At 39.6% G+C, this 103,065-nt stretch overlaps 3 protein-coding genes across 3 annotated transcripts; 1 reads left to right on the forward strand and 2 right to left on the reverse strand.

Annotated features, from left to right (window-relative positions):
• Nucleotides 1-17,676: 17,676 nt before the first annotated feature.
• LOC127638622 (achaete-scute homolog 1b-like) lies at nucleotides 17,677-19,116 on the reverse strand. Its single transcript, XM_052120224.1, has one exon. It carries the CDS (start codon nucleotides 18,977-18,979, stop codon nucleotides 18,422-18,424), a length of 558 nt encoding a protein of 185 aa, XP_051976184.1. The 5' UTR covers nucleotides 18,980-19,116; the 3' UTR covers nucleotides 17,677-18,421.
• A 7,350-nt stretch (nucleotides 19,117-26,466) lies between these two features.
• On the forward strand, nucleotides 26,467-41,243 carry irf7 (interferon regulatory factor 7). The gene is made up of 9 exons (XM_052119698.1): nucleotides 26,467-26,556; nucleotides 28,119-28,284; nucleotides 32,172-32,340; nucleotides 32,452-32,549; nucleotides 33,719-33,767; nucleotides 33,856-33,984; nucleotides 36,176-36,565; nucleotides 39,853-39,968; nucleotides 40,062-41,243. Exons 1-9 carry the CDS (start codon nucleotides 26,540-26,542, stop codon nucleotides 40,206-40,208), a joined length of 1,281 nt encoding a protein of 426 aa, XP_051975658.1. The 5' UTR covers nucleotides 26,467-26,539; the 3' UTR covers nucleotides 40,209-41,243.
• Nucleotides 41,240-84,523, reverse strand: phrf1 (PHD and ring finger domains 1). Its single transcript, XM_052119697.1, has 18 exons — nucleotides 84,447-84,523; nucleotides 83,532-83,670; nucleotides 80,742-80,891; nucleotides 80,122-80,309; nucleotides 64,678-64,761; nucleotides 64,417-64,550; nucleotides 63,832-63,923; nucleotides 61,625-61,779; nucleotides 57,545-57,677; nucleotides 57,323-57,435; nucleotides 53,056-53,249; nucleotides 52,772-52,894; nucleotides 52,444-52,598; nucleotides 47,591-50,590; nucleotides 46,950-47,026; nucleotides 45,683-45,808; nucleotides 44,989-45,117; nucleotides 41,240-43,132 (listed from the first exon to the last, which is right to left on the reverse strand). The coding sequence occupies exons 2-18, from the start codon at nucleotides 83,623-83,625 to the stop codon at nucleotides 42,974-42,976; spliced, it is 5,106 nt and encodes a 1,701-aa protein (XP_051975657.1). The 5' UTR covers nucleotides 83,626-83,670; nucleotides 84,447-84,523; the 3' UTR covers nucleotides 41,240-42,973.
• Between the last annotated feature and the right edge of the window lie 18,542 nt (nucleotides 84,524-103,065).

Genomic DNA, 103,065 nt, shown 5'->3' on the forward strand with positions numbered 1-103,065 from the left:
CACATAAACCACAAGCTAACTAGCAACAGTACAACATTTGCGATAGACCTATACATACCTGCGACACCACCAAATCTGGGTGAACCCAAACAACACGAGCCTCCAGCGTCACGCACTGCCCCAGAAGGTACGTTCGAGCTATAACATCCTCCTCCTGACATGATTGGCCACCAAGAACACACCACAAGCCAATCGCGAACCGGATAGGAAAGATAAAAGCCAATGTAATCAGACGGGGGAAGGAGGGACTGGATTCAATCACAGTCCATCCTGCCACACAAGCACTATGTCCGGTAAATATAACAGACTTGAAGCGCACCAGAAAATCCTTTAATACACTACTTGCCCTGTGCCGGTCATTCTTTGAATCTTGTTGTGTCAACAGAAAAGATGACTGATGTGAGGAGGTCATATCTTTTTTGATCTATTACAATCACTTTATAACTTCTGCAGCATATCCACTCAATGCTGGAATAGGATATTTCATGATAATGACATTCAAATTAGTTTGACTCTTAAATCTCTGGGTGGCCGACTCCACCAAAGCTCTCCATGAAAACTACTATGCAATTAGAGAAGCACTTGCAAAAATTGCCAAAGATTGTGATGAGAAGGCAGACACAAGACGTGATGCTGCTGCACACATTGATAAAGCTGGAAACAGCACTGATGACTATATTGTGGGACAGGGTGCTAAGCAGATTTAAGGCAACAGGTGTCCATCTGCAAAAAAGTGACATGGACTTAGCAACTGCTGTTGGCCTTTTGCAGTAATTCAACTCTTCGAGAGCAGTTTGCTGAGGTAGAAGTATCCACTTGCGCTATCAGTGTTATTAAGCCTTATCAATATGACGTTCAATAAGCGGTTTGCAGAGGAGTCCTCTGATGACAATGAAGTTACATTTACTGATGGGAGTGAGAGATTTAAGGTCGAGGCATTTTATGTCATCTCAGATCATGCCTATACAAACGGATTGATGCATACAGGGAGGTTTATTATCTTTTTGGTGTTCTATTCTACAAGGAATGTACAGAGAGTGATTTGCGCATAAGAGTTGATAAACTCTCCTCCACATATTCAGAAGACCTGGACAAAGCCTTGGCTGATGAAGTCATTCAGTTCAGACATTTTAGCAAAGACAAGACCTCACCTATAGAGCTGTTGCAAATTGTTGAACGTAATGGACTTAAGACAGCATTTCCTAATGTTTATGTTGCACTGAGACTATTTCTTACCTTGCCAGTCACTAATTGTGAAGGAGAAAGGTATGTGTCTACTCTAAAACTAGTAAAAAATTAACTTAGGACACAATGCCATTGCCATTGAATCTGAGCTGGTTAGGTGCTTAGATTTTGAAGACATCATATGCCAGTTTGCATGGTCAAAATCCAGAAAGACACACCAGAAAGGCAGGTGCCCGTTAACATGGCATTATGATTATGATAACAGAGAGTTCTATGATCTTTTTGTGTTCTATTCAACAAAGACTGTAAAGTGTCATGTTGGGGGGGTGTACGGCTGTTGCCTAGGGGTACCATAAAGTCTTAATCAGTCCATTACATATATTAAATTCAAAATGGCGAATAGTTTAGTTATATATCTTACATGACACAAACTGTCAAGAAAAAAGGGCAGGACTCAAAAATGCAGATAATAGTGTTTAGTAAATACAACAAAAAGGAACAAAACAAACAGAAGAAAGCAAACAGGTGAATGAACTAATAATTGGCAAACAAAGAGGCGGGGTGTGACACGACTGAGAAACACATGGCAATACAGAAACAAAACGTATTCGTGTGCTCTCACAAGACAAACACCCAAATGACACAAGCGCATATCGCCAACGAGCGCATATTGCAAGAGACAACAGCAACATGCGCTCATTCCAAATGACAGACACAATGGGACATTTGTGCAAGGGCTCAGCCACAGATAAACAAGCAACCAAGACCGAAGCGGTCGAACCCCAGCACAACATCACAATGGATCGGGACCCGGACGCACAATGCGAGAGACACGAGAGACAAACACAAAACAATTGACAATTGTCTGGTTGGTTATTGGCTATATGCCATCTTGCGACATGCACTCGCGCCAATAACCAACCAGACAAGAGAATGAATAAAACAAGGATGTCAGAACTCAGCCACAAAAACTACAAAACACAATCAACATGTGGCTGAACTCTGACAACAAACACTCTTAACCTGAACTGCTACTGATGCGTGGCACTGAAATAATCCACAAGGTTTCCGCTTAGCGTCTTAAACTTGAGTCCCGCCTTCATCGATTTGACTGGCTATCACATATGACATTGACGAGTGGTGTTATACTACTGCGCGCAGTAAAATTTGGCCATATTTGATTATTGGGAGGGTCTTGTCCCCCTCAAAGTATATTGTGGTTACTACCCTGTACTGATCTATGTGAAAGATAAGGTAATGGTTTACATGACAGTGTTACACTTTTTAAGACCTTTAAACAAATAAACATATCTGAACAAATAAAATGAACACTGTATGTCTACATACGAAAACAAACCCAAACAATCTCAAAATGAATCATGTATCACAGGTTCTTAATAAAGCAAAAATTAAGCAAATTAAAACAAGTTGTGGCACACATTCAAAAGGCCATACCACTGATCATCAACAAAGCATGGTATATTTAAAAGACAAAGAGCATGCAGACTATGTATTTATTCAATAAAATTGTACCCTTTTTCCATTTAAAAATCCCATTAGGCCATAATGTTGTTCCAAACTCTGCAGGACACAATAGGAAATGATGGAATGAATGTCCCGTTGGGGACTCACGTTAACATTTAAACACCCAAACGGGTCATAAAATTAGTCCATGCAACTCGTGCATCATATTCCAAGATTTTTAAAGGTATATAACTTTGTTGTGTAATACTGAGGAAAGCGACACTTTCAGGTTCTGAACACGTGTTCGTGAAGCATATGTGATTGGTTGAAGTATAAGTCGCAAGTTTTCACCTCATACTATTGTGACGAATTCTCATGATGGGCATACTTCTGTCTTTGCAGCCTCTCACTGTCATATTTAATTAGCGCTGATCACAGACTAATAATTATGAGGCCTGACCACAGTTTGATGAAGGCTTACTCACACTTAAAAACATAAATGAGGCACCAATCAGTCAGAATGGCCAGTGTTATTCTGTCCATCCGTGTCAGAGAGGTAATGTGCCAAACCACAATTTCAAAATGTCTTTAAAACTCAAAACACCTATTTTATACATGATGCCTGTCTCCTGTGTTGAAGCACATTTTCGGAGTTGGTCTGGGTGGGATGGGGTGAGGGGTGGAGGTGGTTGGTTGTTGGTTTGTGGAGGGTGGCGAATGGGTATGTTTGAAGACCTTGGCTCACAGCCACAGTTCAGTTGGAACAAAAAGGCAAGTCTCTTTACATGCATAGCCAGACAGAGTGAACTACTCTGGCTTCCACGAAGCAAAAAAAGGGGGGTGGGGGATACTAAAAAAAGGACAAGACAGTCTAAAAAACAGACTATTTTAGCATTTCTTCAAGAAGCATTTCAAGCAATATTCATTACTGAAATGTTTTAGGCAGCAGGTTACAATGGGCAAACTGACAGGATTTGATTGCATTTGTTTTCAGTATCGTATGTGGAGCAGAGAGTAAACGGAAGCTGTCTCTATACAAACATCAACAGATTAAACAAATAAAAGAGAATTTGTATAGCTAAGAATTAGAGAGACAGGTGCAGACGAGAGAAAGAGAGAGAGAGAGAGAGAGAGAGAGAGAGAGAGAGAGAGAGAGGCCCATCAGGTGAGATAGCTCATGTTCATTCATTGTTCAATCTTGGCTGTGATGAATTACAACATCTTCTGAGAAATATATTTTAGACAGAGGGACAAAATTAATATTATATCTCAAGTGCCTACAAGGTTTAAGACAGGGGTGGGGAATGTCAGGCCTAAGGGCCGCCCGCATAAGGCCCGCGAGACCATTTGAGAAATAATTTGAAAAGCAAAAAATTGCCTTGATTCAATTAACCTGAAATAAAAATTCCTTTCAAATAATTTTTACAAAGATTTTAAATGATAACAACAGTGTGTGCATCTACTAATCTAACCAGCCAATCAGATTTGTGCAGAGTTGATCGAAAAAGTGCTTTCCATTTTTGTTTGCTGCTATAAGCATCAGACAGTAAGAGAACAGACTGTCCGTGGGTGTATGGTCTGAGACTGAGACTATCTCAGCGGTAGCGCTAGAGGGAAATTTAAACATTTGAATTGACGCATAAATGTCTGATGGGGGATTTTCAATCATTCGGAAGAATGTCTCTTAAATAGAAACTTTTAAGAAGAACTTGAAGGCAGCAGTAGTTTTAGATTTGCTTTTTAGTTTATGCTTTAATTTTAGTTTAACCTAAGCTTTAGTTTAGCCAAATGTGGCATAAGGTCACATTTATCTTTGCATGGCGGAATTCCGTAAGCGAAACAGATGGACTTCCACTGGAAGAGAATTTTACCTATGAAAATTGGCAGCGTTGACCAATAGTAAGTTACTCGTTTTGTTATCTCTGTGTGGGTAAGCACTTCGTAGAGTACATGGCTACAGTGAATATTCAAAATGAGCAAATAATTTCAGCTGCGAGTTTCTACATTACATTTCTCTCTTAAAGTATAAGGTTCAGTGTAAGTCGTTTTTTCAGGTTTTATACTCGCTTAACATCTGCTCACACGTTCTTCATCTGCAAAATGTAGCTGTGGACCAAATGTCCCCACAAGGATAGTAAAACCCAGGGCTTGCCCAAAACATGTTTGCTGTCCATTCTGCATAATGCAACACCTCATTTTACCTTATCGCAGCCCATTCTGCATGTTTTGCGGCTGACCCACCGGCCCGCCCAGCCAGTGGTCCCCATGAGGGAAATAGCTTATTAAACATACTAAACTATGTTTTTTTTATGTAATGGGTTAGGTTTAGGGGTAGGTTTGGAGTTAGGGGACATAAATTATCATTAGATCTGTATAAAAAGCATGGAAGTCTATGGAGAGTTCCCACGATGGTATAAAACAAAACACAAGGATAGTTAAACCTGAGAAATTATCTTTAGAGCCATATAAAATACATTGAAGTCTATGGAAAGTCCCCACATTGATATAAAACAAAACGTGTGTGCGTGTGTGTGTGTGTGTGTGTGTGTGTGTGTGTGTGTGTGTGTGTGTGTCTGTGTGTGTGTGTGTCTGTGTGTGTGTGGTCATATGCCCAGTCTTTGGCCGGATCAGTATAATTAACTGGAGAGGTCACAAGCTAATGAAATGAAAAGAATCCCACAAAATGGTTCTTGCTAATCCTATTTACTAAGACATTATTCAAAAAGCCAAGAATGGAGGGAGGAAAAGAGCAATGAGTGGTATTATCAGTACCATGGTGTGTACATGCTATTCCAATGTCATTCAAAGAATACTTTTCTTCAAAATAAAAGTATAAATATCTATCATCTTATGTTTTATGTTTGTCAAAAAACGTAGGATTTTAAGGGATTGTTTATCCAAAAATAACAATTCATAACAATGTAAATCTTTTACTATGTTTTTTCCAACCTGTATCAATTTCTTTCCTTTTTGGGACACATTTTTGGCTGAACTTTCCCTTAAAGCTTAAATGTTTGTGCTATTTTCTGCAGTTTGCAGAAATAATCGGCAATAAAACTTGTATGACGGTTTGTTTGCTGTGCCAACTATGTAATGGATGGGATTGTGCCATGATGAATAAAGCGCTGCATGTTTAAACATGCAGCACTTGAAGACCAAGAGAAAACCATAAATGAACAGAAAAAATGGAATTGGACATGTGTTGACTTATTCATTGTATGTAATTTGATGCACAACCAGTGCACTTTTTAATATGAACATGTTTAAATAAAATAATATAAGGACTATGTAGCCGCTGTGCACAAATGTATGCCTTATGGACAAATTTGTGTCATGGTAAACAAATGAAGTTGTGAACAGTGCTGTGCACAGAAACCATGCTAACAAGCTGGTGTTCAATGGGCATGATCTGTCAAGCATGGAAAAAATCACTGCAAGATTTATTTAGACATTTAATATGTGGCATTTAAACAGGGAGATGCTAAATAAGTTTAAGCTTGAAATAAATATTCATGATGTGAAGTACTTTGAAATTTACACAAAATATCAATATACAGCAGGGGCGTAGATTCTGGGGGGATGAGGGCGGGGGGTAACACCAATATAAAAAGAAAAAGCTAGTACTCTTAGTAACTTTTGTCTTTGTGTCATACTGGACTTACACTGACAGTTTGGATGCAGCATCATTTAAATTAAATAGTTAAATAAATCAGCTTTTTCAGATGCTATTGAAGAAATGTAGTATTCACAGTCAGCCATGATTACTTTAATCAATGAGTGAAATTTTTGGGTCTCCCTGGTTACTATATAACTTTTAATGTGAGCGGTCATGATTTCCTTCATATATTGCAACATTTAGGAGTTAGACTTTTTTTATGAGGACAAATATTACTGAGTGCACCTTTAAAGTACTGAAAGAACTATGAGTGTCACGTTTGTATATTTTGCAGGTTTGATGGGTTTTAGAAAGTAACTTCAAAGTAAAGCAATTGGTAATCTGATTACTTTTTCCATGAAGAAAAGTAATCTGACCGCAATTTTAGAGATGTAATCAGTAATCTGTAGTGGACTGCTTTTTTTAAAGAACTTGTCCACCACTGGATATGAATTAGAGATATACAGTATATAATGATATTTTCACTAGTTTAAATTTTATTTCCTAATATCAGCAATGGTATTACTACTAGCAAAAATGATAATATTTATGTTGGTAATTAGGTTTGCACTAGTAAAAACTTTCATTCTCGTTTTAAAAAATAACATAATTACTACTGTAAATACTCATTCTTGATATAAAAAATGGAATTTCAATTAAAAATGTCCTTTTTGATATCTGTAACTGAATTTTTACAAGTAGAATTTCACACTGATCTGCCAGAACACCCTAGCAACTTCATAGTAACGGCCTGGCCAGCATCTCTAACACCCAAGCATTTTGCTGACGAGTTTTGCATGGGCAAGTGCCATTCGGGTTTTTATTTAGCAGAAAATGTAAAAATCAATTTGACAAATACCATGGTGCTAAATGGATACCATTAAGTCGTGTACCATGGTGTTTATATGGTGCGTGTATTACTATTTAATTTTTGGGTGATTTTTTGTTGGTATAACAAGAAAATTCTGCCAAATTCTAAACCAGTTAAGACTAAAACTGTGAAAATATTATGGTATTAATTTGAAAGACATCTAAAAACTGAGTTTGGAGTCATAGCGAAAATTCCCCTCTGACAACCAGACCCATCTCCATTCAGTGAACAACAAACCTGACAAGCCTCCAATTCCAGTTCCAACACTCATTAGACAGATATAAGCTCACTATCATAGTAGTCGACCAGCCCCCGCTTTAATGAACCTTAATTAGCAGTTCCGTCTAAAAATTACCCTGAAACTCAGGAATGCTGGACAGAGAAAACTGGACAGAAAGCTGAAAAGAGTAAGAGAGCGACAAAGAGTGAGAGAAAGAGGGTTCCAGGGGTGAATAAAGTGTGTGTGGGGAGGAGGATTAAAATAGTTTGAATTGAGATCACACTCAGCACTTTCATCCGTTATTCCACTTAAATCTGTGTTTTGTTCAGACCAACGTAAAGTAACGTCAATCATTTTGACTCGTTTTCTTGTACAACTTAAGAAATTGTTATGAAATTGCTATTGCTTTTCAAATTGCCATAATGAGGGCCTCCCCATCAACATTCACACACACACCGGGTTGTTATAGTTTGAAATTTAGTTTTTATGTCTATTTTATTTTCCATTTTTCTATTTCAATGTACTTCTGTTTTCGTTAGTTTTCACTCTAGGGGCCCTATTTTAAGAGAACTGTGACTTATGCCTCCTACACACTACACGACTTTCAAAGACGTCAGATCGTGGGACCGTTCATTTTACACAACTGTCTGTCTTGTCATGGAAGTCGTAGTGTTTTCAAATTACACGACTAATCAGCGACATGGGGGAACACATTATAAAACATTTCACTATTGACGAATCCCTGACGACTCTGGACTCCAAATTACTTTTCATAACAGAGTACACACAAGAAGTGATACGAGATATGAAATAAAATTGATCATATTTTATGCATTTCAAAATATGATGTGTATGTTTTTAATCATGTATTTTATTGGTTACAATATGAAAAAGTACCTCCTACTGAAAAATATACCTTGCTTACCTGACTGTCCAAGAGAATTATAAATTTCTCTCCAACTCTTCTCTTTCTCCACCCGGTTATGGTACAGTTCAGATGAAACATCAAATAGGCACTGGAGCTCCTGCCAATGTTCCACAAATTTTTCCTCCATTTCTTCAGTCCAATGAGACTTTCTTTATACCACAGCCATGCTAGTTGATGTTCTGTTGCAGGTACATCAGGACTCCTACCACTGAAACTTCCTGTGCCCCGTAACTTGCTCTCTCATTGGCTGTAGGTCAACACTGCAGTTGCATTCAGTCAAAACATATTTCACACTGCATGATTTGGAATCGCAGATAGGTCCAGATATTTAACATCCTTGATATCTCGCTGACATCGGCGACACATCTGCACTTCTCTCAAATCTCATCTTTGATAGTTCATACATTGCGATCATCACTCACGGGAGTGAGCTCCGATTTGCCTACGATTTCAGGCTTTTGTCGGCAATCTCCACAAAACTGTCGGCGAGCGAAAATTGGGCTTATAATTGTAAACTCGGCATTTAGCGCAGTGCTATGCATAGTCAATGGACAAGGTCATGAAATGTTTGTATTTTCGTGCAAGTATGCACTTAGTCTAGGCACAATGGGTTGTCCGGGGGAGGGACATGTAAATTCTGTCTGCCAATTTCTCAATGGCCTTTTTTCAAGTTCAGGGGTAACCGAGGCCTTCAAAGAAGTCCCCTAGTGTCGCTTCACTCGACACAACATCGAAGTGAGTGACAGACGGAGAACTAGTGTTTGACCCAAGGACTAAGACCCTCATGACAAAAATGTATTGAAATAATTTTTATTTATCTAATAGTTCCGAATATATAATAGGATAATAAGTGATTTTGGGCCACTGCCAAAATAAATTATTGGATTATACCTTCTAAACAATTTGATGAATCAACCTACTTTTGAGAACTTTTTGTCATGAGGGTCTAGATGATATGTGCAAAATCATGCAAATCCAACCAACGTTCTAAGAGGATTTGAAAAAGCAGGCATTTCAGAAACTCAAAATGGTGTACACAAAACCTACAAATTAATTAGAGTAATTAGTAATTAAATAACTTTTCCCCTGACAGATTGGTTCCTTCGAATTTGGCAAATATGTCCATTTTCTCCTCTTTTGCAAACTCTTCAGACACAGATAATTGTAACTTGCAGCTACATTTTGTTATTACACGGCTCTCTGGAATACTTGATTTTGATTGGTCAATGGCGCCATCTAGTGGTCTGAAATTTCTGAGTAACAACCGCTCATCCGGGGATTAAGTAATATCAAACCGCTCATCCAGATATTGAAGTCAACTCCTATTAATGTTTTATGTCCATTTATTTCTTTATTTTGCAAGTAGCCTAGTAATAAACTGGATAATGAGCAGTCCGACAGCCATTTTCACAAAACACCTCCAGAATTATGACGCAAACTGTAGGTGCAAATCAGCTGTTCCGCTATTTCTTTCTTCTCACATAATAAAATAATTTCAACGCACATCGATATTTCATGTTCATTTACTTATTTATTTGTCAAGCTGTCTTGTAATAAGCTGGATAATGAGCAGCCAGATGGTAATTTTAGCAAAATAAAGACCACCAGAACTCAGACGCAAACCGGAGGTGGAATTAAACTGTTCAGCAGTTTCTTTCTTCTCACATATTAATATAATTTAAATGTAAATCAATATTTCTTGTCCATTTATTTGGTGAGTTGCTGTGTAATAAGCAGAATAATGTAGAGTCAGCCAATTATTTAGCAAAATAAACACCAATAGGGGATGCAAGTCCTCACCGCTTTGCATTGGAGTCCTGATCATGGTGATTTAGTGGTATTTCATTTTTAATTAAGGTAGATTGTGGAGGTTTCAAATTTTACAATATACAAAAAACAAAAAAATATTTTAACTCAATCCTCCCTATACTAGCTCTATAAGTTGAGAAAGAAAGAGTGAGAGTGAAATTCGCCACTACCAATCAGCTCGCCCCTGGACGCACATCAAAGTGACAAGAGCGTCCAATCAGATTTGTCTTACAGGCATTACATGATGAATATAGTGCAGCCTCGGCACAAAGACTTCTTTGTGTGAGCCTGGAGTGAAGGCCATTCACAGCTCCTAACAGACAGCCAGAGTGGAAGTAAATGGCCAAAAGCCTCTCATCAGAAAAAAAAGAGAAGCCAAATTTGTGCAGTACAATGGCCCATGCAAATTACAGCAAACCCCCTGTCCACAGCTCTGTGAGACACTGAGAAGGAGAGTGTCTGCTCCCGTTAGGTCGTCTGAAGTTTAGACAGCTTAGTACACCCTTAAAGGGACAGTTACTCATATATCAAAATTCTGTCATCATTTACTCACCCTCATGTCATTTTAAACCCAAATGACTTTCTTCTATGAAACACAAAAGATGTTATGCAGAATGTTAGCCTCAATCACCATTCACTTTCCACAGAAGAGAGAAAGTCATACGGGTTTTGAACGAAATGAGAGTGAGTAGGCCTAAATATTTGGGTGAACTATTCCATTAAGTGTGAAAAGCACATTTTATCTCCCTCCTTCTTAAAGTTAAAAGTCTAGTGACTCTCTGTTGGATTTATAGCCATCCTGGGGCTTCACAGAAAGTATAGGAGTTTTATCTTTAGATGGATTGGCAGTACACTGGTGTGACCTCCGGATGTTAGTATGAAAGAAACGAGATGGGGAAAAAAACTTTCTGATAGAAAAGCTAAGATTCTGTATTATGCTTTTAAGTAACAGAAAAGTGAAAATGTGCAGTTGTTATCTTAAGGGTTGATTTCTACTTGATCTAACCTAAAATCTTACTTTCATTGATGTAATATAATGTAGTCGGTTTGATAGTTATATTTTTGTTTTTGTTGGGGGAAAAGTGTTCCCTTCATTAGAGGTAATTCTCTACTATCATCACTACAACTATTGCTCATATGCAAGTATTAGACATTGGACCATAACCAATCACGCACAATTTGTGCTATGTACATGAATGACAGGCCTACCTCAAATCATGCAACAGAGGAAATGTGTGCTATTATTTTTCTAAGCGATCAGACTTAAATGCATGATGATAAAACGCTTACATTGACTTACAATGAAGGAGGAAGGGACTTCGGATTTGCTCTTTTGACTTGTGCCAGTTAGAAACCACACAAAACCTCCTAGCAACCACCTAGCAACACACATATAACCACTTAGGACACCTTAGTAATCTCTTAACAAGGCAGCAAATTTTAAATGGGCAAGCACCACTCAAAATTTCTTTAAAGAAATACAATTAAAAACCTAGTTTTAGTTCATTTATACATGTTTAGTTCTTTTTTTTTTTTTAAATGTATTCATAGTGAGACAAATCTCTCAGACAGATATTTTCTTAAACATTCAAAAAATGTGAAAAATATCATATATCTCATTTGGAAGTTTTTCCTGCAGGCTTGAAAATCAAACATTGCTCAAAGGGCCATTAAAATAGACTCAGGTGGGATCACCCTCTGAGGAAAGCCAATACATGCCAAGACAAAGTCCACTTTCATCACTTTACAAGCAACAGTGGCTGAATTCTTATCTCTTTGGGTTTAGTTTATGGACAGGCTCCGCCCCACAGGTACTTCAGGGTGTGGCTGGAAGCATCACTATGCAACTGGCCCTTTAATGGATGTCCTAACAATACTTTAAGCCAGTTAAATGTGGTGTGTCATTACTTTCTCCCATCCCAGGTTAATATGCAGACTTTCAAAACCTTGCTCTATTCATTTGAGTAACATTATCACATGGGAAATCGGTGTGTTATTTCTTAATTTTTTCCACTCAAATTCATACAATCACCACCATGCGGCAAATGTTCATGTCCCAAAAATTGCCCGCACTGTGTCTTTAATGTTACATCCCTTTTAAAGGTAGACTAGTGAGACACTACATTTGCAAATAAAAAATAAATATGTGAAATACATTGTTTTTGGTCACAGTACTGTTATAGGTTAGGTGTAGGCTTTGGGTCAAGTTTAGGAGTATATTAATGTATTAACTATTCAAATGATTCTGAAAATCGGATGCTCTGTGTCTTTTACGTCACATGCATTCTGAGAAATAAGTAAAATAATCCGGTTTTGGTCTTAATTACAACTGTAATTCCAGCTTCAGCCACTGGGGGATAGTTCAGAAATTCGGAAAGCATAGACTGATTTTAGCAGACAAAATAATCAACCACCTGATGACGATTTTTCTGTGAGCGCAATCTGGTTTGAGCATAACTGCTAGCAAAAATAGTAGAATTGCTATTGATAGTGTTAGTTCACACAAAAAACTAAATTCCTCATTTACTGTATGAAACTGGTTTAACTGCGCAAACTGAATGATTATAAATGATTATGCAATTTCTCTGTATGTTCAATATCTTTGAAGAGGTTTCATTCAAGGTGTCAAACCACAAAAAAGACATACCTGCAACAGAAAATACATTGTGTAGGCGATATGAATGATGCATGTACACAATATGTTATCCAGTGGTGGCTAGAGTAAATAATCTTTGTCCTTAGATAATTATTTGGGTTGAATTTAATGGATAATTATGCAAGTTGAGCTCCGTGGCACTGCAGAATTTTGAGCAGCCTCTGGAGACGGCAAGCGGCTGCGGTGTGTGCGTACCTTAATAGAAAACAATTATTTCTAATTTTAGAATGAGCCATGTCATCAGTCATGGCTTGATCTACCCTGCTGCTCACACTTTACCAAAGTTCTGTTGAGAAGTATGTTTGAAAACACAAAGACTATTGTGAAACCGGTAGCCCAATTAATATCCAATATACTGTATATCGATAATCATCTGGAAAATCTTCCGATTATCGGTGTGTGAAAAAGGCATCGATTCCAAGCCTAATTATTTTTATTATCTGCACATAACCTAGAAATATCTTGAGATTCGCCAACAACAACAAAAAAAACCTTATTTGTAAAACAAAGTGACGACCAAAAAAATGACTCTTTTGAACCGGGTCTTTTTAATGAATCAGTCTAAAAGATTCATGAATCAGTCTAAATGATTCACAAATCAGTCTCAAAGGTTCACTTTGAACTCAGGAGCTCAGGTCAGGAGTTTAAATCACTTTCATAGCAAATCGTAAGGTGAATGAGCCATCAGGGAGATCACAGCTGACTCTCTCACTGAATCGCGAGTCATTTTTCAGTTCCGTCTGATTTGAACCAAGAACCGTTACTGTGATGTGTACTTTAGGTTTGTTAAACTTAACATTAAAAACTGATTAATTGATTTTATGAAAATTTGTTTTTTAAGATACATATCTTATACATATTTTTATAAATACCCTCTTGTTTTGTTCATTCCCTGTCAGTCCCGGAGTTTTCTTTAAATGAAATAATTAAATGATGTTCCAAAACATTCCAATATGTTACAAAAACTGTATTTATTGTTGTTGAGCATTATAATTAAAACAACTTGAATGGAGAACTTTGTTTGGGAGATTATTTATATAAACTTTATTGACTGATGAGTCACATGAGAAAAGGAAAAAAGTCTGGTTAATAGTACCGGAATACCGGAATTGTATGACATGTGATCGCTGATGATCTACTGTTGATGAATTACTACTTATTGTCACAGTCTGTCTCCCTCATGCTTCCCAAGGACACTTATTTTGAAGTTTCTCCCAGACTACATTTCCCAGAATTCACAGCCCTCATCGCTTCCATCTGTTCCTTATCATCCTCACCTGTCCTCCATTTCATCATCGGCCTTAGTTTATATAAATACCCTCTTGTTTTGTTCATTCCCTGTCAGTCCTTAAAGTTTTACGTTGTAAGGTTGAAGTGTTACGATTAATAGTTAAATTGTGATGTTTAATTTTATTGTTTGTTCCACTCCAGCTTTATGATTAAAAGATTTAAAATATCTACTCCTGGATCTCTTCCACTGCACGTATACAACATTACACTTATTTTGTTATGTGAAAATGTTATAATACATTGAAAATGATTAAATGCATGTATTGTGTCCCTTCTGTTTGTGAGATTGCATGGGAGTGCATGTTTTTCAAAATAAGAGTCCCAAGTAATATATGACAAAAAAGAAATCTTTTTGGTTATCATTTGGATTTGGGTTTTACAATAAATTGCATTTGGGATTTCATTCATTTTGCGCTCTTGTTACCTCTGTGTATATCTATTTTCCAATGTAACATGATCTTCATATGAATGATCTCAATATCAATTCATAATACCCTTTCTGTTGTTAACGGTCAGTTGTTGATCAAAAACAACATAAAATAAGCATTTAATTCTAATAATGCATGGCACAAATTAGATAAAACCAGTTGAGTCTCTCTCGTTAAAATGTGCTCATTTACAAACGCTCTGTACAGAAATGCCGGTTTTCTTAAAGAGACAGTACAGGTTCATAGCACATATTCAACAAATCATGTAAATACATGTAAATAGTTCAAATTATGCAATTAAACAAAAAACATGTTTGTCAAATTGTCAAATTGATATTTTATTAATGTACCTATAGTCAGAAGGTCCCCAGTACAATTAACAGCATTCGCTTGGAGAGAATTTATTTTATGAGTAAGCAAAAGAGACATTATAACTTAAACATATCCAAATAAATTGATATTGAATTTAATCGGAATCAAATCTAAATACAAAGTGAATCAAGATCTTGTGAATCAGAATCGAATCTGGAAATCTGTCATCAATATGCAGCACTATTTTAAACGAATTTTACATAAATAGCAATTTTTAAAACTATAGGCCAATTATCGGTTATCAGGTAGCTTGCTTTTCTAACTTGCTTGAAAATAACCATTTAAATCATGCAGTTATGTCTTATGACAACTAAATGTTTCAGTTTAGCCAATGACATGTAGTCATTTTTTTTTAGTCTGCAGCCTTGTTTGCACATTGTTGCAAAAACTTGCTGAAAAATTGCTGAAAACTTTCCAAAAGCTTAGCAATCTTAATAATTTTTTTGAAGATCAATAAATTAATTATAGTGTGATAAAAAATAGTAGTGTGAACCATTATTTTCAATCATACTAAAAATGTTCCTCTTCTAGGTTTTCCGTACTTAAGCAACCAATAAGAAGAGTCATGCACTTCATTGTTTACCAAAGAACACAAGGACAATATACTCCACGTGAAATTATGTTCTTTTGAAATATCATGTTGATGTATGTTTTCTGGGGGGCCGCACATCAATATTTGGCAGTCACTTGAAACTGAAAATATCATATTCAGTCACGCCTCTCAGAAGTGTCCATTATCTTGTAAATTGAAGTAGCCTAACATTACACATTGTGACATATCATTGTGGATGCCATGAAGGTCAATGAAGACAAACTATATTTCAAACATGAAACAATAGCCCACCAGTGTGTTCTTTATGATGAGTGTATTTTCTTTGGTTGCCCTAAATGATACAGAAGAATCCATAAATAGATGAATAATTGCTGTCATTAATCACTTGCTTATTTTTATATTTTCTTAACTCCAACCAGGAGAATTCACCAGCAAGCCAAAGTTGTGGAGCAGATGCGTCTTACCAAACACAGGCAAGTGGCTCACACCTGCAAGAAAAACTCTTTATGGTGGCGGAGGGGGCATCGGTGTCCCTCTTGAGTTGTATTGGTGGCATCGATGTGAATATTTAGGTAATTACAAGCCTGATTAAAAAAAGACTTCTCATTGGCACATTGCCACATGTAGAAAAACTTTTTGTCCTATGCATCACCACTTTAACCTTCATTGCGCAAACAGCTCACTTTTATCTTGTCTTTTACAACCAACTTGCGTAAAAACTAATCTATGTATCTATGCATGAGCTTTACTCTTGGAAGTCACCCCCATGAAGGGATCATTAAATAGGGTCCCTGTTTTTTTAAAAGACCCATTTAAAATGCAAAATCCTGCAGGTGTATTTCAAGTCATTATTTCTGTTATTAACAATAGGCCATCCCATAATAAATATAATAACCTACAGGAGCCTACAATGTGGGGCACAATAGTGGGAAGGCGTCTTTGATTTGGTTTTGACAAGGCTGAAAAACACAGTTGGGGTTAAAATAGCTTCATTTAGACTGATCACCACTGGACAATATGAATTTTGACCCATCTTTGTCATCCCAAATTGACCCTGACCATTTCAAAGTCCCCTATGCCTCTTAATAGAAAGGGTGAAAATAACCCATCTCCATCGAGTCTTTTTGGGGGTCTTTGTAAAGAGTGTTTGTAACCCTTCCAAGTCATAATAAACCAGCAGGGATGTTTTATTACTTGTCATGGACCAGGAACCCCCAGGTTCTTCTGCTAATATTTAGTGTCAGACCAAAACATCTTGACTCTTGACTAAAGTTTCTCAACACTGAGACTTCTAAAACAATTACGTTTTAAAGGAATATTCTGAGTTCAATACAAGTTAAGTTCAATCAACAGCATTTGTGGCATAATGTTGATTACCACAAAAAATGATTTTGACTCATCTGTTTTTCTTTAAAACCAAGGTTACTGTGAGGTGCTTACAATGAAGGTGAATGGGGACCAATATTTGGAGGCTTAACAGGCAGAAATAAGGAGCTAATCATTTTATATAAGACCTTACATTCATTCCTCTGTTAAAACTTGTGTATTACTTGAGCTGTAAATTTGTTAAACACAGTTTTTACAGTTGTTTTAGCATTTTAGGGTTTACACTGTTAAGTTATGATGGCAGCGAAGTTGTAAAATTGGCTATAACTTTACACATATGTGGTTAGTAAGTAATTTTATCACACTAAAATCATTTTAACACGCTTCTTGTTCATGTCTTGTGACTATACTTCTGCAACAGTGAGTATATTAACGTTTACCGATTGGCCCCATTGACTTCCATTGTAAGTGCATCACTGTAACACAGATTTTTGCTTTATTTAAAGAAAAGGAGAGACGAGGTTAATGTGGTTATCAACATTATGTCACAAATGCTGTCGATTGACCGTAACTTGTACTGAATCCGGAATATTACTTTAAAGTTTCAAATCACACAGAAACACTGATGTATGTATAAATACAGCACATTTATTTATTAAAACATTTTTTTCCACAAAATATATTTGTTAAAATCATTTATGTACACAAGTAGGCTACTAAAAATGGGCAAGTGCATTGAAAAAGGTTTGCCATCAATAGTTTCACAGGAAGAACTAAATCTAAACAATATCATTTTGATAAATACAGATCGACTGCAATTCTCCAGTGTTAAAAAAGCCTTGTTCTAAACAGAGTGGTTATTAATACAATAAACTAATAGATTTCATTGTCTCAAAGAGGCAGTTTACATGTTTTGTTGTGCTCCACTTACAAAAATATATCTTCATATTTAACAGTACCAAAGGTATAATACAAATTTCAACATTGGTCCTTAAGCAGACCTGGTAGATGGTTGTAGGTAATAATCAATATTCCCATTTCCCATTCATAAATTTGATACATGGCAATATATGTCAAACAAACATATGAAATATATGTTTATATATGGGTTTTCAATTGTACATATATGTAACTTATATTTCAAAATACCCCCCAAAAAATGGCTTTTTTCATTTATGTAACATATATTTTCCCAAACACCATTGGAATTTAAATATATGTTCATATATGGCCGTATATCAGATTCCTGTTGACATTCTTGGAATTTGACTGGGGAAGTTTGTTTTATCAAAACAGTATTAAAGGACATAAAGGAATATATATTGCCCACAATTGCACTTATGAAAGTCCATCCAGCGGTTCTGACAGTTGTACAATTATTGTGACTGGCTTATTTGGATGTAACTGCATTGGGTCACTTGGCACTGTTGTAATTCTTTAGTCTCTTGATAGTGATAGTCCGTTTGGGGCAACCTGGGGATAAGTGCCTTGATCAGCCAAACATTTCTCTCATGTACCACTCATAATCGGATTCAAACCACAACCAATCGGTTGCAAGCCTAGATCTTCAACAACTGAGCCATAGCATCCCAAACCGCTGCCTGCCTTATCAAGACAAGAGGCGTCCAGGCCATTTTTTACTCTCATAATCAAACACGAGAAAGTCAGTATCGATCAAACCAAGTTGTAAAGTCCAGTAACTCTTGGTCCTCAGAGCTCAGGTGCTCGTAACTCCCTTCATCTGAGGAATAAGACGAGTGCGGGGACTCTGGGTCAGCGGAGTACGCGTTGGAGAGCGTCGGTGACGGCACGCCGCACTGGAACGCGGCCGAAATCGCGTCGTGCTCGTCTAGAAGTTGCTGTAAAGCGCGGATGTACTCCACCGCCGAGCGCAGCGTTTCCACTTTGCTCATCTTCTTATTGGACGCTCCGTTCGGGACGTGTTGGCGCAACGTCTGGAATCCCATATTGACCTGTTTGACGCGGTTTCTCTCGCGTTCGTTGCGTCGCGCCACCGCGACTGGCTGCTGTTGCGGGATGGAGTATCCCAGTCCGTTGAAAGTTAGTCTCCTCTTGCAACGCAGAAGCTCGGGTGAACTGGAGCGCTGTCTTTTCAGCACCTTGGTTTGACTCGCGGTCGCGCTCGGGAGCGCGCACTCTTGCAAAGTGATGGTGCATGCACCTTGCGTCAGCTGCGTTTGGGGGATAGTTGCACTATCCATCTTCTTGGTAAACCTTTTGGAAAGGTGCACCTGCACAAATCCACACTGTAATGACGCAGGACAACAAATAAAGTGTCGACGCGCGGCTCTCGTGCCCTTCGCGTGGTCGTTCGGGTATACTGGTGTCTAAGTCTAGCTCGCCCTTCGTATCAGTGGTCGATCTGATACAAAGTTTGGCAGCCCTCGGCTTTTTCAACACGCGTCCGACACCCCACCCCCTTTGAAGACGCACGCTTCTTGCGCGAGACTCCGCCCCCGCCGGGTGATGCTCCGCGAGCCGGGCGCGTGGCTCCGCGAGCTCCATAAACAATCGGACGCTTTCACTGCGCCAGCACGCGCTATGCGCTCATTTACATCCCAATATCTCTAGTCTGAAAGCCCATTGGTGGATTCAAACGCTTTTAAAACTGAATGAGAACCACAAAAATGTCCAGAATAAAAGGTGAATAGCTGTACAGATGCCTTTGAATGCAACAAAGATTCTTTGTAAGTGTTCAGTTTAGATTCAATTAGTCTTTTTACACACCTAAATATCCCATAGTAGTATATTACCATGGTAATATACAACATTTACACGAATTTCCCAATGTCTCTAGGCTATAGATTCCAAAGGTTTGTGCAAAATCTAATGATCATGTTATCCAGCAGGATTTGAGAATTTTCAAAGGCACTGCAAGCAAGAAAATCTGACATTTTGTACAACAGGGTTAAAGGAATGTCCCGGGTGCAATTCAAGTTAAGTTCAAGCAACACAATCTCTCAATGCGAAATCGTCAGGGTTTGTGCAACTTGTCTAAATTTGACTAATTCGTATGATATTGTACAACTGCACTCGTTTGAATCCCTACTACTTTCACTACAGCTGGACATCTTTCCATCTAATAGGTGACAATTACTTGCCACAACATCTTCCTATCATGTTTACACACTCTACTGATTGGTTAAGATTAGATAAGGGGTTTGGGTTAGTGCATAATACTAATAAGTATGTCCTTAATGCCTCTTACTTCCGGCATTAGACATCCGGGAATTTGCACGTGATGAAGTCGTACGAGTTTATGCGAACAACATCATGCCAGACCATATGAAATAACTTGTAAATGATGTACGACTTTTCATGAGATCAGGTTGGCTCAATCGACAGCATTTGTGGCATAATATTGATTACTACAAAACAATTATTTCACATCATCTCTAATTTTCTTTAAAAACAAGCAAAAATCGAGGTTACAGTGAGGCACTTACAACGAAAGTGAATTTGGACCATTTTTGAAGGGTTTAAAAAGAAATGTGAAGTTTATAATTCATTAAAGCACTTGCATTAATTCTTCTGTTAAAACTCATGTATAATTTGCACTATATAATTGTTTAAGTCGTCATTTTAGATTTTTTTTTGGGTAACATTACATTGTAAAGGCAACAAAGTTGTAAAATTGGCTATAACTTTACACATAAAAGGTTAGTATGCAGATTTTATCACACTAAGATCATGTTAACACACTTATTGTTTACATTTTGTGTTTATACTTTTGAAACCGTCAGTATTTCAATGTTAATGAAATGGCCCCATTCACTTCCATTGTAAGTGCTGTTACCCAGATTTTTGCTCTTTTTTTTTTTTTTTTTTTTTTTAAAGGAGGGGCAAATCAAAAAGAATTTTGTGGTAATCAATAATATTTTTTGATTGAGCTTAACTTGAGTTGAACACAGAATATTCCTTTAACTTCAATTTCACAATCGTTCCTACATTTGATTAGTGGTCTATAGTAATAGATAGCAGAATCCTCCTCGTTTTACATCATAACTTTTATTTTTTATTATTATTATTATTATGTTGTTGTTGTTCTAAAACTTTGTTTATTTCCATTTTTAAATGTGGTCTCAGACTTTTGAACTGCAGTTTTCACTAATTAAAAACAATCTTTGAGGCCATATCAAATAACTACAAATGTTTGTAATATTTTCAATTATAGGTTGCATATTTGTAATATTGCGATGTATAAATATAATATTTTCACATCAGTAAAAAGCATGATATACACTCACCTAAAGGATTATTAGGAACACCTGTTCAATTTCTCATTAATGCAATTATCTAATCAACCAATCACATGGCAGTTGCTTCAATGCATTTAGGGGTGTGGTCCTGGTCAAGACAATCTCCTGAACTCCAAACTGAATGTCAGAATGGGAAAGAAAGGTGATTTAAGCAATTTTGAGCGTGGCATGTTTGTTGGTGCCAGACGGGCCGGTCTGAGTATTTCACAATCTGCTCAGTTACTGGGATTTTCACGCACAACCATTTCTAGGGTTTACAAAGAATGGTGTGAAAAGGAAAAACATCCAGTATGCGGCAGTCCTGTGGGCTGAAAATGCCTTGTTGATGCTAGAGGTCAGAGGAGAATGGGCCGACTGATTCAAGCTGATAGAAGAGCAACTTTGCCTGAAATAACCACTCGTTACAACCGAGGTATGCAGCAAAGCATTTGTGAAGCCACAACACGCACAACCTTGAGGCGGATGGGCTACAACAGCAGAAGACCCCACCGGTACCACTCATCTCCACTACAAATAGGAAAAAGAGGCTACAATTTGCAAGAGCTCACCAAAATTGGACAGTTGAAGACTGGAAAAATGTTGCCTGGTCTGATGAGTCTCGATTTCTGTTGAGACATTCAGATGGTAGAGTCAGACTTTGGCGTAAACAGAATGAGAACATGGATCCATCATGCCTTGTTACCACTGTGCAGGCTGGTGGTGGTGGTGTAATGGTGTGGGGGATGTTTTCTTGGCACACTTTAGGCCCCTTAGTGCCAATTGGGCATCGTTTAAATGCCACGGCCTACCTGAGCATTGTTTCTGACCATGTCCATCCCTTTATGGCCTTCCAGCAGGATAATGCACCATGTCACAAAGCTTGAATCATTTCAAATTGGTTTCTTGAACATGACAATGAGTTCACTGTACTAAAATGGCCCCCACAGTCACCAGATCTCAACCCAATAGAGCATCTTTGGGATGTGGTGGAACGGGAGCTTCGTGCCCTGGATGTGCATCCCACAAATCTCCATTAACTGCAAGATGCTATCCTATCAATATGGGCCAACATTTCTAAAGAATGCTTTCAGCACCTTGTTGAATCAATGCCACGTATAATTAAGGCAGTTCTGAAGGCAAAAGGGGGTCAAACACAGTATTAGTATGGTGTTCCTAATAATCCTTTAGGTGAGTGTAAAACAATTATCAGATTTCTATATGGATTTGTCATGTCTTTGGATGTGGTCCCATTACCATCACTGTACGACCATAGTCATTTTTAAGGGTTGAAATTGTAAGTTTGTGCAAAGTAATTTAAGTCAAACCTGACTAAAAGTATTTTAATAAACGTATTGTTTCATGATGATGATATATGTATATAAGATATTTTCTTTTATCTCTTGAATTCTCCATGGGGTCCAGGACTACACCTGATTAAGCCTTGACATGATTACTAGTATAGTATAATAATAATAATAATAATGCCTGCATGCAAAGGTTCAATCCAGATTGTATTGGTTTTAGGGGCACAGTAAATAGAGGCAGCTGAATGGTTAAGAATCTGCAGCTATAGCAAAAGTTACAAATTCAATCCTAATAAATCAGAAAACAGCCCACAGACCTCAGTCCATCTCGAAATCACCACTGAGCACTTGAACAAGACATTTTACCACTGCTGTGTTCAAATTGTACAAAGTGTGTGTATATATATATATTATTATTATTATTATTATTTATAATTATTATTATTTATTTTTGTTTATGAGAGTTTAAAGTCTTAAACCTGTGCTGTAGTCATTGTTGTTCCTGTTGCTTACTGTTTCTTTACTTAAACTGTAACCTCCAAAAAACCACCCCAAAGTGACATCAGCAATCTCCTCACTCCCTCTAGTGGTAAATAGTGGCAACATGTCTTTGGCTCATAATCTTTCCAGGTCAATCGTCAAATATCCAACCCAAGGATTACGCTAAAAAACAAAAGAATTTGTAAACGCCTTTATTAATATACTTGTGATCTTAAAGGTGTTGTAAGCGATTTTTTAAATATGAAATGACACGCTTGAAATATCCCAATTTCCTGAAAGACATCACTGAAATATGAATGAAATATCACAACTGTCTCTGTAAACCGCGGGAAAAAAAATGGACCGCGGTCCATTTAACAGTCGTCAGTTTGAGAAAGCTGTTGTGCTCCTCTTGCTTTTCACAACTAATATCACAGTACCTGTCCAAGGTTAAGTGTTACTGTTCAGTTTTGCAGACATCAAATTGCATGTTTGTTTTTCTTACCTGTTGGCGTAAATGCTTGTACACTGCAACCTCCCCAGTGTTCAAGCCAAATCTACGCCAGTAATTCTCTCTCCATCTCTGATAACATTGAGTTTATGCGCATGGGCAGACGGGTCTGTTTATTCAGTGGATATGTCCGAAGGAAGTTCTAGAACTTCATTACTTACATCATCTTTAAACCTGTTAAAGGTTTTATGATCACTGGGAGACAGATGGGTAGATTATTGGGACTGAAATAGCATATGTGTTCGAAAATTATACTTTATTTTAGTGTGATAAAATTGGGTATTTATTTAAATTTTTTCCCTAATTTGGAATGCCCAATTCCCAAAGCGCTCTAAGTCCTCATGGTGGCATAGTGACTCTCCTCAATCCGGGTGGCGGAGGACAAATCTCAGCTGCCTCCGCATCTGATCAACATGACTTCATCATCTTATCACATGACTTGTTGAGCACGTTACAGCGGAGACTTAGTGCATGTGGCGGCCCACGCTATTCTCCGCAACATCCACGCACAACTCACCACATGCCCCACCAAGAGCGAGAACCACATTATAGCATCCACGAGAAGGTTACCCCATGTGACTCTACCCTCCCTAGCAACCGGGCCAATTTGGTTGCTTAGGAGACCTGGCTGGAGTCACTCAGCACGCCCTGGATTTGAACTCACGACTCCAGGTGTGGTAGACAGCGTCTTTACTCGCTGAGCTACCCAGCACCCCTAAAACCAGATATTTAATTTAAGGGCGTTACAGCACTTACCAGATTAAAGCGTTGTCAGCGTTACATCATCACTGCAGTGAAGTTGGATAAAAATGGGTAGGCCTATAACTTAACACAGATAAGGTGAGTAAAAAATTGTATTACACTAAAGTCATGTCAACACTTATAACGTTAACTTCTTGTGGTAATACTTTGAAACAGTGAGTAGTTTAACGTTTATTGACTGGCCCCATTCACTTCCATTATAAATGCCTATGCTAATCAACCCAGTGTAACAGCAATTTGTTTTGTTTTGTTTATTTTATTTTTTATCTTATTTAATTATACCACAAATGCTGTTGATTGGCATTAATACTACCACCAGAGGGGAGTAACATACAAGGTAAAAGGTATCAGCTATTTTTCATAAAAAGAATGCTTTAGATACTATATTATTTTTATAGCCTATATACAGGGTTGGGGGGGGGGGGGGGGGTAATGGAATACATGTAACGGGAATACATATTTAAATACCAAATATAAGTAATTGTATTCCACTACAGTTAAAATTTAAATAATTGGTAATTAGAATACAGTTACATTCAAAATGTATTTTGATTACCAAAGAGATTACTGCATTTTATTGGAATTTGTTTCATTTAATATTTACTCCTTTCAGATGGAAAACATTTCTACATATAAATGATGTGATCCAACATGCATTTGAACAGCGGTGAAACACTTTCTTATGATGTGTTACATTCATACGAGCAGACAGAGAAGTAAGTTTGGCGCAGAAGAAATAGAAATACACCTTGTGTAAATGGTCAGCTTTATGCTAAGCTAAAATGCTATTTCTAGCCATTTTACATGCACATGTTTACCAGGCACGAGCATATTTATTTATCAAGAAAATTCACATTAGATCATGATTTCTTTTTTCTACATGTATATATATATATATATATATATATATATATTCCAAACAGAACCAAATGCTTGAGGTAAAGAACAACAAATAGTATTTCCACTAAAAATGGGGAAAGGTCTAATGCTTTGTTGCTTTGTCTCTTTGTAAATAAAAGAGTTTAGCATAGGAATATCTCTTATTTAGGGTATACATGTGGTTTGAGCAATGGCTTGGGTATTGAATAAGTAAGTTTTTCTTTCCTGCAGCAACAAGTATCTCAAACTTTCTCTCTATTTTTCATGAAATCGAGATAAAAGGGATGTGAAACTCCCCCTTTGCTTCATTTAAAGTGAGGAGCACAATGTCAGCTGAATCAGGTCAAGAGACTTAGGTACTTGGGGAACAACCACACGCCAGAGGAAAGCTCTTCCAAAGAGTTCGTAGAGAGAAGTGCACCCGTTTGAATGAGATTCATTTCCCTTTTCCACTGCTAGAGGCACACGTGTACATCCAAGTTCAAGTGAAAATGTAGTGAATGTGCAATATTTGATTCTATGATATAAATCACATCCTCAAATACACAAAAAAGCCTAAAAAAGCCTATTTTAGACTATTTTTAAGATTTACGCATTTCAGCAATGTTTAACAAAAATACCCTAATAAAATGTAAAAAAAAAACCTGCATAAGCCAAAGCCCAGCCCACTTTTGCCTGTGTATATGTTTAGTGAAACCAGTCTGATTTACAACCATACCAACGTGACCTCATATTATTGTAATGTATGTAAAAGGGTGTGTAAAGTCACTAAAGGATTTCTCATTGTATATGAGCGGATGTTGGTTTAGTGATTTTACACCAAAGACTGTACGTACACAAGAACTTTCCCATGTAGATGAGGCAAGATCTATGTTGCCACGAAAAGAGTCAGTGAGATCTGTACCTGTTTTAAAGCTTATATTAATAAAAGACTCACTATAAACACAGAGATTCTTATAGGTCACAGTAATGTCAGTGTGAATACTCACAATTAAATTCATAATATAACCATTAAGTTGGGGCATTGGGGTGTCCCCAAACATGGCCTGGCCTCTTGATTTCCCTTGTGACCTCCCCAGATGTGTCTAGATTTAAGGGGGGAAATCTAGCATTATTTGTTTGCTGATGCCACTTGATTTGATATTTTGCAATCTAATGCAATGAAATTCATCAATTTAAACTGTGAATTAAGTGTCCTGGTAAGTTTCAAGGCCATTTTAAGTAGCCTATATCCGCATAAATCTATCATCGCTAAAAAGCAATACTGTCTTTGTAGCGCATGAGTAGTGTTTCTTCTGAAGAGTGAGTGAATCACAGGAAAACAGGCTTTCATATTTCAAAGCCACTCACAAGATTGTTTTGTTGAAACTATTACATCAGCATCTTTAATCCCAGGATGTAATGATAATGCAGTAAAATCAATTAATGCAACGTCACAACTGAATAACATTGATAAGTGCGACTAGACTCCTCCTTACCAGAAGGCCGCGTCCCATTAGAAAACGTCACAGCTTGTATAAATAAACAAGAGAAAGAGAAAACCTCTGAAAACATCTTTGAGTAAAACTATTTCAGGTGCGTGAAATCATGTCCGCAATGCAGAGGTAAGATTTATATATTTATATATCACTGATGATTAAATATAAATAGCATTATTATCCGACATTCAAACTGGATCTCAAAACAGTTTCATCTGTTTCGAAACGTCAAAAAACGTACCGGGACTGAACGCATGAGTCTCGAGACGCGAGACTTTAACTTGGGCCGACTTAAATATGCAACGCTTATGTCGCGAAAGGGGTGCTTGCGCTAAAGATCTAGACGCAGTCTGCACGCATTCATAGAGCAGACCGCAGATGTCTCGATATGGGTTTTAAACAGATGACACGGCGTCTAATAACGCGGCGCAATGGTCAAAGACGTCCGTCTAGCGCATGTTTACATAGAAAAAACAATTCGATAAAACTGCTCGGACGGATGCAAAATGCGTTCGGCGTGAACGGCCCCTTACGGTGTATGACAGACAAGACGCGACGCATCGGACAAAGACGTATATTGGTCTGACGCATGTGTACACTAGCATAACAAAACGATTAAAAAAAAATAAATAAAAAAATAAAAAATAATCTCTCTCTCAGAAAATTTTATAAATAAAAATAACTGGCTAATAACGGAATGCAAGAACGCGTTCTGTGTAAACGTCCCCCTTGTCAGCATTTATGACCAGCTGAGCTCATTAGAAAGACGGAAATTCCATATTATGCCCATAAAGGCTATAATGTTGTCTAGGTAGGGAGCATACTAGGATTTGAGACAACAGCCATTGTGTATAGGCTAAACAATTACTTTAATCTGACACTGCAACCATTAGCCTCCTTGTTAAGGCATCCGCCTCCCATGCCTTTGGAGACACTGGTTCGATACCCGCTTGGGGCGGGTTTAGTAGGACCGGTTACAGTGGTGCTGTGACCTGGATGGGAGTGAGGATTAGGGGGGGTGAGTGTAACGGTAGCAAGCTGGTACGTTGCTTTGCGGTGTGTACTGTAAGCCTCACTCCCCTGGCCTCAATAGGTGCAATAGCGACTGTAGCCTTTAGCCTCCTTGTTAGCGCGCACGCCTCCAATGACGCCGGTTCGATTCCCGCTCTGAGCGGGTTGAGTTGAACTGGTTACAGTGGTGGCGTGACTTGGATGAGAATGAGGTTTGGGGGGTGAGTGTAACAGTAGCAAGGTAGCTGTGCAGTGTGTAAACCTCACTCCCTGACCTCAAGATGTACACTAGCAAATGATGCTAAAAGATGTAGCCTTTAGCCTCCTCGTTAGCGCGCCCGCCGCCTTCCATGCTGGAGACGCCGAGAATCCTGTTCGGAGCGGGACAGTTACACATATAAAAACTGGGCCAGATGTTTTGTGTATTGTGACTATAGTTAAGGCTATATAAAACCATTATTATTAGAAGTCACAAAATATTATAGAAAATGCCAATTATCCATTACAACCCAAATGATTTACGCCTGTAGGCTACCTGCCCTTCATGAAGTCAGGCAAATCTCAAGTAAAGTGTTTGTGTGATGGTTTTATACATTCAGTAGACAGCTGTGTCTGACATATTTTGATGTCATAGAGGGAATCTCCATTTTTCTCCTTTTTTTTTTTTTTTTTTCAAGGGGCACAATCTGCAAACCTCAGTTTGGACCGTGGCTCATAGAGCAGGTGGAAAGTGGGCTGTATGAGGGATTGCACATGATCGCTGCATCCAGTGACACATTTCGGATCCCTTGGAAACACAATGCACGCAGAGACCTCGGGGACGAGGATATTAAAATATTTAAGGTAACTTCCTTATTGCATCACATCTCTGGAAATGTTTCACTTCTGCATGAATGAACCTGCGAAAGTTTGAGAATCAAAAAGGGATCCTAAATCCTCTGACTTCAACTAACAATCTTTTTTTTTTTAAAGTGACATGGCAACACTTTTTGGGAAGTCCATTGACCTCAGGGAAAATATTATTATCTTTTTTAATGTTATTTTTTAAGTTAGCGTATACAAGGTGTGACATTTAAAATAATAGTAGTAAATGTTTTGAAGAAAAACTTGAAAAGTTTGGGCCCTTATGTGTTGACAAATAGCAATTAATACATTTTCTTTCTATGGTATCTTTATGTTAATACCCTTTTAAAGGGATTGTTCACCAAAAAATTTATTTTCTCACCCTCATGCCATTCCAGATGTTAATGATTTTCTTCTGCTGAAAACAATTGAAGATTTTCAGAAGAATATCTTTGTTGGTCAATACAATGCAAGTGAATGGTAGCCAGAACTTTGAAGTTCCAAAAAGTACATAAAGGAAACAAAAGGAATCCATATGACTTCAAGGGAGACGACTCCCTGCCCAGTAGGTGGCGATATGCACGAAGAATGCAAATCGACAAAAACAAAATAATACGAATGTGGAAGTAAATGAGAACGTGTACATTTATAGTAAAAAATTACTTTAATATTAAACCTTTTCTTACATCTATCATATCACTTCTGAAGATATACATTTAACAACTGGAGTCTTAAGAGCCAGTTATACTTCATACGAAATGTAAAAAATGAATGGGCTTAACGTTATTTGGAACTAAATCTGGCCAAAAAGATGGCGTTTTTGCATTCCTTTCGGTGGTTCGTTACAGTTCGCCGGGGCGAACTTTTAGTAAAACTTCTAATCGGCTGCTAAACACCTTCTTACTCCCATTGGTCCACATCATCATCTACTACATTGTTTACTTTTTTCAGTCAATATTCAACCTGAGTTATTAGCGAACTGGTGCAAATGTACCTACATCAAATAGAGGCATTTTCCAAGACCATGTGATGTGATCTTTTTTTGTTTGTTTAATTAGTCTACAAAAGGAATCAACTATACTCAAATACTCTAAATTGTCCATTCACTGATGTGCCATCTGCCAAGAAATCTATTCACACCATTCTTTTGTCTGTATTATGAACATTAACACTTTTATATGCCCAAAGTTGCAATTGTATCAGTGTCATAATACATTTTAATTACAGAGTGTAATTGGCACATATTATGGCCTCGTATAGCATGCTAGTGCATTAGCGTCATACATTTACAATGTAAAAAAGTCAAATTAAACCTGATCTACTGTATATATGTATATTACTTTAAATCATCATTGAGTGGTCAAAATAGCTTTTTTTTTACTGATCCCACATGAATTCTACTTGTAGAATGAGGCATAAAGTCATTGATAACACATCTTAGGTTTTATGTACTGTGCCTTGAAAAAGCCCCTATCCAGATTTCTTATGTTTTGGTTTATATCTCATACTAAATTGTTAAAAAAATTCAAACGAAATCTAACATAAAACAAAGGCAATCTAAGTAAACACAAAATACAGTTTTTAAAATATAATGTTATTTATCGAAGCAGAAAAAGTTATCCAATACCAACTTGGCCTGTGTAAAAAATAATTTGCCCCTTTAGTTAATTAATCCCTAAATCTATGAAAGTACTTCATAATGGGGTTCAGCTGGACTAGACACACCCAGGCCCAATTACTGCCAGGCAGCCCCGTTCAGTCTAATCAACACCTAAATAGAACATTTTCAGCAGCATGAAGTTGGCTAAAAGGTCTCACCCAGTAGCACACTATGCCAAGGTCGAAAGAAATTCCAGAAATTATGAGGAAAAAGGTGATCGAAATACATCAGTCTGGGAAGGTTTTACAAAGCTATTTCAAAGGCTTTGAGACTCCATAGAACCACAGTGAGAGCCATTATCTCCAAATGGAGAGAACTTGGCACAGTTGTGAACCTTCCCCGAAGTGGCCGACCTTCCAAAATTCCTCCAAGAGCACAGCAAGGAAGTCACAAAAAATCCAAGGACAACATCCAAGGAACTACAGGCCTCTCTCGCATCAATAAAGGTCACTGTTCATGACTCCACTATCAGAAAGACACTGGCCAAAAATGCCATCCATGGAAGAGTGGCGAGGTGAAAACCACTGCTAAACCAGAAGAACATTAAGGGTTGTCTGAATTTTGCCAAAACACACCTTGATGATCCTTAAACCTTTTGGGAGAATGTTCTGGGGACTGATGAGACGAAAGTGGAACTGTTTGGAAGACAGGGGTCCCGTTACATCTGGTGTAAATCAAACACAGAATTCCACAAAAAGAACGTCATCTCTACAGTCAAGCATGGTGGTGGTAGTGTGACGGTGTGGCGATGCTTTGTTGCTCATCCTGACATGAACCTCCAGCATGACAATGCCACCAGCCATACTGCTCCTTCTGTGCGTGATTTCCTGCAAGACAGGAATGTCAGTGTTCTGCCATGGCCAGCGAAGAGCCCGTATCTCAACCCCATTGAGCATGTCTGGGGCCTGTTGGATCAGAGGTTGAGGGCTAGGGCCATTCCCCCAAGAAATGTACGGGAATTTGCAAGCGCCTTGGTGGAAGAGTGGGTTAAAATCTCACAGCAAGAACTGGCAAATCTGGAGCAGTCCATGAGGAGGAGATGCACTGCAGTACTGTTACTTTTGTTCAGTTTATGTCTTAGTTGTTGAATCTTTTTATGTTCATACAAATATTTATACATGTTAATTTTGCTGAAACTAAAAGCAATTGATTTTTCTTTTTCAAAAGCAATTTTTTTGCTGAGTTTATATAGTGTCGAATTTCAGCACTTCCAAAATCTGCGATTAATCATGATTAACTACAAATATTAACTACAAATATTATGCAATTTAATCTTGATTAAAAATTTGAATCGACTGACAGCACTACAAAATACACAAAAATAGAAGAAACCAACAAGGGGCATATGGTTTTTCATATCAATTTAGCATCCCCATATTTAAATGTACTTCTAAACGCCTTCCACAGCGTGTGGCGGGTGTCATTTCATGGCTGTTTAGAACAAATTTTTACCCCTGAGCGAAGAACAAAGAATACCTTCTCCGGAAGTATATCGGGCCTTAATGGATTAATTTTATGCTGCCTTTATATACTTTTGGACCTTCAAAGTTCTGGCCACCATTCACTTTCATTGTATGGACCAACATACAATGGATATTCTTCTAAAAATCTTCATTTGTGTTCTGCTGAATACAGAAAATCATACACATCTGGGATGGCATGAGGTAAATGAGAGAACTTTAAATTCTGGGTAAACTATCTCTTTAAGAGTTGATGTATTTGCTGTTGATGTAGGCTACTTGGCTCTGTTACTGCTGCTTGTTGCTTTATTTACACATTGATATCCAAAAGGTTGTAGGTTTAAATCCCATAAGGCATTAAAAACATCAGCCAGACTAATTATTAAATTAGTAGGACCCACTTTAAATTTCTTTAAATATTATGTACTTGTATGTTGTTGCATTGTACTAACCTAACCCTGCATTTAATTATATTTGAGGTACACACTAACCTTACCCTAATCCTAAACATAACCCTACCCCAATCCTTACCCTAAACCCTAACTTCTAACCCTAATCCTACTCCTAAATCTACCCGTACCTCAACCTCAACCTCAGTAGCAGTGAATGTGAATTTTGCAGAACAACATGCAGTTACACAATAAATGCATTGTATTGAATGTTTTTTAATGTTACTACATAGTAGGACCAGGATTGTAATGAATTATTGTATACAACATGGACACTGTATGTAAAATATTATCAAATAATATTTTGCCCTGTTACAGGAATGGGCTGTGGTTAGTGGAAAGATCAATGAACACCCTAATGACAAGGCGAAATGGAAAACAAATTTCCGCTGTGCGCTTCACAGTCTGAAAAACTTCCAGATTGTGCACGACAACTCAAGAGACCCAGATGATCCTCACAAAATCTATCGCATTATCCGCCCTCAGAGTGAGTTAAAGTGCTCAAAAAAACATGCACACTCACGCTTGAAACCAATAAGCTGCACTTGTGAAAATTGGATGATTAGGAAAATCTTAAGCAATGTTTTATTTTTTTCAGATCACCAAGAGACTCTGAGTGTAGAACCAATTCAACAGCAGCCCATATTCATTGATGAGATCTACAGTGCAAATAATTACATATCTCAAGAAATGGAGGTAATGCCCAAATGTATGATTCACTGTAGATACTGTATGTACACTATAAACAAGGAGGCTGTTAAAGAGGTTATTTGTTGAGAGAAGCACAATACTACTATTCTTGCAGTGTATAGTATGCTTAGTCTACTGTTTTACAGCAGTGTTTCCCATTAATTACCTACAATGTGGCGGTCTAATTTGTCCCACCACAGTTTCATAATGAACGGAAAATATTTTGACACATCTCATAATAGCATAATATATCTCTAATGTTGGGTTTTGCGCCCTTGCTTCGGCAAAGCATCTCTTACTCCCAGTCAGTCAGCCTCTGTGGGTGTGACATCACCATTCATATCTATACAACCAATGTGTTTATGATTTAATTACTTCTAGAGCACAAAATTGTTTACAAGAGCACAAAGTCCCATTTAGATCTAGCCTACTAATTTCACTCTTGGAAGTACACCAGATTGATGCATTTAACTTTAAAATGTACAACATTTTCCTACGGAGAACCATGCCCTTGGACCCCCCCTAGAGGGTCCAATGTCCACCCACCACCATCAAATTTTATAACAATATGTATAATGTATAGTATATATACGGATGACTTTGCAAAAATATGCAGTATAAAACAAAGCCTTCTGCATGAAAGACTGTATTCTTCTACAATGCAATACTCTCACCTTGACCTCCCATTTCCTCCAATGAACTGGAAGTAATAACAGCCACAGTCTCTTTCTTGACTCATTATTTGATCAGACTGCTAAAAGGTTAATTAAAACGGAATGCTAAATAATCATATCTATTACCAACAAGATAACTGGACGCCGCTCGCATGCAATGTAATGAGGTCATATGACAATGCATTTTCCTGCTCACTGAAATGTTTATCATTACATACTGTAATCTCTACAGTTTCCCTTGCTATTTATCAATAATAGTATGCAGTATACAGTGTATACTGTGCAGTATTATTCAGTAAGTAATAAGCTATTCCATTCCAAACATAGCAAGATTAATGATAATAATTTTTGGATTTAATGTGATCTGTATAGTTAAGATAGATCAGTTTTTTTTTGTAATGGCATATACTGTAGACAACATACAATATTAATTAATGCGTAAGAAATTATACATATTTTTATATGTGAATAAAATGTGCCATTTTCTTATGTCTGTAACAGCAGGACTTGCTCAACCAGATGGATACTATGGATCTAAATCAACAATCAGGTATAATATTTATTTTGCTAGCACAACATGGTGTTGCCAAGTGAGGTTGATTGCATTTCCAATAAATGGATCATTTTCTACTTCATAGAGACCCAACAATGGGATACCTACTCCCAACAAAACATACAGACCACTCCAACCAACTACTTTGACACACCCTACTCCAATTGCATGCAGAATAACACGCCTCCTCCAGTCCAGCAACCCTACACTACAGGTAACTCCACAAGCTCTGTTGACCCACTTCATAACTAATCGATCTGTGATGTATAGCCAGCTGGTCATTATTGCGAAATCAACAAAGACAGGGTGATCAGTACTCTGGCGCAAAGGGAAGGGGTCTTGTATTATCCTTAAAACCGGGATCTTCAGCCTTTTTCATGTGATGGATAAAGAGACCGAGCAGGGACCCCCAGATACCCCCAGGCCTATAACGAGCATATAGTACCATATTAATGTATTATATGCTGTGTTATGATGCTTCCATTGAAATTATCATTACTCTTGTACATTACATTGAACTTTCCCAGAGAATATTTAGCCCGAAGCACTTCTATTAAAATGAATGGGAGAATCTGGAACACCCAATATGGTGGGTATAAAAAGGGAAGTCCCGCCTTTCAGGTAAAATACCAATCACCTATTAGATAGAGATATCCCGTCACTCAGCTCAAGAACATGCATGCGCATATACTGGAGCAGCCTGACAATTATCGTTTTTTGAGTTATCTGAGCTTAAGAAGCACAATTAGTTTGAAGTATGTTATTCGCTTGTAATCTTGACCAACTGTTTTGGAGATTTCTGTCTTTCCTCATTTAAGTAGATAGGAGCTGTCCTTTTATATTGCTTGTTGACATAGTTGCAATGGAAGCATTCCCAAGATGGCCGCCAAGTGGACTGATATGGCTTAAAAGAGACTTTGACATTACTTGCAATTTAATTTACTTACAACACCAGTTAATTAAGGCGGGACATTGAAACATTTAGCTGAACATTATCTTCTTAATTTCAGCTTAGGTTGTAAAGTAAACATATGTTTTTTATTATTAATAATATTTTCTCAAAAATTACTCCCCTGCAGTATGACCAGCTACATGGCCACTTAGTTCCTAATAAAATAAATATTTTAACATTGGTATAGTTAATAAAATAAAACTATTTTGTTATCTTGCTTGAAGATTTGCTTAATTCTTCCTATATGAAAACTAACTCAAGTAGTTGTTTTCTATGGACTATCTTACATATTATGCTATAATGTATTTTAAGTTCTATCTCGCTTTTTGCTCTGTCGCTTTTTGGTATGTTTGTTCTTCTGAGCGACATTTTTATCTTCTTTCTTCCCTAAAAATCTCCACTTCACATCCACATTCTTCTTATTTGTACATATTGCAACCTACTGTGAAAGGAGGAGAATTTATAGTAAAAAATGGCTTGATCTGTTTCTCACCCACACCTATTATATCGCTCTGGAAGACATGCATTGAAAGGACCTAAAGAGCTGGAATATTCTTCTAAAAATCTTTGTTTGTGTTCTGCAGAGGAAAGAAAGTCATACACATCTGGGATGGCACTAGAGTGAGTAAATGATGAGAGAATTTGCATTTTTGGGTGAACTATCCCTTTAAAGGAACAGTTCTCCTCAAAAAGGAAAATTCTGTCATAATGTACTCATTCCACTAAAACCCATATGGCTTTCCTTCTTATGCAGAACACAAACAGATGTTTTTATCCCCTTTTCTCCCAATTTGAAATGCCCAACTCCCACTACTTAGTAGGTCCTCCTGTTGGCGCGGTTACTCGCCTCAATCCAGGTTGTGGAGGACAAGTCTCGGTTGCCTCCACTTCTGAGACCGTCAATCCATGCATCTTATCACCTGGCTCATTGTGCATGACGCTGCGGAGACTCACAGCATGTGGAGGCTCATGCTACTATCTACGCACGCCTTACCACATGCCCCATTGAGAGTGAGAACCACTAATCGCGACCACGAGGAGGTTACCCCGTGTGACTCTACTCCCCTTAGCAACTGGGCCAATTTGTTTGGTTAGGAGACCTGGCTGGAGTCACACAGCACAGCCTGGATTTGAACTCACAACTCCAGTGGTGGTAGTCTACCTTGAGCTACCCAGGCCCCCCCCCCCAAACAGAGATGTTTTAATGAATATTGCAGAGCATCTTCTCATCATCAGTGCATAATGCCTCGTTTGAAAGCTAATAAAAGTGTAATAAAAGTAATCCATGTAGCTTGTGCATCATATTCCAAGTCTTGTGAAGGCCTACAATAGGTTTTGGTGAGAAATTAAGTGAAATTTAAGTAATCTTTCTCTATGAACGCTATGAGAGAAGTTCACAGTGGCACACAAGAACTGAAACATAATGTTGTACAATGTGTTATATTTTCTTTAGTGCACGCAGAGAACCCCCCTTCCATCTATGACCTGGAGATCTCAATCAGCTACAGAAGAACGGAAGTTTTGAAAACCCGCCTGTGTTCATCACTGGTTCAGTTTTACTACCAGTGTGACCCATCTGAGCTAAGAGGCACACCCATTCGCTTCCCGAACACCGAGTGTCTAATTGACCTCAAACAAGTCCAATACACTAAACGCATTCTAGAAAGTATCCAGAGAGGTCTGCAACTGGAAATAAGCCAGTATGGCATATATGGCTTCCGTCAGGACAAGTGTAACGTGTTTGTCAGCACCAGCGATCCCAACAAGATCCAGAACCCAGAGCCCAAAAAACTGCATCAGAACTTCAGGGAGCAACTCCTGAGCTTTGAAAAGTACATAAAAGGTATGAACTATGCGATGTTTACTAAACAATCTCAACATGTACTTTAAAGGAACATTCCACATTAATTACTTGATAATAACTCAATGGATAGTATCTGTAGTAAAGTACCACAAAAGTTGTACATTTTGACTCCTCACTTAGTTTGTTATAAAATTCAATGTAGCAATGCATTTACAATGGAAGTTAATGGGGCAAGCAAACAACACAGCAAATAAGCATTTAAAATATGCTATTTATATTTGATAAAGGTCCATATTCTGATTAAGCCTATAAATGTAACTGCATAATCCGAATAAGCAAAGGTATGCACTTTTCCTGCTATTGTCTTCTGGAAATGCTCACTCTTGCCATTTATCTCACTAATTTTAGACAGTCCTTTTAATCAAGCCATTAAAGGAATATTCTGGGTTCAGCAAAAGTTCATCTCAATCAACAGCATTTGTGGCATAATGTTAATCACTACAAAAATTTATTTGGACTCGTCCCTCCTTTTTATTTAAAAAAAAAAAAAAGAAAAAATCTGTGGGTTATAGATGCACTTACAATGGAAGTCAATGGGGTTAAAATAGTCACAGTTTCAAAGGCATAGCCACAAGACATGAACAATATGTGTGTTAACATGATAAAAAATTGGCCCCCATTCACATTCATTGTAAGTGCCTCACTGTAACATTAGTTTTTGCTTTTTTTAAGAAAAGGAGGGAAGAGTAAAATTAATTTTTGTGGTTAGCAACATTCACAAATCCTGTCGATTGAGCTTAACTTGTATTGGACCTGGACTGTTCCTTAAATGTTCATTATTTTCTTTACAATAACAAAAGATCACATTGAATTGCAAAATGTAGGTCATGAGCCGCTTATACACTCACCTAAAGGATTATTAGGAACACCTGTTCAATTTCTCATTAATGCAATTATCTAATCAACCAATCAGTTGCTTCAATGCATTTAGGGGTGTGGTCCTGGTCAAGACAATCTCCTGAACTCCAAACTGAATGTCAGAATGGGAAAGAAAGGTGATTTAAGCAATTTTGAGCGTGGCATGGTTGTTTGTGCCAGACGGGCCGGTCTGAGTATTTCACAATCTGCTCAGTTACTGGGATTTTCATGCACAACCATTTCTAGGGTTTACAAAGAATGGTGTGAAAAGGGAAAAACATCCAGTATGCGGCGGTCCTGTGGGCGAAAATGCCTTGTTGATGCTAGAGGTCAGAGGAGAATGGGCCGACTGATTCAAGCTGATAGAAGAGCAACTTTGCCTGAAATAACCACTCGTTACAACCGAGGTATGCAGCAAAGCATTTGTGAAGCCACAACACGCACAACCTTGAGGCGGATGGGCTACAACAGCAGAAGACCCCACCGGGTACCACTCATCTCCACTACAAATAGGAAAAAGAGGCTACAATTTGCAAGAGCTCACCAAAATTGGACAGTTGAAGACTGGAAAAATGTTGCCTGGTCTGATGAGTCTCGATTTCTGTTGAGACATTCAGATGGTAGAGTCAGACTTTGGCATAAACAGAATGAGAACATGGATCCATCATGCCTTGTTACCACTGTGCAGGCTGGTGGTGGTGGTGTAATGGTGTGGGGGATGTTTTCTTGGCACACTTTAGGCTCCTTAGTGCCAATTGGGCATCGTTTAAATGCCACGGCCTACCTGAGCATTGTTTCTGACCATGTCCATCCCTTTATGGCCACCATGTACCCATCCTCTGATGGTTACTTCCAGCAGGATAATGCACCATGTCACAAAGCTCGAATCATTTCAAATTGGTTTCTTGAACATGACAATGAGTTCACTGTACTAAAATGGCCCCCACAGTCACCAGATCTCAACCCAATAGAGCATCTTTGGGATGTGATGGAACGGGAGCTTCGTGCCCTGGATGTGCATCCCACAAATCTCCATCAACTGCAAGATGCTATCCTATCAATATGGGCCAACATTTCTAAAGAATGCTTTCAACACCTTGTTGAATCAATGCCACGTAGAATTAAGGCAGTTCTGAAGGCGAAAGGGGGTCAAACACAGTATTAGTATGGTGTTCCTAATAATCCTTTAGGTGAGTGTAGATATTAGCTAGGGTGTAAAAAGTACTCCGAAATTATACTTGAGTGAAAGTATGGATACTGAGTGAAGAATTTACTCAATTAAAAGTCCTAGTATCTAGCCAAAAACATACTTGATCACATAGATTGTACTTTAATATTAAAAAAGTAAAACCTTTTTTCCTAGCTAGAATGAAATCAAGACAGAAGTTTGTATGAGAGATGATGTTATTAAATTCGATTGATTTATTAAGTGGACAGTCTCTGATTACTGTCATATTTCTCCCCCAGTGGCATTCACAACCTGGTCAACAATTTTTAACCCATTCACACATGTGATAAGTGCCATTTCAGCCTACGAGGAGCATTACTACAAACAACAATGCATAATGAGTCTGTAGTTTGCTTTGCTTTTGAAATTTTTTTTGATTTTCAATCTTTATCGGGTCGCAGTAATCAGTGTTGGGTAATCTGATTACAGAGTAATTAAAAACTGTAATCGAATTACTGTTAGCCAAAAAAGTAGTTCAACTTTTGACATTTAAAATTCTAGTCATTAAATTACTGACTTTCAATGAAGTTAATTATGTTTTAAGTACAGTACTTGGGTTACACATTTCTAAAATAGAATTCATGTAGAATTTAAAACATTGACGTACCTGTTTGTGATTCTTTGACCGCTGAAGGGTGTACACCTCCTGACATGTCACTGTAAGAGAGAAACTTGTATAATTTTCATGCAACAATGAACGAGAAGGAAATATAGACTTTATTTTGAATTTGTTCAGCAAAAAAACAAACTTTTCTGTGAAGTGTTTTAGAAAGTAACTCGATAGTAAAGTAGTAATGTGATTACTTTCTCGATGAAGTAATCTGCAGATTAATCCAATTACAATTTTGAGAAGTGTTCAGAAATGTGTAGCGGTTCAAGAGCCCGCGTGCAAAAAGAGACCATCAGAAACTGATGCGATCAATAAAAACGTGAGATTATTCTGCCCTCTAAGTCTGTGAACATCTAGTTTGCTCAGTTTTCAGAGGACGAGCTAAAACAGTGATGCTTTTTGCATGTTTATGAGATTGAGAGAAATGCCATATTTAAAGCGAACTTATGGATGTAAACATGTAAAGTGCAAGTAAATGTACTGACTGTGGCTTAATGTGCCGGGACGATTACATTAGGGCAGTGCATGTTTCCCAGCAGCCTCTAATTTGAATGTCAACATTTGTTTCAGATCTAAAGGATTTCAAAGAGAACAAACGTGGGTCTCCAGATTATACCATCTATCTGTGCTTTGGGGAGAAACTCCCTGATGGAAAGCCTTTGGAGAAAAAACTTATTGTTGTCAAAGTAAATAACACAAATATACAATATTTCAAAAGCTGATTAATTGTGTTGATTGTGTTCAAGTGCTGTAACTTGTCTGTTTTCCACTTTGGACAGGTTGTACCTCTGATATGCCGTGAACTTCACGAAAGAGCTCAAATGGAGGGAGCGTCTTCTCTTCTAAATGACAACGTTAGCTTACAAATCTCCCACAACAGCCTTTTTGAACTTATAAATTCTTTGGGTCTGCCTTCAATGGACTAAACTAACTAGTCATTTGACATTCCTTTTTTATCTTTAGACATAGAAACACATTCATATTGTTACTGATCTTTCCATTGGTAATTTACAAGGGGCATTCTTAGGTGATTTTCATAGGGGCTTGTTTGGTTTGCTATGGAATGTTATTTTAACTTTATGAAACTATATTGTTCAAATTATCATAAATGTAGTGTATTAACTACATTTTTCTGATGAGGGCTGAGACCTCATTTTCATATCCTGTCTTCTAGTGAAGAGTCTTTTACACTTTGCCCAAAGGGCTGCATTTTCAGTGCTTCTAGTCTATAGCCTCCTCTATGAATGAGATGTCTATTAAGTTTGGTGTCATATTATGACATTAAATGAACTTATTTTAAAACTAGTGGTTGACTGATAAGGTTTTTTTCTTATTGGCTGACACGATGTATGATACTCTTCAAAAACATGATCATATCACTCCAGTTCTAGCTTCTCTTCATTGGCTACCGGTCTTTTTTTAGAATTCAAGATTTTGCTGCTTGTTTTTAAAGCTCATAATTGACAAGCCCCATCTTATGTCTGACCTTATTTACTTGCATTCATCTCTTAAGTCTCTCGGGTCTGCCAATAAAGCTGTCCTTTATATCCCACGGTCACGTCTTAAATAAAAATTGGACAGACTTTGCAGTTGCTGCTCCACGCTTTTGGAATCAATTGCCACCTGACATTGAAAGAGAGATTGAAGGAGCACACAATCTAGACGTGACACTTTTTTCTCTCTTTGGCCTTCCCTGGCTGTTAACTTATTTTATTGTATTTTATAATTGTTTTTTGTACAGACCTTTGGTCAGTGTAAGCTGCATTTAAATGTGCTTTATAAATAAAATGTACTTTAGGTGGTATAAACAAAATCTGATCAGAGAAAAAAATATATATCACAATCACATGTTAAAGATTACACAATTATTTTCCATTTGACAGATTTGTTTTGAAATGTATAATCTTACAAATTGATTACGGAGTATCAGCACATCATACCACTTTAAAGAAAATATTCCAAATGAAATGTATGTTTTTATTAAATAAAGTATTTAATAAAATTATTTACAAACAGCAAAGTGGATCCTCCAATTCACATCAAACAATATGCATGTGACACATTTGATGCCATCAATTTCACATAAGACAAATTTCTCTTTCCGGTCAAAGAAAAAGCATTAATCTGGTGCACTACGTCACAGGAAAACAGGCGACGCATTTAGTACGCCTCACTGTGAGATGCACCCATAGTTAAACAAGTCAAATGATTTTCAAAAACATTACAATCCACATTAAAAAAAAATGTAAATGTCATAATTAGTGGAAAACCTTCTGAATTACACTTTTCAACCAACATTTTACCTTTATCTTTTTTTCATTAAATCATTAGTAAGGCATAAAAGGAAAAAAAATAGTCATACATTTAAGAAGCATCTCCATTTAAGGCAAACCATAAAAAGTCAACAAGGGGTTTGCTGTTCAGAGGAGGCCACAATAAATGTCTCTGCCCATTTTGATGGTTCATTTTTATTTTTAGGTATTCATATATGTGTCTGAATTCAAAGATTCCAAGAACAGAAAACAATGTCAAGAATCTGGAATACGAGTTGGCAAACACATTCAGTTGACCGAATTGAGGAAATCTGCTATACACTTCAGTACAGCTTAAATATACATGTTCATGTTCTTCATGTGAACAGAAAGGTACATTACAGTTGTTCAAGTGTTATGGGACAACTATTTATTTTACATAACCTTATCAAATTAAGCCATTAGAGGAGAGTTAGGGCTACAGCATATTTTCTTGTTTTCTCAAGCTAGTAAATTAAAATATTTCCAAGAACTCAAGTACACTGCATTGATTCTGAAGACAAGAACTCCTCATGATAGTTTTAACATGAAATCTCGATTCAAATGAATATTTTTTTCTGTGATATCACCATGTCACATATGTTTTTATGATTGATTCATGTACAACCCTGCTGTTGTACAACAGTGCACTGACACACTACAGATTTTTCTCAAATCAATGCGCATATTATCATATAACATTACATTCTCTCATTATTCATTGAAAATAATCATAATAAAAAAAATGTCTTACAACTTTAATGTCAATATTCATTATGTTCTCCAGGTGGACCATTCTAGGTGAAACTTAACAATCTCTGGATTCAAGACAAAGATGCATATCACAAAATCTAAAACAGCACCGGTAACTGCTTATTTAAAGGATTTTAAGGAATGTTCCAGGTTCAACAGAAATTACATTTTTTGTTTGTTCATACAAATTTTAATTAAGTCCAAATTATTTTCGGAGTTAAGAGTTAAACATGCATTGAAACCAGAACAATCCTTCAAAACCCACACATTCAAAAGAAGTGTTATTACAGCTGTTGCGTTATAGCGAGGAAACGGCCTGTCTGGCAACTCGCACGATTTGTTGGATCGAAGTTTAAAATATCAGAACTCAACATCCAAATGAAGACTGGTTTTTTAACAATGGCAAATGTATAGATTTTCACCAGAACCTCTATTTGAGACACACACAGATAATTTCTTTACAACTGATCTTCACAATCAAAAGAAAACATACACAATCAAAAGACAGGTTAATTTGAAAACTGATAACAAGACTTTAGAGCCCTTAGTTTCCCTTTTCGATGTAGAAATATACATTTTAAAAACAAATCTAAAGCTATCCAGTTCATTGCTAAATATGTTGTCTGAATAGTGTGTGACCCTTGGCCTCACTCTGAAGTTTGGACGTCTTTCGGGCCATCTGTAGGTTGGCTTTGCCCCGTTTCCTCTTTCCTGTGTTTCCTTGCATGTTTATACTTATCCACGTAGGCTTTGACCAGGTTAGCTACCTTCACTGGGTTGATCTCACCACTCTTGCTATGACACACCTTGTAAACACAGAAAACAAGACAAGTGTTTATAGTCATGTAGCAACATAACTATTGTTCATCGTTAAACAAAACAGTACCCGAATATCAAATTATATACAAAGGTTAAAGAGGCATTGCGGAAACCTACTAACAGGTGTCTGGGTTTTCACATGCATATGAAGAAGTGGTTATAAAAAGCAACAATGACCACATTTACCTACACACTAATATTCCTTTAATAACCCTTTAAGCTCAGATGGGCCAGAACATAACATATCACATAAAACTACTTAAAGAGGAGGTGATTATCTTTAAAATGAGCCCACACACAGCTTAATCAGATGCATAGGTCATTAGATAATCCACACGAAACACAATGTGCACATAATGTGCTATCTGGCTAAAAACACATTAGCCTTCCTGGATCAGATGACTTAATTAGCAATAATGTAGTATTTACTGCGCTGGTACAGCGTCATGGAATGCTAAACCAATCGTATTAGGATTCAGATCGCTGCAACCAGACATTGTCATCCAAATATGGGCACAGAGGATCATTCACTCTAATTACATATGGCCACCAGGAGATGGCGCCAAGTACATGACACAGACTCAATGATGGCTCAAATGACACAGAATGGAACTGAATGAGATCTTGTTCCTCAAGCCTGCATACTTTTGAGAGACAGAATACTTAAGTTGTTGTTGTATTTGCATGTGTAATAAGTTCTTATGTCTAATTACTATGTTTTTGTTTGTTTGGAGACGTTTTTGGACACTACAAGAATTTTTTTTGTAATGCTATAACTTTTGATTACTTTGTCGTTTCAACACAAAATTGATACTCGTGTACAGGTGACATGATTGAGCACAAAACAATAGCAGTTTTTTGATGCTACCTTATTTCCACCCACCAAGATATTTCATGTCAAATCAGAAAAATACGTGAAAAAGTTCACAGTGGTTTCTTAGGCCTAGTCTCAGAATTTATAATAATCTATGTAATTAAAAAATTTGAGAAGTTTTCAAAAAAATTATACCGAACACTTATTTTATTATTATTTAGTTTTTGTCAAGTTATAAGCCTTTAATTCTGGGTATGCCACTGAAACAGGAAATCTAAAAACACCTTCAGAGCTTAAAGGGTTAATCAGAATAAGGCAATATTTGGTTTGGTAATACGCCATGTAAACACCTTAAACCAATTGGCCAATTCCTTTTAAGCTAATTTTCTAGCTTTTTATTTCCACTACTGCCTGTATTAATTAGAATTTTGTGGATTGTAAACACCTTAATCGGAATATCCACCATATCTGCTTCATTTGTATATGTGCACGTCTAAGCAAAGGTCATTCTGGGTAATACACAATTTGAGTGAAGAGGAGACTTTTACAAACAGTCTTGGTCTATATTTGTATTATCATTACCTATATTTTGCAATTCATCACTTCTGTGAGTTTTTATTAAGGACATGAATGAGAATTAACGAGTTGATCAATTATCGTCCAAGATATCTTAAAATGCAGCATATTTCCAGTATTTCCAGAAAAAGAATAGTCTTGTTTTATTCAGAATATGCTGATTAGACGTATACAGAAATATTCCAATAGCTGTAAAGTTTATAAAGAAAAATATTAGTAAAACAGAAATAATACAAAATAGATATATTACATGCTCCAAAAATATGTTTCTTCAATAGCTTGAGTGTCTTATTTCCAATTTCAAGAAACCATAATATTGGCTTAATCTGGTTATGGCAATCAGGTTTACATGACACATATATAACTGGAATATGACCAAATTATGATTAATATCAGAGAAGTCTTCTGCATGTAAACAGTCAATAGAAGGACTCTCAGATGTTACAAACTCACCTTCTGAACAGCCTTACGCAAGATCTCCTTGTACTCTTCCTTAGTAATATCTCTTTTCTGGTAGTAGGGCTTTATGGCCAGTTTGACCTCTTCTATTGCTCGCTCTTGCATGTGAAGTTTCTTCATGTACTACAGAAAGGCAAAAATGATCAATGATAAGTTAATGACTTTAAAACAGTGTCAAAAATACTTTTTTTGTAATATTGTGATTCATCTCTGAGCTGGTTGGTTTGGTTAATGGCTTGGAATGCTTACATTTGCAATTTTTTTTTTTAAATGCCTATGGAGATAATGAAACTTTCAAAATACTTTTAGAACTCAGCTAAAAAAAAGGTGGTCACTGTTGAGCTCTTTACTGAAAACAATATCTTTATACACAATTTACAATCATTTTAATCAAACTACATAATGATGACACTTAACACCATAGATATTACGGTTTCATTTCCATTAATACATGGTTTTCTGTAAAGCTGCTTTGAAATGTGAAAAAAAAAACGCTATACAAACAAAAATGACTTGACTAGACTAGACAACCCATTGAGGTCACAAAGCCAATGCAATGTAACCAAATATGAATCACTGATATAAAAACAAATTGCACAATAGAACATGTTTTCAAACCACTGCTTAACAGATTCAAGGAATTTGCTCTCAATTTTGAGCATATTGTGCATATATCTCTTTGGCTCACCTTTTCTTTCTGATTGGGGTCCTGTACAACTTCTTCCTTGTGTGATTTTGGTCTGCTAGAGTCTTGAGATGGAGGGCTTGAGACAGTTGCTGAGAGTTTTGATTCAGCCTGAGTTGAAGCTTGATCCTTTAATATGAAATAGAGGTATTACTGGTATTATTGCAATTAAAAAGGATAGTTAACCCAAAAATGACAATTCTGTCACCATTCAGACTCAGCATTCACCTTCAATGCATCATATTGCATTTTTACATTTTACATGACATTAGATGATGGCTTTAATATGTCTGTTAAGCTTCGCATTAATCAATGCAAACTGTTGTGGACATACACATGCAGACATATTGTAAAAATCTAGAGAAACTGTTTGTCAGGGAAACACCTTGTGAAATTGAGATACAATTTCCCAGCGCAACGTTTACATTCGTTTCTTCTGAAGTGAGACCTTATCTGCCTGCTTTCTGTTTCAGTCACATGGCTACAGTAAGAATTGCATAAGCATTGTTTTCATGTCCTTGAATAACCAGATTTGAAAAAGGTGCAAGAAAATGGTGAGTTAACGACACCCACTGATTACATCAAGCAACTACACAATATGCGCATGCAATGGCCTTTTTGCAAGATCAAATAAATGTATGGATAACAGTGGAGCAATTGAGGTTTGACATTCTCAGATTCCTTTATTTAGTCGATGCAACAGTTGGAGTTGCAAAAGAAAACATATCAAAACTTTTGAAACACTTGAATGAACTGTTTCTCATGATCTTAAAATCTTTTGATCTGAAGGTGTATGCTAAATGTTTGAAATTATTTTTGTAGACAAAAATAAAATTGTGCCAACATATTTAATTATAAATCTAAAATATATATATATATAAAAAAAGTTTTGAAATTGATGACTTGGACCAAATAATAAAGAAAAGCAGCCAATAAGTGCCCAACATAGATGGGAACTCCTTCAATACAGTTTAAAAAGCATCCCATGGTAATACCTCGAAGTTGGTTGAGAAAATGTCAAGAGTACATTTATGCAAAATATAGGCAAAGGGTGACTACTTTGAAGATGCTAAACTATTTGAAGATGCTAAACTACAACACAGTTTTGATTTATTTTGTATTTTGTTTATTCAAAACATAATTCCTATAGTTTCATTTATGTTATTCCATAGTTTTGATGACTTAAGTATTATTCAAACACTTTTGACCATTAGTGTATGTAAACTGCAGGAGATTCTTGAATAAATACCCAGGTAGAAAGAGTCTGTACCTGACTGAAGGTATGTGGGTTGGTGGTAGATCTTCGTGACCCCTCCTTTTTGAGTTTCAATTTAAAGAGCGCAAGTTCTATAAGAGGAAAAACATTAAAACTATTTTAAAATGTATACATTTCCTGGCATCTTTTAAACGCAGTTCAAAATGTTGTCCTGTGCTGAGTCAAGAAATGTAGCCTGTTCACTAATTTCTATCATGTAGGAAGGCAGGGGAAGAATCATTTTTATTCAAGAAGAAAGCCATACCTGATCAGTAATATTCATTAGGAAAGTGCTACCTGCTTGGTCAGAGAAACTGTAACGAAAGCCCTAAAATTAACCATAACCAACCATGAGTCTTCGCGAGTCTTCCCCCTGCCATCCTACATTTCAGAAAACAGCAGCCTGTTCACACCAATTCTGATGTGACAAAAGGTGACACAAAGTATCAAAGTATAAAATATTCATACACAATTTTGCACAACAAAACTTTTTGCCTCAAGCCTATATGGCATTGAGCTTTATACAACAATCAAAAATTTTCATTGAAAATGTAATTGTGTCATTTGAAAATCTTGCATGTTTCTAATGCTTGAAATTGGGATGGTGTGAACAGGATGCAAAAACATTTTGCGGGAAGTGTGAAATAGTTACTCACTGCTTAATTTTTCAGTCTGGGGCTCCTCTGGTTCCTGCAAATTCCAAGTAACTCGCTTTCCTTGTAACTTAGACTTAGCACCAACTACGACTGTTTCCGTTGTTTTATCCCCCGATGGAGCCTCTTCGACTGCAGGCTTGGGGTCAACAACATCTGTTGAGTCGGCCACGGAGCTCTCACTCATTTCCTTTTTTATGAAGTCCAAGTTGTCGATAAGGTAATCAACACTGATATCTTCATCTGAGGAATAATCATGTTCTTTTTTATTTGGGCCTGGCAATTGGACAGGTGCCATCTCCATCTCCTCCATCTCCTGAGTTATACCAGGTGACTGGTATAACTCAGCAGTTACCATTTTAGAGTTCTCAGACTCTACATCAGGTTTATTCAAATTGATGACAAGAGGGTTGTCACTGCAGCATGGCAAATCATCTTCATCAGGCCATATTTGTTCAATTTTTATCTTTTTTGGTTCAACAACTATTTCCTTTGCTTTAATTTCCTCATCCTGAAAGCAAACTTGGCTCTGTTCTAAACCAGCACAGTCCAACTCCTTTTCATTCTGTTCAGGTGATTCATTGAAGATATCTAAAGAAATCGTTTCCTTCTTCATGTCTTTAACACCATCTAATTCGCCACATAAGTTGAAGCAGAGTTCCTCTTTTTTTATATCTTTCAACTCCTTGACTGCACCCACAGGCCATGGATCCTCTTGTTTAATCTCTTTGGGCTTAAATGTGTAAGGCTCATTTGATATGTCAAGAGAATTAACTTCCTTGCTTTCTTTAAGTGTTCTGGTCAGATCGCAATGGCTTGATGACTCAAGAACATGAGTTGTGATCTCAATTGACTGCATCTCTTGTTTAACCAATGGCAATGAAACAGTCTCGGCTTCATGTCTTCCATCTTTTTCTGTTTTCAAAGGGGTTGATGTCTTGTTTGCACTTAGAGCAGGCTCATTTAATTCAGCAGACGTAAGCTCGGCAGTCTTACGGGAGGTTTTTTCCGTACGCAGAGAGCTCTCCAATCGAGCCTCTCTCCTTTGTCTGTCTCTAGATGTTGACCGTGATCTTGACTTCTGCCTCTTTGATCTCATCTCACCTTGATCCTTCGATACCTTCCTCCTTTCTCTGGATCTGGATCTAGAAAATGAGCGAGAAGGAGAACGCCTTTTTTCTTTCGATCTCTTCCTTTGTCTTTCTCTCCCTCTGTTGTCATTCTTTTCACCACCTGTTCTTTTCCCACTTGTCTTCCTCTCTCTACTACTCGAACTAGAGGAGCACCTCTCTCTCGAGCGTGGATGTCTCCGCTCCTTCAATCTTGAATGAGTGTGCTGTCTCTCTTCTGAACGGGATCCCTGCCGGTCCCTGGACCTTGAGCGAGACCTCTTCTTATCTTTCGATCTTGATTGTTTCTTTTTGTGCAAGTCTTTAGGTGGAGGACTTTGGGAATTGGATGGTGAACGCTTCCTAGGCTTAGATTGGGACTGATGAGGTCTTTCCTCTTTCACCTTTGTCCTGTCAGTAGTATTAAAATAACCACTGGAAGAGGGTAGCTCTTTACTTACCCCGTTACCTTTGGAAGCTTGTTGTAGATACGCAAAAGACTCCACGAGAGACTTTGATTGGGGCCTGACAGGTGGAGGTCCAGCCTCAGGTTCAGACTTCACCTCCATCTTAATGTTCTTATCATTGCATGACAAGCTTGATCCGGAGGTTTCCTGAGTTTTCTGAGACAGGCTTTCAGGAGTTCCACCATGTTCAATTTCTATCCTTGCTTCGCTTCTACTAGAACCCACAGCCAGATTTGAGGGTATCTGAAGTGGGACTGCATCTGAATTATGCTCTTTCTGTGGGCACAATTTGTCCCACAATGAGTCTGGTTCTGTTTTAACTTCTGCAGACATTTCAGATCCTCTCTCTGTATCTGATAAATCTACATCCATAGGCTCGGATTTTATATCATGGCAGGCATCCTCATTAGCTTCAACTTGCACTCTTGAGTCAGTATTTTGTGTGCTAAGATCAGGACCCTCATTTTCTGGTTCATTATCAGAGGAATCAGATCCTGTAGGGTTAAAGGGGTCATAGACCTCACTCTTGACCTCTTTAGCTTGAGGTTTTAAAGACAACAGCAACCGTTTACTCTTATTATTCCTCTTTATGAATTCCTCATCCTTCGCAGGCATTGTCCCTCCTGATGCAGGAAGTCGCCGAGCATGCCACGGGTTTCCACTAGAGCTTATGCGAAAACTGACAGAAGAGGAAGATGGTTGTGAGTGTGAAGAAGCTCCAAAGGATGATGTAGTAGAAGTGAAAGAGCTCGAAAATGTGGAGGAAACACCAGTTCTTTCTGGTCTTTGCCTCTGAGCATCCATTGCTCTGCTTTGTTGACTCGTACTTGTCCCTTGCTGGTCAACGGTATGTTGCCTCCCTGAATTGCCTGCTAAACTGGTCACGGAAGACTCAGGCAAACTACTGCTACTGTTTACACTGGAGGTACACTCCCTTTTAATTTTTGGTATTCTTGGCAATACAGAAACATCCACCCATACAGGCTTGGGAGGGGGCTTTTTGATGGGTGGCTGTCTGGCAGTACTGCCCTTGTCTTGATGGTGGGAGTCAGAAGGGCTGTTTGACATCCTTGAGATAGGTTGACCTCTAATCTCATTGGTGTTCAAGTGACCATTTACAGGTCTTGGTGGATTTAAGGCAATTGGTCTATGAGGAGCCCCCGGATACAACTGGGGATGTCCCATGGGAGATGGATGAGAGCAGGGAAGAGGTGAAGAGTGTATAGGTGGACAAGGAGATGTGGGATTCTGTAGTGTGGGACAGGAACCAGAGGAACTATGTGCTGATGGGGACCTCCTCAAGGGGCTGGAAGAAGGTTCAGCCTGTCCAGTGGGATGGATAAGACTTGTTTCTGAGTTTGGGGTGATTTCTGTTTCCCCTGAGCCTGAACCTTCAGAGATACTGCTCCTTGGCAAGGAAAGGCACACTGCAATTCCAAGGAATGAACAAACAATTGATTATATTTGTGTTTTTTTGTAACAACAAAAATAAACAAACAAGTGTCACATCATTGCATTAATACCTATTAAAACATTACTTTTCATGAAAAGAGAAATGCATTGAATTTTGTCTTTGTCTTGCAGACCAGTGGCACTATGCTTGGCTTGCAGGTTTTCAAAACATTTGCTTTTTTTTTTTTACTTGCCATGTTTGTGTCCCCGCATACAGTAGAAGTCAGAAATGTACTACTTAGGTTGAAGTCATTAAAACAAATTTTTTTAGCCACTCCACAGATTTCATATTAGCAAACTATAGCTTTGGCAAGTCGTGTAGGACATCTACTTTGTGCATGACATGAGTAATTATTCCAACAATTGTTTGCAGACAGATTCTTTCACTTTTAATTGACCATCACATTTCCAGTGGGACAGAATTTTACATTCACAAAGTTAACTGTGCCTTTAAGCAGCTTGGAAAATTCCAGAAAATTATGTCAAGCCTTTAGGCAATTAGCCAATTAGCTTCTGATAGGCTAATTGGAGTCAATCAGAGGTGTATCTGTGGATGTATTTTAAGGCCTACATTCAACCTCAGTGCCTCTTCGCTTGACATCATTGGAAAATCTAAATATATTAGCCAAGACCTCAGAAAAACAATTGTGGACCTCCACAAGTATGGTTCATCCATCCCTAATTTCCAAACACCTGAAGGTACCACGTTCATATTCAAACAATAGTACGTAAGTATAAACACCATAGGACCACATAGCCATCATACCACTCAGGAAGAGATGCATTCTGTCTCCTAGAGATGAACGTAGTTTGGTGTGAAAAGTGCAAATCAATCCCAGAACAACAACAAAGGACCTTGTGAAGCTGCTGGAGGAAACAGGTAGACAAGTATCTATATCCACAGTAAAACAAGTCCTATATCAACATAACTTGAAAGGCTGCTCAGCAAGAAAGAAGCCAATGCTCCAAAACCGCCATAAAAAGCCAGACTACAGTTTGCAAGTGCACATGGGGACAAAGATCTTTTTGGAGAAATTTCCTCTGGTCTAATGAAACAAAAAAAAAGCCAAAGAACACCATCCCAACAGTGAAGCATGGGGGTGGCAGCATCATGTTGTGGGGGTGCTTTGCAGCAGAAGGGACTGTTGCACTTCACAAAATAGATGGCATCATGAGGAAGGAAAATTATGTGGATATATTGAAGCAACATCTCAAGACATCAGCCAGAATGTTAAAGGCTGGTCACAAATAGGTCTTCCAAAAGGACAATGACCGCAAGCATACCTCCAAAGTTGTGACAAAATAGCTTAAGGACGAAAAAGTAAAGGTACGGGAGTGGCCATCACAAAACCCTGACCTCAAATCAAATTTGTGGGCTGAACTGAAAAAGTGTGTACGAGCAAGGAGGCCTACAAACCTGACTCAGTTACACCAGTTTTGTCTGGAGGAATGGGCCAAAATTCCAGCCACATATTGTGAGAAGCTTGTGGAAGGCTACCCAAAATGTCTGACCCAAGTTAAACAATTTAATGGCAATGCAACCAAATACTAACAAATTGTATGTAAACATCTGAACCACTGGGAATGTGATGAAAGAAATAAAAACCGAAATAAATCATTCTCAACAATTATTCTGGCATTTCATATTCTTAAAATAAAGTAGTGATCCTAACTGATCAAAGACAGGGAAAGTTTTCTACAATTAAATGTCAGGAATTGTGAAAAATTGATTTTAAATGTATTTGGCTAAGGTGTATGTAAACTTCTGGCTTCAACTATACCCCTACATCATTTTCTTTTTAATTCATTCAAAATACAAATGGCTTACCTGGTTTGGTGGCCTTAAGAGAGCCATCTCTGTTGATGACCACATCAGAACTGTCCATAAGGAGCATGCTCTGACCACTGAGAATACTCCCCAGTAGGTCTGATACAGGTGCTTCCGCTGCAATCTCTTCCACATGTGGGATAATAGCAACTCTTCTGGAAACCATCATACGAGCAGTAATTAGCCACTGTCGTCTGAACTAACCTTTTACTTATCTTTATCTTTTAAACCTCACCAGATTAGATCCTTGAAGTAGAAATCATTTGTTAAAGAGTTGATACTTGATCATCCATCACGACATTGTGATCTCCCCCCATCTAGTAGTTACCTGGAGAAGCCGGCAGCAATGGGTCTGGCAACAGGCTGATGGGACCGCAGGGCAGAACGGGAGAGGCCACGTCGCTTGGCATCCATAACAGAGGATAGTGCTGGAGCTTGTATCTCTTCCTCCCTACACGTATACAATGCGAGTTACACACAAATTCCCAAACAGGCCATAGATGGATAGAAATCAAAGATTAAGTTAAATGGTCACTTTTTAATATAATATTCAGAAAAATCATCCAGCAAAAAAAAAAAAAAAAAAAAAGATTATGCTTAGCAGAACTTTACCTATCATCGAAGGGGTCCAGGTCAAAGGGGTCTCCATACACAGAGAGGGAGGCTGCTCCAATCTCTGCCCGCATGCTTCCTAAACTGTATTCAGATGGTCGATAAACTGAAGGAATGATGGAACCAGTCTTGGGCTTCTTAATCCCTAGACTTCGTGCAATACGACTTCTTGAATTAGTTTCCTTCCGTATGACCTAAAGTGGCAAAAAAATTTGATTTACCACTTTTAGCAAAGAAACATAACTCCGCCTTTGTACAATCACAAAACCAAAATTTCAGTAGTCGATCCCAAAACCAGTAAACTTGAACAATTCTCAAAATGTAATTTTGGTAACCATGCAAGAACTTAAATATAATTAAATGCATTTATTTAAAAAGTTCACAGAAATACTTTCAATTTCAATGAAAACAATGGCATGTAGTCTTCAACAAAGTGCTTCTGTACTTGAATCTTGATGTTTTTGTTATTTGCATAAGCAACAGCACTGCTTGACATCTACATCTGAGATTTTGTTCATGAGTAGCGCTCAAATATTGCGCACTGCATGAAGGCTAAAAATAGCCGCGTGTGTGTGTGTAAACAGAGCAGCGCCATTCACTGACACGCTGGAGCTGCACGTGCATTTTATATATTTACTTAAACAGCCTTTTGTGATTCACAGAGTGATTCTTTTTTTGCGGTGCCCCAACCCATTCACATTCCACGTGGAGAGAGATAATCCACTCATATTAACATGACATAATAGAAAAAAAATTCTTGTCAAAAACAAAAGTATAAAAGACAATTAGTGCAACAATCAAATCCCAAACTTCCCCACGAACAAAACAAACAGAAAATAGAAAAACATGTGCATTAACCCCGTGCACGACAGTGCCAACCGGCGTCCATCCCTCTAAACTCAAAGAGTCCATGTATGCCTACGAGAGTCCCCACGAAAGTCTGGTGCTTCTGTACAAATTTTGAGAGGCAAAATTACATAACAGAAAATATTTTGCAAAAAAACTCCAGACAGTAGGCAGAATAAATACAAAGAACATGTAGATTTATTCACAGAACTTAAATAAATGATTTATATAAAGCCATTTAGTTTCCTCAGTCACTCACTCACTCACTCACTCACTCACGAGTGTTCAGTGAGCCAGCTGTTTCATAAGTGCAGCAGCTGACTTAATCCTCCCAATGTCCAGCAAAAATACTCCACAAAACAATATCCAGCCAATAGGAGGCATAAGGACAAAGGATGAGCAGATTCACCCACAACTGTCCCAGAGGAGTGTTATTCCACAAAACAAACTCCAGCCGCTAGGCGAAACCAGCACAAAAAGAAACAAAAATGGCACCCAACTTCCTCAGACAGCCAAGAGTAAGCACAGCGAGTCAATCCACTCACATAAGAAACACCAAATGGCTTACTCCGATGTTTTTATGAAGGACAGTGCTTGCTTGAGGCATGAAAATACTTAAACAACAGTGCAAAAGCGATCTTCCATTTATGTAAGAGTTTCTTGCATTCTTTGAATCAATCACGTTTCTCTCTTGTCGAATTCGCAAAGTCTGGGAACAAGAAAATGCTGTGATTCTTCCAAGAAAGCTTTACTTTGCTCCTCGCCTTGCGTAACACAATATCTTTATTGGATGATCTCAGGAATTTGGCCAGAATTGATCGTGCTTGTATCCCTCAGCGGATCTGCGAGCCCGGACTCTGTGAGCTCGCTCGACTGGTCTGTTATGTCGAAGAAACTCTCTCATCAATATGCTCATCTAGAAATTTCACCATATCTCGGCCCTCCTCATTCTCAGGAATTCCAACAATTCAGAAGTTATTCCGGCGGTTCTTATTCTCAAGGTCTTCAAGTTTTTCAAAAACGCATTCCAAATCAACTTTTGCCTCCAGCGGATTATTAGATAATTCCCTCTCCAATGACTCCGGATAATCGATATGTTTTTCAACATCCAACAATTTTGTAACCAACTCGGAGAATTTAGTTTCTCTTTTTTCTTCCATTTAGGTTTCCATTCCAACATATTAGAGCGAGATCTTCTAAGTCAGCAAAAACTTTCATCAGCATTACAGATACGTTGGACAGTTGACTCTGGATTTCTCCCACCGCACCATGCAAACAGAGTCCCTGGTCCGCAGGCTTGTCAGAGGTATCAGCTTGAGCATGTAAGTGTCTATTAATATCTCCAGAGCCAGAGGATGAAATCCATTTGAATTCCTTGTCATATTGACTTTAAAGAACAAATATGTAGCAAGGTACGGTGTATCTGGAAAGTATTCACATCACTTCACTTTTTCCACATTTTGTTATGATACAGCCTTATTCCAGAATGGATTAAATTCATTATTTTCCTCAAAATTCAAACAATACCCCATAATGCCAACGTGAAAGAAGTTTGTTTGAAATCTTTGCAAATGTATTAAAAATAAAAAATGAAAAAAATTACATTTAAGTATTCACAGCCTTTGCTCAAATCTTTGTTGAAGCACCTTTGGCACCATTTACAGCCTCAAGTCTTTTTGCGTATGATGCCACAAGCTTGGCACACCTATTTTTGGGCAGTTTCTCCCATTCTTCTTTGCAGGACCTCTCAAGTTCCATCAGGTTGGATGGGGATTGTCGGTGCACAGCCATTTTCAGATCTCTCCAGAGATGTTCAATTGGGTTCAAGTCTGGGCTCTGGCTGGGCCACTCAAGGACATTCACACAGTTGTCCAGCAGCCACTGCTTTATTATCTTGGCTGTGTGCTTAGGGTCGTTGTCCTGATGGAAGATGAACCTTCGCCCCAGTCTGAGGTCCAGAGCACTCTGGAGCAGGTTTTCATCAAGGATGTCTCTGTACATTGCTGCATTCATCTTTCCCTCAATCCTGACTAGTCTCCCAGTTCCAGCCACTGCAAAACATCCCCACAGCATGATGCTGCTACCACCATGCTTCACTGTAGGGATGGTATTGGCCAGGTGATGAGTGGTACGGGTTTCCTCCAGACATAACGCTTGTCATTCAGGCCAAAGAGAATTTTGTTTCTCATGGTCTGAGAATCCTTCAGGTGCCTATAAAATCTTTGCCAAGGCAAACTGCAGGTGGGCTGTCATGTGCCTTTTACTGAGGAGTGGCTTCCGTCTGGCCACTCTACCATACAGGCCTGATTGGTGGAGTGCTGCAGAGATGGGTGTTCTTCTGGAAGGTTCTACTCTCTCCACAGAGAAATGCTGGAGCTCTGTCAGAGCGACCATCAGGTTCTTGGTCACCTCCCTGACTAAGGCCCTTCTCCCCCGATCGCTCAGTTTGGCCAGGCGGCCAGCTCTAGGAAGCGTCTTGGTAGTTCCAAACTTCTTCCATTTATGGATGATAGAGGCCACTGTGCTCATTGGGACCTTCAATGCTGTAGAAATTTTTCTGTACCCTTCCCCAGATCCGTACCTTGATACAATCCTGTTTCGGAGGTCTACAGACAATTCCTTAGACTTCATGGCATGTGCTCTGACATGCACTGTTAACTGTGAGACCTTATATAGACAGGTGTGCGCCGTTCCAAAACATGTCCAATACACTGAATTTACCACAGGTGGACTCCAATCAAGTTGTAGAAACATCAAGGATGATCAGTGGAAACAGGATGCACCCGAGCTCAATTTTGAGTGTCAGGCAAAGGCTGTGAATACTTATGTACATGTGATTTTATTTTTTATTTTATTTTTTTATAAATTTGCAAAGATTTCAAACAAACTTCTTTCACATTGTCATTATGGGGTATTATTTGTAGAATTTTGAGGAAAATAATGAATTTAATCCATTTTGGAATAAGGCTGTAACAAAAAAAAAATTGGAAAAACTGAAGCGCTGTGAATACTTTCCGGATGCACTGTATATCGTATCTCACCGGATTATAATACAATTATTTAAAACTAGCAAAATGCGCAGAGCTCATCGTTTACACATCCGCTCCTCGCATGGTGTCAAGTGACTGTCATGTGTTACTGTTGTGAGCATTCCAAAGTTCAGTAAGAAACCACCTTGGTGCAAATTAGTTAGGAAAACTATTATAATTTTTTCAATTCTGTTATTAAATTGGTACTTAAATACGAGTACTTCTGACTTTCCTAATATCTAGTTCTATTCTGAACATGAATACTTCCACTAAGCAAAACATTTAAAGCAGAACTCTCAAACACCCAAAAGGTTAAAAACAACAGGCTAATTGTAGAAATATGAAAGATCATGAATGGACAAGTTTAGTGTTCATATCTTTCCAAAACTCACCAGTTTTCTTCTAGATTTTGACTTCCGCACTTTGCGTTTCCGTCTCTTCACCCTCACGTTTGTCATTCCTCCGGAGGCTCCAAAGGCTTTGCTTTTGGTTTTCCTTCTTTTAACTGCATGATCACAATGAGACTAATTCAGATCAGATAGAAACATCGGAGTGAACCACACCCAACTAAACAACCAGGATAATGACATTTGAAACTTCTCTGTTTGTCTCACCTGTCCTTCTCCTCCGGCGGGACCTGGGGCGAGGCGTCAAGTCTCGCACATACACTGCTGTGTTGAGTCCGGCCACTACAGCATTGATGGTCTCATCCAGCCATGTGGACTGCATCAGATATCTGGGAGTGAGCTGAAATAATAGCACAACACAAAATTCCCAAACATTATCAGAGGTTTAATAAAAGCGGTCGACCGATATGGGGTTTTTAATGGCCGATGCAGATACATCACACAATTGAATATAGTAAAAAACAAACATAAAATTGCTAAAAATAATAAAACTCTTATTTAGCACTGTATTTACTCAATTACACACAAAACTAAAAAATATTGTATTTTAAATGGTAGATAGCAGTTTCTTCAGATTTCTGTTTAGTCATAAAATTTGTAATTTATTTGCACAAAGAAATTTTTAACATATTTGGATGGAAATAACAGTGCACACAGTAGACCAGCAACCATGGATGGCATGTCTACATTAGCAATTGCATTTTCTCCAAAAATACAGAATCAAACCACTTGTGCATACTGCGTGTGAATCACTTTTACCTTGGGCTGCATCCAAAAACATAGGCAGCTGACTTGCTACCTTGCTGCCTAATCAGTTATTGATTAACTGACAGCTGTTTTGAACGAATGGAACTCTTAAGGAAACTGGTCTCCGAACAGTTTGAAAAGCACCTTATTTTCATCGTACCTCCATATACAGCCTCTAGAGGCAGCTTTTGGATGCAGCCTTGAAGTTGAACTCACACGCTCGTGTGGTGACTCAATCTTCTGACAGTTTAAATGGTCTGGATCGCCTGCTTGGATTTTTACAGAGTGACAGACATTATTTGTGAATCAGAGGAACTTTTGATGCTGATGGAATACACGCTTCAGAGGAAGATATCTGTTTAAACAAGATATCTGAATATTTGCAAATGGTATATAATACAAGTTTTTTTGATATTTTCCATTTCCAGTTACAGGGAACTATTGAGGAGAGACTGTTATAATAAGTACTACAGAGGAAGATTTATGGGCATTCCACAGGATGCTGGATCTGCTGAAGTGAGGTTTATATGAAAGAAAGAAAGAAAAATCGTCCAAGGGAAAATGTATTGGCCAATGCCGAAAATTAAAGTAAAAATATCGGCGATATATTGATCAACCACTAGTTTAAAAATGTTGCTCAATCAAATATAGCATTGCACAAAACATTTTCCTTAGTTAAGTGTACATTTTATTAGTGGATAAATTTAATATCAGCCTTGATACTTTCAAAAACAGGTCTGCAGAATATGTTGGACCATTCAATCACCACAACAACAATCCTACGATGAAGGTCCACTGTTTAATAGGTTTCATTCAGACAATCACACAAACCAATACCAATGTTATTTGTGTTGTTTATACACTGCGTGCCCAATTATGAGGCAAGTGAGTATTCTGATCTTATTATTTCCATGCACATTTTCCAACTCCAAACCATATAAACTTGAATGCTTATTGGATTCCATAATTTTCAGGTGGTATGTATTTGTGTAATTAGGGAGGGTGTGGCGAAAGTGACTAACAACTTATATCAATGTGTGCATAATTATTAGGCAGCTTCATTACCTCAGGTAAAATGGGCCAAAAAATGAGATGTAACTGAAACTGAAATGTCAAATATTGTTAAATGCCTTTCAGAAGGAAATAAAACTCTTGAAATAGCTCATCTATTGATCACCGGACAATCAACCATTGCAAAATGTTGCGAATAGTCAACTGGGGCGCAAAAAGCGTATGGAGAAGAAAAGGCATAAATTAACTACAAAAGACTGGAGAAGAATTAAACGTGAAGCTCCCAGTAACCCATTATCCTCCAATGCTACCTGGAGTGTCCAGAAGTACAAGGTGTTAAGTGCTCAGAGACATGGCTAAGGTCAAGAAGGCTGAAACACGACCACCACTGAATATATTGACAAGTTCAAGCGTCAAGATAGAGAAAAGAAACACAAGACAGATTTTTCAAAAGTTTTATGGACAGATGAAATTAGTGACTCTTGATGGACCAGATGGATGGGCCAGTGGCTGGATCACTAATGGACAAAGGTCACCAGCAAGGTGGAGTAGGGTCATTGGTATAAGCTGCTATCATTAAGGATGAGGTTGTTGGACCATTTTGAGTTGAATACGTACAAACTCAACTCTCAAACCTACTGCCAGTTTCTGGAAAGTACTTTCTACAAGCAGTGGTACAGGAAGAAGTCCTCAGCATTCAAAAAGGCCATGCTCTTTATGTAGGACAATGCTCCATCATATGCATCCAAGTACTCCAATGCTTGGCTAGCCAGCAAGGGCCTCAAAGATGCCCAAATAATGACTTGGCCCCCTTCCTCACCTGAATTAAAGGGAAGGGGGACAATACACCTCTTTGAACAGCATTTGGGAAGCTGTGGTTGCTGCTTCAGCGAAAGTTGATCTTGAACAGATCAAGAAACTGACGGACTCCATGGATGGAAGGCTCATGGAAGTTATTTAAATGAAGGGTGGATATATTGGTCACTGAATATTTTTGAAAGGCCAAAAATGTTATTAAAATGTCATTTTGTGTTACTTATTTGTTGCGCTTACTCTAAAAATTGAGAATAAACAATTGAGTTGGGAGAATTTATTTGTGTAATTTAGTTGCCTAATAATTGTGTACACATCTATATTCCCCTGAGAAAGATAAAATTCACTTTTTCTTTGTTAAATATTTAGGTTTGAGTTTCAATAACATTTTGGATTGACAGAGCATTGTCAGTTCAACAATAAAATTAAAGGTGGGGTATGTGATTTGCAAAACGGCCGGCAGATTTTGAAAATACACAACTCATAAGGTCCTACCTTCTCTCCTCCAACGCTGGCCCTGACTCCACCCATTCGAAAAACATGGACGCGCAATCATGCACGAGCGAAAACTCAGATGCGCGAGAGCGAGCCAGGCTAGCATAGGTTGGAGTTTCTGCATGACGTCACCATTTACCTGCTAAGACCGTCAACATGGCACAACATTCAGCGGTAAGTTGCACCAGATATTATTAACATTCAACAGTCACATAAATCATTAGTATTGTTAGAAAATTGATGTTTTTGAAATGTAAATATATATTGTATAAATATATGTAAAATATATAAAAATATATTGGACGTCCTGGTTGTCACCGAAGTTTATGGCTAAATATAGGGCTGACCGATATAACGTTATCAGATGAGATTGTTATGCGCATCTCGTCAGTAAAGCACATAACATAAAGTGCATTCATTGATTAGTAAATCGCCATCAGCTGCTTTCAGATGGAGCGGTATACTACACAGAGCCGTAGTTCACTAACAAGCTGGGCCGTGATAATGAAGGGTAAATTGCCCAGCTTGTCAGTAATGAACTACAGCTCTGTGTAGTAAATGCTGCTCCATCTGAAAGCAGCTGATGACTAACGGTACACGCAGCCAGGGTGGTGGGGGAGGGGGCATGGTACGACCGTTTGATTGACACATTTTCTGTCCAATGATTCTAGATGGTCTTGAAAATGATCGGCTGGAGTTTTTCGAGTCCTGCCCGTTCCACAGATGATTAAATTGCTTAATTTTCATTTCAGTGCTTCTAATTTACAGCCAGTAAGTGGGTTAGGAATAGGATTTCAAGTTATTTTGAAAAAATGGTCAAAAAAGAAAATCACATACCCAACCTTTAATCCAGAGGAACACAATTTGGCCCATGATTTGAGGTATCATTCATGTCTGTACAGCAAAACGGTGTGGGATGTGTTACATGCTGAAGTTTATTATTTAGGGTTTTGTTTAAATCACTAACCCCAAATATGAGCAACAAGTAGTAATCATTGCCTTCGCAAGTACCACTAATAATGTGCTTTGATTATTACAGACCACCACAAAATTACTCCATTTACTTGTCTTTTAAGAAAAACTAAAAAGTGTCCAATGAGACAGTTGTTTATAAAAGCTGGTTAAACCTCATGAAACATATCAATAAAACAAAGCTCGGCCCAGCGACATATCAGGCATGACAATTGTGATTAGACAGCCAAGCAAAAGCATCATGCAAACCTGTGCTGCAGTGCGTGCCTGTGTGATGCGATGTCTGTTGACGTTGGCTCGAACTCGTTCACTTTGCTGGGTCCGTGCGATGGCTCGAGTGGCTCTGTATCGGGAACGGCTCGTGGTGGGAAGACTGCTCTCCTCTTCACTGATATGATCAGAGCCTGAATTAAATATTTTAGTAGAAAAGAAAGTTAAATATAAATAGAATATGTCACGAACCTGAAAGGAATAATTCACCAAACTATTTTATTTCTATAATTTTTTTACTCACCCTAATGTCCCTCCAAACTGTGTAACTTTCTTCCGTGGAACACAAAATATAACATTTGAAAATCTTCACATGGCTTTGCTCCGCAATGTCCAAAAAACACCATAAAACCACAGTAATCATTGTTCAACATAAACATGTATAACATTTAACCTTTTGTTTTCCATGGAAGAAAGTCATGTGTGTTTGGAGTAGCATTGGGGTAGGTAAATGGGTGCATTTAAAATTACTCAGCCATCTATGAGGTCCAGGGTTCTGTTATTGTATTAAATGGTTTTGAGTAATGGGGGAAAGAGGTTTAATCGATTAATCAAGTATTCTAAATTGAAACAAGTGTACGCAAAGAAAAATGTGAACATGGAAGCATGCTCCATCAGCACATACATCGTGTCTCCAACTTCATACCTTATCCATAATAATAAACCTTATTCTTCATAAAACCTCATCTGGTGACATATACACAACAATGAGCCAAAACATTATGACCACCGCCTAATGTGTTGTTGGTCCTCCATGTGCTGGCAAAACAGCACAACCCACCAAGGCATGTGCTCTCCAAGACCCCTGAAGGTGTCCTGTGGGGTATGTCCTAAGACATCGGCAGCAGATCCTTCAAGTCCTGTAAGTTGCGAGGTGGATCTGCATGGTGGTCAAGCACATTCCACAGATGCTCAATCGGATTGAGATCTGGGGAATTTTTAGGCCAGGGCAACACCTTGAACACTTATTCATGTTCCTCAAACCATTCCTGAACAATGTGTGCAGAGTGGCAGGGCACATTATCCTGCTGAAAGAGGCCACTGCCATCAGAAAATACTATTGCCATGAAGGGGTGTACCTGGTCTGCAACTATGTTTAGGTAGGTGGCATGTGTCAAATTCACGGTTTCCCAGCAGAACATTGCACAGAGTATCACACTCCCTTCACCGGCTTGTTGTCTTCCCCAAGTGCATCTTGGTGCCGTCACTTCCCCAGGTAAATGATGCACACTTACACAGCCGTCCATATGATGTAAAAGAAAACGGGACTCATTGGACCAGGCAACCTTCTTCCACTGCTAGGAGGTCCAGTTCCGATGCTTGAGTGCCCATTGTATGTGCTTTTGATGGTGGACAGGGGTCATCATGGCCACTCTGACCAGTCTGCGGCTACAAAGCCCCATACGCAGCAGGGTGCGGATACCCTGTGTGTTGACACATTCCTCCCATAACCATCCTTAAAATTTTCTATGAACTCTGCCATAGTAGACCTTCTGTCAGTTCAGACCAGACTGGATAGCCTTATTTACCCTTGTGCATCGATGAGCCTTGGGCACTCAACACTGTTGCCGGTGTGTCCCTTCTCGGACCACTGTCAGTAGGTACTCACCACTGCTGACCGGGAGCACCCAACAAGCCTTGCCGTTTAGAGATGCTCTGACCTAGTCATTTGGCCATAACAATTTGGCCCTTGTCAAAGTCGCTCAGGTCTTTAGTATTGCCCATTGCTTCTGCATTCAACACATTGACTACGAGAACTGATTGTTCACTTACCATCTAATCTACCGAGACCTTGACATCTGGCCTTGTTAGGAGATGATCAAAGTTATTTGCATCACCTGTGTGTGGTCATAATGTTTTGGCTCATCAGTGTATACACATAAAACCCTTCATTTGGCTATAAAAAGCTTAAAAACTTAGATATAGATTAATGTAACAAACCCCTCATTTCAAAACAAGAGTTCCAGGTGTATGTCGGGCTTATGCACCAAATTTTTATTTTTCTGGTCATTATTGGGATTTTGGTTGCACAATAAATTGCATTAGATTTTTTATACATAAAGATTTTTATTTTTTTTACATTCTATACATTTTTTAGAAATAGATATTAAACTGTCAGCTGATTAATCGACTATTGACATCGGCAAAATCTGCTATTGGTCAACCTCTAATGGGGGATAAATTACCTGAGCTGCGGTTGTTGGCAGTGCATTCTGGGCAGAACCATTCCTCAACAGGTACAGCATCCAAAGGTGGTGTGAGACATTCCATGTGGTACCTTCCACAACAGAAGTGAGTGTGAATCATAGCAATTAACTAGAATTATCAGGAAGAATAGCAATATGCATGAAATAGCATTGCTTAAACATTGGCAGGGCTTAGTGGCCCAGAAGTTGTTTCTAATTGGTCAGGAATGATGGGTCTAAATTATATTTCTCCTATTTCAACTCTTCACTGTACATTTCAATTCAATTACAATTTGTTTCCATGTATTATTATTATTATTATTGTGTAAATTATTGACAAGACCACTGTTTAAGCAGCACATATATGGTGTTGTAATGTGGAACCTTTTCTAAGCACTGGTCAGAATGGACCAATCTTTGAAAATTTCATTTTAAATTTCTTTTTTTTTTAAGGAAAGATTTCTGGGGTGGATTTCCATTTGTATTTCAGGTAACACTATTTGAAACCAATAGATTTAAATGATAATGCTGAGAAAAAGAACTTGGGAAAAAATAAAAAGGCCCTATGAAATGTTAATTTCTTACCCTGCATCACAGCCATCACAGAGCAGGAGGCGATCTTCACGATCTCGACCACCGCAAACCTCACAGCTGGTCTGATCCAAGTCCAGTGCCACCTGCTCCTCCTGTCCGGGTTTTACTGGCTTCTGAACTGCAATCTAACCAAACACATATATACACTCTCCTTTAACGTTTCCAATTCCGCAGCACAATCTACAACATATGCACTTTTTCAACAGCAAAAGTAAACACACTCCTGACACAATTATGTTTTATGCAACTCACAGTTTTCTGGACTTTCCCACCATAACACTTTCTCAGGAGAATGCTATTGAAGACTATCCGGTCCACAGGACAGGAGTTGGCATTCTTAAGTTAAAAAAGACAAAGGAGATTACTGTATTTAGAAACAGCAAATCAGCAAAATGTATTTGCAAGAGTACGAATAATGCAGAATAAGTGTATGGAATCATTGTTCACATTTACATGCACAATATTAATCCGACATTCCAGACTTAGCACTTTAATTCTTCAGTTAACACTAGTTTTTTATTTCAGCTTTAAAGTTGTTTACGTTGTTATTTTTACAGTCAATTTAGGGTTTACACCATTATATCGTCATGGCAGTGAAGTTATAAAATTGTACACAACTTAGCAAATGTCATTTTATCACACTAAAATCATTTTACTATGCATATTGTTTGTCTTGTGACTATACTTCTGAAAAAGTGAGTATTTTAATGTTTATGGATTGACCTCAATAACTTTCATTGTAAGTGCCTCACTGGAACACAGATTTTTGCTTTCTTTATTTTTAAAAAAGGAGGGTCATCGCCTTTGATGTTTTGAGTCGGCAACTACGCAGTCAGTGATATCAAGATTCTTTTAGTTTGCAAAGGGCAGCAAAATTCACGTGAATGAGCATTTAAACTTCTTTTTTCTAAATAAATGTTGTGCATGTAAACATGGACATACATTGAATCTTGAGAACTTCCTGAATAAGGACAGTAGGGCTGAAACGATTAGTTGACATTATTGACAACGTCGACAATAAAAAAAAAATTGTCGTCAGAAATTTTAGTTGTCGAATAGTCATTTGATTTAATTTAATGTAATCACAGTAAATGAAACTAATGTTTGAAACTAATGAAACTAATGTTTCATTTAGTGTGACCACGCCAAGGTGTCACAAAAATCTACCATAAGTACAATGCGTTATCATCTAGTATTTGTACATAAAATGTCTTGCGATACAAGAGAGGCAACTCAGACGAGGATCGCATCTTTTACCGTCAGACAGAAATGCAATGCAGCCAGAGCTGAAAAGATTACACAACTAATCACCGAAATGGTAGCGAAAGATTTGCTGCCCATTAGTTTCGAAGGAGAAGGGTTTAAAAATGTTATGCATTACGTTGAGCCCCAGTATAACGTCCCATCTTGCAAAACAGTCACAGGAAGAATAGATGCTCTATATGAAAAGACTGCTTCTTCACTGAAAGACAGACTGTCAAAGACAGCGAAGATGGCCATCACAACGGACGCATGGACGCACGCGGTGGAATTCTGTGTGCGATATATTCGAACGTCTTTTGGAACAGAGATGGACTGTGTGCGCTGTTCTGTCAGATCGCAATATTACAAAACTTGCAGATGCGAAGACACTTGACTTGAAAGATGAGCACTGGCAGATTGTAGAAGAACTGATACCCGTTCTTCAGTCTCTGAAGTGCGCCACAACAACAATGTGCAGTGAGACGCATGTTTGCGTTTCGATGGTCTATCCGATCACCCATAGCCTCATCACTAAACGTCTAAACACACAGTCTCCAAGAGTGTCGGAATTCAAGACAGCCGTGGCAGAATCTCTGAAACGGCACATTGTCACTGTTGCCGATGATGCTGAGAAATGATACCACTGATTGCGGCAACATTGGATCCAAGACACAAACATCTGAGGTTTCTTGAGACAGAGCTTCGAGAGAGAGTAAAGGAGAATCTGAAACAGCTTTACGACAGTTACAAATTCTTTCACACCCATACAAAGTGACTCTCAACCTGATCGAGCAGCAATTACGGCGCTCGACACTCTTTGGTGAGGATTACGACGTGAGTGATTTTTGTTCGAGTGACACCGAAATCGAAAGCTACTTCAGTGAGCAATGCATCTCCGTAATCCAGGATCCTTTACTGTGGTGGAAGGTAAATGAGAATCGGTTTACAAAGCTAAGCATCCTTGCCCAGTGGTATTTAGTTGTTCCTGCGACATCGGTTCCAGCGGAGCACGTTTTTTCCACCCCCGGCCTAATTGTGAATAGACTCCGCACACGCCTCTCACCTGTGCACGTAGACCGACTCCTCTTTTTGAACAAAAATATGTAGGCTGTAGCCTATGTTTAAGTTTCATCAGTCGTGATAAATATACAGGATGTTTTTGTTTTTGAGTTTTATAAATCATTCAGTCTCTTTTTTATTTACCATTACCATCGTTTAGTTAAATTGTTAAACCTTTTTTCTTTAGCTTTGAAAATAAAAACTAAGTTGTTCCTTTTTGTTGTTGTTTCAAAAGCACAGTTGAAATATGCTGCTTAAGTAATATTGTAGACAAAGTTTTATATAAAAAATGAAAATCAACACTTTTTTTTGTCATAGTTTTTATCTTTTGATGAAAATATCCTTCACAATTTATTCATAATTCATCAATAATCATCGTGTGTTGTTCAGTAATTTAAGTCAGTTTTACTCTGACTAAAATGTCCCAATTTTAGCCAATATATAGGCGATGTCAGCCATCACTTAATAAAGTAGATGAAAGTACTGTAATGTAATCAGCAATATACATAACATTATGAGAACACCATAGAATGTTGTGAATTATTTTTGCTTTGTTTGCCCGTGTTTCAGAGCGCTGTTAGAAGAGCGCATCAACAATGGATTTACACGGGGGGCGCATGCGCGCAATTTATGGAGTAGTCGCTTTTTACAGAGCTCTTCCCCGCTGACACTATATTTTGAATGTTTTTGTAAATTAAGTACCAGCAAGTCACTTTACAGGTGATTATGTTCTTTTGAGAGTTACCAGTCGTCAGTTGTTTTAAGTATCTCGTGAAATTTAAGTGCGTTGAGCGCGATTTTCGTTATTCACCGCACAGGGAAATGTGAACGCGATACTTGCTGCAATCGGTGCCCAAGGAGATGATTTAAAAAAACTGATAGAGGACAAGATGACAGCTCTAAGTGTTCGCTTGGATGCGTTGGACGCCACGCTAGTTAACTTGCAGTCAGAACAGGCCGGCGTTAAACAGAAAATAGTAGAGATAGAAGGTGCCCTGAACGATACGGATTTACGCCTCGGTGCGGTTGAAAAGGTGTGTGAAGATTTGCGTGCGGAGAATAAATCTCTGTGGACTAAACTGAATGACTTGGAAGGACGCTCTCGCAGGCTGAACCTCAAATTTGTGGGAATAAGCGAGGGAGAGGAGCGGGGGCGCCCCTCGGTGTTCATTTCGGACTTGATTACTGAGCTCTTCGGCCGAGACAACTTTCATAAACCTGTGAAAATTGACCGAGCTCATCGGGCCCTGTTACCCAAGCCGTCTGAAGGCCAGAGACCTCGCACTATTATCGCACGGATCCACAATGATCGGGACAAAGATTTAATCCTTCGTCTGAGCCGTGAAAAGTTTCCTCTGGAATATAAAGGAAAGCGGATTCACATCTTCCCTGACTATACAACGGAGGTGACCGCTCGGCGACGTGCCTTCAGCTCAGTCACGAAAGCTCTACGGGAGGCTGGATTGAAATGGTCCCTGCGTTCCCTCTCAAGAGGTCTCTCCTATTGCGTAAGTAGCTTACGCTATGGGAAAACTCAGTTTCTCGAGAAATATTGAAGTCTTTATGTAAAACGCATTGCAGCTGCACAGCAGACAGCAATGATCGAGGCAGCTCGGTCATTGGCTGTGCTGCGGCAACTTGCTCGAACCAATGACGGGGCGACTCTGAACGCGCGACCAATGGCGCGCTTCACGCCCGAGCGCTCAGAGCCTGCCAAGATTGGCGTGGCTAAGGCTATATATTAGGCGCCCCATCATGAGAGTTCTTTAGATTTAATCTCCTTCAGCGAAGACATTCTCTTCGCTGGATCCTCCGGATTATTGGAGTCTTTTTGCCCGCCGTCGACAAGCCTACAGCAGGACTGCTAAGAGGACGCCGGCGCCTTCAGCCGCCTTCAAAGCCTTCTGCTACGCCATCCGGCGCGCATCACCCTGATATCCTTTGCTAAGCTACTTTGCAAGTGTTCGCCTCTGCGGGCCAGTCCCCGCGTGCTTCACCACTACCCGAGAACTCCCCGCCGCCAGTCCATTTCACGCAGGCGGACCAGCACCCCTCCAACAGAGCAGTGGGTCTCGTCTCGTTCGGCGCGTCAGGGGATGACGGTGAAAAGGATGACAGCCTTTCCATTGACGCTGCATCCGACGACTGGCCGGGCTTGGCCTTCGACCCCGCGCCGTCGACATTAGCGGACGCGAGCACGGGCACCAGCATGGACTCGGAGATCGTCCGCATCCTATCTAAAGCCGTGGAAGACCTCGGGCTCGACTGGTCTTCTCTGGAAGAACGTGTAAAACATTACCCAGTCCCCTTACAGGCGGCTGGAAATGTCTGTACAGCAGTCAATGGGCCAGTCACAGAACTCGCTCACCTGCAATCAAACGCCATTTTAACGGCGACACACAAAAAACACAAAAAGATTCATTTTCTGCTTGTGTCACTAAAGGGTCACGTGTCCACACTAAAGTGCGCATTCCCACATATCAATACTGTCGAAACGGTGCCGAATACTTCCCCAGCTCCAGCTGGACGCCCCATAAATGTAGATCGTGTGCCTATTGTCATGTATGCACCACTACACAAGCACAGTTCCCACAGTTATAAACACTTCCCCAGTAAAAGCGGGAAATACTATAAAGGTAGCGCGCGTGCCTGCTGTCATGCATGCACCCTACACACAAACACTGTATGATGGCCAGAAACACCCCGCCGCGAGCGGGAGGCTTTATGAAAGTGGCGCGCGTGCCTACTACAGTATATGCACCCCCACCCATAAGCGCTGCCCATAAAGTTTCAAACAGTTCTCTGGCTCATGCCGCGAGCATCACAGATGCGACGGCCGAGCCAAGAAACTCCCCGCTAAGAGCGGGAAGCTTTATGAAAGTGGCGCGCGTGCCTATTACAATGTATGCACCCCCAACTGTAAACACTGTCGATACAGTTTCAAACATTTCTCCAGCTCATGCTGCGAGCATTATGGAGATAGCACGCGTGCCTGTAATCTCACACGCACCCCTGCACTCGGCACTCAACAAAGCTGCTCAGCGCGCACCCGCGCTTCTGAGAGCTGTAAGCTCAGTGTTAGCACAAGGCGATTCGCCGGTGGGGCCCATACGTCACTGCGACACGCCCCCAGCCAGCATTCAGCCCATATCTGTGCGAGCAAAAGCCTGGGAAAAAATCCCTGACATACCGAAATGGGTTTTGAACATAATAAAACACGGTTACTCGCTTCAATTCGCTCGCAGACCACCCCGCTTTTCAGCGGTGGTCGAGACGAAAGTGAGGAAAGATGTTTCACATGTTCTACGCACCGAGGTGCTCAAACTGATAGAGAAGGGCGCTATAGAAACTGTCCCTCTATGAGCGAGGCAGATTTTTACAGCCGCTATTTTCTCGTCCCGAAAAAGGACGGTGGCCTCCGCCCCATCCTAGATCTCAGACATCTGAATAAAGCTTTAATGATTCGCTCGTTCAGAATGTTAACGACCAAACATATCCTCGCGCAAGTTCGCCCCGGGGATTGGTTCCTATCAGTGGATTTGAAAGACGCTTACTTTCACATCCCGATAGCGCCTCATCACAGGCCTTTTCTGAGATTTGCTTTTGAGGGACAGTCATACCAGTACACAGTACTACATTCGGCCTATCATTGGCCCCCCATACATTCACGAAATGCATGGACGCAGCACTTTCCCCCCTGAGACAGCGGGGAGTGCGAATACTGAATTACCTCGACGATTGGCTAATCATAGCACAATCAGAGAGTCAGTTAACAATGCACAGATCTTGGATTATCAGCCATCTAGAATGCCTGGGTCTGAGAATCAATTTTGCAAAGAGTGTGCTATCCCCCAGCCAAAATATCTATTTTCTGGGAATAGTGCTAGACTCAGTGCAGATGACGGCGTGCCTCTCATCAGAGCGCGCGCTCGCTATTCGGCGCCTTGCAACATCATTCAGAGCGAGCGCGCGCCCCGTCAAACGATTCCAAAGGATGCTCGGCCTCATGGCCTCGGCATCAGCTGTACTCCAGCTAGGATTGTTGCACATGCGTCCTCTCCAACGCTGGCTCAAGAGCAGTGTCCCCACTCACGCGTGGCGCTCGGGCCACTTTTTAATCAGAGCGAATCACGGCTGTATAAAAGCCCTGACGCCCTGGAAAGCCGTCGACTGGTATCAAACCGGCGTGAGTCTGGGCGTGAACACACAGAGAAAAATTATCACGACAGATGCCTCCAAAATAGGATGGGGGGCCCTTTACGAGGGCAGGCCTGTCTCCGGCTTTTGGTCAAACCCGGAAAAGTGCCTACATATCAACTGTCTGGAAATGAAAGCGGTCGCCTTGGCTCTCAGAGCCCTGCTTCCGTACCTGAAAAATGAACACGTCCTGGTCCGAACGGACAACATGACGGTAGTATCGTATATAAATCGCCAGGGTGGACTCAGGTCGAACTCCCTGCACTCTATGGCCAGGGAGCTCATCTTATGGTCACGGCACAACCTGCGCTCGCTGAGAGCAGCGCATGTGCCAGGCGTCCTGAACCAGGGAGCGGACATGCTGTCCAGAGACAAAGTTCTCCCAGGGGAATGGTCTCTCCACCCCCTGACGGCCCAGTGGTTATGGCAAACCTTTGGCGAGGCAGAGGTTGACCTCTTCGCCTCCAGGGAAAATGCGCACTGCCCTCTTTTCTTCTCAAAAAGCACGGACGCGCTCGCCCAAGTCTGGCCGAACCGCCCCTTGTATGCATTTCCCCCGATCGCGATGCTACCTCAGGTCATCAGTCGGATCAGGGAAGTGAAATGTGCAGTGCTCCTGGTAGCCCCACTCTGGAAGAACCAGATGTGGTTTCCAGAACTGATGCAGATGATGCAATCTGCCCCATGGCCGATTCCATTGAGGCTGGACCTCCTCAGGCAGGCCAACGGGATGATTCTTCATCCCGCCCGATCTGTGGGCCCTTCATGCATGGCCCCTCAGCGGGTTCCCGAGAACCTCCCCAGTGGAGTGTTGAGAACCATCACTGAGCGCTGGCGCCCTCTACGAGCGCTTATATGCCCAAAAGTGGAAAGTGTTCAGTGACTGGTGTGATACCAAGAGCTTGAACCCCAAATCGTCGCGAGATACCAAGTGTACTCGCCTTCTTGCAAGAGCTGCTGGAGGCGGGCGCACACCCTCCACGCTCAAAGTCTATGTGGCTGCCATAGCGGCATCACACAATCCTGACAAGGGGCGCTCATTAGGGAAAAACAACCTAATCATTCGTTTCCTAAGAGCTAGGAGGATGAACCCTCCTCGCCCCCCTCGTTGCCGATCTGGGACCTGGCCCACGGTCCTGGGCGCACTCAAGAGTGCCCGTTCGAACCTCTCCGAACCGTGCACCTTAAAGAGCTCTCGCTCAAAACTGCGCTCTTGCTGGCGCTCGCCTCAGTCAAGAGAGTGGGCGACCTGCACGCGCTGTCATCAAGTGCTGCTTGCCTGGAATTTGGACCTAACGACTGCAGAGTTGTCCTTAGTCCAAAGCACGGGTATATTCCTAAAGTGCTCTCCACACCCTTCAGAGTACAGGTTATATCTCTGGCAGCGCTATCGTCTCCAGCAGACGAAAGCGACGCTAATTTACTCTGCCCGGTCAGGGCACTCAGAGTATATTTGGAACATTCTGCCCCGTTCAGACAGACGGAACAATTATTCGGATGCTTTGGCGGCCGCACTAAAGGTCTCGCAGTTTCAAAGCAAAGAATATCGCGCTGTATAGTGGATGCTATAAGCTGGCTTATGAAGCCAAGGGCCTTCAATGCCCCTTAGAGCCAGAGCTCACTCTACGAGGAGCATGGCCTCCTCGTGGGCGTGGTCGAGTGGGATACCCATTGAAGATATTTGTGCGGCGGCAGGCTGGGCCTCGCCTTCGACATTTATCAGGTTTTATAACCTACAGGTCCCCTCATGGCATTCCAACATTCTATCAGCCTGACTGTAGTATGAACTGGAGTATGTATTTGCTGAGCATTATCTCCTCCCTTATAAGGTCCGTCTCTGACTGACTTAGAGGGTTTTTATGCATATCAGTAAGTAAAAAAATCAGTACATAAGATATGTGCTTATGTTTTTACAATGAGCTCCCACCATGAGCCACCTTGGGGCAAAGGCACTCTGTTTTATCCCATTATAAAGCTTCGCCGTTGGCGGCTCGTTGAATAATCACTTTGCTTTAAGGCTCAGGCATCTGCCTCTGGCTTTATAGAGCGAAGTCAGCACGCACAGCGTTTTGCATGGTGTTCCCATAGCGTAAGCTACTTATGCAATAGGAGAGACCTCTCGAGAGGGAACGACTCGGTTACTAACATAACCTCGGTTCCCTGAGAGGAGGGAACGAGTATTGCGTAAGCTGCCGTGCTTGTGCTTGGTCAGTCGCTTCAGTCGATTGAACCTAAAGAACTCTCATGACGGGGCGCCTAATATATAGCCTTAGCCACGGCAATCTTGGCAGGCTCTGAGCGCGCGGGCGTGAAGCGCGCTCATTGGTCGCACGTTCAGAGTCGCCCCGTCATTGGTTCGAGCAAGTTACCGCAGCACAGCCAATGACCAAGCTGCCTCGCTAATTGCTGTCTGCTGTGCAGCTGCAATGCGTTTTACATAAAGACTTCAATATTTCGCGAGAAACAGAGTTTTCCCATAGCGTAAGCTACTTACGCAATACTCGTTCCCTCCTCTCAGGGAACCGAAGTTACGTTAGTAACCGAGTCGTTTTCCAGCGAAACTGACACTGCATTATAACGGTCGGGAGCGCTCTTTTGAATCTCCGGAGGAGGCTACGAAGTTTGTGGATAACTTGTCGAATGATTCGGCGTAACTTCTATGTTTGACTTTACTCATCTTGACCTGTGTGTGGTACTCGACTAACAGAAGTGGACTATTTTTTGGAATATTTTGTCATTTTCATCGTGGTACTTAACATTAATTCAGATGATTGGTTGTTTGCGGGGCGGAGAGCAGGGGGTTTTTTTGTGTGTGTGTTACTCCTTGTTTTTCGTTATTTCTGCTCTTTTTGGGCTAAGGTAAGCTATGTTTGACTTACTTTGCACTCTTGTTGTCTCCGAGAGGATGGGGAATACTTGCTGCTTCGGTTCTTGGAGCAGCTGTGGGGAGTTTGTAAGTTCTTTATGTTTTTTTTTTGTTTTGTTTTTTTGCACCAGACAATGTTACTCTTGCTACGATTATTACTATTTTTGTGTTTATTTTTTTTTTAATGATGTTGTTGTATGAGTGGCACTATTACTAATAACAATAGCAATGGCGAAATGAATATTACATTTGTCAGTTGGAATGTAAGAGGAATGGGACACCCAATTAAAAGGGGAAAAAAGTTTGCACATTTAGGGGGCTTTCACACTGCCTGTTCCGAACCCGAGTTCGATTGCTCCCCCCTCCCCCCTGCCCTCGATGGACTGTGTTCGCATTATATATTTGTATCCGAACCGCGGTACGCTTGCGTCATCAAGCTGCAGCTGGTGCGTAATCGTGTTGCTTGATAACCGCGAAATGAAAAGGCGTCAAAATTCAATGAATAGACTTGCTCGGTTCACATTTGTTCTTTTTTTTAACCTTTGGTTTTGTTTTCAACATCAAGATACAGAAACACACTTGCATCTGTCTGCCGCAAAAATACTGAAATCGTTCAAAAGACAGCGGGCTGTCCGCCGAAGACAATTTTTGCGAAGGCAAGCAGAAATCATCTCTCTGCTTGCAGTGCGTGTGCGTCAATCCCGCTTTTCATCAAGTGTATACACACACACACACACACGCACGCACGCACGCAAGTAAACACTTTCCGCTCATTTTGAAAGTGACGCGTGTGAGACTGACGACCACATTATACGTCATCAATAGCGGTTCACTTCCGCGGTTTGGTTCAATTGCGTTCATATCAGCAGCGAACCGTACTGGAGTTCACATGAACCGTACCCCAGACCACCTTTTTAAGCGGACCCGAGTACGGTTCGCGGGTGCGCACCCGAGTTCGGAAGACAGCGTTCACATCATCCAAAGGAACCGAACTCTGACGTCATTCGAACCGGGGTGCGCACCAAATGTGCTAGTGTGAAAGCCCCCTTAAAGTCATTGTCGGCTGACATTATTTTTCTTCAGTAAACCCATATTAGACCCAGAGAACAGACGCAGCTTAGGGCAAGTTGGATCTCACAAGTTTATCAAGCCACTTTTTCCTCTAAAGCAAGAGGGGTGGCTATACTATTTAGGAAATCTATTCCTTTCCGAATGCACTCTGTGGCGTCTGACCCTGCGGGAAGATATATTATTGTATCCGGATCCATTAATAATTTCCCGATTACATGTGTTAATGTTTATGGCCCAACTATAGATGACCCTGCTTTTTTCAGGAAATTATTTGGGCTTATTCCAGATACTGGCTGAGATAGAATCCACATTTCCATCTTTAGAACAAACATTTCGTTCATCTAAAGCTCAGAGTGACCTTAACGCTATTCTTAAGTTGAAATATGAATATAACTATTTTGAGTGATCATGTCTCTAACTTGTTAATTAAACTTAAACAGAAACAGTTTGAATTGGGAGATAAGGCAGATAAGCTTCTTGCCAGGCAACTAAGAGGTGTGCAGGCTAGTAGAGCCATTCATCAAATAAAATCTCGGAATGGTACTTTAGTAACACATCCTAAAGAAATTAATAATCGTTTTGTTGAATTTTATAAGCAGCTTTACTCTTCCAACTGTTCTGAGTTGAACACTACAGGGCGGCAATTTCTTGATGCGGTGGATTTTCCAAAACTTAATGAATGTGCCAGAGAGGAATTAGAGGAACCGTTTACTCTCTGTGAAATTTTGGAGGCAATTAATTCCTTTTCCAATGGGAAAGCCACGGGCCCTGATGGGTTTGGTGTGGAATTCTATAAGGCTAATGCAAATGCTATTGCTCCTTTGTTACTTAGAATGATAAATCATTCGATTGAGAAGGAAATATTTCCCGACTCTTTTTATGAGGCACATATATGCCTTTTGAAGAAAAAAGACAGAGATGTTATGGAGCCTTCTAGTTACAGGCCCATAAGTCTTCTCAATTGCGATCAAAAAATTATTGCCAAGATCCTGGCCACTCGTCTGAATAAGCATGTGGCCTCGTTAATTCACCCAGACCAAACTGGCTTCATCCCAGGAAGATTTTCATTTTTTAATTCACGTCACCTGCTAAATATTGTATACAGTAATCGGAGTAGGATATCTAAGGCAGCTGTTCTTTCTTTAGATGCTGAAAAGGCCTTCGATCGAATAGAATGGAGTTATATGTTTTCTGTGTTGGATCAAAATCAAATCAAATCACTTTATTGTCACACTACCATGTACACAAGTGCAACAGTAGGTGAAATTCTTGTGTGCAGTTCCGAGCAACATAGCAGTCATGACAGTGACGAGACATATACCAATTACAATAAACAACATACTTACACAAAACAATTTACAAATCAAATGTACACATACTTACACAACACAATAATTATATACAATACACACAATATAAAATACAATAAGGAGTATATGAAATATATATATACAGGTATATATATATATATATATATATATATATATATATATATATATATATATATATATATATATATGAAGTAGTATATTGAGGAGAATATGTTGACAGTCCAGTGTGAGATATAAGATGAATAAAGTGCAGTGCTAATTATTGATCGTGATAGATCAAGTGTTCAACAGTCTGACTGCGTGGGGAAAGAAGCTGTCATGTAGTCGGCTGGTGCGGGTCCTGATGCTGCGATACCGCCTGCCTGATGGTAGCAGTGAGAGCAACCCATGACTCGGGTGGCTGGAGTCTCTGATGATCCTCCGAGCTTTTTTCACACACCGCCTAGTGTATATGTCCAGGAGGGAGGGAAGCTCATCTCCGATGATGTTTCTGGCAGTTCGCACCACCCTTTGCAGGGCTTTGCGGTTGTGGGCGGTGCTATTGCCGTACCAGGCAGTGATGCAGCCAGTCAGGATGCGCTCTACAGTACTGGTGTAGAACCGTGTGAGGATGTGGTGGTTCATTCCAAACTTCCTCAGCCGTCTCAGGAAGAAGAGGCGCTGGTGAGCCTTCTTCACAACGGCCTCAGTGTGGACGGACCATGTGAGTTCTTCAGTGATGTGGACACCGAGGAACTTGAAACTGCTGACTCTCTCTACCGGTGCTCCATTGATGGTGATGGGGCTGTGTTCTCTGTCTTTCTTCCTGAAATCCACCACAAGCTCCATGGTTTTACTGACGTTGAGGGAGAGGTTGTGCTCCTGACACCAGCGTGTCAGAGTGTGCACCTCCTCTCTGTAGGCTCTTTCATCATTGTCAGTGATCAGACCTACCACCGTCGTATCGTCAGCAAACTTAATGATGGCATTGGAGCTATGTGTTGCCACACAGTCATGCATGTATAGGGAATACAGTAGGGGGCTGAGAACACAGCCCTGCAGGGCTCCAGTGTTGAGGGTCAGTGATGAGGAGATGTTGCTGCCCATTCTAACCACCTGACGTCTGCCTGACAGGAAATCCAGGATCCAGCTCCGGTTTGGTTTTGGTGAGAATTACAAACGAATCATAAAAATGCTTTATTTTTCCCCTAAATCTGCAATACTTACTAATTCGGATAGGTCTGCTTTCTTTCCTCTTCAGCGTGGTACATGTCAGGGCTGTTGTTTAAGCCCATTGCTATTTGATCTAGCTTTAGAACCCCTGGCCATCCATCTTCGTAATCATTCTGAGATCAGGGGTATAGCATGTGGTCATTCTGAGGTTAAACTGTCCTTATATGCAGACGACTTGCTTTTATATTTGAGTGATCCCTCTTCTGCTTTGCCTTTTTTAATGGAATCACTTGAGGTGTTTGGCTCTTTTTCTGGTTATTTTGTTAATTGGGAGAAGAGTGTATTCATGCCCTTGGGTGAGGGGCTAGATGCTCAGTTTCAGAGGTCATTACCTTTTAGAATAACAGAGGATCATTTCACTTACTTGGGGTTAACTATTCCTAAAAAATGTAAACAAATTTTCAGTCTAAATTTTACAGAAGCCATGAATAAGTTAAAACTATATATTGATAAATGGAGGGTGATACCGTTATCTTTAATTGGTCGGGTCAATGCTATTAAAATGGTTTCTCTGCCTCGCTTTGTCTATCTTTTTCAGAACCTGCCTATATATTTGTCACATTCTTTTTTTTAACAATCAGATTCCGTCATTTTGCCATTTATTTGGGGTTATAAAGTGCATAGAATTTCAAAGGCCCATTTGCAGAAGCCGAAAGAGTTGGGTGGTCTAGCGCTACCTGTTTTCCGTCATTATTATTGGGCTGCTAATGCCAGGGCTATGATGATCTGGCGGCTTAGTGATCAAGCTGGCGAGAACTTGATGGACACCCAACCCAAGTGGCTGTACATGGAGGCTCGGTCAGTTGTGGGTAGCTCTCTCGCCGCTATTCTTTTTTCGAACCCTGTATCTTTAAAGAAGTTACAATGCAAAAATTATGTTGTGCTCAATTCCATTAGAATTTTAAATCAATTGAAGACTGTTTTGAATATTACACGTCCTTCAGTGTTCCAGTCCATAATCATAATGATAATCATAATTTTTTGCCTGGCCAGTCAGATAGGGTATTTTCACAGTGGAGAAGCAAAGGACTGACCATGATTAAGGACTTCTATATAGATGGAAAATTTGCCACTTTCGAGCACTTATATAAAACATTTGATCTTTCCCAATCACACTTTTTCCGATATCTACAGGTGCGCCATTTCATTAAACATTCTTTTAATGAGTTTCAGGGGTTGCCTCAGGATCATAATATGTATTGTCTTTTGGGTCAACCCCCTAATGCCAAACAGTTGGTGACACGGTTTGTTTCCTTGTTTGTATCTCAATTTCCTGTCTCTTCAGAGCACATCAAAGTAGCATGGGAAAATGACGCGGGAATTAATATCTCAAATGAGATTTGGGAAGAAGGACTGAAGCGAATTCATAATTGCTCTATTAATGCAAGATTACAACTTATTCAGTTTAAAGTGTTGCATAGATTACACTATACCAAATTTAAACTTAATAAAATTTACCCTTCAGTTTCCCCATTATGCGATAGATGCAAGAGCTCTGACGGGACGCATGCTCATACTTTTTGGTTTTGCCCTGAGATTTCTGAGTTTTGGAATAATATTTTTTTGTGGTACTCAAATGTTTTTGGACAAGAAATCAGTCCAGATTTTGAGTTGGCTTTGTTTGGGTGTTCTGACCCTATATTAGCTTTGACACATTCTCAACAACTGTCTCTTATGTTTGGTATGGTGGTGGCCAAAAGGGTGATCTTGATGGACTGGAAGTCCATTGTACCACCCAGCTTTCATAAATGGCTGGCTGAAATGGTTGCTGCCCTCAAGCTCGAAAGGATTCGTTTTTCTAAAGCTGATGCTTCTAAAAAAATTGATAAAGTCTGGGGCCCCTTCCTTAAGTATCTTTCTAAGAGTTGAAATATGTTTGGGCATATATGTAATACGGATGACTTATCTCTTTTATTTCTTCACTCCATTGTCAATTTTTGTTATTTTTTTTGATTAAGCTTGATTGAGTGATTTAAAGTGTAATCTCTTTCTCTCTGTCTGGTGCGGGGTGGGTGGGGGGTGTTTTTTTTATTTTATTTTATGTATAACATTCTTTCTGTAAACATTTTGTGAGACTTGGATATGTTTTGTGTTGTATAAAAAACTGTTACAAATAAAATTATTAAAAAAAACAATGGATTTACACTCTCTGGCTATAGCACGTAACTGTGTTTGCATCCTTTTGTGCAGATACAAGTTGTAATGTTACGTTTATGTTGTGTATCTAGTATGTCTGATTAATCTCATAGGATGTGTCATAGAAGGGGCTTCAGTTTACTGGTGTTCATTTACTCTTCAGCTTCACCTCATGCAGCTATTCTATTTCAGATGTTTCTTTTTCGATAACACTGATGCAGCATAAGCACTGATGCAGCATATTTATAGTCATATGTTCATGTTTTCAAAGATGTGTTTTCATGTCATTATTTGTCAACATAAATTTTCGTAACAATCTTAAAATATTTTCATTATCATTTCATTTTCATTCACGCCCCCCCCCCTCCCCCCGCACACAATATCTGTATTTTCAAAAGATGATTTTGTTCTCTTTATTGTTATTAAGCACGTTTAATAAAAACTTTAAGTCAGTGCACAAGCTGAATAATTGGTTACGAGCTAATGATTAATCATTGCAATAATCATTCTAATAATCGTTATATTAAACGATTATCAAAATAATTGTTAGGTGCAGCCCTAAAGGACAGTAATCAATCTCACCTTTGACCATTCCAGAAGGCAGTCCAGACAGAAGTAGTGTTCACAGGCCTCTGGTGTGGCCACAGGCTGCTCGTGGAATGAGTTCAGACAGATGGGGCATTTGTCAGAGTCCTCATCTGAGCTCAGGCCCACCCTATCCGCAGGAACATTCCCTACAGTACCTTCCAGGACCTTACCAGAGTCCTCATCTGAAGAAAAATATTAAAAAATCTATAAATTCAATGCTTTGATACTTGCTGGAAAAGACTTAAAAGAATGATGTAGCATAATTCTGGGATTAAATACAAAACAAGAATGGGCAGCAGGGAAAACCAATGTAAAATGCAAATACCATTTAATCATGCATATTACAGACAACAACATTTTAGGCTTATCAAATTTTTTCTCTACCATATTAATATTCAGCAAATGCATCAGTCACTTTGTAGAAATTAGGCAGATAATTTGAAACGCCCACATCCCCGAGAATTGTTATTTAATAAAATGTAAATGATTGATTTTTAAGAATTTCGTTTTTTGTAGAATATATAATTTTGGTACTGTGCTGGGTTGCCAAAATGTAAAATATGGGTGCTGAAGCAAACATATTTGACATGATGCTATGGGGAAAAAAACCTTACTTTCACTTTCATCATCCCCCTCATCATCATCATCTTCCTCCTCCTCCTCCTCTCCATCCAGGACTTCCTCCTCCTCCCCTTCATTATCATCATCCTCCTCACTGTCTGTTTCTACTTCCTCTGATTCGGCCCCATCTTCTGAAATATCCTCTGAATATTTTTAATAGTCATCGGATGGTTAAATGAAAATTCTCACAAACTGATTTTATTCAGGTCACACAAGAATTTAGTATATATATATATATATATATATATATATATATATATATATATATATATATATATATATATATATTTTACACACACACACACACACACACACACATTTCATTACTGCAACATGCCAGCAAACTTCACACCTTGTTTTTTATATTTTTCAGATTAACCTAAATAGTTTTTAATAGCTACATTTCTAATGGTTGATCAGATTTGGCATTTAATAATTGTTAACATTCTCACGTTTCAATGTAAAATTGTAAAAATTAATTGCGGTAATGCAGTTGAAAGTTAGCAAAAATTATGGCTTTATCTTACACAGCTATTTAAAAACGAATTAAATGCACAACATTATTGCAAATTTTGCATCAGTTTCAGTAATGAGAATGCTTAGTTTCTGAAACAGATCATAGACAATACTATAACATTTTTAGTTAAGAAAAGTAAAGTGAAATTAAACTGCTCTTTCTTATGTATCATTGCAGAATAATAATTTATTAACAAAAAATAAAGAGTTTTTTTTTTTTTTTTAAAGCAGCCAATATGCGTTGTGATGCAGAGAAACGGCTTATTGGACACCAAGTTTTTTTTATTCTTATATCGAAAGACTGATGTTTGGAATGCCAAATAAATCATTATTATTTTCTGTTGGATATTGAGTAAAACATGCATTAATAAAAAATATTGTTTTATTGTTTATTTTTTTCATAATAAATTAAATGGTCCTAATTTTGAATCTGGATATGTTGCAGTAAGAAATTAACCATAAACTTCTTTAAAAAAAAAAAAAAAAGAAATTCTTCATAATCTAAATGTACTGCATTTGTACTGTTTCAAGTTTCAGAATAAAATTTCCAAATTATTTTTATATAGATATCCTCGCAGTTTTGAAACTGTTAGTTTCATGAGAATTACCCAAATAAGGAGAATAAATCAAAGACTATATATATTGAGGTAGACTGATATATTAATTTCACAAATTAATCTGTGCCAATAGTTGCTTTTTGGAACTATCAGTTATCGACAAAAATCTGTGCCTATAGTTTACGACAGTTAATTTTTTTTAATCCTCAATTTTTATCCCTCAGCAAAATATATACACACTGGTGGACAAAAGTTTGTCTGATAACAATGTATAGTCAAGAAATTAATAATGTGAAAAATTACTATTACAATTCGAAAAACATTTTCTTAAACTACTTCAAAACTTTTCTCATAAAAAAAAATCCTCCATGTCCAGCAATGGCAGCTTTGCAGATCCTTGGCATTCTAGCTATCAGTTTGTCCAGATACTCAGGTGACATTTCACCCCACGCTTCCTGTAGCACTTGCTGTAGATGTGACTGTGTTGTCGGGCACTTCTCACACATCTTACAGTCTAGCTGATCCCACAAAAGCTCAATGTGGTTTAGATCCATAACACTCTTTTCCAATTATCTGTTGTCCAATGTCTGTTTCTTTGCCCACTCTAACATTTACTTTTTGTTTCAAAAGTGGATTTTTCTTTGCAATTCTTCCCATAAGTCCTGCACACCTGAGTCTTCTCTTTACTGTTGTACATGAAACTGGTGTTGAGTGGGTAGAATTCAATGAAGCTGTCAGCTGAGGACATGTGAGGTGTCTATTTATCAAACTAGAGACTCTGATGTACTTATCCTCTTGTTTAGTTGTACATCTGACCTTCCACATCTCTTTCTGTCCTTGTTAGAGCCAGTTGTCTTTGAAGACTGTAGTGTACACCTTGGTATGAAATCTTCAGTTTTTTGGCAATTTCAAGCATTGTATAGCCTTCATTCTTCAAACCAATGATTGTCTGATGAGTTTCTAGAGAAAGCTGATTCTATTTTGCCAATTTTTTTTTTTACCTAATATTGACCTTAAGACATTCTATTGCATACTGTGGCAACTCAAAAACATACACAAAGACAACGTCAAGGTTTATTTAATAAACTAAATAGCTTTACTATGTTTGATATAATGGCAAGTGATTTTTTAGTTCCAAATGATCAATTTAGCATGATTACTCAAGGATAAGGTGTTGGAGTGATGCTGCAGTCTAGATTTGATAAAAAATATTTTTTTCAAACAGTGATAATGCTGTTTTTACATCAGTAATATCCTGACTATATTTTGTGATCAGTTGAATTCCACTTTGGTGAATTAAGTAAATTTCCTTCCAAAACAGCAAAATCTGTACATTATTCTAAACATTTGGCCACCAGTGTATGCATGCATGCATATATATATATATATATATATATATATATATATATATATATATGTGTATATTACATACATTTTAAAAAACTATCGGCTGATTGGTTGTCTGCCTTTTCCGCCAATTTGGTTATCGGTCAAGCTCTAATAAATATATATTTATTTTTACTTTTTATCATGTATTTTTGGTCATGCGGTTACATTGGTATGCTACATTTACCAAACATTAACCTGTCAGATTATTTTTATGTGGCTTTTTGGAGTTGAAAAATGCAAAAAAGCTTAAGTGTTAATTTTCTTTGATAAAAGTGTAGTAAGACTCACACATCAGGCATATATGCAAGACTATATACTAACCGTCATCAGAGATTATGGACATGGCTGGCCGTTTGCCTTTTCCATGAGAGACATTCCTGTTGATCATCTCATCTTGGCTGTCCTCTTCATCCATGGCTAAGCATCAGTCTAATCTAGATCAATTTCACCATTGAACAATCTGCAGGAACACACACTCCAAATATGATTTTCCTATGTAATTACCAACATTTACAAATACAATGTGCAACAGAATGAAATTGAAATATTCCATACAAATCTACTAAATAAGGCCGGAAATCTTTAGCATCACAGACAACAGCCAATGGTGGCCTAGATTACACTGAGGGAGCTAAATATGATCTTAAACATCTTCAGATCTGTAAAGACTCCGCAAACTTCACAAATCCCTGCTTGATCCAGCCATTACAATATCCTCATTTTATACAAACACACCTCTTCCTATGCAACAAACACTTGAACTACTTGTTATATTTACTGTTAATGCACCCACAAAAGCCTTTATTTATGAGTTTAATTAAGAACACAATGCACACAAGTCTTAATTCTTCAGTCATATGCTAACACACACACACAATGTTATTAACTTGATGCTAACGACTAACACCAGGCTAGCTAATAAAATCACGAAACCGGCTTTATTTGAGCAACAGACTCCAGCATGCATACAACGAGAATGCTTTAAAACGTGAAAATGCATCAAAATAAACGCAAAAGGCTATTTTATATTGTATTATTTAACCTTAAAGATAATAATTAAAGCTAACGCTAACGCTAACAAGCTAGCTGTGTTTCTTGCCCTTAAGTCTAAATTTAACTCATCAGCTATTTTTATCATTCATAACAAGGACGTTTGAAAAACAGCTTTTATAGGCGCTATATGTATCTTTTATTGAATTCATAAGGGATCTTAGAGTTTTGAGTATTTGTACCTACCCAGGAAGGTTGTATAAGACATTATTCGTGTTTTGAAGTCCACACGGCGTTTGTCTTTGACGCTGCCGGCTGGATAAACTACGAATCATACTATGGTGAAGCATATGCTCATGAATATTCATTAAGTTAAAAGACGTTCGCATTGTAGGCCTTAAATGATTGGCCGAAAGTAGGAGCTTGTCAGCAGGCGAACTTGGGTGAAGGCTTTGGCTAATAAATATTAATTAGGATGGTTACCAAGCGAATTCAGAATGTCTAGATTAATATTTATAAACTAATTATTCAAGACAACAACGGCAGAACGCAGTAAAATAAATTTTTTGACATTCAAATTAAATTTTCTAGCCCTCACTATTAAGTGGCATTTGATAAGATATTATTAGTTTATTTAACTATATTTTTCATCAGCTGATCACTATGCACTTTCCAAATCTCTTATCTGGTAAGATGTGATAGGAGGCCACAGTATTAAATAGTTGGTTTAATAATATCTTTATTTAGACAGTAAATTAATATGAATAATGTGCTAAATGAGGCTGAGTGACAACAGTAACTGGTCAGCATTTATTAATTACCTTTTATTTACTTCAAGGTGTACTCTGTAATTTTTTCCTCATTAAAAAGTTTCATTCCTAAAGACATGAATTGTAATTTTGCATTATATGTAGGAAATCATGAGCACTCACATTAAAATGTCCCTCTCCAGTCATACCAGTGAAAATCATACCACATTAAAATGACCATGGAGAGGGTCCGCACATGGGTGCCGCCATGTTAGAATCACATGACCAGCAGAATACTATTCTCTTATCTAATACTAATCTCAGTAACTGTCCTGTTATTGGACACTTTCACTCACTGATTAAAGTAATCATCGCTGACTGTGAATACTACATTTCTACAACAGCATCTGAAACTGCATCCAAGCTGCTACGTGTCAGTGTAAATCCAAAATGACACAAAGATCAAAGTTAATGAGTGCACCTTTAATATTTAATTTCTTTGTAAAGCATATAGAGCTGTTCATCTTGTAGTCCAAAATCCCAGAAGAGAATTCGTCATGGGTTCCCTCTAGATTTTCCTATGGGTTTATCTAATGGGGTTTTTGAACTTATGAGTAAAATAAGGTCTGTGGTGAGGAGTTGATAAACATAGACGTTTTGTTCTGCAACATAAATTACACACAGTCATCCATCAAACTTAAATTTTGAAGACTGGTGCATTTAAAAAAAAAAAAAGTATATAATTCAATATGGCTTCAACATTCATGTTTGATGACTGTGTGTAGTTTATGTTGTGGAACAAAACGTTCACGTATCCTCAAGTAATGTTTACCACTTGGGTTTGTGTTTTCTCATTCCCTTGTGCATTCGTGTCTGTCTTCAGTGATAACACCGCCCTCTCGTTTGCCTTGTTATCTGTCTGATTATTAGTTGATTGTTTTTACTTGCCCTCCTATTTATCTCCTTGTTTTTTTCCATATTTAACCCCATTGTGGTTTTTTTCTTGTGCAACTTCGCTGTGGATGTTTCCCAGTTAGTGTCCTGTCCAGTCCTGTCCTGTCCTGTGCTGGGGTTTTTCCGAATTGGGGCAGTTTTTGTTTGTTTTTGTTATATTTTTGCATTAATAAAAGCCCATATTTGACATACCTCTGCATTTGAGCCCTGCCATTTCCTCCACAAAACCCCGACAATAGCAGAAAATATTATAATATATAAGTAAGTGTTATGATCCCTGTTGTCTGTCCTGTGTTTTCTGTTCACCCGTCTCTGTTCACATTCCATGTCACGTTTTCCTTGTTGTCCGCCCCGTGTTTCACTGTCTTCGTGTTAAAACTACATTCCCCATGATCCCCAGCACTCATCACTGCCAGCCTTGTGTCATTGTGCTCACCTGATTGAAGTTTGTCATCTTCATGTATCCAGTGTATATATACCCTGTTTGTTCTCCATTCCCTTGTCTATCGTTGATGTTTATGGATGCTTGTTTCCGTGCTCCCCGTTGTGCCTATCCTACTCGTGAACCCTTTTTATGTCTTCCGTGTTTTTGTTTCTATTTTTCCCATCGTGGATGTTTTGTTTGTTCCTGTTTTGTTCATCTTATTAATATAATAAAAACCCCTGCATTTAGATCCTTGCCCCTCGTCTGCCTTCCTGCTCATCGTTACAGAACGATAGACCACCTATGGATCTAGCAGCGGTTTTCCTTGAACTGGCCCAGGCAAATCTTCCACTCCGCGAGTACTCACGGCTCTTCTCCACGGTCGCCATCCACACGGGTTCGACGGCGGCGCCCTGAGGACCATCTACTGGGTCGGGTTACCGTCATCCCGGCGGAGAGAGGCGCCGAAACCCGGAGACCACCCGTGGAGGAAGTACATGAGTCTCGTTCTGAGGAAACTTGCGCCCGAGGAACCACCCCTTGTGATTCCGGCTGTCGAACCTGAGCCCCTACCTACCCGGATCAACGTGCCAGCGCTGCCAACTTCGTCCGCCCGAAGGAGGAAGAGAAGGAAGACTTCCGCCTCCCAAACCACGCCTGCCACGGTCAGCGAGCCAGGGCCCACGCCTGCCACGGTCAGCGAGCCAGGACCCACGCCTGCCACGGTCAGCGAGCCAGGGCCCACGCCTGCCACGGTCAGCGAGCCAGGGCCCACGCCTGCCACGGTCAGCGAGCCAGGGCCCATGCCTGCCACGGTCAGCGAGCCAGAGCCCACGCCTGCCACGGTCAGTGAGCCAGCGCCTGTGGCCTCGACCGTCCCAGAGCCAGCGCCTGTGGCCTCGACCGACCCAGAGCCAGCGCCTGTGGCCTCTACCGTCCAAGACCCAACACCTCCCGAGCTTTCCAGAGCTCCCCCTTCCGAGCCTCCCGAGCTTTCCGGGGCTCCGCCTCCCGAGCTTTCCAGAGCTCCACCTCCCGAGCCTCCCAGGGCTCCGCCTCTCAAGTCCCTCAAGCCTTCCAGGGCTTCGCCCCTCGAGTCTCTCGAGCCTTCCAGTGCTACGCCCCTCAAGCCACTCGAGCCTTCTAGGGCTCCACCCCTCAAGTCTCTCGAGCCTTCTAGGGCTCCACCCCTCAAGTCTCTCGAGCCTCCCAGGGCTCCACCCCTCAAGTCTCTCGAGCCTCCCAGGGCTCCGCCTCTCAACCCTCTCAAGCCTTCCAGGGCTCCGCCTTTCAAGTCTCCCGAGCCACCCAGGGCTCCTCCTCCCAAGCCTCCTAGGGCTCTGCCTCCCAGGGCTCCTCCTCCCGAGCCTCCCAGGGCTCCACCTCCCAAGTCTCTCGAGCCTTCCAGTGCTCCGTCTCTCAAGCCTTTCGAGCCCTCCAGGGCTCCGCCTCCAGAGCCTCTCGAGCCTTCCATGGCCCTTCTCCCCGAGCCTCCTATGGCTCTTCACCCAGAAATTCCAGAGCCTCCTACGGCTCCGCCTCCTGAGACTCCAGAGCCTTCTAGGGCTCCGCCTCTAGAGCGTCCTATGGCTCTTCTCCCTGAGCCTCCTACGGCTCCGCCTCCCGAGCCTCCTATGGCGCCACCTCCCTCGGCTCCACCGCCAGAGCCTTCCAGGCCTTTGCCTCTAGAGCCTCCTACGGCGGCACCTTCCTCGGCTCCATCTCCCGAGCCTCCCTCGGCTCTGTCTCCCGAGCCTCCCTCGGCTCCGCCTCCCGAGCCTCCTACGGCTCCACCTCCCGAGCCTTCCAGGTCTCCGCCCCTAAAGCCTCCTACGGCGCCCCCTTCCTCGGCTCTGCCTCCTGAGCCTTCCTCGGCTCTGCCTCCTGAGCCTTCCTCGGCTCCGCCTCCTGAACCTTCCTCGGCTCTGTCTCCTGAGCCTCCCCCAGCTCCGCCTCCTGAACTTCCAGAGCCTCTCGCAGCTTCGTCTCCAGAGCCCCTCTCAGCTTCGCCCCCGAGACCTGTCCCTGTCCTGAGGCCGCCTCCCAGGCCTCCTGGACCTGTCCCTGTCCGTTGGCCACCTCCCAGGCCCCCTAGACCTGTCCCTGTCTTGTGGCCTCCTCCCAGGCCTCCTCGAACTGTCCCTGTCCTGTGGCCACCTCCCAGGCCCTCTGAACCGGCCCTTGCCAAGTGGCCAGCTCCCGGGCCATCTAAACCAGCCTCTGTCCAGTGGTCACCTCCCAGGCCCCCTGAACCGGCCCCTGCTCTACGGCCACCTCCCAGGCCACCTGACCCGGTTCCCTTCGCACGCCCCTTGGACTGCCTGTCTGCCCCCCGTGCCTCCTTGGACTGCCTGTCTGCCCCCCGTGCCTCCTTGGACTGCCTGTCTGCTCTCTGTGCCCCCTTGGATTGCCTGTCTTGCGTCCCTTTGGTCTGTCTATTTGCCCCTTGTACTCCCATGGTCTGCCTAATTGTCCCTTGTATCTCCTTGGTCTGTCTCTGTGTCCCTTGTGCCACCCTTCACCTGTCTGTTTTCCCCCCGGGTCTACCCCCTCACTCCTTGGTCATTTTTTCTTGTTGTTGTCTTTGTTGGTCTTTTCCCCTTTAGGACCGTCTGGAATCTGGTCCTTTTAAGGGGGGCTTATGTTATGATCCCTGTTGTCTGTCCCGTGTTTTCTGTTCACCCGTCTCTGTTCACATTCCATGTCACGTTTTCCTTGTTGTCCGCCCCGTGTTTCACTGTCTTCGTGTTAAAACTACATTTCCCATGATCCCCAGCACTCATCACTGCCAGCCTTGTGTCATTGTGCTCACCTGATTGTAGTTTGTCATCTTCATGTATCCAGTGTATATATACTCTGTTTGTTCTCCATTCCCTTGTCTATCGTTGATGTTTATGGATGCTTGTTTCCGTGCTCCCCGTTGTGCCTATCCTACTCGTGAACCCTTTTTATGTCTTTCATGTTTTGTTCCATTTAATGTCTTCCGTGTTTTTGTTTCTATTTTTCCCATCGTGGATGTTTTGTTCATCTTATTAATATAATAAAAACCCCTGCATTTATATCCTTGCCCCTCGTCTGCCTTCCTGCTCATCGTTACAGTAAGTTAATGCTCTTGCTTAAAAGTAAATATTATTAATGACTGATATCTTTTCAGTGCATCATCATGTACCAATCCTAAAGTACAAAACTTTGTCATATTTATATGCTAATTTCAGTCAATTTTACAGGTAAATAAAACAAGAAAGTTTTACTTTACTTTCTAATCTGGTGTTCCCTGCAGAGCTTGCCACTAGCTTCATTGCAAGCTCATTGAATAATTAATGAGTTGCATGGTTTCACTGCTTGCATTTTATTTACACAGTTTTTATTGTTGATTTTGCTGTTCAAATTGGTACCATGGTTAATCTAGCGGTTACTATGGTTTTACAACAAATACCATGGTTAAATTATACTGTAGAAAAACCATGGATAATTTCCATAAGGGTTAACCATAATTTTACTACAGTAATCGCAGATGAACTATGGTATTTTTAATAAAACCACAAAAATTATAGCCTATTATATTTATTACCATAGTTTTCATTTTCCAGTATTATTACTAAGGTTTTACAACTAATACCACAGTTGAACTGTAGTAATTATTGTAAAACCATGGTTAGTTTTGTGGTTCTATGGTTTTACTGCAAATTGGTTGCAAGGGAACTATTTCAGAAAATAAATTAGATCCCCGGAACAATCATATAAGGAGCAGTAGTTCATTTTTTAGTTTTCATGCTCATATAAATGCTTTGGCAATACAAAGTAGAACAAATTCTGTATTGAACAAGTGTGGAAAAACAGGAAAAACAAACAAACAGTGAATATACTTTCAGTGGTGTGTGTGTGTGTGTGTGTTTTCATATGTGTGCATGTCTGTGTACAAGAGTTTGTGTGAGGTCACATGTCTTTGTGTGTGTGTGTGTGTGTGTGTGTGTGTGTGTGTGTGTGTGTGTGTGTGTGTGTGTATACTTTGCTGCTTGTGAAATGCAGTCTCTTTGTTCACCAAGTAAATTTGGAGCTTGTGCATCCTTGAACTTTTTGAAGTTGGGACAAATAATTTCCGTACCTCGTTATGTTTTTCCTCAGTTTGTGATCTCTGACTGTGCACAAGTATTCTGCTGTCATGTAATCTCTGTTTAGGGCCAAATAACATTGTAGCTCTCTTTCATCATCTCGTGTTCGAGATCCACCTATGGGAAGGGCATCCGTACCTGACCTCTGCAGAAGCATCCGATTGCACCAAGTCTGGCTAGACAGACAGAAGCACATTACCGATGCTCGGTAAGGACCCACCCCCTTACCTAAGAGCATATAACGACCTGCACGCGCTGCTGCTCCTCAGTTGACATTCGCTTCTCACGACCTCTGTTTTTCTCTCAGCTCGGTTGGAATTTGACTTACACTAATTTGTCTACAGGAGGACACATCGCTCAGATCAGCCTCTGCCAGAAGTGAATGTCTTGTTTCAGCCAGGTTAGCTTTTTCCTGTTTATTGCAAGCCGCCCACGCGCGCTTAAACTACCACCAGGCTGCCCGCCTTTCTCTCTCACCACTTAACCACCACGGCTGCGCGCCACGGATTTTACGGAGTTTCGCCCTACTATGGCATTTTCCAAACCTACGGCTTCTTCCGGGGTCAACCTATCATGTGCCTGCCCGGCCACGTGTGGTGCCCTCATCGCAGCCAGAGACTCTCATCCTTTTTGTGTAGTGTGCATGGGTCTCAAACACGTGGAAGAGGCTCTAGAATTTCCGGAAAACTGTAGCCACTTCCTGGCGCTGCCTAACAAACTCAGGCGCTGGGGGCTCAAGGTTGCCACTACCCAGTGCACCGACCTTGAACTCTCCGACTCTGATGGGGGAAACGGTGATGACGATGCGCTCCTGGGTCCCTCCCGGCGCACAGCCTCTCTTAGCTGGGCTGATCAAAATAACCCTGCGTTCCTTGAGGTCATTCTCTCAGGGGACCCCTTGTTCGCCAATGAGCCGGCTGGTTCTGGTGACAAAGACGATGCGGGCCTTCTCGAGGGTTCGGAGGACAAGGAGGCCATCCCGTCTTCCATGACTCCCCAGGCTAACGCCAACGCGGCCCTCCCCCTGTCCGTCCTCATCGAGGTTTGTGAATGAGTGGCCCCTCGCCTCAATATAGAATGGCCAGCCCTACAAAGTGCCACTGACCAAGAGAGGGACATGTATGACGGGAAACTCCTGGGACCCCCTCCCGGTCGAGAAACCAACTTCTCCCTGTCTCGAAGTGAAGGATATGACGGCCATTGGCAGTCACTGGTTCACATCAGTCAGTCTGAAAGATGCTTTTTTCCACATCAGCATCTACCCCCCCACACAGGAAATATCTTCGTTTTGCGACAATACCACAGCAGTGGCACATATCAATTGCCAGGGCGGCATGCGCTCACCCAAGCTTCATGCCCTAGCTCACAGGCTTTTAGTGTGAAGCAGGCGGCACTTCCTGTCATTATGCGCGACCCATGTTCCAGGCATTTTGAACAGGGGCGCGGACCTTCTTTCGAGGGGGAACCTGCTCTACTGAGACTGGCGCCTCCACCCCCAGATAGTGGGCATGTTGTGGGAAAGATTCAGACAGGCGACATTAGATCTCTTCGCCTCGTGCAAAAACTCCCATTGTCCTATGTTCTTCTCGCTAAAGGACAAGGACACGCCCCTCGGCGTGGACGCACTAGCCCACCCGTGGCCCAAAGTGCTGCTCTGCGCATTTCCTCCCCTGTGCCTGTTAATACCTACCCTCGCCAGAAGAGCAGGGCCTGTCCCTCATTTTGATAGCACCCAGGTGGCCCAAAGCACCATGACTGGTACAGATAATTCCTATTCTGCATGCCCAACCGTGGCCCTTCCCTCTACGCACATACCTGTTGTCTCAGGCGAACAAGGAGATATATCACCCACACATGGACAGGGTGGCTCTTTGGGCTTGGCCCGTGAGAAGACAAATTTAAGCTTGATGGGGCTCCCCCCACGGGTAGTTGCCACTATACAGAATGCTAGGGCCTCCTCCACAAGGTCCCTATATGACTTTAAGTGGCAAGTGTTTGAAGGGTGGTGTGATGGGCATGGTTCCACATCATATCAGTGTTCTATGGATAAAGGCAGGTCTTTTTCCACTATTAAGGTCTACCTGGCGGCTATTGCCACTTGTCATTTTGGGTTTGATGGCTCAACGGCAGGGCAGCACCCCCTCATTCGTAGATTTATGAAGGGTGCCCACCGTTCTCTCCCAGTTACTAGGAGAACTGTTCCTGAGTGGGACTTCTCTATGGTGCTGGAGGCTTTATGTCAGCTGACTTTTGAGCCCCTGGGAAGCATTTCCCTAAAATTGCTGTCTTTCAAGACAGTGTTGCTCCTGGCCTTAGCGTCAGCTAAACGTGTCAGTGACCTGCATGCACTCTCTGTTCATACCTCGTGCACAAAATTCTCTCTAACTAACCCGGCCTTTATGCCAAAATGCTTCCCAGCATTCACGTGTGAGGTAATGGAGCTTTCCGCTTTTCACCCTCTTCCTTTTTCATCTGCGGAGGATCAGAGGCTGAATGGTCTGTGTTCAGTCCGTGCCCTGCAGGCTTTCTTGGATAGGACCAGTGCTTTTCGGAATAGTAATCATAATAAAATAATCTATAATATTATTATAATCTAGGGGAGTGCTGCCTCCAGAAGGCATCAGAGCCCACTCCACAAGGGGCTTGGGCTCTGTTCAGGGGAGTTTAATTGCAGGACATATGTTCTTTTGCCAGCTGGGCTTCTCCCCATACTTTTGTACGTTTCTACCGGCTGGATGTTACCAGGACCCCGGTAGCTCATTCTGTCTTGGGGGTGGGTTCTTCATAGCCCCTCCCCTGTTAGCTCCTTTTCTTTATAGAAAAAAAAAATATATATATACACACAAGCATAGGTCACGCGCTTCTGTCTGTCTAGCCAGACTTGGTGCAATTGGATGCACTTCCCATAGGTGGATCTCTCCACTTGATGCTTCAGAGAACCGGGGTTTCGTGAGTAACCTATTGTTTGCTTTGTTTTTGTGTTCTTTCTTTCCAAGTACATTTATGCATTTGGCAGAGCGACTTACAGTGCAATTATTACAGGGACAATCCCCCCGGAACAACCTGGAGTTAAGTGCCTTGCTCAAGGGCACAATGGTGGTGGCCGTGAGGTTCGAACAAAGGACCTTCTGATTAACAGCCCTGTGCTTTAGCCACTACGCCACCACCACTCCAGTTTTCTGTTTGTGCATTAATCATTTGGTTGGGCCGCATTATGTGGATAAGGGTGTCAGTGTCCTGAGGTTGATTATTATTTGTCGTGTTAGTCTGTTTGTGGAGCCTCAGGACCAGCTGAATGAGGGGACTCTTCTGAGCATTCACTTCATGGTTTTTAAGGGCTTTAAAATGATAAGAGTTGGGGTCACTCGGTTTTAGACGTTTCCAAAATCGAATGGCTCTTTTCTCAATGTTGATTAATGGAGGGTATTGGCCTAATTCTGCCCTAAAAGTGTTTCTCTGTACCTTAAGAATGCTTTTACAAAACTCTGTATGCAGGGCTTCAATCATATTTTTGTCCCTTTTGTCAAATTCGTGATTTAGGAGGGGACCCAAACTTCACTGCCATATAGTGCAATAGGTTCTATGACTGATTGGAATATTTTGAGCCAGATTCTAATTGGTATTTCAAATTGGATAGCTTTTTTAATGGCATAGAAACCCCTTCTTGCTTTCTCTTTTAGTTCATTCACAGCCAAGTTGAGATTTCCTTTTGCACTGAATTTCAAACCAAGGTATGTGTAGTTTGTGGCATGATCAATTTTTATCATACCTAGGGTGAAACTGTATTTCTTTCCCTGACATCTGGGTCTTTTCTGGAATGTTAGAATTTTCGTTGCGTTAATGGTCAGGGCCCAGGTCTGATAGAACTGGTACAGTATTTCCAGGTTCTGCTGTAGACCCTCTTCTGTTGTAGACAGCAGGACCAGATCATCTGCATATAGGAGGAACTTTATAGTGGAGTCATGTAGTGTGAGGCCAGGAGCTGATGATTGTTCTAGTAGTTTCACCAATTGAGGAGGGTCGGTGATAGTGGGCAGTCATGTCTCACACCCCGCCCTTGAGTGAAGAACTCAGTTTGTTTATTGACAATTTTGATTTCACATTTATTGTTTGAATACATAATTTTTATGATGTTGTATGTTTTGCCTCTATACCAATTTCTGAAAGTTTAGACAGTAAACCTTGGTGCCAAATTGAATCAAATGCCTTCTGGAAATCTAAAAGCATGCACATTTTTGTTTTGGTTGATGTATTTATCAATCAGGGTATGTAGGGTGAAGATATGGTGTGATGTTCTAAAATTTGGTAGGAATCCAATTTGACTTTTGCTTAAGGCATTGTGTTTGGTAAGGAAGTGAACAAGTCTTGTGTTGATGATACTGCAGAACATCTTCCCCAGATTACTGCTCACACAGATGCCTCTGTAATTGTTTGGATCTAATTTGTCTCCACTTTTGAAAATGGCGTTATGAGTCCTCTATTCCAGGTGTCAAGGAAATGACCAACTCAGAACCAATCTTAATTTGTGCTCTGTGTTCTTCAGCATTTCATTGAGGATCCCATCTGGTCCATTTGCTTTTTTGATTTTTAGGGCCTGGATTTTGTCAATCAGTTCATTTTCTGTGATGGGGTAGTCTAATGGGTTTTGGTATTTACCAATTGTATGTTCCATATTGATAATTTTTCAATATATTTGGGTTTGTTCTGGGTTCATTTTTATTTCACTATAAAGTTGTTCAAAGTGATTTTTACAGGCGTCTCCATTTTGTATGGCTGTTTGTTCATGTTGTTTTTTTTTATTCAGAGAATTCCAATTGTCCCAAAATTTGTTAGAATGTATAGATTTTTCAATAGTTTTTAGCTGATTTTGCATGCACTGTTCTCTCTTTTTTTTTCTGAGTGTATTTTTATACTGTTTAAGTTCCTCACAATATTGATGGCGTAAATCTGCATCGTTTGGTTTTCTGTGTTTTTGATTTGATAATTGTATTAGTCTTTTCCTAAGTCTAAATAAAAAATTATTCTCTTGTTTGGTTTTATGGTTTTGCTTAGAGGATTTGAGATTAGATAAAGTTGCCAAATAATCAAATATATAATTGATGTTCTCCATGGCAAGATTTACACCATCCTCATCATGAGGATAAACTCTGCCGAGGAAGTTGTCTATAATTGAGCATACTTTTGGATGGTCCATTGCTGTCACATATTTTGCTGTGCTGTTTTGCGCCCATCTGTAGTTCTCTCTAATGTTGTACTGCTTACTGGTCTCTCTCTAATGTTGTACTGCTTACTAGTGTGTGTGTGTGTGTGTGTGTGTGTGTGTGTGTGTGTGTGTGTGTGTCTCTCTCTCTCTCTCTCTCTCTCTCTCTCAGCATCCTTCGTACGTGCACATTCACACTAGCTTCATGGCTTTACCATACTCAGGCGAACTGAGTTCAACCACTTTCAATCCACGGGTGGAGCTGTTTTCTAAAACTTGTGTAAGCGTTACATATGTGTCTCAAATGGCCGATTTTACATCACGCTTCGCTTTCATAAAGTAAAGCGCAAAGTATAAGGTGTAAATGGTCAGAAGTACCACAGGAAACAGGAACATTATTAAAAAAAAAAATCGAGTCGAAAATGGTTCATTCCTAAAGTACGACGTGCAAAACCTAACGCGCCGCGCCCCGCTATAACTCACTGAAAATCCACTAAACCATTTGACAGTCATAATCCAGCCCCTCCGATGCTGTAATTCGATAGTTCCATTTGGGAGGCGGGCGTTTTGCGGAAATTGCCGTCGACTATTGGCTAACTGTCAAATCATTAAAATGTTGATTTGCAGTTGCTGTAGAGTGGGCAGGGTTGGGAAAGCGCAAGTGAACTGAACTTCTGCGCTACTGTACTGTACTATCCTCAATGTGGTAGTTTATTGAGAAATTCATTACTTTGATCAAAACGTGTGTTTTAATAGGACACCACTGAGGGCTGTTGGATTTGCACTTCCTCTGGTTTATTGTAAAAGTTGGTGAGTAACTGTGACTTTTGCTGTCATTACTGTTAAAATTAGATTTATTAATTTATTTCAACATTTAATAAACATATGACATTGCATACTTATAATCTTACATATTTATATTTTATTAATTTCCTTATTTCTCTTGTGAGTAGTCATATATAGATATATAAACATGTATTATCATTGATCATTTACCTAAAGTCATGTGCTGAGTTAAGCACTGAAACCTATAATGGCAAAAATGCTTTATTTACATTTTCAAACTTATTTTAGATGTACTCCACATGATTGAAACATGAATAAATTCATGGCTCAGCTCATTATCATATATTAACATAGTTATTTATGCAAATAATTATAATAAAATATTAAATTAGTCTAAGAACACCAAATACCGTGCTGAATATGTACAATTGGAGCTTGAATGTATATTTGTAATCTATATTTTCAATTATTTACAGTGATACTCCTGGTTTCCGTGCTTCCCTATGGCATCAAATCAGAATGTGTGATTTCTGAAAGCAGGTAAGCCACTGACTAACGCACATTGCGCCTGTTTTCCATTCCACTGTGCGTGTGACAGCGGCTAACCAGCTTTTGGATGTGAGTCTGACATAAGAAGCCGTGGGAATGCCTCACCGGATCACATTTTGGGTCCACTGACTTACTATTAGTCTTTTGTTCATCTAGCTCAACTGGTAGAGCATTGTACTACCAATCACAAGGTTGTGGGTACGATTCCCACTTAATCATATTAAAAGTATATGAATGCAATGTATGTTGCTTTGGATAAAAGCATGTGCCAAATGCATTAATGTAAATGATGATGTCAGCCTACGTGCGGGGCGTCACAGCAGTGTGCTTCAACTGTACCATAAATGCTCTCATAGTACGAGGAAATGAACGGAAATGAAACCTTGTGCAAAATGAACTCAAGTTATTTTGTTTCATATTACTTGTGTGTATGCAACTTAACCTAAATTTTGCATGTAACCTCCAGTTCTGAACTTGTACAGTTCTGTAAGTTTAGTTACAGTAGTTGAGGGAGTGTGACAGATTACAAAAATGTAACAGATATAGTCCAGTCAAATTTAGAGATCTTTGTTATTGCAGTGATTCATGTTTAAGTATTAATGTTATTTTCTATTTATTTCTTAAAATAATAATTAAATGCACTTGAAGTTAGATAATTGTCCCATGGATAAAAAGTAGTAAACATTTTCAAAATATCTTCATATTGTCAAAAATATATTTTCTTAATCAAATGGCCAATAAGAACAATATCATTTAATCAGGTTTTCAGGGCAGGGGTGTAAAAAGTACTCCGAAATTATACTTAAGTGAAAGTATGAATACTGAGTGAAGAATTTACTCAATTAAAAGAACAAGTATCTAGCCAAAAACATACTTGATCACATTAAATTGTACTTTAATAATAAAAAGTAAAGTAACTTTTTTTTCCTAGCTAGAATGAAATCAAGACAGAAGTTTGTATGAGAGATGATGTTATTAAATTCGATTGATTTATTAAGTGGACCGTCTCTGATTACTGTCATATTTCTCCCCCAGTGGCATTCACAACCTGGTCAAATAATCATGTTACAATAACCACATTTTTGCAAAATGATTTTTTATGTGGCCTGTTGTATATAACACGGCAATTTCCTGTGGAATGAACACTAGAAGCACAAAAACAACATTGACTTTTAACCCCTTTTACCGAATCACAAGTAAAACGACAGATTATCAGTTAATAAACACTAACTTTTCACTCACTATCTTATGCTATCTTATGACATATGCATACTTTTACTATAGCGCATTACTCATTTAAACATTTGCATTACATAAACAACTACATTTACAAGCTTGTTTCAGTGTGATCACATTGTGCGGTAGCTCAACTGATAGTGTGTTGCACTTGTGATGTAAAGGGCTGGGGTACGAGTCCTGAAGAGCATGCAAGTCAATATGTGAGCCAAAAGTGTCATAGAAACACCTCAAAATGAGGTTCTTTTCATCAGAAATTGTGTTTTTCTTCTCACATTTGCTTTTTCTGACACTATCGGTTAGGTTTAGGGTAGGTTGGTTGGTTTTGTTGATTTAAATCTCAATAGAACATTACCTTATAAACCTCATCTCTCCGGGATGTGGAACATTCACCTCGAATGCACTCACGAATTGTGGTGTCAAAGCACCCAGCCCCTTGAGACATACAGAAAGATTACAAAAATGATAAATATGCTTTGAAGAAAGTTAGTAATGTTGTTGGTTTTGTTAATTGTTTTCTGAGGTTCGCTACCAAACTTTGCTGTTGAGCAGATGGATGAATTCAATAAAATTCACAAATAATATTTTACTCAGATTACATTATTTTATTACCATTATTATCATCATTATCATTGCTGGTTTCATAGTTATTATTATTAATAGTTGCAATAATAACAGCAATAATAATTCAGCAAATATGGACCACAGTGCATCTGGAAAGTATTATATAGCGCTTCACTTTTTATACATTTTGTTATGTTACTGCCTTATTCCAAAATTGATTAAATTCATTACTTTCCTCAATTCTACAAACAATACCTCATGAAAAAAAAATTCTTTGAAATCTTTAAAAATTTATAAAATAAATAAAAAAAATAAAAAAATCACATGTACATAAGTATTCACAGCCTTTGCCCAATACTTTGTTGAAGCACCTTTGGCACCAATTACAGCCTCAATTATTTTGTGTATGATGCCACAAGCTTGGGGACACCCATTTTTGGGCAGTTTCTCCCATTCTTCTTTGAAGGACCTCTCAAGCTCCATCAGGTTGGATGGGGAGTGTCGGTGCAAAGCCATTTTCAGATCTCTCCAGAGATGTTCAATCGGGTTCAAGTCTGGGCTCTGGCTGGGCCACTCAAGGACATTCACACAGTTGTCCAGTAGCCACTCCTTTGTTATCTTGGCTGTGTGCTTAGGGTCGTTGTCCTGTTGGAAGATGAACCGATTGCCCCAGTCTGAGGTCCAGAGCGCTCTGAAGCAGGTTTTCATCAAGGATGTCTCTTCATTGCTGCATTTATCTTTCTCTCGATCCTGACTAGTCTCCCAGTTCCAGCCACTGCAAAACATCCCCACAGCATGATGCTGCCACCACCATGCTTCACTGTAGGGATGTATTGGCCAGGTGATGAGCGGTGCCTGGTTTCCTCCAGACATAACGCTTGCCATTCAGGCCAAAGAGTTCAATCTTTGTTTCATCAGACCAGAGAATTTTGTTTCTCATGGTCTGAGAGTCCTTCAGGTGCCTATAAACTCTTTGCCTTGGCAAACTCCAGGCGGGCTGTGATGTGCCTTTTACAGAGGAGTGGCTTCCGTCTGACCACTCTACCACACAGGCCTGAATGTTGGAGTGCTGCAGAGATGGCTGTTCTTCTGGAAGGTTCTCCTCTCTCCACAGAGATGCTGGAGCTCTGTCAGAGTGACCATCTTGGTCACCTCCCTGACTAAGGCCCTTCTCCCCAATCATTCAGTTTAGCCAGGTGGCCAGCTCTAGGAAGAGTCCCGGTGGTCTCAAACTTCTTCCATTTATGGATGATGGAGGCCACTGTGCTCATTGAGACTGCTGCTCATTGCTGCAAAAATCTTTTCTATACCCTTCCCCAGATCTGTGCTTTGATACAATCCTGTCTCGGAGATCTACAGTCAATTCCTTGGACTTCATGGCTTGGTTTGTGCTCTGACATGCACTGTTAACTGTGGGACCTTATATAGGTGTGTGCCGTTCCAAATCATGTTCAATCAACTGAATTTACCACAGGTGGACTCCAATCAAGTTGTAGAAACATCTCAAGGATGATCAGTGGAAACAGGATTCACCTGAGCTCAATTTTGAGTGTCATGGCAAAGGCTGTGAATACTTATGTACATGTGATTTTCTTTTTTGTGTTTTGTTTTTTATTTTTAATAAATTTGCAAAGATTTCAAACAAACTTCTTTCACATTGTCATTATGGGGTATTGTTTGTAGAATTTTGAGGAAAATAATGAATTTAATCAATTTTGGAATAAGGCAGTAACATAACAAAATGTGGAAAAAGTGAAGCTTTTATATATATATATATATATATATATATATATATATATATATATATATAAAATAAAACAAAATCATAATATTTCAAGCAGTTCAAACATCTATATATTTATATGAATAAATTCAAGAGAAAAAGTTAAATTAATCCTAATATGAGTTTAATACAACCTCTCTCTCTCTATCTCTCTCACTCTCTCAATATTTATATATATATCACCAATAAAAGTTATGCATATTTCAGGGTGTGATTATATAGATCTTGTTAAAGAAATTGATAACATACTGAATACTCCCACAGTAAGGTCTGAAGTTGTTAACATTGTTTTATTATTGTATTTTTGTGTCATATGCATCCAGGACACCTTGCTTTTCCATTAATTTATTAAAATAATAGTTAAATTCACTTTCATTTTGATCACCATTTTCAGTTTTGGTTCATGTTTACATGTTAAGGATGACATAATGAAAAAATAATAATAAATTGTCCATAATTATATTTTTATTTCATTATATTCGATAATGAAATTGTCCATTGTTATAGAATGGTACTCAGTTTTTATTTAAATTACGGTATCAGTATGCTGTGTCTTTCGAGGAAATTAATCAAATTAGAAAAAATATAATATAATGTTTGTGAACACAAATGTTGTTGTTGTTGTTGTTGTTTTTAGTAACAGTACAATTCTAAAATGTATATTACAGGTTGAAGTTAAACAAGTTTCATATAGAAATTGTTAACATAGTTCACCATTAAGCATTCAAGTCCAATGTTAAATAGTGAAATACATCAGATTTGTGTGTGAATATTGTATAACTATATCAAATGTAAACATGTATTGAGAGTGAGAGGTATGTCTCGGGCTTGGATGAACTAATTATAACATGAGTATGTGACTAAACTTGTTAGCGATTAATTATTTTAATGGTATTAAACATTATGGTTAATATAAATAACAGTCTGCTTTTTGAAATTTTGTTTCTGTATTTTTACATCTTAAGGTGCCATTCATGCATAAAGTAGTGAATTCTCCTCGAAATAGTTTTACATGTAGGTATGGATAATTTAATGGTCCTTTAGTAAAGGATACTAGTTTTCAATCAGGCTTCAAACATCTACATATGGTGTGACTGTCCAGGTCACATCTTTCCATCCACATAAATCAATTATTTAGACTTCCTATGATTAAGTCCTCTGACCAAAAATATCTGTGACATCAGAAAGTAAGGTGAAATTTGTTTTGTAACCTTTTTGTAATAACTGTTTTACAAACACAAATGTATACACGTAAAGGTGCTGTAAGCATTGTTTTAATGGAAAGGTATGAAAAACAAAAATCCTACTCCCTGAAATATATTAATGAAATAAGTGTTGTGAGATATCTTATTTGTCTCTGAGACAGCAATAGCAAACCAAAATATGTCTGCGGACTATGTCATTTTGCATGTTTTCATAGTATTGTGGTTGCAGTGAATTATTGAGTCTTAAAGGTTCACCCCAAAATGAAAATTCTCTGATAATTTACTCACCCTCATGCCATCTGAGATGTGTATGACTTTCTTCTGCAAAACACTTTTGAAGATTTGAAGAAGGTCCTTAGTAAGTATATATATATATATATATATATATAAGATAGTTTGAGTCCTTGAATCTGATTGGACAAGAGACGTTCCATGAGTGCTGATGGTTTGACACCATGTGTGTATCACTCCACTTGTGTTTTTGCCGTTCTACACTAAAGTGTAAGAGCAGTGCAGATCTGTTAAGAACTTCTGTTTGTCTTTTGTTTTTGACATTCCATATGTTAGCCGGCAGATGGTGGCAAAAGATCATTTTTGTGTGTAATGTGAGCCAGTGATGTGAATGAATCCGCATCAGTCGTTTACATACAACAGCTCTTCATGATTGCTTACTACACTTACTACACTACTAAAGCTAGAAAATACCTTTAAACGGTTTTAAACGCTTTAAACAAACAACTTTAGCATTAAGGCTCATCACAACTGAGAGACACAACAGACTGATTAATTACACAATGGGTGCTGTTTAAAATGGTGGAGGACATTGCAGTTTCTATAGTGATCAACTTTTGTGCACCGGCTACCGTGAAATAGAGAGAAATACCCTCGCTGGATGCAATTTTTCCTCTGAGAAAGCTGATCTTCAGAAAGCTGACAGCATCTCTGCTTGGAAGTGGCAACAGGTGATTGTATAAGCTCTGTCTCTCTTTCTCTCTCTCACACACACACACACACACACACACACACGCGCACACGCGCACACACGCACGCACTCACACATCCATCATTGTTTATGCAATAACTTGTTAGAAACAGCATAAGCCGATACTATTTCTGAAGTGACATTTTTGAATTACAAACGGCTTGGACGCATCATTTGGTTTGAACCAGCAACTGCAGATTTTGATCCGTTGCGTGAGAACGTAGTTCCATGCACAAACGCGTTCGTTATGACTGTACAAATTCTTTCCTAGTTTTTTTTTTTATGTACTTGTTCATTTAACTGTTGTATATAAGCAATATC

The sequence above is a fragment of the Xyrauchen texanus genome, chromosome 46 (assembly GCF_025860055.1).
Source record: "Xyrauchen texanus isolate HMW12.3.18 chromosome 46, RBS_HiC_50CHRs, whole genome shotgun sequence".
NCBI lineage: Eukaryota > Metazoa > Chordata > Actinopteri > Cypriniformes > Catostomidae > Xyrauchen > Xyrauchen texanus.

Bases quoted from the DNA above. Each gene is read 5' to 3' on its own strand.
- phrf1 (XM_052119697.1), bottom strand. From the start codon at position 83,625: ATGGATGAAGAGGACAGCCAAGATGAGATGATCAACAGGAATGTCTCT. The intron at 80,892-83,531 runs GTTAGTATATAG...AAAAATATTCAG, and splicing joins GTCCATAATCTCTGATGACG to AGGATATTTCAGAAGATGGG. The intron at 57,678-61,624 runs GTTTGCATGATG...CTATTATTTCAG, and splicing joins AGGCACGCACTGCAGCACAG to CTCACTCCCAGATATCTGAT.
- irf7 (XM_052119698.1), top strand. The intron at 28,285-32,171 runs GTAACTTCCTTA...GCCCTGTTACAG, and splicing joins AGGATATTAAAATATTTAAG to GAATGGGCTGTGGTTAGTGG. The intron at 33,985-36,175 runs GTAACTCCACAA...TATTTTCTTTAG, and splicing joins CCAGCAACCCTACACTACAG to TGCACGCAGAGAACCCCCCT.
- LOC127638622 (XM_052120224.1), bottom strand. From the start codon at position 18,979: ATGGATAGTGCAACTATCCCCCAAACGCAGCTGACGCAAGGTGCATGC.